Source organism: Oryctolagus cuniculus, chromosome 4, assembly GCF_964237555.1.
Source record: "Oryctolagus cuniculus chromosome 4, mOryCun1.1, whole genome shotgun sequence".
Classification (NCBI taxonomy): Eukaryota; Metazoa; Chordata; class Mammalia; order Lagomorpha; family Leporidae; genus Oryctolagus; species Oryctolagus cuniculus.
The window spans coordinates 5,131,539-5,273,344 of record NC_091435.1 but is presented as its reverse complement, the minus strand read 5'-3'; the positions used below and the strand labels follow the sequence as shown (position 1 = coordinate 5,273,344).

The window sequence follows — 141,806 nt, the reverse complement described above, 5'->3', positions numbered from 1 at the left end:
GTGCGGTCTCTGTGTGTGGTCTCTGTGTGCCATCTCTGTGTGTGGTCTCTGTGTAGTCTCTGTGTGCGGTCTCTGTGTATGGTCTCTGTGTGTGGCCTCTGTGTGTGTTCTCTGTGTGTGGTCTCTTTGTGTGGTCTCTGTGTGCGGTCTCTTTGTGCGGTCTCTGTGTGCGATCTCTGTGTGCGATCTCTGTGTGTGGTCTCTGTGTGCGGTCTCTGTGTGTGGTCTCTGTGTGTGATCTCTGTGTGCCGTGCCGTCTCTGTGTGCAGTCTCTGTGTGCGGTCTCTGTGTGTGGTCTCTGTGTGCGGTCTCTGTGTGCGGTCTCTGTGTGCGGTCTCTGTGTGCGGTCTCTGTGTGTGGTCTCTGTGTGCGGCCTCTGTGTGTGGTCTCTTTGCAGTGTCTGTGTGTAGTCTCTATGTGTAGTCTCTGTGTGCAGTCTCTGTGTGCGTTCTCTGTGTGCGGTCTCTGTGTGCGGTCTCTGTGTGTGGTCTCTGTGTGCGGTCTCTGTGTGCGGTCTCTGTGTGCGGTCTCTGTGTGCGGTCTCTGGGTGTGGTCTCTGTGTGTGGTCTCTGTGTAGTCTCTGTGTGCGGTCTCTGTGTATGGTCTCTGTGTGTGGCCTCTGTGTGTGTTCTCTGTGTGTGGTCTCTTTGTGTGGTCTCTGTGTGCGGTCTCTTTGTGCGGTCTCTGTGTGCGATCTCTGTGTGCGATCTCTGTGTGTGGTCTCTGTGTGCGGTCTCTGTGTGCGGTCTCTGTGTGTGATCTCTGTGTGCCGTGCCGTCTCTGTGTGCAGTCTCTGTGTGCGGTCTCTGTGTGTGGTCTCTGTGTGTGGTCTCTGTGTGTGGTCTCTGTGTGCTGTCTCTGTGTGCGGTCTCTGTGTGCGGTCTCTGTGTGCGGTCTCTGTGTGCGATCTCTGTGTGCGGTCTCTGTGTGTGGTCTCTGTCAGTCTCTGTGTGTGGTCTCTGAGTGCGGTCTCTGTGTGCCATCTCTGTGTGTGGTCTCTGTGTAGTCTCTGTGTGCTGTCTCTGTGTATGGTCTCCGTGTGCGATCTCTGTGTGTGGTCTCTGTGTGTGGTCTCTGTGTGCGATCTCTGTGTGCGGTCTCTGTGTGTGGTCTCTGTGTATGGTCTCTGTGTGCGGTCTCTTGTGCGGTCTCTGTGTGTGGTCTCTGTGTGCGGTCTCTGTGTGCGGTCTCTGTGTGTGGTCTCTGTGTGTGGTCTCTGTGTTCGGCCTCTGTGTGTGGTCTCTGTGCAGTCTCTGTGTGTGGTCTCTATGTGTAGTCTCTGTGTGCAGTCTCTGTGTGTGGTCTCTGTGTGCGGTCTCTGTGTGTGGTCTCTGTGTGCCGTCTCTGTGTGCGGTCTCTGTGTGTGGTCTCTGTGTGCGGTCTCTGTGTGTGGTCTCTGTGTGTGGTCTCTGTGTGTGGTCTCTGTGTGCGGTCTCTGTGTGCGGTCTCTTTGTGCGGTCTCTGTGTATGGTCTCTGTGTGCGATCTCTGTGTGCGGTCTCTGTGTGTGGTCTCTGTGTGCGGTCTCTGTGTGCGGTCTCTGTGTGCGGTCTCTGTGTATGGTCTCTGTGTGTAGTCTCTGTGTGTGGTCTCTGTGTGTGGTCTCTGTGCAGTCTCTGTGTGCCATCTCTGTGTGTGGTCTCCGTGTAGTCTCTGTGTGTGGTCTCTGTGTGCGATCTCTGTGTGTGGTCTCTGTGTGTGGTCTCTGTGTGCGGTCTCTGTGTGCGGTCTCTGTTTGCGGTCTCTTTGTGCGATCTCTGTGTGCGGTCTCTGTGTGCGGTCTCTGTTTGTGGTCTCTGTATGCGGTCTCTTTGTGCCATCTCTGTGTGTGGTCTCTGTGTAGTCTCTGTGTGCGGTCTCTGTGTATGGTCTCTGTGTGTGGCCTATGTGTGTGGTCTCTGTGTGTGGTCTCTGTGTGTGGTCTCTGTGTGCGGTCTCTGTGTTTGGTCTCTGTGTGCGATCTCTGTGTGCGGTCTCTGTGTGCGGTCTCTGTGTGTGATCTCTGTGTGCCGTGCCGTCTCTGTGTGCAGTCTCTGTGTGCGGTCTCTGTGTGTGGTCTCTTTGTGTGGTCTCTGTGCAGTCTCTGTGTGTGGTCTCTGTGTGCGGTCTCTGTGTACCATCTCTGTGTGTGGTCTCTGTGTAGTGTCTGTGTGCGGTCTCTGTGTGTGATCTCTGTGTGCCGTGCCGTCTCTGTGTGCAGTCTCTGTGTGCGGTCTCTGTGTGTGGTCTCTGTGTGCGGTCTCTGTGTGTGGTCTCTGTGTGCCGTCTCTGTGTGCGGTCTCTGTGTGCGGTCTCTGTGTGCGGTCTCTGTGTGTGGTCTCTGTGTGTGGTCTCTGTGCAGTCTCTGTGTGTGGTCTCTGTGTGCGGTCTCTTTGTGCCATCTCTGTGTGTGGTCTCTGTGTAGTCTCTGTGTGCGGTCTCTGTGTATGGTCTCTGTGTGCGATCTCTGTGTGTGGTCTCTGTGTGTGTTCTCTGTGTGCGGTCTCTGTGTGTGGTCTCTGTGTGTGGTCTCTTGTGTGGTCTCTGTGTATGGTCTCTGTGTGCGGTCTCTGTGTGTGGTCTCTGTGCAGTCTCTGTGTGTGGTCTCTGTGTGCGGTCTCTGTGTGCCATCTCTGTGTGGGGTCTCTGTGTAGTCTCTGTGTGCGGTCTCTGTGTGCGGTCTCTGTGTGCGATCTCTGTGTGCGGTCTCCTTGTGCGGTCTCTGTGTATGGTCTCTGTGTGCGATCTCTGTGTGTGGTCTCTGTGTGCGGTCTCTGTGTGTGGTCTCTGTGTAGTCTCTGTGTGCGGTCTCTGTGTGCGGTCTCTGTGTGTGGTCTCTGTGTGCAGTCTCTGTGTGCGATCTCTGTGTGCGGTCTCTATGTGCGGTCTCAGTGTGCGGTCTCTGTTTGCGGTCTCTGTGTGCGGTCTCTGTGTGTGTTCTCTGTGTGCGGTCTCTGTGTGTGGTCTCTGTGTGTTGTCTCTGTGTGTGGTCTCTTTGTGCGGTCTCTGTGTGTGGTCTCTGTGTGTGGTCTCTGTGCAGTCTCTGTGTGCCATCTCTGTGTGTGGTCTCTGTGTAGTCTCTGTGTGCGGTCTTTGTGTATGGTCTCTGTGTGCGATCTCTGTGTGCGGTCTCTGTGTGCGGTCTCTGTGTATGGTCTCTGTGTGCGGTCTCTGTGTGCGGTCTCTGTGTGTGGTCTCTGTGTGTTGTCTCTGTGTGCGGTCTCTGTGTGTGGTCTCTGTGTGTGGTCTCTGTGTGCAGTCTCTGTGTGCGGTCTCTGTGTGCGGTCTCTGTGTGTGGTCTCTGTGTGTGGTCTCTGTGTGCGGCCTCTGTGTGTGGTCTCTGTGCAGTCTCTGTGTGCCATCTCTGTGTGTGGTCTCTGTGTAGTCTCTGTGTGCGGTCTCTGTGTATGGTCTCTGTGTGCGATCTCTGTGTATGGTCTCTGTGTGCGGTCTCTGTGTGTGGTCTCTGTGTGCGGTCTCTGTGTGTGGTCTCTGTGTGTTGTCTCTGTGTGACCTCCCCTAAGCCTGGTGGTCTCTCTTGGCTCCTGTGGTGGCTCAGGTCTTTCTGGCTGCAAAGCTGGTGCTCTCTCCTCGCCTTCCCACTGGGGACGCCTTCCCTTCCCTTCTACAACCCCACCTACAACCCCCTCCCCCCCACCTGGGGCCTCCCACCCTGCCAGCTCTCCTCGTCTTCCTCGCCCAGTCACACGCCAGTCCCACCAGTCTCGGCAGTGCAGGAAGCTCCCTGGGGCTCCAAGCCTGTCCGCCTCACAGCCTGGCACTCCCTGGCCCTTCCTGCTCGGCTCCGCCAGGGCCAGGTCAGCCTCAGGATCTCTTGGGTGAGGCGGTTGGCGAGGTTCAGTGCCGTGTTGGTTAGCTACCCCCTCCTCTGTGGCTCTGGCAGGAGCTGGCCCCAGGGAACGGGTGAAGGTTTGGGGGACACCAGTGAGGCCCAGGATACCATTGTGAGGCCCCAGTGATGTCACCTCTGAGGCCCAGTTATAGCAACAGAAAACAGACTAGGACAGGGGCCGTGCCCTACCCTAAAGTAATTATTTCTCTTTTTAGAATCTATTTTAAGGGAATATCCCAAAGTTTGGAAAAATACATGCACTAGGAATTTTCCTAGCAGAAAAAAATAAATTTGAAACCAAGCTAAAAGGACCAACCATGGGGAACAGCGGAGTGAAGAAGGAAGCTTCCAGCAAGGAAATGCTGTGTATCCCTAAAGTGGCGATGGGGAGGTCCATGAAGCACCAAAGGGGCAGATTTGAGTTTGAATTAAACCAACTTCAGAGAGAGAGACGGGGATGGGTGGGGGGGACGGCCAGGTGAGGACAGGACAGAATGGTGCCTGCTGCCGCGGGGAGAGGCTGCACCTGCATCTTGGCCTGGCATGCCCCAGCGCCAGGAGAGACCAGGCTCTCTTGTCTCCAGCCAGCCCAGCCCATGCTAGCCCCGGCACAACCGTGCTGTCCCCTTCACCGACCCAGACGCTTCCTGCCCCCCAGTGCAGGCTTAGCAAGGGGGCTGGAGTGCCCAGAGGGTTCCAGCCTCGGCTTGCCTTCAGCCCTGCGCACCTGCCTTCCAGAAGGGCACTTCCCCCGGCTCTTGCTCCACTTCCACAAGAGGTGCTGTTGTGTGCTCCCCAGCGCCGGCTGGGCTGGTGGCAGGTGACGGGGGAGTGGCCGTGGTCCCAGGGCCAGTGTTGATCTTAGCAGGAAAAATTAGACCTCAGGCTGCTCGAGGCTGGACAGCCGATTCAGCAGACGGGAGTTGATGCAAGGAAATGGGTTTATCCAAGAAGACAGCAACCCCGGGGAAGTAGACGTCTCAGTCTCCGAGCTGCTTCTCCTGCCCCGCCGGCCAGCAAGAGCACTTTTCAAGGCTGAATGGGGGTTGAGGGAATTTAGGGAAAGCAGTGGGCTCAGTTGGTTGTCGAGCAGATTTCCAAGGTTGGCTTGAACTCGGGGGTTGAGCAGGGGCTCCTTTGACACAAGGTTTCGCTGTTCACAGCAGGAGTTGCAGCTCCTGTTCAGGTCTTGTAATTCCAGTCTCTTGCCTGTGGGCAGTCCCTGGAATTCTTTTTTTTTTTTTTAAAGAATTATTTATTTATGTGAAAGATAGTTACAGAGAGGCAGAGGCAGAGAGGGAGAGAGGTCTTTCATCTGCTGGTTCGCTCCCCAGATGGCCACACTGGGACACAAACTGGTGCCCATAAGGGATGCCAGTGCCGCAGGTGCACACTTAGCCTACTATGCCACAGCACACCCCCCCTTTTATAAAGCCACTAATGCCATCCTGGGCCTCACCTCTTTGGCTTCATTCGATCCTAACTCCTGGCCAGAGCCCCACCTTGAAATACCATCAGCATAGCTGGCGCTGTGGCTCACTAGGCTAATCCTCCGCCTGTGGCGCCGGCACACCAGGTTCTAGTCCCGGTTGGGGCGCCAGATTCTGTCCTGGTTGCTCCTCTTCCAGTCCAGCTCTCTGCTGTGGCCCGGGAGGGCAGTGGAGGAGGCCCAAGTGCTTGGGGCCCTGCACCCCATGGGAGACCAGGAGAAGCACCTGGCTCCTGGCTTCGGATTGGCGCAGCACCAGCCTTAGCGGCCATTTGGGGGGGTGAACCAATGGAAAGAAGACCTTTCTCTCTGTCTCTCTCTCCCACTGTCTAACTCTGCCTGTCAAAAAAATACCATCAGCATAGACTTTGGGGATTCAGTTTCCAGCGGGAACTCTTGGGAGGTGGGTGAGACGCACACTCAGTCATAGCCACCCTTGTCCAAGGACAAATTGTTCCCCACCCCAATCCATCTGTTGAAGCCCCAGCCCCTCAGTGTGAGGGAGTTGGAGATGGGGTGCTGGGAGGTGATTAGAGTTCAGTGAGGTCCAAAGGGTGGGACTCTAACCCACGGGGCAATGGACATCCTAACGAGGAGGGGACACAGCCCTGTGCTCTGCCTCTCCTCCTTGCCTTGTGCAGACAGCAAGAAGGTGGTCGTGTGCAAGCCGGGAGGAGCGCCCTCTCTTGGGCCTGAGTGTGCCAGCACCTTCGTCTTGATCCTGAACTTCCAGCCTCCAGAGAACACTGATGTCTGTTTCCTGAGCCCTGAGCTGGTGCTGTTCTGAACACAGCTGGCCCTTGCCTGCATGGGAAGCCGCCTGCTGTTCTCAACCAGCTGTTGACAGAGACTTCTCTGAGCCTAACTCTTCTAAATTGGCTTTTGTGTCATCTGTAAACCTAAGAGATCTAAATACTCCCTCCTTTAGATAATTTATGAAGATCTACGTCAAATCCTAGCACTGATATCCAGGAGTGCAAAGCCATGAATTTTGTATAGTTAAGCCTATTGATAACACAGTGGTTTCCCCAATTCTGAAACTTCTGAATCTTTTTTTCTTGTATCATCCCCTCCATATGCTAGGAAACAAATATATTAAAAATGGTAAAAACAAAAACCAAAAATAAAATAAAATAAAAAACAAACACCAAACCCCCAAAATAAACAAATCCATGAAGGTATAGTGATTCATACCTAAACCCCATAAATATTTTAACATAGACATTTTCCCTAAGTATATTTATTTGTATCTGAATACACTGGGTGTTATTTTAATACTTGCTGCTTCGAAATGATTTGTACTGTTCTAAAAATAGAGAGGAAAACCTCAATGAGGCATTTTTGTGTCATCTGAGTCAGCAGACACCGTGAGTCAAAGTTTGATGAAGATTAAAAAGGAGTTACTGAGGAGAGAATTGCCATAGTTGGATGACTTGACTTCTAAGATAAACACCGGGACACGGCCCCTCTGGGACAACAGAGCACCAAATTGCTTAGAAAGGATGCTTTGTGATCTTTGATAGAAAAGTCAAAGTCCATCCACAGCAGTAATAATCTGGGGCTGCCATTGTGGTGCAGCAGGTGAAGCACCGGCATCCCACATGGGCTCCAGGTCCTAACCCGGCTGTTCCACTTCCGATCCAGCTCCCTGCCAAAGGCCTGGGAAAACAGCAGGAGATGGTCCAAGTGTTTGGGCCCCTGCACCCTCGTGGGAGACCCAGATGAAGCTCCTGGCTCCCGCCTGATTGTTGCAGCCATTTAGGGTGAGAACGAGTGGTGGGCAGATCTCTCTCTCTCTCTCTCTCTCTCTCTCTCCTTTCTCAGGACATAAAGAATAAATTACTCTTCTTTGAAGCTGACTGTGGCTTGTGATTCTGTCCTTGTGGACTTGCCCTGTGCTCATCTGAAACACAGGGACATCTGTCATCTCAGGTCTGTCTGCTGTAAACCTGGTTCCATCGTGCCAACGTACAGATCAGGACTTTGAGGGGTATCAGTGAAATCCATTTCTGAATATGCAAAATTGCCCCTTAGAGTTAAAATTGGTTCACAAACTCAGTCACCTCCCCACCCTATGTCCTAAGTAGACACGTGACCTAGAAGTAGCAAAAGTGATGAAGGAGAGGGTTTGCGTTTGCGTCTCCCCAGCCTGGGTGATTCCAGGAAGCAGGAGCAAAGGGAATGAGGAGACAGGAGAGAGGAAAAGGCAGGAAGAAGGTAGGTGTGGTGTCAGTATAATATCCCAAACCAGTCGGGGTTTCCGCTGTGTGCCTTGAGGCCCAGCCCCTGCCAGGAATTACTCACGTGCTCCCATTCCCATCCACCAGGGGCTTGAACCTCCTGCTCAGCCAGGGAGAAGATCTTGGAGCAAAAAGGGGAAAGCCAACAGGTGGCTGCCCGAGTGGGATGCACAGGGTGTGAGGTGAGTTTGAGCTCCCTGGACACGGGGCTCAACGGGGAGGGAGCTCCTCCTCCCTTCTCCGTTTCCTATTTGACACCATCGTCAAACAGGCAAATGCCAGGGGCAGAGGAGAAGCACAGACGTTGAGAACCCCCGGACGCCAATGCTCCCACTTCCGGCACCAAGCGCTGACTGCTCCTACTTTCGGCTTTACCAGCAAATCACTGAGAAACGGCACAGGGCCAGCAGCTGCTTTTGGATTTTGATAAGGAAACGATTTAATGAGGACCCCTAGAGAGCTGAATGAGCATTCTTTCATTGTCACTGACGGGCGAGTGGCTGTTCTCTCACAGACCCACGGGAAGAACTAGGCCTGGAACTAATGTGTGCAGTGCGCTTTTAGCCCACTAAGCTCTTCCGGGAAAACACCTCTGGGTGTAGCAGTGACTTGCAAAATGCAAACTTTAGACTTCTCCCGGCAAATTCACAGCTCTAAGCATCAAAGACATGGTAAAGTGTGGTGAGAGCATTGGCCACCATTGCTCATGTTGTAGGACAGTGCCAACATACTCTTGATTTTTTTATTTCGTGATTGAGACAAAAATAATTAAAAGCATATGAGTGTGATATTACATAAAATAAAGTTAAGATTTATGTTTTCTTAAAAGCATAAAATACAAGGCCGGCATTGTGATCCAGTGGGTTGCAGCACTTGCAACACTGGCAGCCCATTTCAGAGTGCTGGTTGGAGTCCCCTCTGCTCTGCTTCTGATCCAGCTCCCTGCTAATGTGCCTAGGGAGGCAGCAGCAGATGGCTCAGGTATAAGCGCTTGCCGCTATGTGGGAGACCCGGATGGTGTTCCTGGCTCCTGGCCCCACTCTTGCTGCTGTGGCCATTTAGAGAATGAACCAGCAGATGTAAGATTCTCTCTCTCTCTCCCCTCCTCCCTTTCCCCTCCCTCTTCTTTTTTCTCTGTCTCTCCCTCTGTCTCTGTCACTCTGCCTTTCAAATAAATAAATATACAAATAAATCCTTTAAAATATAGAACAGAGTACTAAGGTGAGAGGCCAACTACTGTAGCGTGAACCGCACACACATCTGAACGAATGCTTTATAAAGCAGACTTGTAGCGTCACCACCAGGTGGCAAGGCGGTGAGTGTGGTTATGAGATTCAGTGTTTACTTTGGGAGGGAGAACTGGGAAACTCTGGGACTGGTTCATGTTGCAGTAAGTTCTGCGGGAGAAAGACTTTCAAGAACTGTATGCATCTAGCAAGAGCAAGCAGTAAGAGATGGGCTTGGGGGTGGCTGCCCCGGAGCCCCAGTGACGGGTTAGAGATGAGATCGTGGCAACACGTGACTGGGTTTTCCAGGGAAAACTTAGCAGACTCGCTAACAGAACACAGACTCTTTCTTTTTTTCCCCAAAGAAAGCTTTTATTTAATGAATACAAATTTCCTAAGTACTACTTTAGGAATAAAATGATTCTTCCCATAATAGCTGCCCTCCCACCCACACTTCCACCCATCCTGTTCCCTCTCCCCTTCCCAGTCCCATTCTCCATTAAGATCCACTTTCAATTAACTTTATACACAGAAGACCAACTCTATACTAAGAGTTTAGCAATTTGCACACACACACACACACATCTATTTGAGAACAAGTTTTACAGATAATTATCATAATAGAACTCATTGAGGACAGAGGTCCTGCATGGGGAGCAAGTGCACAGTGACTCCTGGTGTTGATTTAACAATTAATACTATTAAGTATGAGGTCAGTGATCACCCAAGGCTCTTGTCATGACCTGCCAAGGCTATGGAAGCCTTTTGAATCCACAGACTCCATCAGAATTTAGACAAGGCCACAAGCAAAGTGGAAGTTCTCTCCTCCCTTCAGAGAAAAGTCCGTATGTATCTCCTTTGATGGCCCCTTCTTTCCACTGGGATCTCACTCACAGAGATCCTGCCTGTAGCTCATTTTGCCACAGTGTCTTGGCTTTCCATGCCTGAAATGCTTTCCTGGGCTTTTCAGCCAGACCAGGAAGGCTTAAGGGCTGATTCTGAGGTCAGAGTGAAGCACAGACTCTTAACCACGATGAGTGAATGAATGAGGAGTAACAATGTGAGGAACGAATTAGCCCAGGGAAGGCTGGGGAAACACGTGGAGGTGGTGCAGTGGAGGCACCAGGGGAAAGAGCAAGGGAGAGGAAGAACAATGCCAGGCGCAGAGCATGGCCCTGGGGAAGGCCGGGCAGCGGGGGAGTGGTCAGTGAGGACCAGCTTGCCTGTGAGCAGGGCCGGCCGGAGAGGAGCAGGTGCGAAATACTGGGAAGGACCTGCCCTTCCTGGAGCTGGGTCCTGCATAATTAGGGCGTGCCCCGAGAACCTTCCCAGGGAGTGGCTTTGAATGGCCAGGTGCCCTTCCGAGCCCTTTGCCAGTAAGTTGTCTTCCATTCCACAGCCAGAGAACCGAGTTTTGCCTTCATGTTCTTGGTGGTGAAAGCCAGACCTTGGGCACTTGAGCAGGGTCTGTACGGAAATGAGTCCCTGCTCGGAGTCCCCTTAGTGCTCCTTTAGGGCAGCTAGTGACCCCCCAGGTCAGCTGCCTGTCTCTGACACAGCTCATTGTGACATTCAAGGGCGAGGGATGCACAGGGCACAGGAATCCCAGCAGACTTCCCCTCCCAAGGCCTCCCTGTCTCCACCAGCTGCTGGGGATATAATAACCCACTTCCTGCCAAAGGCCCATCAGGAACAAACTTATCATTCTGCATAGGTCAGGACTCATCAGGACGCCGAGCTCTCTCAGTCTGTTTCCAGGGTGACTCGTGCCTGGCGAGGGTCTCCACTCAGTTCCCAGGGCTCCACCTCCCACCCCTTCCTACCATCCAACACCTTCCTCTGGAATCCAGACTGCACTCCACGGCCCCTACACCTCCACTCTGCTCTCAGCAAGCGCCCTTCCTGTGTGCCTGACATCCACACTCTGCTGAGCACACAGTGCTCCTGGCATTCCTCAGTGGCGGGTGCTTCCTCTGTGGTCCCCACGCAGCACAGGACCGGACAGTGTGGCCGGTGCCCTTTCTGCTTCTCACAGCCTCTATCTCCTACTTCCTTCGCTCGTTCCTCAAAGACCCTGGTTTCTTGAGATGACTTCCGTTATCTATGTGTTGGTCTGGGTTCTCAGAGAAACAGAATCAATAGCAAATTCCTATCTATCTATCTATCTACACATCTATCGAATCTATCAATCATCTATCTATGTATTATCTATTTCTATACCTATGTATCTATCATCTATGCATCTATCATGGCTATCAGTCATCTATCCTCTATGTATTATCTCCCTATTTACCTTTTAGCTATAATCTATGTATCTCTCACATCTATCATCTACCTGTGTATCATCTATCTATCATTATGGGTCTATGTATCTGTCGTCTGTGTATGTGTCATACTCATCATCTATGCATCATCTTTCTATGTATTGTCTAATCCGTCGTCTACCTGCCTACCCTCTACCATCTACTCATCATCTATCAAGGATTTCCTTGAAGGAGTTGGCTCAGGAGGTTATGGAGGCTGAGAAGTTCAAGGTCTGCAGTCAGCAAGCTGGGGACCCAGCGGAGCTGATGGTGGAACTCCAGCCTGTGCCGGAAGTCCTGAACACTGGCCTCGCTCCCAAAGCTCATGCCTGTTTCAACTGAATGCAATCATTTGTACAGCTTGAGTATCCCTTAAATGGAATGCTTGGGACTGGAAGTGTTTCTAGTTTTGAAATTTTTAGATTTTGGAATACTTGTATATGCATACATTGGGATGGGAGCCAAGTGTAAGCATGAAATTCACTTATTTTGTATATATGTTAGACACATAGCCTGAAGGTAATGTTATGCAATATTCAGTATGCCTGCAATTTAAAGCATCTAATATTCATTTTATTTGATGGAGAGAAAGAGAGGGACTGGTGAAAGACCTTCCATTTGATGACCTATTGCTAATGTTCAACAACCAAGGTTGGGCCAGGCCAAAGCCAAGTGCCTGGAACTGAAGCTGGGTTTCCATGTGGGTGGCAGGGACTCAGGTCCTGGGGCCATCACCTGCTGCCTCCCACAGTGCACATTACCAGCAAGCTGAATCAGAACCAGAGTGGCTGGGGTTCAAACCAGGCCTTCCCGTCTTCCACTGCTTTCCCAAGCACACCAGCAGGGAGCTGGATCAGAAGTGGAGCAGGAACCAGAGCCCGTATGGGATGCTGGCCTCACTGGAAGTGGTTTAACCCTTTGCGCCACAACTTCTGCACCAACTACAAGCATCTTTATCCCAGAATCCTTTTGTTTCGTATCAATACTTATTCTAGTTCCTCCACTCAGCATCTTCACTTTACATAGGGAACACTGATTTATCAACCCTCCTTCTTTTCTACTAATTGTTACCCCCTGGTGTCTGCTCTTCTTTTAGTTCTTGTTTTAGAACTCATGGTCCTTAAATATAATCACCCCTTAGCAAACACCCTCAGCGCCTTTTCTCACGGGACTCTGCACAGCAAAACTCAGCGTTGGCAAAAGTAGAATTTCCAGCTATGTCACACCTGCTTGCAAGTGGCTGAATGTGGCTGGAAATAGTGGCCAGCAGTGCTGTTTCCACCTGGAATTCATGACACAACCTCAAGTAGTCCGCAGCCCTGCCCAGCTGTTCCCTAGTCAGTTCTTGCTCTTACACCCGTAGACACTACTATCTACTTTGTTTTCTCTCCTGAAAACCCTCATTTCTCTGTAACAAGCACACACACCACTCCATTGGCTTTCTGCAGTTAGAATTTGGGTTCATGCTTACAGGAGTCAGGACAGCTTCTCCCATGTGTCTCTCATTCCGGTTCCAGCTGGTTGCAAGCGGCATCTTCACACAGCAACAGAAAAGACAAAGGACTGGGTCCAACTGGCCAGGCCAGTTGAATTCTCAGTTCATACTCACTCACACTCCACTGGCCAAACCCCACACCCAGGGGCCAGGAAAGTGCACTCCTGCGATGGAGATGGTGGGGGAAGGGACAGACCATTTGCTGAATGACAGTCGCTCCTGACTAATGCCCTTGCTTTATTTCACCCAGCGATCAATAAAGAACGACTTCGTCTTCACCGCCCAATCTACCTGCTCCGCAGCACCTGTCTCAATGCTCTGCCTCCTCTCTTGTGAAAACGGCACGCTGTGTGTAAGCCCAGCTCTTCCTACTAGGTTTTTCTCCATCTCTGGCCATTCAAGATGGCTTCCTGTATCTTCATTTTTGCCTTCTCTCCTGCCATTCCTATTAGCAAGCATCCTGTCCCGTCTCCCATGTTAAAACACAGTGCTGTCATTTCTTATCTAACTCACTTGCCAACTTGACTTGCTGTTCTTTGCAGCAAAATAGCCTCCAAGGATTTGCCTCAAACCACTCTCTTTTTCCACTCTTTCACTTCCCATGCTCTCTTCCTCCCATTCAGTCAGGCTTTTGTCTCCGCGCTGAAGTCATTCTTGTTAAGGTAGGTCACCAGCCACCTCCGTCTCGCCAAATGCAATGGACAGGTTGCAGTCCTCACCTGCTGGCCCCATCAGTAGCAGGTGCTGCAGTTGGTCACGTCCTTCTGCACATCCCCTGTTTGGTCTCATGAACCTCCATTCTCCCCTCCTACTTCACTAACTTCCCTTTTTTTCTTTTTCTTTCTTTTTCTTTTTTTGACAGGCAGAGTTAGACAGTGAGAGATAGAGAGACAGTGAGAAAGGTCTTCCTTCCGTTGGTTCACCCCCTAAATGGCTGCTACGGCTGGGCTGCTGCTCAGATCCAAAGCCAGGAGCCAGGTGCTTCCTCCTGGTCTCCCATGGGGTGCAGGGCCCAAGCACCTGGGCCATCCTCCACTGCTCTCCCGGGCCACAGCAGAGAGCTGGACTGGAAGAGGAGCAACAAGGACAGAACTGGCGCCCCGACCGGGACTAGAACCCAGGGTGCTGGTGCTGCAGGCGGAGGATTAGCCTAGTGAGCCACGGTGCCAGTCCACTAACTTCTCCTTATTAATGCTTTTTTATTGACCTTTTAAAAAAATTCAGAAGCAGAAAGTGAGAGAGCGCGAGAGCGAGAGCAAGAGCGAGAGTGAGCGAGCGAGCGAGCGAGATCTTCCATCCATTGGCTCACTCTCCAGATGGCTGCAGCAGCCAACACTTGTCCAGACTGAAGCCAGGAACTAGCAGCTTCTTCCATGTCTTCCACATGGGTGACAGGTGCCCGAACGCTGGGGCCATCTTCTATTGTTTTCCCAAGCCATTAGCAGGGAGCTGGATCAGAAGTGGAGCAGCCGGGACAGGAACCGGTGCCCGTATGGGATGCTGGTGCCACAGGCAGTGGCTTTACCTGCTGCGCCACAGCACCAGCCCCACTGAGTGCTGCTTTAAGGCATTAAGTGTGCAGTAACATGTCACAGCACCAACTGAAAACCAACATGATTGTAGGAAAAGTGCAATGAAAAATATTCATTTCAGTGAAAAAAATTTTGAAAGTGACACATAGTTTCCCATAATATGCCTTTCTACCATCTCTGAAGACTCCGGCATGCGTGGTTTAAAACATTGCTTGTACCAGAATGAACCGATCTTTCACTGCCGCTTTTCACGGACTTTTTGAAGTGCACCTCCATCATTATTAACCCATTAGAGCACCTGCAATGTTTCTCCCTGCTAATTCTACTCCATAAAATAATTAGGGCAGTGTTTTAAAGGATAAGTCAGATCAGGCCATTCTTCTCTCAGAAGCCTCCAACACTCCCTGAGCCATTTAAATAAAATCCCAGGGTTTTGGTCATGGTCCGCAGGTCTCTGCATTACTTGCTATGATGTTGAATTCTTCCGGTCCCTTCCAGGCCAAAACCAGGAGCCTGGAACTCCACTGGGGTCTCCCATGTGGTACGGAGACCCAAGTACTTGGGCCATCATCTGTGGCTTTCCCAGGCACATCAGCAGGAAGCTGGACTGGATGTGGAGCAGCAGGGGTGAGAACTGGCACTCCCATATGGGATGCTGATGAAGCAGTCAGCGGCTCCACAACACGGGCCCTGAGAATTTTTTTTTTTTAAAAAGATTCATTTATTTATTTGGAAGGCAGAGTAACACACACAAATGCACACACATGCAAATGCACAAACACAGATCTTCCTTCAGCTGGTTCACTCCCCAAATGGTCACCATGGCCGGGGCTGGACCAGGCCAAAGCCAGGAGCCAGGAATTCCATCGGGGTCTCCCACGTGGGTGCAGGGACCCAAGTACTTGGGTGGCCTTCTGCTGATTCCTTGGCTGCATTAGCAGGGAGCTGGATCTGAGGCAGAGCAGCAGGGATGAGAACTGGAGCTCCCGTATGCGATGTGGCGGGGGAAGCAGTCAATGGCTTAACCTGCTTCCCGGAAGCACCAGCCCCGAGCATTTGTCTTTGGCTCAGTAACTCCATGTCCTGTGTGCCTCACGTGCTTGGGGAGGGAATGGGGAGAGCCACTCTCAGTTTTCTACATGATTAACTCGTTCTCAGACAGAACAGCACAGCAGTGGCTCACCTGGAGAGGGTCCCCGTGCAGCTGAGAGAGGCCGTGCTCCTGGAGGGGCTCCAGGCACAGCTATGAGGCCCTGGTGGTGTGTGTGTGGGGGGGGTCTGTGGCCACAGAGCCCAGCCCCCCACCCCGTATGGAAGCTTTTTTTTCCCTATGCACACTATTGGTTTGGTTCACAGCATAATCGGTTGGGATGTGGTTTTGTATCATGATAAGTTTAAATGGAAATAAGTCCCCCCCCCCCTTTATCAGATTCTTCTCCTAACTTTTACACAGGACAACCTGAGCCCAGGGCAGGTCACCTGGGGTGTGTGTGAGGGGAGTAATTGTTGCAGCTGATGTTGCAGCCCAGAGCAGGAGTGTAGCTCCTGGGCATTGTGGGCAGGGAGACTGAGTCTGTGGTACCTCTCTTGGGTTTTGCAAGGTGAAGGCTGCCTCCACTGGCCACTGCCCTCCCCAGCATGAAGCCAGGGTACAGAGAGGCCCAGCATTGCTGCCCAGGGCTGCCAGTGCTTCTTTGTGAGTTTCTATTTAGGATGAAAGATGGTGCCAGGCTCTGGTTAGGCAGCTGCTGATGTCCTATGTCGTGACCCTGCCCTTGTCCCCTCCTTCCCCCCATGAGCAGGGCCATAAATGGCTGTGGCCACAGGCACTTCCTCCTGTTGTGGGTTCTTCTCCCTCATCTGCCAAGGTCAGAGCCTCAGGGGTGCCTGGGGTAGGCTGCGGGGCCTCAGGAACTCAGCACTGTTTTTACCTGTGTTGTCCTGTAGGTGGCTGTGGCCGTGGCCGAGGGTCAGGTTGGTGCCCAGCTGCCTGGTCGTGCCACCCGCAGAGTGGGAGTCACTGTCTGGATGCGGAAGCAGGTCCTTGACGCAGTCCCTGAGGATCGCTTCCTGCCTCGGTTTCCCCATCTGAGCCCTCTCAGAGCCAAGAGGAGAAGGGGAGACCCAGGAGCCTGGGGGGCTGCTGCAGCCGCCTCTGCCTTCCTGGGTTTTCAGACGGCAGGAGGACGGTGCATGTGAGAGGGAGGGACCCCACCCTGGGCCAGCTTCTCCTCTCTGGGTCCCCATGTCCGGTCTGATGCCGGGGAAGAGCACAGGAATGTATGTGAAGCCGATGATTTCCAAAAATGCCCCAGGAAGCCTCGGACGGGAGGGGACCTGAGACCCAGGTTTACACAGAAAAAGCAGGCATGCTCTGGGGCCCCATCATTTCTAACCCGGGCGGGGGTCCCAGGGAGACGACCCTGAGGGAGAGAAAGGGATGCTTGGAGCCAGGTTCTCGCTGCAGACCTCAAGACAGGGGAACCCGTGCAGTCTGTCCACGCCAGGCAAATGCGTGCACGTGCAAAAGCAGACAGTGCCTACGGGAGCCCCGGCGAGCTCAGTCAGTCCCAGGACCAGAGCCCCTGCAGAGGCATGCATGCCACATGTATGCAGTATCTGCGACCCTGCACGCATGTCGAAAGTGTGTGTCTGCGGTGTGACCACAGCACGCCAGGGGCCGCAGGAAGCTGGGGGGGGGGGTGTGAAGAGTGCCGTGCTGAGCGGGCAGCACTGAGATGGGCACTATAATGACATCATCATCATCATCATCATGACATCATAAAGGAGGTTCAAGGGCAGCCCTGGAGGGAGGAGGGGCTGCTTCTGTCTCAGGGGCTGCTGGGATCTGGGGGCCCAGCAGTCTCACTGTGCACTCAGCTGCTGGCACGCAGTTCAGACGACGAGAGATGGGAGCAGGGTCTCCTAGGTAACGAGGAAGCTGTGGGTGACCCCTGGGTCCTGCCCTCAGCCTCCCTGCCTTGCTCTCCGGCCGGGAGGCTGTGGCTGCTCACCCCGAGCCCAGGCTGCCACCTGAAGCCCAGCACAAGCGGCCCCCCAGCTCCTCGTGGGGACTGCCAAGTTGGGGGCATTTGGGACCCCACGCAGGGACACCGGTCTCCCCAGGCCTGCAGCGGCTTGCTCCACAGAGTCCAGCCCATCTCCAAGGAGTCCAGGTTTCCAGAAATCAGCTGCTTCCCACCCTCGTTTGGGGATTGACTAGAGTTGTTGGTCAGCATCGCAAGAGCCAGAAGGTCTTGTTCGCAATAGACCCAAAGCCTGGGGGACACGCAGTAGGGCTGGGAGGTGAGAGCGGCAGCAGAGGGTGCGCTGGACTCTAGACTGGCCCAGAGCCTAGGGTGCGCACAGAGGCAGAGCCTCGAGGTTCCTATCTTGTAGCAGGGCACGGGGAGAACGAGACGGTGAGTGTGGGAATACGGGTGAATATGTGTGTCGTGCAAGCCCTTGTGTGCATGTGAGCACGGGTGTGTGCATGTGAGCACGGGTATGTGCATGTGTGTACATATGAGCACATGTGTGTACATGTGAGTGCAGGTATGTACATATGAGTGTATACACAGTGTGTGCATGTGTGTGCATATGAGCAGAGGTGTGTGCATGGGAGTGCAGGTGTGTGCATATGAGTGTATACACAGTGTGTACATATGAGCACATGTGTGTATGTGAGTGCAGGTGTGTGCATATGAGTGTATACACAGTGTGTGCATGTGTGTGCATATGAGCAGAGGTGTGTGCACGGGAGTGCAGGTGTGTGCACACACATGCACACCACAGACTATTAACACACATAGTACACACACAAACACACACACATGTACACCACACAGAAGGTATAAACATATATGTCACGTATCCACACATATGCATCCACACACAAGGTATATACATACACACAACATACACACATGCACACCACACATGGCGTTTTCTCTGCAAGGCGCCATCAGCATGATCCGCACAGCTAATGGTGAAGGGGTGGATGGAGGGGCCTCGCACTCCAGCAGGGAGGGGCAGGTGCTGGTGAAGCACCCCTGGCACCCCTGGCACCTGCCTGGCTGCACCTTCACCCAGAGCCCACCAGCCTGAGCGTCTTGCAGGGCCGCCTGCCCTGAGTCTCCTGATTCTTCCGAGCCTCGTGTCCCTCACATCCTCAAGGCTAAGCCGGTGGCTGTGGCCTGTCAGGAGACCCCAGCCCCAGAGCCAGAGGCATCTGCCTATCCTCCTGCATGCTGGGCCCCAGCCCTCAGTTTCGGATGCTCCTGGCACTCTGCCTGCAGGGTTCACTGCATCTCCCTTGGCCGTGGTGAGGTTAAAGGGGGCCCAGAGTGGACCCCCCTCCTGCAGGGTACCTCTGGGCTGGGGACGTGGACAGGGCCTCCAGGGCCAGGACATGTGGAGGGTCTGCCCTTGGGAAAGCCAGCCCCTACTCCTTGGGGGAATGACACGGCCTGGACTGTCCACCTTCCAAAGCTGGCCTGGACGTGGAGGGGTCTCTGTGCTCAGCTCTGTGTGTCTCAGCTGGGCTGGAGGAGGCTTTGCCCACTGTTGACCACGCTGTCCCCGGGGTCAGGTGGCTGGCTGGCCACAGGAGCAGCCCTGCAATCCTGCCCCTCTCTGCTGCACACCAGCTCCGTGGAGAGGAGTGCACCTGCTCTCCATCACATGCACTCATTTGGAGACTAGGAACAGAGGGAAAGGAAGGGCAGGGGTCAGGGTCAGGAGTTGCCGGTGGCACTGGGGGACCTCCAGCACATGGAGGAGGGGTGGAGGCTGTGGGAGGCCGGGGCAGAGGGGAGTGGCTCACTGGAGAAGAAGGAATCAGAGGCACGATGTGCACAGGCTCTGGGAACAGAAAGAAAAGCTGTCCACTGCTGCTGGGCAGCCGGCCTGAGCAGGACGATGGGTGAGGTGGTGGCTTTGGGGGACAGAAGAACAGAGGAAAGACCAGCCCACGCGTGCATGTGCCGACGTCCAGCAACCCTAGGAGTCCCGGGGAGGAAGCTGTGGCCAGAGAGGAGGAGATGCTGACAGAGAGAGGAAGCGCCCCAGGTCCGAGAGAGGACCCAGAGGAGAAGTCACTGTGTTCCCTGGGGTGAACACGTGGGGCCCCGTCAGTCGGCAGGAAAATAGCAAGGAAGTACTGCGGAGGGTGGGGAGGAAGAGAAGCAAAACTCAGAGGTGTCAGATGAACAGAGACTCAGATACAACACTACCCATCTCAACCTCCTGTCCACTGCTGCAAGGAAATACGACGTTGGTTACTTTATAAAGAAAAGAGGTTTGGGGCCAGCATTGCGATGCAGCAGGAAAAGCCGCAGCTGGAATGCCAGTGCAGAGGCGTCCCATGTTGGCTGCTGGTTCAAGACCTGCCTGCTCTGCTTCTGATCCAGCTCCCTGCTAATGCTCCTGAGAAGGCACTGGAGGACGGCCAGGTGCTTGGACTCTGGCCACCTGTGCCTGGACAAGCCTCAGCTGCTGCGGCCATTTGGGGAGTGAACTGGTGCATGGAAGATCTTTCTCTCTCCTCTCTCTTTCTCTCCCCCCCATCTTTCAAATAAATAAATAAATCTTAGAAAGGAATAAAAGAGCTTTTTTAGCTTGCAGTTCTGGTGAGGGCATCCTGGGAGACATATGTCACTGGTCACAGTGTGCGAGGAGAAGTCACACTTCCTGTCTGGATAGGAAGCCAGAGAGATGCCAGAGAGATGCAGGTGCAACATTTTCTACAGCAGCCTGCTCTTGCAAGAACCAACCAGGGTCCTGGGGAAGCTTCCATGGGTGATGCCTCCACAGACCTAACCATTGCCCGCTGGACCCCACCTCCTGAGGGTTTTGCCCCAAGCCCAGCCACATGGGGGGAGCTGAGCTCCCAGCATATGAGCTGTGGAGGTCACACTCACACCACACCCAGACCACAGTGCTAACCTGCACTATCTGAGACAGATGGGCAGATGGGTACATTCAAGACATCCAAGGGTGGGAGGTGCAAAGCTGAGCAAGGAAAAAGTCAGTAAGTGTAGGATCGGTCAATTTAATGAAGAGTGGGAAAAATGTCAACAACCTGCTATAAACCTCTGGGAGGCGGGCAAGTGAGCACCGCTGTTTCCTGGCATCTGGGGAAGGATGGACACTGGCCGGGGCACTGTGACAGCAAGTATTCAGGTTTCTGTGATCCCTTGAGTCTCCTTGAGCATATAAACTAGAGTTGTGAGTCGGAAGGAAAGCGAAGCCATGGAACAGATTTTAAAAATAGATTTGGGGGGTGGAGGCTGGTGCTGTGGTGCAGCTGGTTAATGCCCTGGCCTGAAGTGCCAGCATCCCATGTGGGCACCAGTTCGAGTCCCGGCTGCTCTTCTTCCGATCCAGCTCTCTGCTGAGGCCCGGGAAAGCAGTGGAAGATGGCCCAAGTCCTTAGGCCCCTGCGTGGGTTACCCAGAAGAAGCTCCTGGCTCCTGGCTTCGGATCAGTGCAGCTCTGGCCATTGCGGCCAGTTGGGGAGTGAACCAGTGGATGGAAGACCTCTCTCTCCATCTCTACCTCTCTCTGTAACTCTGCCTTTCAAATAAATAAAATAAATCTTTTAAAAAATAGATATGGGGAAACAGAATGGACAAGAACTGAGAGTGAGAGTCACACCACGGATGCTGGGAGGGCGTTGGGATCTGCATACTAACCGATTACATTCACTCTCCTCAGATCTGCAAATTCTTGTGTGGAGATCAAAAAATAGACAAAGCCAGCTCCTCTCAAAATTTCTCTGTCAGGGGAATGTCTTCCTCATAGTCTTTATTCCGGGGCAAAACAAAGGTGAGGGCAGAGGAGACCCTCACCCTGTGCTGCCCACTGATGTCTTCACAGAAAGGGGCGTCAGGAGGGTCCCTGGACGAATGCCGCAGGAGATGCGTTGATTCTGCGCACAACACTTGACATCACGCATCATTCTTCCACTAGACACACTGCTGGCTGAGGTTTTGCAGACTCCATGGACTACGCGTGGTGGCTCACGTCGTAGAGACACACCAGATGTGCTGCTGTGTTCCTGATGAAATCACAGCACAGATCACGGTATAATAAAGCAGAAACAGCAATTACTGCAGTTGAACCTGAATCAGATTAAGCCTTTAGAGCTGTCCACCGGCTTACAGGAAAAGCAGGGCACTGAGGGATATGTTAACGATGTCACAGGGATGCATTCGGCTAAACCCAGGCTGGAGAAAGCAAACTGCAAGATTAAACAAAGTGGGTGGTACCTACAGACGCAGAGATTCAGGAGGCCAGCCTGTGTGGTTTGAACGTTGGGGAAGACCATGGCCAAGGGTGCAGGCAGGACTCAGGGGACTGTGTGAAGTGAGTCCAACACACAGCAAACTAAAACTGAAAACTAAACTCACGTTGGCTCTGCAGCCCTCAAGAGGCAGGTCTGGACTTGACTGTATCTAACTACATTGCCAGCAAACCCAGAAAGATCGATGCTGAACAGAGAATGCCGATGGGATCCAGAATCTTATTAAATAACTGAAATGGCCAGAATGCAATCTAATTTTTAATTGTTTTTGTGTTTCTAACTAAATGCAGACAGTTTTATACCAGCTGTGGTGTTGTGCATACTGTGCGGACCATTTTAAAGAAACTTTTAAAATTTCCATTAGATTTAACAACTGTATTACTTGCTTTCACAATTTAAAGGTGCTTTAAACAAATCTAATTCTCTTGTAGGTTTTGAGCTAGGTTGCTCAAAACTCCTCTCCCCTTTGAATGTCATACTGCAATCTCTAAGGCAGAAAGCTACGTATACCCTACGGGAAAGCACCTTGGATTAGAACCTATTCTGTAAAAACTTTTTTCAAGTAAAAATGTTATGAAAAAATTAACAGACATAAAATTATATGTATTTATGAAATACTATGTGGTATCTTGATACATGTATACATTGTGTAATTTCCAATTGTATTAAAGAAATCTATTTCTTCAAACACTTAACATTTATTTGTGGTAAAAAATCCAAAATCCTATATTCTACTTTTTAAAGAGAGGAATTTATGGTGCATTAGCATGATCTGCAGTCACCCTACCAAGCAATACAATCCCAGAATCCCTTACTCCTCTCCAGCTATAACTTAGTGCCCATTTCCAGCCTTTCTCCAGCCCCCCGTCTCTCCCCAGCCCTTGGTAACTAACACTGTACATTTGACCTTTATGAGATCAATTTTTTTCATGCTCCACATATGATATGAGGTCATGCGATACTTGTCTTTCTGTGACTGGCTTATTTCCCTTAACACAATGACCTCCAGTCTCATCCAAGTCAATGTTAATGACAGTCTCATCCTCTTTCTTATAGCTATGCTTTTTGCAGTATTCTGTTGTCCATGCATTTTGCATTTTCTTTGCCCATTCATCAGTGGATAGACACTCAAGGTCTTCCCATTTCCTGGTTAGAGTGGACAGTGCGCAATAAATACAGGAGTGAGATGTCTCTGTGACAGATTGACTTCCATTCCTTTGGATAAATGCCCAGGAGTGGGATTGTTGGATCACATGATAATTCAATTTTTTAGTTTTTTTTTTTTTTGAGGGGCATTCATGCTGTTTTCCCAAATTGCCATAAGGATATAATCTAGAAGAACTCAAACAACAACAAAGAAAATCTTTAGAACTTAAGAGACTGGATAAATAATAGATGCCAATTGTAAGGAGATCCACTGAAATGATCACACAGAGTGCTTTGATCTACTGTTACAAACAAGCTCCATGGAGTTGGGACAAACATTCTTGAAATTAATGCAAAGGTAAATGTTCTCAGTAGAGATGTATTAACTACAAAAAAGAACAAAATGAGTATGAAAAATTAAAGACACAAAAAGAGAAATGAAAAGTTCATTGCATGTGTTAAATAGGAGAATGGTGAAGACAGAGGAAAGAGTGAGAAAGTATTTAATCTGAATGACAGAGAGGGAAAGATCAATAAAAGAGGACAGAACCTGGAAACCATGGGGTGACACTAACAGGTCCAACATTTGTGTCATCAGAGTGTTAGAAATAGAGTAAAAAGTGGGCAGCAACATGTTTCTGAAGAAATAATGGCTGAAAACTTCCCCAGTTCGGTGAAAAATATTCCACATCCTATGTCCATCAGGGAAATTGATCTGCAATTCTCTTTCTCTGCTGCATCTTTTTCAGGTTTAGAAATTAAGGTGATGCTGGCTTCATAGTAAGAATTTGGGAGGATTCCCTCTCTTTCAATTGTTTTGAATAGCTTGAGAAGAATTGGAGTTAGTTCTTCTTTAAATGTCTGGTAGAATTCATCAGTGAATCCATCCGGTCCTGGGCTTTTCTTCATTGGGAGGGCCTTTATCACTGATTCAATTTTTATCTTGGTTATGGGTCTGTTTAGGTTTTCTATATCTTCATGGCTCAGTTTAGGTAGGTTGTGTGTGTCCAGGAATCTATCCATTTCTGCTAGATTTCCCGGTTTGTTGGTATACAACTCTTTGTAGTCATTTCTACTGACTCTTTTTATTTCTGCAGTGTCTGTTGCTACATTTCCTTTTTCATCTCTAATTTTATTGCAATTTGGGTCTTCTCTCTCCTTTTTTTTTGGTTAAGCACAGTTAGTCACAAAAAGGACAAACCCAAAGAAAATAAAACCTGTACACTTCATACTCAAATTGCCGAGAACCAAAGATAAAGAAAGCCTTGAAAACCTTGGTAAAAATGATCCATTACACGCACAGGAAAGATCAATTGAACCGCAAATTTCTTGCCAGGAACTATGGTGGCCAGAGGATAATGGAGCAACATTTTTAAAGTGGTCAAAGACAAGAACTGTCAATTCTGAATTCTATGTCCAGCAAAATTACTCCTTGCTAATGAAGCACGCTCAGCAAAGGAAAGCTAGCTAAATTAGTCCGCAGTGGAATGCTCTGAAAATGTTACACAGCAGGGAAACGACAGCAGGGGAAACGTGGAAACTTAGAATGAGCAAAGCAAATGAAGTCGTGGTGTCTGGACAAGTACATCAGACTGCTTTGGGTTCTTTACATATATTGAAAACAAAAGTTATAATGTTGCCTTGTGGAGTTTCCAATGCACATAGATATTAAATATGAGACAACTACAACATAAAGGGAGTGAAGGAACCTAGATGGTTTAAGTGGTAAATACTGGTTTTAAGTAGACCATGATGTGCTTTAGGAATTAATTACTTTTCTGCCTTATATTGAATAATTTATTTATTTTTCTTTCAAATTGAGAGACCTCTCTGTTACTTATACTACTCCACAATACAGAAAAAAGGCTAAAAAAGGTGCCACGGCTCAATAGGCTAATCCTCCACCTAGCAGCTCCTGCACACCGGGTTCTAGTCCTGGTTGGGGCGCCGGATTCTGTCCCGGTTGCCCCTCTTCCAGGCCAGCTCTCTGCTGTGGCCCGGGAGTGCAGTGGAGGATGGCCTAAGTGCTTGGGCCCTGCACCCCATGGGAGACCAGGAGAAGCACCTGGCTCCTGCCTTCAGATCAGCATGGTGTGCTGGCTGCAGCGCGCCAGCCGTGGCGTCCATTGGAGGGTGAACCAACGGAAAAAGGAAGACCTTTCTCTCTGTCTCTCTCTCTCACTGTCCACTCTGCCTGTCAAAAAAAAAAAAAATACAGAAAAAAAAAAAAAACTGTCGTGTCAGTAATGGTTCAATATCCAGGCATTTCTATTGTTAAGCTAACATTTTCAGCTCATGTATTTAATTTACACTCCTTAAGAACCTTATTTATAGTGAGCATTTTTCTTGTCACTTATGGGACAGTCATGAATGAGACATTGTCTGTGTTGCTGTACAACTTGCAGGTGATGAAGAGAACAGAGTGTGGTAAGGGTTGTATGTCACGCGCGTGTGCAGGAAATCTTCAGTGGCTGCCTTAAGTCAGGAGTCTTTACCGCATGAGTCAGAAGACTGAGAGAAATACTACCTGCTTGGATAAGCATAAATTAGAAACACAGCAAAGGCTGTTTATAATGTCTCCAGCCCAAAGTCATAGCTTTCTTACACACAATTCAGCTACAAACAGCACAGAAAGTGTGGCATGCCTCTCATGGAGTGAAGAGACTCATCCATCTAACAAGCGTTTCTCATGCACCTACTGTGTTCTCAATACTTGGTAGAGTCAGAAAATCTTCCTCTGATCTTCTCCTTGCCCATTCTCCACTGATGTCTGTGTCCTAGGGCGTGAGGGACAGGAATATGGCACCCATGGAAGACACCCCTAATGGATGGACAGGAATATGGCACCCATGGAAGATACCCCTAATGGATGGACAGGAATATGGCACCCATGGAAGACACCCCTAATGGATGGACAGGAATGTGGCACCCATGGAAGACACCCCTAATGGATGAACAGGAATATGGCACCCATGGAAGACACCCCTAATGGATGAACAGGAATATGGCACCCATGGAAGACACCCCTAATGGATGAACAGGAATATGGCAGCCATGGAAGACACCCCTAATGGATAGACAGGAATATGGCACCCATGGAAGACACCCCTAATGGATGGACAGGAATATGACAGCCATGGAAGACACCCCTAATGGATGGACAGGAATAAAACAGGCATGGAAGACACCCCTAATGGATGGACAGGAATATGGCAGCCATGGAAGACACCCCTAATGGATGGACAGGAATATGGCAGCCATGGAAGACACCCCTAATGGATGGACAGGAATATGGCAGCCATGGAAGACACCCCTAATGGATGGACAGGAATATGGCAGCCATGGAAGACACCCCTAATGGATGGGCAGGAATATGGCACCCATGGAAGACACCCCTAGTGATGGTGGTCTTTTCCCACTGAGTGCAGTAGTGGCTCTGGGAGGACACTGCTAATCAATGGGCATTGGCACTGAAGTTCAAACACATCTGTTATGGTGGTGGCTGAGGGTCTCCAAGAAAGGGATCTCTACTAACATCTGCTTATTGGAGGAGAGGAAAATTGAGATCTACAAGGAGTGAAGCAGAGTCCCCAGGCCTCTCTGGGCCTGGATCCTGGAGAGTCAAGGTTGCCACTCTTTTGACATTCTTCCTAACTTTATACTTCTTTTTTGTATTGCTTTAAGGGAAAGATTCACCATGTTTGACCCTGAGAAGAAACAGTCGCTGTGGGGCTGACTTTGATTGGACTGACATATTAACACGCTGCCATGCTCCCTGTTTGTCTTTATATCCGCAGATCCTGCTGTAGACCTCGGGCCATGACAAGGGCTCAGAGCACACTAGCTGGACAAACGACTGAAGTCAAGAAGCAGAGTCTGGACCCTGGACTCTTGATTAACTAGAATAAGTAGACTGCAGCCCCACTACTGAGCGACCAGTACCTAGAGGAAGAGAAACACTCTCAGACAGGACTTGGGAGCCACTTGTGAGCTATGTGTTCATTCACTTGACAAATACTCACCTTGCCTGTACTGCATGGTGAGTGGTAGGTGTGGACACCTATGGGCAATGAAGCGTGATCCTCTCTCCCACAGAATTTCTGTCAAGTGGCAGACACATACCTTGGCCAAAAGGATACATACCCATCAGCTGCGACAAAGACAGCAGGCATGATGCGGCTTAGACGGAGTTTAGGAATGGGAGGTGGAGAGATGGGCGGGGCTTTGCACGGTTCCACTAAGGTGTCCTCATGGGAGGACCTGGTGCCCAGTGATGCACGCTGCTCCTGCTCTCAGAGACCCCTGTTCCCAAGGTGATCTGCTCTCCATGAGTGCATGGTGTACTATCTAATCTACTGAGTGTGCCCCATACTGGTCTGACTTCTCCAGGTCAGCTTTGTAGAAATATTCACTTCCTGGGCAGGGTGGCACCCAGGGAAGACATTGGTGCCACAGCCAGCAGTGTCCTTGGTGTTCTTATAAACATTGTTGGCATTTTAACGGCTGAGATTTTGGTTCCAGAGAAGCAATAAACTAAAAATATAAGACAGCCCAGAGTTGAAACTGATCGTTGGATCCAAAGAAGCCTCCCACTTCATAGTTACAGGAATTAGCATCGTTTCCACTTCATAAAAATGCACACTCAGAGGGTTTATTGATTTTTAACTTTCTTCTGCCTGGGTTTATGAATGGCTTAACTCAATCTGAACTCTCAGATTTTTATGAATTCTATAAAATGGTGACTTAATTCTGTTCTTTTAAAATTCTTCTTCTTTAATTTCTTCTCCCACGTGTAAAATGATGGCCCAGATTCCAAATCCTGATGAGAGTTTGGAACTCATATTCTATCAGATCCTAAATTAAACATCAGGAAAAGTTAGAACGTGTCCTTTCTGTGTCAACACACCCAGGAAGGATCTGGGTTAGCTGTCGGATAAGACAAAGGGGACCCTTTCTGAGCCTTTCTGACAGTAAGGATGTGATAAGACACCAGATGCTTCCGTATTTAGTTGCTGGTAGTTCTCTCCTCACACGCCCACCACACTGACTCCAAAGAAGTCCACATTCGGCGCGTTTTCCACTGCACTCTCTGCTTTCCTGCCGAAACCTGATGCCTGGCTCTTTCCTTTGCTGGCTCCACACAGTGTTTCTCAGATGTGCCGGCTATGGATGTGCGCCCCTGGGAGTCCGGGGGCTTCCCAAATCCCACAGTGGCTTATAAAAAAAGCAAAATTTTCCTGAACTCTGGTGTTTTCATTTCAGTTTGCTCGCCGTTTGTGTTTTAATTGTGTTAATCATATTCCTGCTTTTTCAAACAAGAACAAATATTTTTCTTCCCCAAACTCTCAAGTGACATCGTTGCCTTGAGGCACTGTCTGAAGCGCATTTTCCCCACAGCTGTGTCTCTGAGGAATCCAGGGGTCCTCAGCCTAGAGATGAGCATGGCCTCCAGGTCAACAGGTAAAGCGCAAGGCTTATAGAGGGCTCCGCGTGCGAGGGAGAAGATGGGGCCTGACCCTGTGGCTCAGGATCCCAGCCAACTGTTGGCCTGGTGATGGGCACAGTTCTGGTTCCAGCTCCCCTATGTGACTCTGCACATGTGTGTCCAATACACCAGGAGAAAGGAAGCCACCCAAGGCTAGCCCGCCCGGGACACCTGTCTGGGGTTCTAGGGAGTGTCTGCTTCCCACTCTAAGGCTGCAAATGTAGCTATTGAGGTTCCATCCACTTCTCTAAGTGCCGTGGTTCTTCCTGAAGTTTCCTTCATGGCTTCAGCTGTAGCTAGCACCTCCTCCTCCCTCAGATGGGCAGGACAAAAGCAGACCAGGGCCAAACAAGAGGGAGCGAGGGGCCCGGGTGGAAAGGGAGGGAATGAGCAAGTCTCTGTGTGCAACGGCTGCAGGTGAGAGTCATGGATGAGAAGTGTGGGGGAACACGAGGCTCTCACGGCTGCAGAGTATCGCTCCCAAGCTCATGTATTAATCACAAGGGAAAATGGCCCCTGACACCGGAGAGGTCTGACGGCACTCCGCACAGTCGCACGTCAGCAGCTCGGTCATGGGGGAGGCTGACGTCACGGGCCACCTGCGCTGGTGCAAGGGGAGAGGCACACATCAAATACTCAGCACTGGGTGTTTAACCTGACTCCAACCAGGAGGAGGCAAAGCGTTTACACTCAGTCTGTCAATGGGGACACGGTCACTGTAGAACACTCCACAAAACAGCTAGCCGGGCCTCTAAAAAGATACACTGCAACACACACACACACACACACACGCACACACACAACCACCAGCATAGGCCTGTTCTAGGTAAAAGGAGACTACAGAGGCCCAGTGATCAAAGACCCTGCATAGGCTTTGCTGACCCAGGTCACTAAGACATTGGAATCGAGACCGTATATTAGATAATATCCCTGTTAGTTTTCTTGGGTGCGATAGTGACATTCAAGTCACATGGGAAAGTATCTTTCTTTCTTAGAACAAACATGTGGGCATGAAGCAGGCTTTAGTTTATTTTCAAAGGATTTGGTGAGGAGGAGAGAAAGGGATTTAGAGAAGGAAGGGATGAGAAAGCAGCTGTGGGAAAATGTTAGGCCATGGGTCAAGGTCAAGGATCCACAGGTGTTTACTGCCATTCTGACTTCTAGTGTTCACTTGAAATTTTCCAAACTTTTCAGCAAATAATCTACATAGCAACCTACTTATCTAAGCTGCAACTCCCGCTTGGTGCCTGTGAGCTTGTCCTGCAGGTATTGGTGGCTGTGCTGCGGTCCTCGTGGGAGGCTGGTCTGTCTCCTGTGTCCTGTAGGGCCCCCAGTGGCTGGTGTAGGTGTCGTACAAAGTATACACTCAGTAAAGTCGACTCACCTGGCTGCAGGGCGCTCAGACCTTAGACAGTGAATGACGGGAGTGAGCCTCTCTCCTTCCTTTCCCGATAAATTGGCCCCTCCCTGATAAAGAGTGCTAGGTGGAGGCCGGGGCTGTGGCGTAGTAGGTTAAGCCTCTGCCTGCAATGCCGGCATCCCATATCTGTGCTGGTTTGAGTCCCGGCTGCTCCTCTTCTGATCCAGCTCCTTGTTGACGGCCTGGGAAAGCAGTGGAAGATGGTCCAAGTCCTTGGGCCCCTGCACCCACGTGGGAGACCCTCCTGGCCCAGCTCTGGCTGTTATGGCCATTTGGGGAGTGAACCAGAGGATGGAAGACCTCTCTCTTTGTAACTCTGCCTCTCAAAGAAATAAATAAATATATATATATATATTTTAAAGGCAAGGCAATCTAACCTGCAAGGGTCAAGATCTTGTGGGCTGCAGTTTTCCACTGAGCGGGTCATGTGCAGGAGGCTCGCTCCCTCCCCTCCCCCACTCCCACAGCAGGATTGAGAGGGGGAGGGGGCCTTTCAGGGTGGTCAGGTCAGGGGGAGCCGGCCCACAGAAGGGACCGGCGCCTGTCCTGTGGGCCTGGGCTAGGTTTTGCAGGACTCCACTGGCTACCTGGGACGCAGGTTGTCCTAAAGCAAGCTCAGCTTTCTGCTCTGGCTCGCTTCCTTCCTGTCACGTGACCGCTCCCTCTTCCTGGTGCTCTCTCCGTGTGCTGTGATTGGCTGTGCTGGCTCGCTTCCTTCCTGTCACGTGACCGCTCCCTCTTTCTAGTTCTCTGTGTGCTGTGATTGGCTGTGCCGGCTCGCTTCCATCCCGTCACGTGACCGCTCCCTCTTCCTGGTTCTCTGTCAGTGTGCGGTGGTCGGCCGTGACGCCCTCACCGGAAGTCGATGCTGGCACCATGCTCTTGGGTGTTTCTGGGAGAGTGGCGCCGTTAGTAAGGCCTTCAGGGCACAGCAGAGCTGCCAGGCACACGGCGCTCCTGGAGTTCTCCCTCTCACTTCCGCCTGAGTTGGGAAGCGCCTGGAGGCTCAGTGACCATGATGATGATGGGGTGTGTGTCTGTGTGTGTGGGGGGGGCGCTCAGAACCTTCACATCAGACCCCAACAAGATCTTGGGGCTTCTCCCACTCTTTGTGGAGAGCCTCAGGGTTTGTTGCTTTTCTGAACCCGTCCTGGAGGCGAATGAGGGGCACAGGTTTTCAGGGGAGGGTCACGTCGACTGGGCAAAGAGCAGTGTGGCGTGGGAAGAAGGGAGGCTGTGGCTTTGGCCAGCTGGGACCTTTCTTTGCCAGCGGGGGGAGCTGTGAGAACTGACCGCTGCCCCGTGGGAATCCCTGGCCCTGGCCCATGGTCCTCCTGAGTACAGCACAGCTCTGTCTCAGGGCCCCCACGCCACTGCACAGCCACACCTCCCTCGGGATTCCGTGCTCCCCTTAGGAGCACTGGGTTTTATCCAATGTGATCCCTTTTTTTTGTAAATTTTTTTTGCTTTCATTTTCATTTTTAAAATTTTTAGTGAACTAATTTATTTGATAGGAAGATTTAGAGAGGCAGAGGCAGAGAGAGAGAGGGGAGAGAGAAAAGTCTTCCATCTGCTGGTTCACTCCCCAGATGGCCACACCTGTTTATGCCTTGGAAACCAGGTGGTAATGCAGCTCGGCCTGTCTGAAGTCAGGAGCTTCCTCCTGGTCTCCCATGTGGGTGCAGGGCCCAAGGACTTGGGCCATCTTCTACTGCTTTTCCAGGCCACAGCAGAGAGTTGGATTGGAAGTGGAGCAGCTGGGACTTGAACTGGCGCCCATGTGAGATGCCAGTGTAACCCGTTACACAACAATGCCCGCTCCATGATCCCTTTAGAGCTTTGAATTCTCAACATCTCTGGGCCAGACTGGAGGCTGCTGGAAACTCCCACTGCTGCTGAGGCCCAAGCAGTACAGTCCACACTGCTCCCAGGGGAGGTGGGTGTGAGAGCAGCGGCCCACCTGCCCTTCAGTTCTGTTCCCAGGCAGACGGGCAGCTGATGGCCTTCTGAGCTCACCTTCAAGTGGGCCCGTCTTGCCAAAGTGAGCATGCATCTTGGAGACAACCCAGACAGGCTCCTGCAATGAACGGTGGTGTCATCCTGTAGATGCCTTGACACTGCCCTTTGCAAAGCACCGAGCCTCGGCGTCAGGAGCTCCTGGCATCTTCCCAGCCTGGCTCCCCTTGCAGGTGCGTCCTTGTTGGCTGTCAGTGGGTTGCTCTCTGCCTTGCAGTCTGGAGCATGTGTCTCCCATGAGATCATTTTACTCCACACCGTCCCTAAGACAAGCAGAGGCGGAGCGTTCCAGTTCATACACCTGCAGTGTGGCAGGGAATATAAGAAATAACCCACAGCCCCACACCAAATCCTGGACACCACTCCCCTTTTGTTTTCCCATTTTTGACTTTTTGAGTCTACCCTGGGGCCTGGAGGGCTCCTCGCTTCCCTTCCTGCTTGCGTGGACCAGTGGGGGGAGGGGCAGGCACGATGTTGTCTGTCTCATCCTGTATCCACTGGCTCCCGATGGTGTTCTTCTTGGACTGGTTTAGTTTTTCTTTAACTTTTTGAACAGGATGCACATTTGCATAATTCAAAATTCGCAACCTCATCAAAGTGTCCATGGAGACGACTCAGGACCATCTGTGCTGTTATTTGCCCCTCGCCTTCCGATCCCATTACCCACCCCTTTCTGCCCAGGAAGCTGTCCCCGTGCAGGGCACCATGTTCTTCCCAGCCACTGGGCTCTGTGGAGCACAGGGAGAAGCCAGCAGGAGCTAGGGCTAGCTCTGGGTGGGGGGGCACCCAGGTGCTGCAGAACCCCCCCTGTCCCTTTCCCTCTCCCTTTTCCTCCCCCTCCCCTTTCCCTCCCCCCTCCCTCCCTCTCTCCCTCCCCTCTTCCTCTCCCTCCTCCTCCCTCTCCCCCTCCCTCCCTCTCTCCCTCCCCCTCTTACTCCCCTCCTCCTCTCTCTCCCTCTTCCTCCTCCTCCCTCTCCCCCTCCTCCTCCCTCTCCTCCTCCCTCCCTCTCCCCCCTCCCTCCCCCTCTCCCTCCCCCTCTTCCTCCTGCTCCCTCCCCCTCCCTCTCTCCCTCCCCCTCTTCCTCCCCTCCTCCTCCCTCTCACCCTCCCTCCCCTGTCCCTCTCCTTCCCCCTTTCTCCCTCCCCCCCTTCCTCTTCTTCTTTTCCTCCCTCTCTCCCTCTTTTCTTTGTGACAGCTGCACGGTGCTCCATTCTATAGATTGACCATAGCTGGTTTACTAAGACTTCTGTTGATGAACACTTTTCTAAATTCTTTCACCAGGGAAACAAAAGTTACATCTTCCTGTTAGCCATTTTGCTTAGGCTACTTCGAAAGGAAAGAGAGGCTTATTTGGCTTACTGCTTTGGGGGTTCAACGTTGACAAGGCGTGTTGCAAGCTCCGGCTCTGGCGAGGGGTCCGGGTCAGACACTGGGTGGAGGAGCAGGTGCAGAGGGAGGACCACATGGTGAGGTAGGAAGCAGAGAGAATCAAGGGGCCCAAACTCAGGATTTTGCAACACCCCCTTGTGAGAACCCCAGAGTTCACACAAGATGCACCCTCCATGTCCAGGGTCCTGCTGGGCTCCCACTCAGGGGCTTGGACACCTATGGGAATGCCTGAAGACCACAGTGGACTGCCTGGGCTCAATTCCTGCCTCCGGTTTTTGACCCCAGTTTTATTGTGGTGCACACTCTGCGGGGCAGCGGTGATGGCTCAAGTGGTTAGGTTTGGGCCACCCACATGGGAGACCTGGATTGAGTTTCAGGTTTTGTCCCTTCCCTGGTCCCCTCCAAGCCTGGGCATTGTGGACACCTTGGGAGTGAACCAGCAGACAAGGACTCTCTCTCTCTCTCTCTCTCTCTCTCTCTCTGTCTCGCACACACACACACACACACACACGCACGAGTCCTTAGGGAGACAGCTGGGGCTGATAGCAAGGAGCCAGCTGTGAAGTCCCTGTTTGAGAAAGTTGTTGCTGCCCGTTTGCTTGCTTTCACACGAGTGGATTTTCTGTTTCTTGCCCAACAATCGCCTCAGCTCTTTGTTTACAGAAGGACATAGATCAAAGATGTAGACACACCGTGTGCAGCATGAGCACAAGATGAGGGGCACACATCCGGGTTAATGGCTGAGCAGGTCCCCTGTCTTGGACCCATCTTTTCCCTGGTGGGGAGGAGGGCTCAGTCTGGTCTGGGCTCCATTCAGCTCTGGTGCTTTGAGCCCCAGGGTTTCTGCTCACTCCTGTGCTCTGTGTGTGCTGTCAGGGAGGGTTGGCTGGTGGTGTGGTCTCATGGGCTGGGAGAGGGAATCTGTGCATGGATCTTCTTAGGAGATTCAGTAGCAGGTGGTTTAGGATCCTGGAAAAAAAATAGGTTGGGAGAGTGCTGGAGGGAGAGAGGAATGGGGCTGAGGGATGGAGAAACAGGTGTGGACCCTGGGAAGGAGTGAGGATGGAGGGGGCCAATGGCTGCTCATCCAGGTTCTCACCCCACACAAATCAGTTAAAGTGATTCCCCAACACAGGAAAAGCTAGGCTATAGCTTCAGATTAAACAGAGGCACGGGTTGGGCACAAGACCACATTTTATCAAATCATCTGAGAGCACATTTCCCACTGCTGGTTGGAGATTTGTGTCCTACTCAGTGACACAGCAAACGTGTTTGTGGGGAGCAACTCGGACTAGACTAAGTTACTGGAATTAAGACTTATTCTATGCATCTGCTCTCCCACAATATGGCGCTGAGAGAGAGAGACCAGACAACCTCTACGCAGCTGCCTCATCAGTTTGACAAGCTGCAGGAGCTGATCTTGCTCCTGATTGGAGGAGAGCAGCGTGCTCAGCGTGTGGGTAGCAGAGTTGGGATTGGAGGAAGAGGACTATAAAGGAGGAGAGAGACAACATGCACCAGGAACATCTAAGGGGAACATTTGAAGGAACACCTGAGCAGCCCCCGAGAGAGCCGGCCGGCGGTGTGCCGCTCCTCCGCGGAAGCGGGGAAAGTGGCAGGGAGAGCTGCCCCTCCACGGAGGTGGAGGGGTCGGCAGCCAACCCGGGAAGGACCAACAGCAAACCCGGGGAGGGCCGAGCAGACAAAAGAACAGCGCAGGGTCCTGTGTCATTCCTCCATGAAGAGGGGGAGTGACAGTGTTCAGCAGGAATGAGCTTGGTGGGCTCAGACTGAAGGCAAACCAAGCTGCGTGGTCTGTGGCTGAGGCTCTGGCGCCCCGAGACCCCTGTGGTGTGGCTGGGCTCCCTGGCTGGCCTCTGCTCAGTACTGACTGCATGGCTGCTCAGTGGAGGGGCTGGCCATGCGAGGCCAGGTGCGCACAGTCTTGGGGCTCTGGTGTTGCGGCCAAGCAGGACCAGGCTTGCTGGTTTTCTGCTTGAGGAGGCTCCTTCTCTTCTCTTGCATATGGGGTCTATTTTTTTCCTGTCAAAGTACCTGGAACTGGGGCTCACAAACAAAAGTGGATTTTAGCTCACAACGTTGGAGCCGGAAAGTCTGAGACTGGGCAGCCCCAAGGTCTCCTTGGCTGTGTCACCTTGTGAGGTGACAGAGGGAACTGGCTGTGTACAGCCTGTGAGGTGGCCCCACTTTATAACACCCATTCTTATTTATTTATTTAGAAAGCTTTTATTTAATGAACACAAATTTCATAGGTACAGCTTTAGGAATATAGCAGTTCTTCCCCCCATACCCACCCTCCCACCCCTACTCCTGTTCCACCTCCTACTCCCTCTCCCATCCCATTCTTCATTGAGATTTGTTTTTAATTATCTTTATATACAGAAGATCAACTCTATACGAGGTAAAGATTTCCACAGTTTGCACCCACACAGGCACACAAAGCATAAAGTATGTTTGAAGACAAGTTTTACCATTAGTTCTCATAGTACAACTCATTAAGGACAGAGGTCCTACATGGGGAGCAAGTGCACAGTGACTCCTGTTGTTGATTTAACAATTGACACTCTTATTTATGATGTCAGTGATCACCCGAGACTCTTGATATAAGCTGCCAAAGCTGTGGAAGCATTTTGAGTCCACAAACTCCGTCAGTATTTGGACAAGGCCATAAACAAAGTGGAAGTTTTGCCCTCCCTTCAGATAAAGGTACTTCCTTCTTTGATGGCCCCTTCTTTCCACTGGGATCTCACTCACAGAGATCTTTCATGTAGGTCATTTTCTGCCACAGTGTCGGCTTTCCATGCCTGAAATTTTCTCATGGGCTTTTCAGCCAGATCCTAATGCCTTAAGGGCTGATTCTGAGGCCAGAGTGCTGCTTAGGGCGTTTGTCATTCTATGAGTCTGCTGTGTGGACTGCTTCCCATGTTGGATCATTCTCTCCTTTTTAATTCTATCTATCAACATCTATTCTTATGAGAACTCACTCACTCTGAGAGACAGCACTAATCCCTCCTGAAGGGGGGGGCCCTCAATGTCCCCGTTACTTCCCCCTTGCTTTTATCTCCTGAGATCCCACCACTGCCATACCAGCACTGGGGACCACGCCTCCAGTGCACAGCCCTCTGGGGGCAAGCCGCATTCAAGTTCTAAATCCTGTGGAGTCATTGTTTCTAGTCCTGATCAACTGGACAGAGGGGTATAAGACTCAGAGAGGTCACACAGTTCTCCCAAAGTCACACAGCATGGAAAACAGCACCAAGGACAGCCGAAGTGAGAAGGCTATGGTGTGGGAAGGTCTTCAACATGGAGAGAACCCTCAGTCTGGTTGAGGAGAGACGTGGGCCCCTTGGCAAGGAGGCTGCGGTGCAGACTTCTCTGAGGAGTCTGCCATGGTGACAGAATAGGGGACGGGGTGGCTCTACGCGGCAGGACCCCCAAGTCCCCAGAGGCTCTGGTCTGTCTGCAGTGCTTTCTCCTCCTTCTGGCGAAAGACAACTTGGAGAGCGAGGGGCTGGTGCTGTCTTTGTCTGTGAAATTTTCTCCTTGAACTGTCAGGTTTGAGTCCTGGGAAGCCCGTGGTTCTGGGCTTCTGTGGGCAAGAGAGGAGCTGAAAGAGCCACCTACTCTGGGGTCTTTCAAATGAAAGAAAGTAGTTTTTGCTCCCATTGAGCTGGGTTTTAATTTATTCATGGGTTGATGACTTCACAGCGTGCTGCCATCTGGCAAAGCTATCTTGGAGCAGCATTTAATCCCAGGCACTTAAAGCCCTTTGATCCCTGCTCTACTTTCCATTTGCAAGGGCTGAATAATTCAAGTAAGGGCTGCTGGTCGAATGTTCCTTCCTAGGGCAGGAAGGGGAGGGAGTACTGTTCTAGAAAGTACTGGGAGAACGTCTCCTGATCACAAGCTAGAATATCTCACAATCAGGCCACAGGAGCAGCAGGAAGCCATGCTGATATGAGATGTCAATAGCAGGGAGAGCAAGGTGTGGTCTATTGATTGTGATAAATATATCACCCTGAGTAGAGATGTTAACAACAGGCCAGTTGGGTGTGGGGTGTATGAGAACTCTTTGTACTGCTTCACTATATTCTGTGTTGTAAAATTTAAACTATTCTGAAATTACAAAATTATTGAAAATAAAGAAAACCATCATTCTCCACTGGGAAGTTGTGCCGATGTGACAATGTGAGGTCCTGATGAGAAGACACTCACTCCCCCTTTTACTTCTATTTTGGGAAACATTTTTCTTTGGGCTCTGGGAACGTCTTTTTATGGTAAGTAGTTGGCATTTCATTTTGTTTTTATTTTAATTGATACATTATTTGCATCTGTAGACTGGGTACAACATGCCAGTACAATAAATACAAGGCGTATTGATCAAATTAGGGGTAATTAGTAGTTTGGACAGGAGAGCAAGACAAAGAGGAGACAGAACGTGGACTCACACCAGAACAGGTTTGTTTGGATAATAAACCTGAGAGGGGCTCACTCCAGGTGGACACACAGCAGAGAGGGCACCTTCTTGCACAAATTAGTGGCTTGTATGACATAAAGTAGTTGGGAGGGTTTGGAAGGGCTCTGGGCTAAGGCTGAGCTTCTGTGATAGTAGGGAGAGCTTGGGCCAGCAGCTGATCCCTCAACATTGTGGTGTGGGCAACGGTCGAGGCAGGGCAGGGCCGAAGGAGAGCACAGAGGGTGGGGGCCCTACTCCCAGGCACACAGATGAGAGTCCAAAACAGACCTAAAGTTTTGTCCTTGATCCCTCAGTGAGTATTTCCATCAGCTCACCGTTTCTCTTTTCCATGAATGGGAACCTCTGGACTCTACTAGTTACTCAGAAAGAGATCATCCATATTCATCATATTGTACATTATATACTATATGTAATACATCGTTGCAGTTGCTATTATCCCCACTGTCCCATCTACCAGTGCTTTGGTACCCATTTCCAACCCCCACCTCCCCCCGCCCACCGCCAGCCTCCAGAGGCCCCTGTTCTCTCCGCTTCTATGAGTCAACTTTAGCTTCCACAGATGAGTGAGAACCTGTGCTTGGCTCATGTACTTAGCACAGTGCTTCCAGTCCCACGCGTGTTGTCATTCTTTCCGAGTATGGAGACAATCCCTCTTGACTAGGAGTGGGCAGCAAGAGCAGGTGCCACCTGCACTTAGAAAGGCAGGGGTGAGGTGAGAGCGCGCTGCAGAGGGGTCTTGTCAGGGCCCACAACTCCTTCTTGCCATGGTCAGGTGCTCTGCCTTTCCCAGTTGCCGCAGTCCAGAGCCCTGGTGGATGGCGTTGGTGTGGCTACTCCTGCCCTTGATTTCCTCAAAATCAGAAGAGGAGAATGGGGGGAAGAGTTATTCTTTTATCTTCACACCTTTCCTGAACTTTGAGAGATAACTACTGAGGTTTTGAAAAGGAAAAGAAATTTTAATTTCAGAGGCAGAGAGAGGGAGAGGGAGAGAGAGAGAGGAAGAGAGAGAGAGAGAGAGAGAGCGCACTCGTAACTGCTGGGTCACTCCCCTCAATAGCTGGGGCTGGACTGGGCTTGAGCCTGGAGCTGGGAACCCAGTCCACATCTCCTGACGGGTGGCAGGGGCCCACTTCCCTGAGCCATCTTCTGCTACCTCTCGGGATCTGCTTCCCCAGGAAGTCGGGGTCAGGAGCTGGAACTGGACGTCAAGGCTCTTAGATGTGGTGACGTGGACGTCTTAACTGCTCAGCCAAACACCTGCCCTGAGATCTTTTAAAAACACCTTCATTCTCTTCTGAATAGAGATTGATGTCTAATAATGTTTTCCCCCCTTTAAATTAAAAGGTTATTGTCAGCCGGTGCCACGGCTCAATAGGCTAATCCTCCGCCTGCGGTGCCGGCACACCAGGTTCTAGTCCTGGTGGGGGCACCGGATTCTGTCCTGGTTGCTTCTCTTCCAGGCCAGCTCTCTGCTGTGGCCCGGGAGTGCAGTGGAGGATGGCCCAAGTGCTTGGGCCCTGCACCTGCATGGGGGACCAGGAGAAGGCACCTGGCTCCTGGCTTCGGATCAGCACAGTGCGCCGGCCGTGGTGGCCATTGGAGGGTGAACCAATGGCAAAGGAAGCCCTTTCTCTCTGTCTCTCTCTCTCACTGTCCACTCTGCCTGTCAAAAAAAAAAAAAGATTAATGTTCAGTGGAAGGTGCCAAGGAACATTCTGCTGCCCAGGGTGGTCCATGTTCTTTGTTGCTGGCCTGTGGAACCAGTAGGAGAGGCCGAGGGGAGCACACGTGTACACGTGATAGGCTGGGGCGTGGGGAGGCTACGATGCAGTTATTTATTTTGTGCAAAATTCACCGTAAGGCAGCAACAGTTGAAAAACGAATCCTGCACCAAAGTCCACCCATGGCTTCAGCCACCATTCATGGCCCCTGCTTCCTGCTCATGGAAGAAGGCTTTGTGCCCTCTTCCTGGGGATAGCTGCTGAGTCAGCATGCAATACCCTTTGCCACTGTTCAGAAGCTTGGATGCCAGGCTCTGAACTCCCAAGGGGAGGGTGCTTCCTCCTCTCCTCCCTTCCCACTGACACCTGGCCACCTCTCTCTGAGCCGTCACAGATGGTGTGGAATGAAGAGGTCCCCAAAGGAGACTTTCTCCCCACCATTGCTGATATCTTACTTAATGGTGCGTGCTGTATCCTGTAGCAGGCTGGGAGGATGCAGGTACAGCATTCTGCTGAAAAGCTAATATTTTTAAAATTCTACTTTCCATAGTCCAAGTTTAATTTGCATCCTTGTGGGGCTGATATTGACCATTGGCTGAACCCTTGCTATGCACACGGCACTGTGCAAAAGCCCCAGTTAATTTGAAACATGTGACACTGAAAACACTCAAGTGTTTGACCTCCAAAACCAGACATTTCCTGTAGTTCCACCTAATACCTGATTTCACCTGTCAGCCTAAATAACCATCAGAGGGAGGGAGCCTCCAAAGAACCGTGACATTTGGGAACAGGAGCCCATCGCCATGGGAGCGAGCACGCCATCATAAACCGTGCGCGTACTCAGGGGGCTTGAGGCCTTGGGAAGCTTTCAAAGACAACTACAGCAGGTATTTTGAAACAGCGGTCTCTCGCCGCAAGGATCAAGGACAGGCGTGGTGCCAGTTTGAGGTGAACAGGCCACCGTAGGGCAGATGTCCTTGTAGAAGGGTGTGTGTGTGTGTGTGTGTGTGTGTGTAAGGGCACAGTGGACTTTGTGCAAGGTTGTGGTTCTGGTGGAGTCTTTGTGAATACTGCTCATCACTAGGCAGATACGTGTGAGCTCTCCTTCATAACATCCTAGCTGTATTTATTCATTTATTGTTTAATTTTTGGCTAACGCTTGACAATAGTAACTCCGTTTTGATTCTGATGTTCTCTCGCTTAATCCTCACAATGAATCTATGGGGAAGAATCGGCTAATTCATATTTTTGATGGTGAAGAGCTAAGGGCATGTGCCAAGGTCACACACTTAGCCAGTCAGCAGGGTCAGCCGTCGTAGGGAGTCACACCTCGCTCTAGGTCTCAGGACCGGCATCTGTGTGTATTTGAAGAGGCTTGAAGTAAAGCCCCCTACATTTCAACCAGAGGCAGCACTATGGCCTGTGCTCTGAAGAGGAAGGTAGGCTGGTTTAGTGTCCCAGTGACTGGGGAGGGAGTCCTGGCATCTGGCAGGCGGTCAGGGGCGTGCGTGCAGGGTGGGCCCGGCTGAGGGGCAGTTGTTCTGCTCCAGCAAACACGGGCGCTCTGTGCATGGACTGCTGACCAACTCCTGACCCTGTTTTGAGAACATGCTGGCCCTCCCAGGTCAGGGCTGGCTCCTCAGGCCGTGATCCTTTCATGTGTCCGTATCCCCTGGAAATAGTTGACCCAGCCACGGGTAGGCGCCCTGCCAGGCCTATGACTGCGCGTGTGTACGGGAACCGTTACCCACGGACGTGAAGGCTGTGGGTGGTCATCTTCCATCTGCCAAGTGGCCCAGAAGGCCAGTTTGCACAGAAAGAGAATGGAAGTGAACCATAAATACTTCCCTTTTCCCGAAGGGCCTCTGGGTCCCAAGTCCAGCCAACATGGCCACTTGCTGTGCCAATCTCTTTTCTGTTCCTGTCACAAAATGCCTGAGGCTGGAAACCTGTAAAGAAAGGGGGCTTATTTAGCTGCATTTTGGAGATTCAAGAGCATGGCACCGGCATCTCCTTGCCTCTGGGGAGGCCATCCCAACACGGTGGATAGCATCACGGTGGGAGCACATTGAAGGGGAGATCCCATTGCACATGCTGAGAGGGGAAGCGGAGAGATTCGGGCATCAGCCTTGCTCCTTTATAGCAACCCGCTCTCAACGGGACTGACAGGAAGCCTCCCAAGGGCAGTGCCCCGGTGAATAGCCAGCTTCTGCTGGGCCCTGACTCTTGAAGGCGTCACCACCTCTCGTCATCGCTGTGCTGAGCACCAAGCCCCCAGGGCATGAATCTTTGGGGTGAAAATCCCCCTGCAGACCAGAGCACCTGCCTTCCCCTCCTTGCCCGCAGTCGCTTCTCTGGTGTAAGCCCATTGTAAACGTTCGCTGTTATGAGAAACTGGAACAAGTCGAAGCTGGAGAACTCTCCCGCCTCGGCTCACTTTTGACAGCGATGTGGACCCTCGCTCAGAAAACACAATGAAGCAATGTCAGTGTGGAGATGCTCCTCTCTGTTTGACTCCACGGGAGATTAACCTTTTTAGAGCAGAAAAATTTACCTTTCATTGTTCAATGTGAATCTTCCATAATTAAAAAGGCAAATTACCTGTGAAACTGAAAGCTATTATTAATTATAACAACTTCAATGGAAGAAGTTCATGGTTCCTGAGTTTAACATTTGTTTTTCTTGTGACCCTTCTTCGGAGCTGATCTTGTCATTTGTCTTGAAATTTAGCCAGTGTTTATCTATTTATCGTGTAGCTGATTTTCATAGCATGGGAACACATGATCACAATTAAACTACAGTTGGAAGCAAGGATATGAGCGCTTTCTGGATCCAATAACTTACCTATGAGTGCTTCTCATCTTGTTTATTTTGCGGGTAGTAAGAGCAGCTGTTTTGCTTGTATTCAGAGTGATTGTGACTATGTAAGTATTCCAGTTTAATTATCCTCAAGGTTTTATCTTCATAAAAGTCACTGAACTCCTTAGAAATAATGGATGCACTGCCAGCTGACGGCATTATACAGGGAAGAAATTCATCCTCCAAGGCTGAAGGGAATCATGACAGCAACACCATCTACACTAATCTTTTTTTCATCGTTATGAGTGTTGGAGCCCATCATTATGAAGAAATAATACACTTAATTTATTAGGAAAACCCTGGTTGTGTCTGTTACGTAATGGCAACCATGTGCTTAGCTCACCGTACACTTAGGGAAGCTCTCTGCCACAGGACAATGTCTGACGCTGGCTTTCACGGTGAATCGTTGACATTCCAGATAACTGCAAGTCCTGGAGCTGCAACCCCGCTCGTGTGGAGGCCCAGGCTCCCTCCAGGCCTCAATCTGAATGATTTGTGTCCAAATCCACTTCATTCATTTATTTACCTTTACCTCTGCGGTCTTAGGGAAGGGCCTGTTCAGTAGAGTCCTGTTTCATGTGGTCCAAGGCCTCACAGTGGCTGTGTGTGTGTGTGTGTGTGTGTCAGAGAAGGGAGTGGAGAGAGAGAGAGAGAGAGAGACTTTGAAAGCAGGGAGACCGATGGGTGATCTGATGCATACATAACTCAACAGACAACTTGTGAGTCCGGGCCACTTCAGCCGCTCTTGTAGGAGTCTTCACCCTTTTGTGGGACTTTTGTGGGACTTTTGTAGGACTTGGGTGGTGTGTGTGGCAGAATAATGGCTTCTCTGTGCAAATAATGGCTACCCACGTGCAAATTACTGGCACCTACAGATATGATTGCTGACACGGCGAGGGGAGACTGTGGGTGGGTTAAGTCCAGGATTTCAGACAGGAACCCTTCCCTGGATGATCCACTGGGCCCAGTGTCATCATGGGGTCCTTGAATGTGTGGTCTGGAGACAAGACAGCAGACACAGGGGCTGCAGTGATGCAGAGGGCAAGCCAAGGAGTGGGGGCTGGACAAGACAAGGATGTGCGTTCCCTCTTGAAGCCCCCAGAAGACACGTGGTCCTACCCGTCCATTGCAGACTTCTGACTCCAGGACCATACAGAATGGATCTGTGCTGTTTTAAGTTGCTGAGTTTGGAGTGATTTGTTACAGCAGCAACAAGAAGCTAATACAGACAGGACCTATTTAAAATGGAGCTGATGGTGCCTAGATCCTGGTGGCATTAAATATCAGTAATGCATGTTAATACGCTTTGGAAACTGCAAGAAGATACTGGCTAACTAAAACCTTTGTGGTGTGAGCTCTCAGGGAAGCCAAGACGCCATCAGGTGGCGCCACAGAGCCACATCATGGGGCATGGGTTGCTTGATCCCTGGTTTCCATGCTGATGCCAACAGACACAAGTGCAGCAGCTGGGATGCGCTGGCTGAGATGAGCTGAGGCTGTGGGGCAAACTGTGTGGTCTCAGAGCCCAGGGCCCACCTGCTAGCCTGGCAGCCACAGGCAGTGCTCACTAGCTAGGAGCCTCAGTTTCCCACTCTAGAACATGACCTATGTGATCGGCTGTGATGAGAAATAAATGGGATCGGCCAGTGCCGCGGCTCACTAGGTTAATCCTCTGCCTGCGGCACCGGCACCCCAGGTTCTAGTCCTGGTCGGGGCGCCAGATTCTGTCCCGGTTGCTCCTCTTCCAGGCCAGTTCTCTGCTGGGGCCCAGGAGTGCAGTGGAGGATGGGCCAAGTGCTTGGGCCCTGCACCCCATGGGAGACCAGGAGAAGCACCTGGCTCCTGGGCTTCAGATCAGCGCAGTGCGCCAGCCACGACAGCCACTGGGGGGTGACCCAATGGAAAAGGAAGACCTTTCTCTCTGTCTCTCTCTCTCACTGTCCACTCTGCCCGTCAAAAAAAAAAAAAAAAAAAAAAAAAAAACCTAAAAAAAAAAAGAAATAAATGGGATCATTCACAGGATAAGCGGAGTGCAGTAGTCACTTGGTAGGCACTGCCGTTTTTATTGCCCGCTGAGTAATCCCTGCTCTGTGGTTCCCATCTGCCCGAAGTCTGTGAGCACCCACCTTCTCCGACATCTACAGGACTCAGGTTGTGGGGACGGCCGGCGGTGGGGGAGAGAAACAGTGCCATCACTGGGAATGCTCAGCCTCTCAGTGCTCAGCGACGGGTACAAAAAGCAACTGAATTGTCCCCATTAAAACAAAACCCAGAGCCTCACCTCATCTCCTTTGCCGGGAGAGAGGATGCCATCTGCCTGCGGTGTTCTCCAGGCACAGCGCTCCCCTTGCTATCTGTAGATAAGTGATCTTAACCAAAACCTCTATTGCTCTGATAGGGAATTAATGTCCAAAAGGGCTACTAAAAAGGATGACCAATGTCACAACAGGAATTAACCCGGAAGTACCAGGGTGAGCTATGAGATTCAGGAACTGGTGTTTGCAGCCGGGGCTTAAAGGACGTGTTCCATTCCCCTTGGGACTTGACCTTGTCCATTCTGGCTGCTGACCTGTGGTGCAGACATAGGTCTCCCAGGACGCAGAAGCTTTGGACTTAACTGTGTCACACTCCCTTGCAGGGATCTGCTTCGGTCACTTCATCCCCACTGTGCTCATGGCTGGAAGGAAATGAGCACTCGTCCAAGTGTCCCCCCAGGAAATGCTGGGGTCCCTGAAGGGTAGCTCCGGTTGGATGGCTGTGTGTGAGGTGGATCTGCTGTTTCTCCTGCTTTGGGTCTGTTCTCTCTATCATCCATAACGGCGGCCTGCCCACCGATGCTCACCATCACTTCTGCCCACCATGGAAGGCCACTGTTCCAACTGAGGATATATCCCCAGACGTGACCAGAACACAAAGCCTTCAAGGTTCTGGCTCCATGCCCAGCAGGAACGCCCTCCTGACTTGGTTCTGAGCCAGGTGCTGTCACCCGACTCGCGGAGGGAGCCACTCTGCAGCATCATTCCTTGCACGGGACCTCACTCAGGAAGTTCACAGACAGTCCAGCTCCTGCAGGACATCGTGCAGGGTGTGGAAGAAGTCATGCGGCCCACGGGAAGATGGTGAAGGCTGTGGAGGAGACAACGAGGTTCACAAGGAAGGTTGATGCTTGCCAGGGAACAGACAGTGCAGCGCGTGGAATAGACGGGGTAGCTCCCGAGACGGTGCTGCTCACGGGGCGGGGGGGGGGGGGTCACAGAGGAGACACATGGAGGAGCTGGTGGAATTGGGAAAATTCTGGAAATGATGGTGCAACTTAACAAAGACTTCCACCAACCTGGTTAGACTCCTCTAACCATCTTTTGGACTCGGCTTCAACCTTGTCCTACAAAGATGCACACTCTGGCAGCAAGTGTGTTATTCTCTGCTGCCTAAAGTCTTCTAACAGCCGAGTTCTGTGTCTTTGGGGTGGTGATTCCGTCTCCCATGCTCTGGCTGCTCAAAGCTTAGAACTGTTGCTGTAGGTTTTTTTTTTTTTTTTTAAACAGGCAGAGTGGACAGTGAGAGAGACAGAGAGAAAGGTCTTCCTTTGCCGTTGGTTCACCCTCCAATGGCCGCCACGGCTGGCGCACTGCGGCCGGCGCACCACGCTGATCTGATGGCAGGAGCCAGGTGCTTCTCCTGGTCTCCCATGGGGTGCAGGGCCCAAGCACTTGGGCCATCCTCCACTGCACTCCCTGGCCACAGCAGAGAGCTGGCCTGGAAGAGGGGCAACCGGGACAGAATCCGGCACCCCGACCGGGACTAGAACCCGGTGTGCCGGCGCCGCTAGGTGGAGGATTAGCCTAGTGAGCCGCGGCGCCGGCTGCTGTAGGTTTGAAACTGTGAACCCTTCTCTGCCCTTGCGATGTACATCTTGTGTTGCTCAGAGACATCTTCTCGAGGATCTGGAAACAGACTCTTCGAGGGGCTGACATTCAGGGAGGGCGTCTCTGTCCTTTCTCTGGGGTTCTGGCTTTGGTGGGCACCTGGTGCAACCTGCACAGCTCCCTCCCCTGCCATAAAGACTTCGTTTTGCATAAAGAAGTTTGTTTTTCCGCTACAGTAGTGCCTATTAAAAGTCTCTGGTGGCTGGTGGCCTGGTCACCCGGACCAGCTGACCTCCATGCCTCTCGGGGCGTTTCCCTCAGCACCCACCAATCTTTAAGGAGTGTGCTAGTGACTGCTTTGGCAGAGTTGAGTTCACACGGGGCCGTCTTCCCTACTGCTGTAGTTGACGATGGAATGTGTCTTTGCTTTCCACTTTAACTAGAGCCTGGTTTTACTTATGTTTGACAAGTTAATGAAGACAGAACGGTTCCATCAGTTTCTACTCTTGCACGGCTGATCAGAGAGGAACAGACGATGCCCTCTGCCTCACCCAGCTCCCGCCTCCCCCTGGGCCCTTGTTCCCCCAAAGAGCCTCACTCCTCTAGAAGCTTCAAATCAAGGCCCTTCACCTGGGGATAAGGTGAGGGGGGAGGGGCAGTGCAGCCAGGCAGGCGTCACTTCCTGGTCTCCCATGCTCCTGGTTTCAGGCTGAGAGACAGCCTCTTGTTTTTCTTCTCCGGGAATGGTCACTGCTTCTCCCGGCTTCCTGGATGGGGGGCACCAGAGTTCCCCTGGCACAGTGACCGTATCAGGCATTCACGGTGGCCAGCCACAGACCACCCTCATCCCCGGTAGATGTCCCTGGGCCTGCTGGCAGGCAGTCAGGGCCAGTGCCTGCGGAGAGCCTCAGGTTAGCATATTAGTTCAGCGTGGCTTTCCCCTGTACGAACCCCCCATGCCTAGCAGGGCAATCGCGGGCCTCATGAGGTGCAGCTGTTCCCTTGAGGCTGAAGTCTGGGATTGGCAGCCGGGTCTTCTGACCTGGAGAGGCTGAGCTGGCTGCCTCTGCCTGACTCCTCTCACTTTTTTTTTTTTTTTTTTGACAGGCAGAGTGGACAGTGAGAGAGAGAGACAGAGAGAAAGGTCTTCCTTTGCCGTTGGTTCACCCTCCAATGGCCGCTGCGGCCAGCGCGCTGCGGCCGGCGCACCGCGCTGATCCAATGGCAGGAGCCAGGAGCCAGGTGCTTTTCCTGGTCTCCCATGGGGTGCAGGGCCCAAGCACCGGGGCCATCCTCCACTGCACTCCCTGGCCACAGCAGAGGGCTGGCCTGGAAGAGGGGCAACCGGGACAGAATCCGGCGCCCCGACCGGGACTAGAACCCGGTGTGCTGGCGCCGCTAGGTGGAGGATTAGCCTAGTGAGCCACGGCGCCGGCCTGACTCCTCTCATTTTGGAGCACCATGCACTAACTCATCGTCAAGGTGCTTTCCTGGGCCTCGTTCCGGTCCTGCTCTCGGAGACCCAGGGTGACCATTTGGGAACTTTCTCTTCCTGTGTCTTCACCTCACCCTCCCACCCGCCTGTCCCCGATCCTCCCCATGAAAATTTTGCATAGATGAAGGCTACTGGCCTTTCGTAACACCTCTCTCCATCTCCAGGGCGGGGCCTCTCCCATGGTCAAGCCCCTTTGTGTAGCTACTCAATGAGTCCCTGATGGTGCAGACTTGGAATCCCACGTGTTTCTGGCTCATGTCCAGCATTTTGCTAATTCCTTATGAAGCTTCATGTAGTTTGCTATGGTCCTGAGGAGCACTAGGCGCACAGGACCGTGAAGAATTCCGTGTCCCCGTGGATCTCACTAACGGTGTATCTATTCATGTGTCTCTGGCACGGTAGGCAGTGAGCCTGCCCTCATGTTAGTATCCTGGGAGTCGGGCTGTGCTGTGGGTTTCCTTCTGGCCCTTAGACGAGGAGCACTGAATGGGATGTTGTTACCCCAAAATATTTTTGGGTGATACTCACAGGCACCTGGTTAGAAAAACTGTTTTTCAGAAGAGGAATGATGGCTTTTTATGGCTAATTTCTCGACGTGATGAAAATAGCTTTGCCTTTTGGGATCCAAATATATGACGGCATTAATGCAGTTTAGAGCTCCAGGCTCCGCACTTGTGCCTTAGCTGAAATATCTCATTTACGAGGCCAATAATTCCGTCCTTGCTCTGGTGGGAACATCGCCTCGGGTTCGCGCTTGTGAGCCCTCACCTTTCGGCCGCTGAATGAGGGTATTAAATTTTTCTAAAGACTTTCAGCTCACAGAATTTAATTGACTGTGAATCTTTCTAATTTTTACTATATTGGTAATGAGATTTTCATCATGACTTAGTATTTAGAATTATTTAAAGTGAATATTCATATTAAACATGATGAACTTATCACTTTTCATGCTAACGTTGTACAGTCTTAAAAATAACTAAAATGGTAGGAACATTTTCAGGCATCAATTGTAGGTATCATTTTTGCTTTTATTTTGAAAAATGCTGGCATAATTCCACAGCCACCTACTGATGCATGCCTTAGGCCTGGAGCATGAAAACTATTTATGGTTTTCCCTTTGTGATCCATTTCAATTCTGCAAAATTCAGTGCAGGACGAGGTGCCTCTGGGAGTATACTGTGGTTGTTTACTTTCTGTCTTCCCTTTCTCCAGCCTCCACGCCACACACACACATACACACACACCAGATCTTGTCTTCTTTGTTTGGTATAAGCTCTGCTACAGGGAAGGGACTGTATCTCTACTACAAACTATGAAAGAACAGTAGATTTCCCTGCACAAGAAGAAAGAAAAGACACTGAAACTTTTAAATGTTATAACTATGGAAACCATTTTTCTTGAGGCAAACAGTTGGATTACCTGAATTCAGAGAACTGAATCTAAGGTGGTGAGTGACAACAGCCGCACCACTGTGACGTTGTCATCTCCACCTCTCGGCCCTCGGAGCACTGGGGTCTCCTGGAGATGTGGTCTGAGACCCAGCAGTAAGCTGTTCTCGGGTGACACACGTTGTTTCTCTGGGATGATTGATGCCTGCAGCCTGACCTCTCTACGTGTGAACGCTGTTACCTCCTCACAGCCACTGAGGGGACAGTTCCCTTGCTGCCGACGAGCCCACTCTTAACACTGTGCAGCCGTGCAGTTGAGCCCATACGTTGTAGAGTCTGACGGCTCATCTCTAAAACAAGCCTCCACGGGGCAGGCATTTGTGCAGTGGTTAAGATGCTTGCATCCCATGTTGCAGTGTCTGGGTTCAAGTCCCCACTCTGCCTCCAATCCCAGCCTTCTGCTAATGTGCACCCTGGCTTAAGCTGTTGGGTTCCTGGCAGCCACATGGGGAGACCTGGATTGAGATCTGGGCTTTGGTCTGATCCAGCTGTGGCTGTTGAGGGCATTTGGAGAATGAACCAGTGAATAGATCTCTCTCCATCCGTCTTTGTGTCCCTTTCTATCTCTCTGCCTTTCAAATAAATAAGAGCATTTTAAGACAAGCTTTCTTGATGTGGTGTAACTGGGCAGGTAGCTAATGTTTAGAGGAGCTAGAATTCCTTTTGTAACCCTGCAATGTAATGCTAGCTCTTTAACTCAGTTTGATGTGCCCACCTTACCAGGATGCACCTGTCGCATCTGGGACAAGGGTGCATGCAAATACCCTGCTCTGGTTATATGTCCGACTGGGGTACCACCCCCTTCCTTCTAAAGGAGGCGGAAGGCAGGGGGAGAGAGCTCTTTCCACGCAGGGCCTGCTTACAGGCTCTGCTCTGGTTTCCTCTTTCAGCTGCAGACCGGTGTAGGACAGACCTTTCCCATTCCTGGGTGGACCTCTCCAGCTCTCACTTACAGGTACTGTTTTCAGGCTGGCTCTCTCTCTTGTTCACGGCCAGCTATTTGGCCCACTCACGTTGGGGATGACTCTGTGGGGAGTGGCCCACACTTGCTTGTGAATCTATGTTTATTCCCTCACTGTTAAATCAGTTCTGTTCCAGGCCAGCACTGTGACGCAGTGGGTAAAGCTGCTGCCTGCAGTGCTAGTATCCCATATGGGCATTGGTTCAAGTCCCGGCTGCTCCACTTCCGATCCAGCTCTCTGCTATGGCCTGGGAAAGCAGTAGAAGATGGCCCAAGTCCTTGGGCCCCTGCACCTGTGTGGGAGACCTGGAAGAAGCTCCCAGTTCCTGGCTTTGGATTGGCTCAGCTCTGGCCATTGCGCCCATCTAGGGGAGTAAACCAGTGGATGGAAGACCTCTCTCTCTCTCTGCCTCTGCCTCACTGTAGCTCTGCCTTTTAAATAAATAATGAAATCTTTTAAAAAAATAAATTCTGTTCCTATCTGCACACAACATTAGTCTTCAGTTAGCAGTTTTACCTCTGTGGGGGACAAGAACCTGGAGGGGGACTCAGTCTATTCATGGCTCACAACATTCTCCTTCACTAACTGGGACTTGGAGTAAATTACTGACTTCCTAGAACCGCATGTTTCGTTTTCTTTGAAAATGAGGTTAGTAAAATGACCTAACTCATTAAGTTTTGTGAGCGCTACATAGAATCAAGCAAGAGCTACACAAGCAGGCTCAGCAGGAGGCGGGAACCATACCAGCTTCTGCTCAGAACTGAAAGCAAAGATTAACACTGGAGTGTGCATGTGTTGACCAGTTGCCTGAATGTGTAAAAGTGAGCTCTAAGTTTTCATAGAGGTGGAAATTTCAGGGAGCAGCCACCGTGCCTTGGACCGGGGTGACAAGCAGTAAAATTGGAATTATTAAAATGTGGAAATGGACAGGAAAGTCCTCAGGAAGCTGAACTTCTGAATTCTGAGATGAGGTGGAGCGTGCCGGTGTCTGTGGGGGGCGTGTGGTGAGGCTGGTTGTGCAAACGTGTGAAAAAAACCCCAAACTAGCTTTGGAGGGGGGAAGAGATTGCACTGTGAGAGTGAGGCATGCCACTGCTTCCAGCAGCAGGAATCAAACAGGAAGACGTAGGACGACAGCAGGAAGGAGGAAGACTCCAACAGGAAGAGGAAGAAGACACCGGGAAGAGGCAGGGAGACGACAGGAAGGCGCCTTCCCTGACCTTGCAGAATCAGCACTGACCACCCCCCCTAGCAGAGCCTTCAAGGAGTTTATAGAATTTCAGAAATGTTTATAGAATTCAGCTCCAGGTTCACAGAGCAGAGGTACAGGAGTGCATACTAATTCCTTTGTCTCCGCCATGTGAATGGATCACATGTTTTCTGTCATTTCTTTGGTTTTGTTTTTCAAGCCTGGGCATTTTTAGGTTGTGTGTTTCACAGTTTTCAGTGCTAGATTTTATTGTAGTTCTTTAGCCATGGAGTGGGGAACCTTTTTCCTACCAAGGGACATTTAGATATTCATAACATTACTCATGGGCCATGCAAAATTATCAATTTAAAAATCAGTCTGCTATAGATGTATTGGATTTCAAGTCCCATCTGTGGCTGCCTTGGCAGGGTCATCTGGAATGATTTCGTGTGCGTGGTACACCTGCGGGGCCAGATGTTCCCCCCACCCACCCTGCTTGACTGTTGTGGTGTCTTCCAGGCAGGCAACGAAGTAATCCACGGAGCACATTGATTCTGTTAAGGTTTTTCTCTTAAACTTTGTGTCTGGGAGTCAAGAGCAGTTTTCATTCTGGGACTAACAGCTCTGCTATGAAGGCACACCGGGCTTCCACTCAATGCCTGAGGATTGGGAGGTTGCTCTGCTTTGGGTAGTGGGAATAGGAATGGTTTCCAACGGGGTGGGAGTCTGGGTATTACTCATAGGGCTTTCTCCCTGACCTTGGGACGTCTCCTCCACTTTGACTTCACGGAGTTTTCTTGCAAACATACATATCCAGTTAAGGACTCAGTGGAATCTTCCACATACATCTCCATTGCGCCATTCAGTTTTGAAAATCTTAGTCTCGCTGGTTCCCCAGGGTAAAGGTGGTGTCTTCCTAGCACGTTCCAGACTCACGTGGATGCCCTAGATGCCTTGTTGAACCTCTATAGACATGACATGTGACCTTGGTCCAAGGTGATATGCCACGCCCTGAATCAGTGGGTCAGACATTCTGTACGCTCTCAGACAGTGGTGCTGGACTGGAGAGACAGAGGCCTGTGGGAAGGAAAGGGAACTCATACCAGGATGTGGGTCAATTCAAATGAAGGTGAACTATCATTTCTTCCACTGTAGAAGGGGGGATAATGACTTCAGTTTGCAACCAAATGCTGATTTCCTCGATGGCTGGCTTCTTGTCACGTCGGGGCTCACACCTGCTTCCTTACGATGAAGGGCAGGGAGCCATGTGTCTGATCAGTGACGGCACACCATGTGCCTGGGACCAAGTTGCTCTCCTCCAGCCAACACAGCACATCTGGCCCAGCAGAAGCAAGCGGGGCTGCCATTTGGTTGAGTCTGAAGTACTCCATCAGCATCCTCTGGCCAATTAGATGAAGATCAGTGTGGGACCCCTACCCCAGCCTCCTAGTGTCGGCCACGCTGCTGGAACGTGGTATTATGTTCTTTACTATTTCAGTTGAAGTGTGGCTGTTCCAGAACTTCTACTAGAGCTTCCCCGCTGTGAGAGCCCTCACACCACAGGCCAGGGGTCCAGTGGAGAAGTTCTGCCGACTGCCCAGTGTGTCCGGGTCCAGTGGGTGTGCTCTGTGCTGAATCTGTGCCAGAATCAGAATCCCTCCTACGCTTAGCCCCCGTGTGTGGTCAGCTTAGCAGGGAGGATGATGCATTGGATTCCCAGTTCCCACTTGGGCTCCACGGTCAGCAGTGTTCTGAATGTTTGGGTGTCCTCTGTTCTTTATGTACGGTCACTCAGGTACAAGACGATGGTCCCTTGTACTGCAGACAGCACCCTTGATGTTGGTGGACCCTTTTTCCTGGGTACCTGGACTCCCTTTAAGTCAATTCCTCCTGGATCTGAAAACTGGCTCAAAGTTAAAAAAATTGGGCAAGGAATCTTGACATTTGATTGGCATGGCTATTTCTTATTTACATTTATATAGATACTTACATGGATGTGTTTATATAGATCGAGTTTTTTCAGCCTTGGCACTACAAACATTTTGAGCCAGATAGTTTTTTGTTGTGAGGTACACAACTGGATATTGTAGGATACTTACCAGTACCCTGGTCTCTACGCACAAGATGTCAGCAAGACACCTGATCTGTCCAGGTTATGACAACTAAAAACACCTGCAGGCATTGCCAGGACTTCTGGGAGGAGTCTCTGAAACCAGTGGTACAGATTAAGTGCTAGTCTTGTTCGCTGCTTCTCTATCTTGCCTCCATGGGCACCATGCTCTGTGAATATCTATCAGTGTTGTGCTACACAAGGCAAGTCTGCTGGCCACGCTTAGACCTTCCCATCCAGTGTAATTACCATACCTGCCTTGCTCTTGATGGTTGGGTGTTGCCACCTGGCTTCTGTTACTTCCAAATCGATCCATCCTTGTAGCTCTCAGAAGGTCTGGTTCTATCACAGTTTCCCCTGCCACAGGCCCGGCCTGAGGAGCAACTCAGCAGCGGTCCGGCCCCTTGTTTCAGCAGCTTCCTAACTGCTTTGGTAGAGACAATTTCCGCGTTGTGCTTTCCCCAGCCTTACAGGGTCTACTACTCTGTTTTGTGTCTCCACAATGAAGTAACTGAGGTAGCATCACTTCAGTAGAAGAGAGGCTTACTTGGCTCAAAGTCCACGGTCAGGCAGGTCCCCATGGTCCAGTCTCTGGTGAGGGCTAAGTGGATGGCGTTACAACAGCAGGCGTATATGTGGGAGGAGATCACACCAGGAGACTGGCAGCCCAAGAGAGTCTGGGGTCTCACAGTCCCTTCCAAGGGCACAGCCCCCACTTGACAGCAGGACCTCCCAGTAGGCCTCCTGTGTTAAAGCGTCCACCTCCCCACCCAGGCCAAGCTCCCAGTACAGGAACTCTTGGGGGACAAACTCAAGGTGTATCCAAGTCATCACACGCAGTGGACCTGCTCTGGGAGGCTCTCCAAGCCCTCCGTCTGTCTTCCCGATAGCATGTGAGGACACGTGGACACCACTTTCTCCAAGGCTTCAAAACCAGGCCAGCAGCTTGCTGGTGTTGTCTCCCGGCTTCTTCCCTAGAGCACTATGGCGTCGTCAGAGGACCGTCTTCCCGTGTCAGTAACCTTTCCCGTATCCTACTCTGTTTTCTGCTCCCATTGGTGCCTTCCTGCCATGATCCAGCACTCTCCGAATCCAGCCTGAAACTCATTCTCACCGCTCCTGCCGGTGTAGCTGGCCAAGGCCTACAGCTCCCTTAATGGGCTCGGCAGCCCCTCTCTGCCACTCCCTTCGCCCTCCACTTGTGTAGTGCTTTGACCCCAGTATGAGTTTGGTGGCTGGGAGGGGCGGTGGGACAGCTCCTGGGAGAGGCCTCTGCAGCAGCTTCAAGAAGAGGAACACCAGCCTTGCAGGGAGTGCTAGGCCAGTGCTGCAGGCCCAGAGGAATCAGAGGGCGTGGGGATGCAGGGTCCTCCAGTGCATCCGCCCGGGAGTCAGCATCCTTCTCCCTGCACGGTCAGACCCTGACCTTGGTGTGGCATTCCTGCTGAGCCTCCAGCCGTTCCTCAGCTCTGCCTGCCTGTAGCCGTAGGAGACTCCTCTTTCTCCTTCCTGCTGCCCAGGACGCTCTCTGCGTTTCATACTTAGCCTTGAATTCGGGATGAATTCCTGCTGTGCTGCCTCACTGCTGTTCTCCATAGCCTTGATTTTCCCACCAACAGCCACCTGATTCCATTGTCCTCATACCTGACGCGTGCCCACGTGTTTCTAGGAGTGTCTGGCAGATGGTGTGTTCCTTCTGCAGTGTCCTGCCCCACTTCACCAGGTGCACTGCTCAACAACCCCACATGCTGCAGTCAGCAGGCCTCCAAGCTGCACCTGTAGCCGCCGAGGCCTCTGCATAGCCAGGCGGTTGGCAGGTGGCCCCGCTCCAAACCCCAGACTGAGGTCTGCCATCCCCTACTGCCCTGGGTGTGACTGTGCAGGGCTGCGTATTGGAACGCAGGGCCGTGCACATGGGAGAGTGTAGGCTGCAATGCAGGCAGCACACAGGCCTCAGCTGATCCCACAGAAGTTTGGGAGCTGAGATGGACGGCTCTGCAGTCGCCCTGAATTGGGACAAGAAAGCAGGCCTTGATGGGATGTGGACTCCTCCCAGGATGGCATGATGGCTTTGGGCAAAGCAGCTCTCTGAGGGTGAGAGCTATGTCCTAAGGCTTGGCTCGAGGGTTCAGTGCATCACCCACACCTGGCAGGTGCTTCAGTTCTGAGAGGTGGGCTTGAGGGGGTCTAATGAGGTGTCCACCCCAGGAAGCAGCCCCAGCTAAGGGCCAGGGATCTTAGCCAGCTCAGGCTGCCATGGCAGAGTACCATAGACCGGAAGGCACAAGCCAAAGGCATGTATTTCCTCTGGTTCTGGAGGTTGGAAGGGTGAGATCAAGACCTCTCTGGGGGGTCTCTCTCCTTGGCTTGCAGACAGCGCCTCCTCCCTGTGTCCCCACGGGGCTGGCCCTCTGTCTGTGCCTGTGTCCTAACCTCCTCTCCTTACAAAGGCACAGTCAGGTGGGCTGAGGGCTCTGCCCCTGTGACTCCACTTAGCCTTAATGACCTCTTACAGGGCCACATCTCTGAGCCCAGTCAAGCCAGGGAGACCAGGGCTTCGACATATGAATTTTATGCGAACACAATTTAGTACCCAGGACCAGGCTGGCTCAGTAGGAAGAATCATTGATCTGAAATTTTGGGAACAATGGCTGGAGAGAGAATTGGGGCAGTTCACCTGTGTCAAACTGGGGCCATGATAATTACAGACTCAACAAAGCACAGTTCTGGGAGCTGTCAGGCTGCTGAGGACCGGGAGAGCCATCCGCAGCCACGAGTCCGCCTTCAGTGCCAGGCGCTGGTTCTTTAAATGCCAGCACCCAGTGACCTTTTCATTAAAGAGAGGGGCTGCCGGGCGACAGGCGGGCCCTGCGAGCAGCCCAGTCCGTCCGGTGGAAGACAGGCGTGGACAGTTATTTGGGCTGCAGAGGACTGCAGGTTATAGAATGACCTTTGCATCCATAAACAGGGAATAATTTTAACCTTGAGAACAGCAACAGCTTCCGGAAAGATTGTAGCACTGGAACTTGCAAGAGGAGGCTTGGTTGAGGTCCACAGACCCATGTGGATGGATTGACCTGCCCCTGTCTGACCCCGTCCATTTTCTCCAATTGAATGGTGCCTTTAAACTCTTTTATTTATTTATCTATTATTATTATTATTATTATATTTGAGAGGCAGAGACAAAGAGAGATCCCATGGACTGGTTTACTCCCCAAATGTTTGTGACAGCTGAGTCCAGGCCAGTGCCAAAGCCAGCAGCCCGGATCTCAGCCCAGGTCTCCCACATGGGTGGCAGGGACCCAGGGATTTGAGCCATGACTGCTGCCTCTCCCAGGGTCTGCAGTGTCAGGAAGCTGAAGTCAGGAACAAACCCAGGTAGTCTGACATGGGATGCAGGCATCCTAGCCACTAGGCTAAATCCCCACTTTCTAACAATTTATGCTTATTGATGCACAGTTATATGTGTTTACTGAGTACGATGTGATAGTTCAGTCCATGCACACAGTGTGCAGATGGCACTCTCCTATCCATTAACACTTTGCATTTATTCATGTTTGGAGTCTGTGAACTCCTCTCTCCTAGTTCTTTATAAAACACATGGTGAGTTGCTGTCAGCTGTGGTCACTGATCCCTGTCCACTCCCCTTCCAGCCTCTGGGGGCCAGGAGTTCCCTCCCCTCTTCTGTGTGAGCACATCTGTACCCCCCAGTTCTCTTTGAGAACATGCAGCGTGTGTCTTTCTCTGCTTCACCTAATTCACATAATGCCCTCCGGTTCCATCCATGCTGCCAGAAATGACAGAACTTCTTGTTTATGGTTGAATACTATTGCAGTATATATATGTTACACACACACACACACACACACACACACGCAAATACACACATTCATATTTTCCGTATCCATTTATTTCCTGATGGTCTTCTTGGTTGATTCCATGTCTTGATTATTGTGAACAGGGCTACAGTAAATGGGGTAGCACAGGCATCTCTTTGATTTACTGATGTCGTTTCCTTGGGATAACTTCCCAGAAGTGGAATAACTGGAATATGTGGAAGTCCTGTTTCTAGTTCTTTGAGGGGCTTATGTACTGTCTCCTAACGGCCATGCTGGCTTGTGCTCCCACCAGCAGGGCACAGAAGTGCTTCTCTTTCTTTGCATCCTCACCAGCATTTGTTACGTCTTGTCTTTTTGATAACAGCCATTTTGACTGGGATGGGATGATATCATCATGGTTTTGATTTGCATTTCTCTGATGATAGTGATGTTGAGTATTTTTGTATATACTTGTTGACTATTCGTATTTCTGTTCAGGTCACTTACCCATTTTAAAACCAGATTATTTTGTTGTTGCTGAGTTTATGAATTTCTCCCATTTTCTGGATGTTAATCTCCTGTTATGGAAACATTTCAACACACTGGTATAGGCAATGCCTTTTGGGATAGGATCTTAAAAGCACAGACAGCAAGAACAAAAATAGACAAATGTGATTACTTTAAATGAGGAAGCTTCTACACGGCACAGGCAACAGCAGAGTGAAGAGGCAGCTGACAGAATTAGAGAAGATGTTTGCAAACTGTTTACCCCACCAGGATGGGTTTCTTAAATGAAAGGGCGGCCTCCTCTGGTGTACAGGTGGGACGGAAGGGTGGGGGCACAAGACACCAGCTGCTTTAGACGAGGGAGCCTGGGAGACGCAGCATGGAGGGCCGGGTGCGAGGAAGTGTGAAACCATGAATGACTGAAACTCACGCGTCTGTTGCACAGAGGGGCTGGTTCCGAGCGTAGAGAAAGGATGACGGGAAGCAAGTGCAGAAGAGCTGTGGTCTTGGTGTTTGTGATCATTCTGGAAAGCTATAATGATATTTTTGTTTATTGAATTTTTTTTCCTTTAAAAAAGATTTATTTTTAAAAATAACTGTGTGATAATTACAGAATTAAACCAGTCATATTAAGTAGAACAGACAAAAAAAATACTATGAGGGATAATGTATTAAGTTGTCCATTAGCAGTCAGGGCTATGCTGATCAAGTCACCATTTCTCATAGTGTCCATTTCACTTCAGGAGGTTTCCTTTTTGGTGTTCAGTCAGTTGTCACCGATCAGGGAGAACATATGGTATTTGTCCCTTTGGGACTGGCTTACTTCACTCAGCATGATGTGTTCCAGATTCCTCCATTTTGTTGCAAATGACTGGATTTCGTTGTTTCTTACTGCGGTATAGTACTCTAAAGAATACATATCCCATAATTTCTTTATCCAGTCTACCGTTGATGGGCATTTAGGTTGGTTCCAGGTCTTGGCTATTGTGAATTGTGCTGCAATATACATTAGGGTGCAGACCGCTTTTTTGTTTATCAATTTAAACTCCTTTGGGTAAATTCCAAGGAGTGGGATGGCTGGGTCGAACGGTAGGGTTATATTCAGGTTTCTGAGGAATCTCCAGACTGATTTCCATAGTGGCTTGACCAGTTTGCATTCCCACCAACAGTGGGTTAGTGTCCCTTTTTCCCCACATCCTCGCCAGCATCTGTTGTTGGTAGATTTCTGTATGTGAGCCATTCTAACCGGGGTGAGGTGAAACCTCATTGTGGTTTTGATTTGCATTTCCCTGATTGCTAGTGACCTTGAACATTTTTTCATGTGCCTGTTGGCCATTTGGATTTCCTCTTTTGAAAAATGTCTATTGAAGTCCTTGGCCCATCTCTTAAGTGGGTTGTTGGTTTTGTTTTTGTGGAGTTTCTTGATCTCTTTGTAGATTCTGGTTATTAACCCTTTATCTGTTGCATAGTTTGCAAATATTTTTTCCCATTCTGTCGGTTGTCTCTTCACTCTCTTGACTGTTTCTTTTGCAGTACAGAAACTTCTCAATTTGATGCAATCCCAATAGTTGATTTTGGCTTTGACTGTCTGTGCCTCCCGGGTCTTTTCCAGAAATTCTTTGCCTGTGCCAATATCTTGAAGGGTTTCTCCAATGTTCTCTAATAACTTAATGGTGTCAGGACGTAGATTTAGGTCTTTAATCCACGTTGAGTGGATTTTTGTGTAAGGTGTAAGGTAGGGGTCTTGCTTCATGCTTCTGCACGTGGAAATCCAGTTTTCCCAGCACCATTTATTGAATAGACTGTCCTTGCTCCAGGAATTAGTTTTAGATCCTTGATCAAATATAAGTTGGCTGTAGATGTTTGGGTTGATTTCTGGTGTTTCAATTCTGTTCCATTGGTCTATCCATCTGTTTCTGTACCAGTACCATGCTGTTTTGATTACAACTGCCCTGTAGTATGTCCTGAAGTCTGGTATTGTGAAATGGACACTATGAGAAATGGTGACTTGATCAGCATAGCCCTGACTGCTAATGGACAACTTAATACATTATCCCTCATAGTATTTTTTTTTGTCTGTTCTACTTAATATGACTGGTTTAATTCTGTAATTATCACACAGTTATTCTTAAGTGTTGAAAATTAACTGAAATGTGATCCCTGTTAAACATAAGAGTGGGAATAAGAGAGGGAAGAGATGTATAATTTGGGGCATGCTCGGGCTGACTTGCCCCAATTGGTAGAGTTGGAAACATACCAGGGGATTCCAATTCAATCCCATCAAGGTGGCATGTGCCAATGCCATCTCACTACTGCAAGTGATCAATTTCAGTTCACAATTGATCATAATGAAAGGACTAAGAGTCAAAGGGAGCACATAAACAAGTCTAGTATCTGCTAACACCAACCGATAGAATAAATAAAGGGGAGAGTGATCCAACATGGGAAGTGAGATACTCAGCAGACTCATAGAATGGCGGATGTCCTAAATAGCACTCTGGCCTCAGAATCAGCCCTAAAGGCACTCGGATCTGGCTGAAAAGCCCATGAGAGTATTTCAGGCATGGAAAGCCAAGACACTCTGGCAAAAAGATCTCTGTGAGTGAGATCCCAGTGGAAAGAACAGGTCTTCAAAGAGGGAGGTGCCTTTCTCTGAAGGGAGGAGAGAACCTCCACTTTGACTATGACCGTGTCTAAACAAGATAAGAGTCGGAGAACTCAAGGGGCTTCCATAGCCTTGGAAACTCATAACGGGTGCATAGGGAGATTACTGATGCCATAAACAGAAGTGTCAATTGGTAAAGTCAACAACAGGAGTCACTGTGCACTTACTCCTCATGTAGGATCTCTGTCCTTAACGTGCTGTAAACTGAGGCTTAATGCTATAACGAGTACTCAAACAGTATATTTCACTTTGTGTTTCTATGGGGGTGCAAACGACTGAAATCTTTACTTAATGTACACTAAACTGATCTTCTGTAAAAAAAAAAAAAAAAAAAAAGAAAGAAATTATCAATTCCCAACTTGACTCTCACTGGGATTAAACATGACAATAGGTCTGATCTGATTTCATCATCATTTAAAAAAAATCATCTATTATTTTTCACTTTATGTTTCTGTGTGGGAGCAAACTGTTGAAATACTTACTTAAGGTATACTAAGCTGATCTTCTGTATATTAAGATAATCGAAAATGAATCTTGATGTGAATGGAAGGGGAGAGGGAGTGGGAAAGGGGAGGGTTGTGGGTGGGAGGGACGGTATTGGGGGGAAGCCATTGTAACACATGAGTCGTACTTTGGAAATTTATATTCATTAAATAAAAGATTAAAAAAAAAGATTTATTTTTAAAAAGCTATTTGAAAAACAGAATTACAGGGAGAGAGATAGAGAGATAGAGATAGAGACAGAGAGAGAGAGAGAGAGAGAGAGAGAAACAGGTCTTCCACCTGCTGGTTCACTCTCCAATTGGCTGCAATGGCCAGAGCTGGGCCAGGAGCCAAGAGCGGCTTCCAGGTCTCTTATGTGGATGCGTGGGCCCAAGTGCCATCTTCCACTGCTTTCCCAGACACATTTGCAGGGAGCTGGATCAGAAGTGGAGCATCTGAGACACAAAAAGACGCCCATGTGGGACGCTGACTTTACAGGCTGAGGCTTAACCTGCTATGCCACAAGAGTGACCTTGATTTTTTTTTCCTTAAAAAGACAAAAATTCAATCATGTAGGTTTAGAACAGGTCAATTTTGCCAGATTAAACCAGTGTTTTAGAGAGCTGGATTAAACTTTGACAAGATAATTTTGAAAGATTCTCTTCTCTCCCTTTCTAAAGAGGAAATTCTTTCACGTCGGCTCTGGAAAGTGAATCTGGCTTTGAAGAACAAAAGAGCTTTTATTTCCCCTACAGCACCACCCATGCTTAGTGACTGCCAGAACACTGATTTCTTCTGAAGCAGCTTCGGGTGCCCACTTGGGGCTGGGGCTGGGGATGAAAGAGGTTGAATAGGGTGGGTGGTCCGGCTTGTCCCTGAGAACCCAGAAAGGAGGGGCAAAACTTGAGCAGTCAAGTGCACACACAGGTGCATTGTTGGTCAATAAATCTTCTAGGAGAGGCTGATGCAGTTCCCCTGCATTTGTGCCGCCACTGATGGGACCAAGGCAGCCTTCCGGCCTGGGATCACGTGGCATCCAGTAGACTCCGTAGAAGATGAAACTCAAGGCAGCAGCAAGGAAGGTAGAAAGGCAGGGGCCATGGGCCCACTCATTAGGGTGGGGGTACTGAGGCTGGGGGGGCTGTATGGGCACCATGGAGACCCAGACTGTACTTGGGTCTGGAGGGGGAGCAGTGAGGAGGAAATGGAGGGGGCTAGCCTTGGAGACTGGGCCATGCGGTCTGTGTTATGGGGTGGGGGTGGAGCCCACAGTTTCTGTTGGTGCTGAAGCCTTTTAGCTTCAGGGATTGAGAAAGTACTTGTGTCTGCATACGGGTGCTGGCACTGGTGCTGCGGAGCCTGTTGTGGGAAACATGAAGCAGCAACGGGCTCTCTCGAAAGCCTCCCATACCCCTGAGCTCACACACAAGCGACCCACTTGGAATCAAAGCCTGACGAAGAGCCCTGCATCTCTAACTGAGAGCATTCCTAGAAACAACCCTGAAGATTCCTGATCCAACCCTGCCCTTTCAGCGGGATCGGGCTTGTGGAAAGATGAACATATGGCGGAGAGATTCGCAAATCATTGACCTGTAGGTCTGCCTTTTAGCTGGGCACGGCCAGAGAGTGTCCCCCAATATCTAATATGTGAAGCTGTAGATCTAACCCCTCTCAGCTCCCCCAGCATTTCTTCCCGGCTCCCTGTATTTAGTAGATATATTTTCATAGGCTGGCAGAGGCAAGGTTTAGATATTTCTCTGTTATCAGAGGAGGGAGTCAGACACTAAGGAATGGAGGAACTTTCCCAAGGTCACAGGGAAAGCTCCTCACGTCCAGGATTTGTGTCTTAAGCATTTGGTTCATGCTCCACCTGCTATGCAATGCAGCACTTGGCTGACCAGAATGACAGGACTGGTTGGAGGCTTTTTGATTAAAATATGTATGCCCTTCACACCTGTGGGTTCTGCAGCCACCGAGCCAACTGATTGTATATTCAAAATATTTTTTAAAATCATGTCTGTACTGAATATTCAGACTTCCTTTTTTTAAAAAAAAAGATTAATTAATTGAAAGATAGAGTGACAGAGAGAAAAGGAGAGACAGAGAAAGGGAGAAATCTTCCATCTGCTGATTCATTCCCCCAGTGTCCTCAATGGCTGGGGCTGGGAGATGCCGAACACAGGAGCCTGTAGCTCCATCTGGGTCTCTTTTTTGGGTGCAGGGGTCCAACACTTGGGAGCCACTGGGACTTGAACCAGCACTCTGATGTGGGATTCTGGCATCACAGGCAGCACCTTAGCCTGCTGGGTCACAGCATATGGCCCCTGGAGGACTTCCTTGTCATCATTCCCTGACACAGTGCAGTGACTGTTCACACAGCTTGCGTTCTATTGGTATTGCAAGTAATCTAGAGATGATTTAAGGTATACCGGAGGGTGCGCATAGGTTCTAGGGAAATTCGATTCCATTTTGCTCGAGAAACTTGATTATTCATGGAGTTTGGTAGCCGGGGTGGGGTGGGGGAGACTGGATATGGAGGGACGATTAGCTATAAAACAATCAATGGCAAGCAGACCCTCAAAGGAGACAGGAGTAGGGGAGTGAGCAGGAAGCAATGATAGGTGGAAGCGGAAGCCTGGAAAATTTAGACAGAGATAGTGCATGAGGGATGCGTGCGTTCACGTGTGTGTGTGCACGTGTGTGTGTGTGTGTGCCATCACTGCTTCAAGCAGAAATTTGCGACCTTGACTGCATTTCAGAACCACAGGGAAAGGGTAAGGCACCCCACTTTTACCGTCCCAGTCCCTGTGGATTCTAAGATGGGGCCCAAAGAATCTGCCCAGTCCTTGCTCTGATGGTGGGTCTTGGTGGGGCTGCTTGACCTCAAGAGAACTGTGGTCCCCAGGCTCACCTGGAGGGAGATGACCGAGTTGTTCTCAGTGCCAGAGTGTCGGGGTGGGTGGGTTTGCAGCAAGCATGCATGCAAAGGCACGGGGTACACACTCAGACTCGGCCCGTGTAACCCACCACCACCAGCTCCTGCGGCAGGTCGGCTCTCTGTCTGATGCTGTAATTGGCACTTATTTTGTGTTCCTTAAAACAAGCACCACTGGTACTCATCAACAGGAGACGACCTCCTGGGGAAACAAGCAAATGATTTGTGCAGTGAGGATACACAATGAGTGTACGCACCTGTTCCTCCGCTGACAATGGGTTCCATCTCAATCAACCCATTGTAAGTTGAAAATGTTCTAAGTCAAAAGTGTGAATATACCTGGCACACCTGAAAACATGCTCAGAACACTCACACCAGCCTACGGTTGGGCAGAATCCTGTAAGACTGCTTCGTAACCCAGTGTTATATGTCTCTTGTATGGTTCCATGAATATTGTATAGCTTCTACTGAATTTCTGTGGGTTTCACAGCATTGTAAAATTGAAGAAGGGAGCTCTCTGTATGCACACACACACACGTATATAAAATGTAAAGATAAGGATATACACATATTGTGTACCGTGTACACACAGGTAATGCTCATTTCAGTCACTGGGAGCAGTGAGTTCCAGTGAGTGGACTTAGCTCCCCCACGGAATGGGACTCACCAGTCTCTGCTGTACCCCTGGCAAGTGGCCCTGAGCTGGGGGGGCGTGGCTCCCTCAGAAACTGCTGGAGAGATCAGTCTCGCCACTGTGGGCTCCGACTCACCCAAGTCCACGAGGCCTGTGAGCGAGGGACCTCCCCAGGGCTCCTGGCCTTGGATTCTACAGATGCTGAGCCTGCTGGTGCCCACCTGGACACATGTGGAGATGGGTGGAGTGGTGAGACCGGGAGCACGAGACTGGCGGTGCAGGGCGAGGGCACCGTGGCCCTGAGCTGTCCAGACAAGGGGACTGACGGAGGTGTCAGTGACATGTGACCCCTGGACTGGCAGTGGGGGTGCAGGTGTTGAGCCTGCAGGGCGTCTCACTGGGGACAGCAGAGGGTCTGTTGGTGTCCTGGAGACTCTTCAGAGTCTTGTGAGTTAGGGACTGAGCAAAAAGACTGAGCCTGGAGACGGTTAGCAGAGCCCATGGTGGAGGCTGCACATCCTTCCCCCGGGCTGGTGAACCTGTGCCAAGTGCTGTCGCTGTCTGCTTCGTGCTGCTGTGACAGGATGGAGACTGGGAGCTTCTGGTTCTGGAAGCACCAGGCAGCCCACGGCTGAGGGCCCGCACCCGGAGAAGGCGTCACTGTTGTGTCACCCCGTGGAGGCAGGCAGGAGAGACTGGGTGTGCACGAGAGAGGGCGCTGGGGTCACCCCCTTACCAGGAGCCCCACTTCTGATCACAGCGCCAGGATACTCGCCCTTGAAGGTCTCACTTCCCAGCGCGCGAGCTCTGGCGTAGATGGCAGAGAGATGGGCACAGCCCTGCAGCGGCTCTAGGCTGGGAGACTCCCACCAAGTCCGCAGGGCTCCTTCCTGACTTCTGGGTAAACACAGCAGCTCCTGTCGCGGGCGAATCTGGAGCAGGGACCCAACCCGCCGTTCCTCCCCGCTCCACTAGGTGGCCCTTGGCACTCTCGGATGCCTGCGGGCGAGCGGACAGGTGAAGGCATCCCATTGGCTCGCGGCAGGCGTGATGCCAACCGGCAGCTCCTTTTAAGAGGAAACCCAGGAGCGGCGGCACAGCCAGCCCTGGGCAGCGCCGCGCGTGCGAGCCGAGCGGCAGGACGTGAGCTGCACAGCCAACATGAGTGAGGTGAGTGAGCCTCCCACCTGCGCAGACAGAGGGCCGCGGGCCACAGTTTCTGGCTCAGAAAAGCGGGGAGGCTTGCCCGGGGGTGCGGAGCAGCCAGCGAGGCGTGCGGCTCTTCGCTCTGCGGACCGATGCTCTGGGTGTCTGGGTTTGAGCGGCAGGTGCAGAGGCTGGTGAAGTTGGCAACTTCATGAGTTGCTTTCAGGACGAGACAGGCATCAGCGGCTCGCTGCGGGTTTGAGCGTGACTTTGGGGGGAGAAGGCTGGTGGTTGTGGACTGCGGAGGATTTGTGACTTTGTCTCTGAGGTTTGCCTGGGCAGGTGGGAAGCAGGCGCGGGCATCTCTTACCCCGGCTGCACCACCTACCTCTGCAGGTGGAAGACACGCACATGGCAGGCACCCCGAGAAGTGCACGCGTGTGGACATGCAGCCCCACAGCGGGAGGAGGCGCTGGCAGGCAGGCTGGGCTGCAGTTCTGAACGCGGTTAGCCGGGGCCAAGCCGACAGCTCGTGTATTTAAGAAAGAATTACTCTCTTCCTTTCACGCGAGGTGGCTTTGGCTCGTGTGACACCACTCTCCCATTCGGCTTGGTCATCGAGCCAAGTCCATGTTCATTTCCTCTTGGCTGACGCGTAAAGAATGACTTTCAGAGATCTTTGATCGTCTTTGTCTTTTTTGTTTGTTTAACAGATGGGCGATCTTCTTTTTTGGAAGTCTGGGGTAAAATGAACGACTTGAGAAACAAAATGCTTCTCCCCTGGTTTTTCTCTCCCTGATGGGTGACTGCTGCTATAAACACGACAGCAGGACAAAGCATTAGAAAATCCAGCAACAGGGCTTGGAACAGAGCCACAGGCTTGAGCCTGGGAGAGGGCAAGCGTGGGGTGCAGGGCGAGGCCCCCCAGGCACACTGCAGTGGCTGGGTGAGGTCTGAGTGCCCAGCACGACCCCCCCCTTTGATCCTCCCAACAGTCCCGTTATTATCCCCCATTGGCAGATGAAAAAAGTGAGGCTCAGAGGAGAGAACCAAATGGTTCAAGGTCATCAGCAGTGAGCAGCAGAGCCAGGGCCCTGGACTGCCCTGCTGGGTGCTCCACAGCCAGCACCCTGGTGTCTAAGTGCACACGGAACTCTCTCAACAGCTGGGTGCCAGGAAGGGGGCTTTGAAATAGACCAGGGCAGCGAGGGCGAGGCCCCCATTTCCCATGCGCTTGGGTGAGGGGCTTTCTGCCAGGCTGCAGAGAACGAGAGCGAGAGAGAGGGAGAGAGACCTCGGAGCTGGCTTAGCTCGCCCAGCAAGGGCGGCCGTGCAGAGCGGCTCTCCTGTCTACACCACATAACAGCACTTACAAACCAGCAGGGCACTGGAGCCCACTCTTGGGTCCAGCAGCGACCCTGGAGTGCCGGTTCTGTCACCCAGGCTTCTGCCAAGGGGAAGTCCCCTGGGATGCTCAGCGGGGTGGGTTCACTTCCGTGTGTGGGTCTCCTGGGATACAACGCACGTCCCAGCGCTCAGCCCTGGAGTGGGGTCCCCACCTCATTTCTCTGGAACCTGCAATTAGAGCGGCCCCGCTCCTTTCACTGCCCCGTGCCCTGTGCTCCTGTAGCCACATCCGCCCAGGCTGTTCCCTGCAGGAGCTCCCCGGCGGGGAATGCCTTCCGTGTGGATCCAAGTGCGGGGAGGCAGCTCACACATCCCACCCGCCCGGCTGCTGCCCCTGCACACGTCTCCCCCACCCTCTGGCCACAGCATGGTGGCCGCCCCTGGCTGGTCTCCAAGTTCCTGGGTGTGCATTCCTTGGAGAGCAGGAATGTGTCCCTTTGACTAACACTTAAATCTGCTTAAAACCTTTCATAAAGTGGAACAGAGGCTCCTTTCTGGAGGAGAGCACTGGCACCCCTCCCCCTCCCCCTCCCCCAAGGTTGTCTAGTTGGAGGCATTAAACGTAGCTCCCACTTTTAACAACTCTCAGGCAGGGATGGGGTCCCTGGGACCGATCGCCAGAGCAGGGCTGGAGCAGGGCGTTTTGTTGCGCTTTGAGGACTTATATGGGTCTGGAGGGCAGGTAGCCCCTGCTTCAGTCTAGGGCTGAGGGCTCCTGCAGAAACTCCAGGGTCAAGAGCGGCCCCTGGGGCAGGCTCTGCTTCTGGGTCTTCTAGTCTGTAGGGGAGGAGGAGCAGCAGGGTGAGCCCAGGGCTGGCTTGAAACCTGGGAACTGCACAAGACACTGTCGTCTTCGTCCCCTGGAGCCACGTCTTTTGGGGGAAGTGACATATGATTGAAGAGAGCAACCCAAGTGCAGCAAGGAGAGGCGAGTCCAAATTTAGGGCAACGCGAGAGTGTGGAGGTGGTGTGCGGAGGTGTCGAATCTGTGTCAGATGTGCCTGGAGCGACCCACGAGACGAGCAGGAAGACGGTTTAGCAGGGATCAAAATGCAGCCTTGAGAATTTCAACTGGATCAAGAATCCTCACCACACGGGCCCAAGTTGACAAAAAACATGCTCATCTCCTGCCCTTGGGCTCACTATGCACAAGAAGAAGAGAAAGGTCCCCTTTGTGTAGACACCTAAAAACCCGAGTGTCCTGGGAGCCATGTCAATCAGCCCCGGGTTCCCACCGAGGTGTCTGTTTCTCATTGCTTTCAAAGGAGTTCATTTAGGACAGCTAGGAGAAGATTGCAGGGCACAGAGGCACACTTGGGTCGGGGGAGGGGCTGATTTAAGACAGATACACCCCCTTGTCTTGATTGCCAAGGGGGCAGGGGCCATGCCCAGTTACACAATGCTGGCCGACGGCCATCACTTAGACTCCAGGCTTCTCCAGGAAAAGCCTCCCCTCCCTGAGCTCACCTCTTGCTTTGGCTCGGGAGGGACTGTGCATCTCTGTGCCACAGATCCGGTTTACCGTGTGCCCAGACAGTGGCCGCAGGGAGGTGTGGCTGGACAATGCAGAGGACACTGAAGGGCGCACCTCTAGACACAGATGTCCATCCTCAGGTTCTACCATTGCGTGCTGAAGGCACGTGGTCGTCTCTAAGGACTGGACAGAGTGAGCCCCCTTGTTCTGGAGCAAGACTCCCAAGGGAGGGAGGGCCGCGTGCACTGTGGCCTTGGGGTGGTCATGCAGAAGAGATAAGACTTATGGAGGGGTGGCGCTCAGGAGTAGCCCCTGGTTCAGAAGCATTGTGTGTGGTCACCCGGTGCAGAGCTGAATGCTAAAGCCAGACAGACCTCAGGTGAAAATAGAGAAGGGGAGCAGGTGCCTGTGAGGGGTTATTGGGTTCATGCGGAGGCCTGTGGTTTAGAGCGGTCGTCAAGCAGAGGATCTGAGGCTAACTCCACAAAAAGTGGAGCTTGCCACTGTGGCCCAGCCACAGAAGGTCAAATGAGAGCTGTGCTTTTCAAACGCCCTGTTAACCTCCTGTGCGGATGCACCTGCCATGGAGGTACAGAAGGATTTGGCCAGGTCCTCTCTGTTCTGTGGGCCCACACGGTAATAGACACACTCGGCTTTCACTGGGGTGGGCAGCATAGAAATGCCCCCATTGCAGCTTGGCCAGAACTAAGCATGGCAATGTGATCACTGGGCTGATGAGCTCACTGGGTTACCAGAAAATTGATCTCCCTGATCCCCCATGCCGTTAACCTGGGCAGGGAGTGTGAGACGTTGCACTGCTTTTCTCTTTTGAATTCTAAGAATGACAAAATGCAAAATGTATTTTTTTTCCACAAAAAGAAGTTGAATAAATGACTCATAGTTGGTTTCATGAAAGATGTAGGGGAGTGATGTGATCATGATGAGAAGAAAACAGGTTTTTGTCATGGGAAGCCCCTTGAAGTTACGATGGGTGCATTCTCTGCATTGCTTCCAGAAAATTCTACTGTCTCCCCTCACAGTGTTGTCACAGGTGCAGGGTGTCCAGAGTCTGTCCGCTGTGGGTTCGTCTGATGGGCACATGGAATGATTTATGCATGTATAATTTCATGAGTGCGGTTGAGAATGATTTTCTAGAAGGGCTTCCTTTTGGGAGAAGAGAAGGCTTGTAGAGGGTGCATTTGTATAGGCTCATCTTAGTTTGATTGATTTGTAAAAATCAAGCACAGCCTTAAAGATCTGGGTGTTAAAGTGCCCTAGGTGGCATCTCACTGGCTGGAAGCCCCCACAGAGACCCCGACCACCCCGACCTCCCCGACAGCCATGCCCAGGGCCTGACCCCTGGTCGGGCTCTCGGCTCGAGTCAGGTTCCTGAATGAGCGTGGGCTTACTGGCTAACGTGTCCCAGGGACCAGACGCCCTCTTTCCTGAGGTTGGGGATTTGTGCCTGGGGCGCTTCAGAGAGGAAGCACTCTGCGCTTAGTCCTTGAGCCCTGGTCTGAAGCCTGCGCTTGCCTTGAAATCCATCCGAGTGGGAAACAGGTGCATTGGAGTGGATGCGGAATGAACGCTCTTGTGGCAGTAAAAGTGGGAAAGAGAGCTTGGCATTTGGGAAAATGCCAGGGAAGATTCGGGAGCCGTGCAGGGGCGTGTGGTTCTCGTGCCCTGGGTTTCGGTGCCGTCTCTGCCGAGACCCCTCCCCTGCAGTTAGAGTCTCTGGGGCTCAGCCACGAGGTGCCATTGCCAGAGAGGCAGAGACTTAGAGAAATGCAGAAAACCACTCTGGCTGTGCTCCGAGGGGACGAGGGAGAGGCTGAGCCGATCTTTAGTGAGAGAGCTCCAGGCGCTGGATTCCAGCCAGCCACTTCGCACGTTACTGAAGATAAAATACACAGGCCACGGAGGCAAGTTGTGTGTGTAAGCATTTCGATTAGCACGAAAAGGTGTAAGAATGTAACGTATGGGAGTGGAGTTGCCACACTGGGACTTGGTTCTTGTTTACAGCCCTTGTCTAGGTTTCTGCTGAACACTGATCTTCCTACTTTTGAGTTGTTGAGCTCTTCTTCTAGTTGAGTATTAAGCCTCTGGCTGTGAAGTAAATTAAAAAGATGCTGTTGCGAAAGTTAAGAAAGAAAGGAAGGCAAGTATCATTGTGTTCTTAGAATTGTATCCGTGAGCTACATGAAGTCTGTTCTCTTTATACTGATTTACCTATACACCTACTGGAATGGCTAAGCTAAATGCTGATGGGGAAAATGCCGAAAAAGTAACAAATGATAATCTTATATTATTAATTAAAATTTTAAGGTAAACACTTTAAAAATTAGTGCATAATAATGTTTATATTATTAATATGAACTGATGCATCCATTGATTTATATTTGATGGTTTTAATCAATGTGTACTTAAAATTGGCCCATATGACAATTCCTGCCCACATGGGCATTGATTCCAGCTCGCTGTCCGGGGAAGCTGGGGCCGACTCTGCACCCCCACTCCTGCAGTCTGATGGCGTCTCCGCTTTCCTGCCATCCCCACGAATAAATCACTTCCCGTTCTTCTGCCAGTCTCTGAAGTGAAGTGAGGTGGCAGCAAGGAGCAGAGGGGGATTTCCATTCGCTAGGGTGTAGGAGTTTTTGGAGGGCAGAGGTCATTTGTTTTGCTCCTCGAATGTGACAAGTCTGCCAGTGCCGTCACGGCCCTAACCTGGCAATTCTCCATGCACCTGCACGAACACGTTGGCACCCGTTACTAACTCGTTCATTGTGCGTCCCTTGCAAACAACCCCAAGTCTCTGCTTCAGAATCTTACAAATTCCTTCTTGTCAGTTTCTGAGAGACTTGCCCGTATTTATGACTTAGTGGGAAAACCCATCACCCACCAAATGCCGTCATTTTATATTTTGCTCTTTATCTGCCACCTTACAAATAAAAGTGAAGACAAATTGGGATCATAAAGTAGGAAGGCAATCGTCCACACGCGGGGAACCCCTGGGGGAGGACGCTCAACACATGGACGTGTTCATTCTGATCGCAAAACAGCCAGCGGCTCCTTCCTCACGAGGGTTCTGCCTCCGTGTTCTGACAGCTGTAGATTCTGGCAAGACCAAAATGTCTCCAGCCATACTCGGGTTGGTCTCAAAGGCACGACTTTTGAATGCTAAATGTTACTGTTGCAATGCATCGTAGTCTGACAGAGTGATTAGTTATTTTAATTTTATACGACCCCTGGAAAGAGGATGTCTGAGGTTGGCAATATTCATTAACATTTGTCTTAATCAGAGTGAAGTATAAATAGGAAATGTGTTCCCCTGGTTTCCCCCGATAACTTTTGAAACCAGTACAGGTATCTGTCCATCGTGTGACTAAGTTTCAAAATCAGAAAGTCTAATTAAGAAATTATGCCTCCTTTAAAATTTAAATTCTGTGCATATGTGATTACCTTATTAAGTAATATATACTTTCCATTGGGGGTTGTTAGAGAAAATACGTTTGTTTTTCTTGACTAGGAAATGGCTAACTGCACTTAGGGGTTTCTTTGTTGAGCTGGATGTTCCCCACACCTTTCCCGGGTGCAGAGAACTCGCTGCTGTTGCGCACGGCTGCAGTGCAAGCCCGAGAGCGTTGTGTCCGTGCGCTCTGCCTGTGCCGGTCTTCCCATCTCAGGGCTCGTGGACAGGCTGCCGACCACCCAGACCTGCTCACGTCCCAGTCAGGGCGGGCGCTGAGCCTCCCTTTGCAAGTCTTAACCTATTTGCAAGTTTCAAAGACTTGGAGATGGAAGTAGCACCAGGCGAGACCTCAGCCCACGGGGCTTGGTGACCTTTCCTCCACAAGACAATGGAGGGTGATGGCACAGGGTTTGCCTTCTTGCCTGGTAGCAGCATCGCTATTCTTTTCCCCTGTGTCTCTGACTTTTCCACAATTCGCTGTCATCATCCGGCATCAGTGTCCTGGGTGCTATCTCCTGGGTCCTCCTACACACCCATGGCAAGACCATGAATGGTGTCCACAGCAACTGTCAATCAAGGACACGTGCCCTCCAGTGCTTTTGGTAGTGCACCTGCTCGAGAAAAATGTTGAACATGTATGCACAATAATTATTTAAATTGAGTGTATGTGATATTTTGTTAATATCTCAAGTGCAGCAATAAAGTCAACAAAACATACAATTTTGTAAGAATGAGGAGGGACACAGCTGTCAAGTCATCACTTGGGATTCCCAAATCCATATTGGAGTGCGTATTTGGGGTGTCTGGTTCTCCACTTCCAGTCAGCTTCTAGCTAATGTGCATGTTGGGAGGCAGCAGGTGACAGCTCAATGCTTGGATCCCTGCCACCCACGGAAGAGCCGATGGAGTTCCTGTCTCTGCTCTCTGACTGCTGTTTCGGGCATTTGGAGAGTGAATCAGCAGATGGAAGACCTCTCTCTCTCTCTCTCTCTCTCTCTGTCTCTCTCTCTGCCTTTCAAACAAAATGAAATATAAAAACGATAGAATGAGGGAAAGATGAAATGCTGATTATGGTGGCTTTATTAACCCTAGCTACAATTTCAGGACACGACCCGTATTTCTGTGAGTTCACTAGGAATGAATGGGTCTGGAGATCCCTCGTAGAGGCCATTGTTCCTGTAGCTTCTCTATTTGAGCGAATGTGATGGCTGTGGCTTTTCAGCCTGCGCCGGCATTGGGGAAGACATTCGAGCAGTAGAAGGGATAGTTAGTACTGGCTTCGTCTCCTTCTTGCTCATGCTGACAGTACCAGTGTCATTTTCCATCTGTGAGTTTGTGCAGGGATTTTAGTGCTTGTGGTTAAGAAAGCAGATGTAAAACTAGCCACATGAACCGTTTCTGAGTGTCCAGTTCAGTAGCATCGAGGGCATTGACATGATTGTGAAGCAGAGCTCCTGAATTCATCTTGCAACACCGGAACTCTGTACACGTGGAATTACAGCCTCCACTTCCCCTGCGTTAGCCCCTGGGACTCCATTTTACCTTTGGTCTCTCTGAATCCAACTCTTGTAGATACCCCCTTGTGGGTGGACCAGGACAGTGTTTGTCTGTGACTGGTTCATCTCACTTGGCATAATGTCTTCCAGGTTCATCCTTGTTGGGCTGTGCAACTATGTAGGACATGAAAAAAGCCTCTTAGTTACTGTGGGAATCGTAGTTTAGTTAAGGCTACACTGTCAAATCTTTACATCCTCTTAGCAGAGCACAAGGAACTTAGAGTGCAGACAAGATGGTGCCCTTGGATGCTCCGTGAGCAACTCAGCGGTGAGATGCTGTGGTTTGCGTGTGAGCTCAGAACATTCTCTTGTCTGCTGGTCCACTCCCCAGACGCCTGCAAGAGCCAGGGCTAGGCCAGGCCAGGCCAAACCCAGGATCATGGAATTCCATCCGGCTCTCCCATGAGGCTGTCGGGGACCCAATTACCTGAGCTCTCACCGGCTTCCTCCCAGGGAATGCATTAGCGAGAAGCTGGAGTCGAGAGTGAAGCCAGGACTCAAACCCAGGTGCTCCGACACAGGGTGCAGGGGTCCTCAGCCCTGTCCAAGCCTCTACCCTAAGCTCAGGCCGTGCAAAGCTGAGTTTTTGCAAATTCATCTTGGATGTGAAGCAGATAAATGAAAATCCTCAAGTTCTTTTGCTATGTGTGTGTGACAGAAGAGCACCTTACCACCCTGGAGATGCCACGCACACGGCGCCTGGGTCAACCGCAGTTGTGCTGTGCAGCACCCGTGCAGCCAAGTCTGGTGCTTCCTCCATCCTGGGGGGTGGGGGTGGGGGGTGGTTTGTCGACCTAGGTAAGGACCACTGACCTAGAAAAAGACTGGCATTTCTGTAGTCCCCCTTAGAATTCAGGGAATTGGAGATAGCCGTAGTGGTCATTTTCTTCAAAGTCGTCGTTTTATAATAGTGAACTGGGTGCCCAAAGATTGATCTCATTCAAAATTACAGCACTTCCTGAGGGGGATAAAAAAAAAAAAAAAACAGCATAGGTTTCATTTCCACATATCCTGTCCTATCGAATTTCCCATGTTCTGTCATATTCTAGATAGAACCCAATTTATTTTACATCTGTCCCAATTCTGCTTACCACCTGGACAAGAAATACATTAAACATAAAGTTGACCCGAGCATTTCTCTCAACCCTGAGCCAAAGGAGCACCACCCCAGGCATCTCGGCAAAGCCCGTCTTTGCTTCTCCGCGCCTTCGCCTCTGCTGGGGGTTCCAATGTCCACTCTGCCCACCTTCCCTTCTGTTCCAGTCGCACGTGGAGGAGCTGACCAGCATCAGAGCCGCTACCCGGCCAACAGCTCAGCAAGTCCTTGGCTGGCAACGTTGCCTTCTGTCTTGCCTGGTAGATGCATCGACTGTGTGTTTCTACCAATCACCTTCATGCCTTACTTGGTCTCCATGGCTCCATTTGGATAAGAAAGAATGTTCAGAACCCCCAAGTAGAAATCTGCTAGAAAACATTTGCCTGGGGAATGGGATCTTTTCCACAGCCGAAACAATGGCTGTGGGGCAGTGTGGTGCGGTGGATCAAGCTGCCTCTTGAGATAGCCACATCCCATACGGGAGTGCCTGGGTTCGAGTCCCACCTCTGTTTCCTAACCAGCTTCCTGCTAACGCATACCCTGGGAGGATAAAGTTCTTTGGTCCCTGTCACCCATGTGGAAGACCCAAATGGAGTTCCTGGCTCCTGGATTTGGCCTGGCCGAGCCCTGGTTGTTGCGGACATTTGAGGATGGAAATATCTTCCATCTGTCTCTCTCACTTTGCTTTCAAATAAATAAATAAACGTTAAGAAAACAGAAGCCCGTTGCACAAATAATGAACAATCGCATATTTTGTCATTCACATCTCTTTCTGTCTTCTAAATTATCAACTTTTAAAAGGAGGCTACACACAAGAGGGGTCTTCAAAAAGTTTGTGGAAAATATGTTTTATTAAGCTGTGCATGTATTTCAAAATTCTGCATTTTTAAATTTTTTAAAAAGATCTGTTTTATTTATCCGAAAGGCAGAGTGACACACACACAGAGGGAGAGACAGAGAGAAAAAGATCTTCCATCTGCTGATTCACTCTCCAAATGGCAACAGTGGCTAGAGCTGGGCCAGGCTGAAGCCAGGATCTATCTGAGTCTCCCATGCAGGTAGCAGAGGCCCAAGCACTTGGGACACCATCCCAGGTGCCTTAGCAGGGAGCTGGATCAGAAGTGGAGCAGCTGGAACTAGCTCCAATATGGGATGTTGGTGTCACAGGCAGTGGCTTAACTAGCTGTGCCACAAGGCCAGCCCACAGGTTTCAAAATTTTTTGCACCAAAATAAACATAGCTTTTTAATTCCACCTTTCCTTGAACTTTGTGAAGGTCCCTGATGTTCTGCAGCTAACGTTGGACTTACATTGGCAGGGAAACTACCTGTGTGGACCTGGAGTTGGGTGACTGTGTAGGATGTGGTCGCCATCCCTAAGGAGCTTCCTGGATAATGGAAGAAAAAAAGGCCATAAAATCATGGTGGCATCCATGGGGAGCAAGTCTATTCTCTGACAAGCTGACTGCCAGGGTGGCACTGTGAATCTGTCGTTGTAGCGGGCTGGGGATGGAGGAGAGGGTATGTGCAGGACAGCTTCCCCACGAGTCTCTGCTTGCAGAAGCAGGGGCTCGGCGTGAGTGACTGAAGAATGGCGCAGCAGCTGCTGGTTAACCTTAGAATCAACAATTCCACAGTCAGGAGCTGGTGTTGCGGCACACCGCTTGCCATGATGGCATCCCATATCAGAGGGCCAGTGCTGAGCTCTGGCTGCTCCACTTCTGACCCAGCTTCCTGCTAATGCACCTGGGGAGCCAGCAGATGATGGCCCACGTGTTTAGGCACCTGCCACCCACGTGGGAGACCTGGAGGGAGTTCCAAAGCCCTGGCTTTGGCCTGGGCCAGCCTCTGTCACTGTAGCTACTTCGGAAGTGAACCAGTGGCTGGAAATTCCTCTCTCTCTCTCTCTCTCTTTCTGCCTTTCAAATAAATTGTTTAATCTTAAAAATCAAACTTCTAGAACCTAGTAGAATTTCACCATCTTCAAGTCAATGGATGGGTACATAACTATTAGGATGCTATATCATTAATTTTAAATTCCCACCTAGAGCTAAAAAATGCTTTAAGTATGTCAGATATTTTCCCATCCTTATTGATTGATATTTGGGCTCATTGACCTATTATTTATTTCTTTGGAAGCATTAGGTAAACAACAACAACAACAACAACACCACAAACTTCAACCTTCTGGAAGTAGGTTCCAGTCAATGATTGTGGAACCACTCACACTGTGTTATGTACAGTTTCCGTGTTCTCGTGGTGAGCAAAGCGTGTGGATTTGGGTGTGCCTGTAGGGCGCTGTCTGACGGTGCTGCCGCCGGTCCGCGGTACAGCCTCCTCGCAGTCTGTCTCAGGGCCTCTGCTCGTTCCCAGACGTCAGTATGATTTTCTCCTCTTCGGAGTTTGTTCCAGGGATGGGCTCCTTCCTGCTTTTTTAGCTCTGTTCTCACATATGCACAAGTCCTGTCAAAATATCTAGATAACACAGTGTCACGTCTCAAATATTATTTCTGGCAATGTTCTGTGCCTTCGAAATGTGGGCTATTTTCCCTCTTCTTGAAGAAAACGTCTGAAAATCGAGGTAGCGATTTGTCAGACAGCTCTCCCGAATATCTCCTTCAAGTTCATTGTGGTTTTTTTTTCCCCTTTCATCTAAATTTAATCTTGCCCATCTTCAAAGTGGATTCATTTCCATTTGGGGGCTGTTTTATGAATTTCCATATCCTCATTTTTGCTGAGTTTTTGTGCAGAGCCAGATTTGGCTGGAATTCACATGAGAATTCCCCTGTGGTTGGATTTTTGGATGAGGAGTTTGAATTTTCACACGACAAAAATATAAATGCAGCCTAATGGGACTTTGGAGCTGGGAGCGGTGGCCTCGGGGGACCCTGCTCTCACGCCTTACATCCCGTTCGTGTTACAGCGAGACGTGCAGGCAGAGAAAGGAGGCGATTTATCGACAAGCACCTTTCCACAGCCTTCCCTGCGTCTCCGTCTGCCTCGACCGTCTTTTGGAGAGATGGGTTCCTAGCTCAGAGGTGGGGCATCCGTGGGAACCTGTAGCAGGCAGAGGGACAGGGCTGGTGACCACGTGTGGGGCCCAATGAATAAAACTGCGGTGGCCCTTCCTAAACACTGTCACCAGCCGGGCACTAGGCCAAGTGCAGGCCCTGCTCAGTGAGGCCCTGGGTGACCACCTGCTCACCTTCCCATGAGGCCCGTCCTGGGTAAAGGTGGGGCCGCTTGTTGTTTTTTAATGAAAAGAAGAAAGGAAAGAACAGAAGAGACAGGGCTGACGGCTCGGGATGCCACTGTCCCTTGCACTGTCAGGAAGGGGTGTGCACTGTGGTCAAAGCCAAGGCTTTTGGAGCGGATCAAGCCTGACCCTCGAGCACACTGGAGCTTCCAGGCTGGTTTTGAGGAAACCTATGCAGTGGTGAACAAGCGGTGTGGAGAAGAAACCGGCCTGTTCAAGGGTCAGGCTGGCCTGGCCTGAGGGGTGATGCGGCTGGCAAAGTAATAACTTGTTTCCAAATGCTCAGAGAGTGTGTGTGTGTGTGCATCTGTGGGTATATGTGTGTATACATGTATGAGTGTGTGTGTGTGCATCTGTGGGTATATGTGTGTATATATGTATGAGTGTGTGTGTGTACATCTGTGGGTATATGTGTGTATACATGTATGAGTGTGTGTGCATCTGTGTGTATACATGTATGAGTGTGTGTGCATCTGTGGGTGTATGTGTGTATACATGTATGAGTGTGTGTGTGTGCATCTGTGGGTATATGTGTGTATACATGTATGAGTGTGTGTGCATCTGTGGGTATATGTGTATATATATGTATGAGTGTGTGTGCATCTGTGGGCATATGTGTATATATGTATGAGTGTGTGTGTGCACCTGTGGGTATATGTGTATATACATGTATGAGTGTGTGTGTGTGCATCTGTGGGCATATGTGTATATATATGAGTGTGTGTGTGTGTGCATCTGTGGGCTTATGTATATATATATATATGAGTGTGTGTGTACATCTGTGGGTATATGTGTATATATATATGAGTGTGTGTGTGCATCTATGGGTATATGTGTGTATATATCTATGAGTGTGTGTGTGTGTGTGTGCATCTGTGGTATATATGTATTTATATGTATGAGTGTGTGTGTGTGCATCTGTGAGTATATGTGTATATATGTATGAGTGTGTGTGCATCTGTGGGCATATGTGTATATATGTATATATGTGTGTGTATGTGTGTGGGTGTGTATGTGTACATGTGTGTCTTTGTGTGTATACACACGTGCATGTATGTGTGTTGCATGCATGTGTGTATGAGTGTGTATATGGGTGTGCATGTGTGTATGTGTATGCATGTATATATATGTGCGTGTGTGTGTATGTTTGAAGGCTAATTAAGTGCCAAATGCTAGGCCGGCGCCGCAGCTCACTAGGCTAATCCTCCGCCTAGCGGCGCCGGCACACCGGGTTCTAGTCCCGGTCGGGGCGCCGGATTCTGTCCCGGTTGCCCCTCTTCCAGGCCAGCTCTCTGCTGTGGCCAGGGAGTGCAGTGGAGGATGGCCCAGGTGCTTGGGCCCTGCACCCCATGGGAGACCAGGAAAAGCACCTGGCTCCTGGCTCCTGCCATCGGATCAGCGCGGTGCGCCGGCCGCAGCGCGCTGGCCGCGGCGGCCATTGGAGGGTGAACCAACGGCAAAGGAAGACCTTTCTCTCTGTCTCTCTCTCTCTCACTGTCCACTCTGCCTGTCAAAAAAATAAAAAAAATAAAAAAAAAAGTGCCAAATGCTAACCTCAGTGTGAGAATTTCCCCAAGTCCCGACACCTGCCGTTGTTCCCGAATGCTGTCGTCTGCTCTGATCAAAGCTGGCGACGGCCTCTCTGGTCCCGGGACTTCTCCTGCAGCAAGTCCTCTGTCCTCACCTCCTCTTCCTGCGTGTCCAGCATGCAGGTGTGGGACACAGGGTGCCGCTGAATTAGGTCTGTTCAATTGGAGAGACAGTCTGACACCCTGGGCTTGGGAAACCGTGAGGTCTGTCTGGATGTGGGATCCCCGTGCAGATGTAAGGCAGTTGGTGGACTGTGCTTGGCCCAGGCCTGATGGCCCTGACCCTGCAAGATGACCTTTATCTACATTAGAACTGGGCTTATTTTCCCGAAAATTGAGTTGTTGACCATTTCCAGACGATTTGAAGATGAAAGATGGAGCAGATATCCTTTTCCAAGAGGCCATTACATTGGGTTGGAAGCTGTCTGTGTGTGCATGTGGGGCGGGGGAGCCTTCGTTAATGCCGCTGATCAATGCTCCCGCACGCCCATGGCTTTTGCTCTGTCTTCTAATACTTGAGGTGTGACACTTCCTGAGCTGTGACAGCTGATCTGGGACGAAACAGTCCCTGTTCTTCCAAATTACACAACCCTAGGCTTCCGCTGTTTTCTGAAGCTATTTTCATTCGAGTTGAGTGGGGATTAAAAAAAAAAGGAAAAACCTTGACTATTTCTCTTTTACCAAAAAAGAAAGTCTGTGCTTCTGGGCTCAAACATCCCCTCTGGGAGAAGCACACTTGGCAACACCCGGAGCCGGATACGCATCTGCATTCCCTCTCACGCAGGCGTGCACCGAGCCTGGGTGCCAGGCTTCCCAGGAGAGCGCAGAATGGAACATGTGGAAGACAGCGCAAGGCGCACAGAGAGGGAAGCGCCAAGTGCAAGCTTTGTGTGTGTGTGGTCCCGGAGCCCTGTGCCTGCAAGTGTGTGAAACGCGTGTGTGCAGAGGCTGAGTGGGCCTCAATCTGACAGCCCTGTGAAATGTGGGCCGCCCGCCTTTTGCTTCCAACAGTGCAAACGTTTCTCACGTGTGTTCTTTTGTGTGATGTCACGAATTCCCTCCATGTTGGAACAGGAAGCGTGGCGCACAGATGGGCTGTGATGTGCGCACTGCTGGCAGCGGAAGGCGTCGTCGAAGTCGAGTCTGCTGTCTTCCCAGCCAACGGACCAGCAGGACTAAGGGGCAGGTGGCCAGACTTCCAAGTCAGCCTGGCTGGGTACACATTCCATCTCCCCACTCAGCAATCCTTGAGGATACTCTTAACTCTTCCCGCCTCTCTTGTTTGTGTCTACCAGCTGGGACAAGGGTGGCGTTGACCCCACAGCGCTGTTTCTCTGGACGTCTCTAGCTGTGGCTTCTGTGGTTGTGAGAGTGTGGCTGCTTGCGACTGCAGACAGAGCACGTTTGGTCTTTGGAGTGAAGAAAGGCGCGAGCCTGTGGTGAACTTGGAGGCGCCCTCTGTTCACCCAGCCCTGTGTGTGGGCTGCCCGTGGTTAGCAGTGGCTTCGGCTAGAATCCTCTCTCCTTTTGGTTCTGTTAACAGGGAAGCAGGGGGCGGACATAGATCACTATGGACTCAGCTGTTCAGGGCAGGTGTGGCCGCAGTGAGGGATCCCCCGTGCCCAGGATGGGGGTCACTGTCCGGGGGCAGTTTACGCCCAGCTGGCTTTGCACCAGGGAAGCGATGGAGGACCTGGATGCTGGTGTTACTGTCAAAATCACAAAGATGCATCTTTCTGTGTGGCCGGCGTCTGTCATCTGGGGAGACCCCGTGTGGGTTTTCTGGCCTCGATGGCTCCAGGAGCCACAGGCAGGTCTGGTGTTTACACTGAGTGCCTTACTCTACAGACTTCATTGAGTTCTAGAAAACTGGCCCTGGCTGTTGGTTTTTTCATATTAATCTGTGTAGGGTAGACTTGCCCTCTGTGAGTTGCTTATCCAGCCACGGCTCAGTCTCTGTCGCTATGTTTATCTTTCATTGACAATTTCCCACTTTCTTCCTTTACCCCTGGCCTCTGGCTGCTCTGTTGTCACTTCCAGGGATGGGGAGAGAAAGCAGATCTTGTCTGTCCCCTCCACCTGCTTGGATGTGTGTCCCCTGTGCACACTGTGCCTGTGTCTGAGAGCGTGTGTCCCTGTGCGTGTGTCCGAGAGTGTGCGTCCCTGTGCCTGTGTCCGAGAGTGTGTGTCCCTGTGCCTGTGTCTGAGAGTGTGCGTCCCTGTGCCTGCGTCCGAGAGCGTGCGTCCCTGTGCTTGTGTCCGAGAGTGTGTGTCCCTGTGCCTGTGTCTGAGAGTGTGCGTCCCTGTGCCTGCATCCGAGAGTGTGTGTCCCTGTGCGTGCGTCCAAGAGCGTGCGTCCCTGTGCATGTGTCCGAGAGTGTGCGTCCCTGTGCATGTGTCCGAGAGCGTGCGTCCCTGTGCCTGTGTCCAAGAGCGTGCGTCCCTGTGCCTGCGTCCGAGAGTGTCCGTCCCTGTGCCTGTGTCCAAGAGTGTGCGTTCCTGCGCCTGTATCCGAGAGTGTGCGTCCCTGTGCCTGTGTCCGAGGGTGTGCATCCCTGTGCGTGCGTCCGAGAGTGTGCGTCCCTGTGCCTGTGTCTGAGAGCATGCGTCCCTGTGCCTGTGTCCAAGAGTGTGCGTCCCTGTGCCTGTATCCGAGAGTGTGCGTCCCTGTGCCTGCGTCCAAGAACATGTGTCCCTGTGTCCGAGAGTGTGCATCCCTGTGCCTGCGTCCGAGAGCGTGCATCTCTGTGCCTGCGTCCGAGAGCGTGCGTCCCTGTGCCTGTGTCCAAGAGCATGTGTCCCTGTGCCTGTGTCTGAGAGCGTGCGTCCCTGTGCCTGTGTCCGAGAGCGTGCGTCCCTGTGCCTGTGTCCAAGAGCGTGTGTCCCTGTGCCTGTGTCTGAGAGCGTGCGTCCCTGTGCGTGTGTCCGAGAGCGTGTGTCGTCTTTTTTCCAATGTCAGCAGCGGTTCTGGCGAGCAGCTGGCCTTTCTGCCAACAGCCTTGCTTCTGAGCGCAATCTGCAAAGCAGAGAGATTCGGGGGCAGGGAAGGGAGAGGGCGGGAGAAGCGTTTCTGCAGGTGCAGTTCAGATACAGAAGTGCGTTCCTGATCGCGCCAGCACTGTCCAGAGCCTCGGGGGTCTAGGAAGATGGCGGCGGGGAGGTGAGGGTGGTTATTGCTGGGATCAGAGGAGAGGGCTGTGGATTCCTCCGTCCTGTTAGCCAGTCTGAGACATGCGGGAGTCTGCAGATTGGGTCAGATGCACACACGTTGTGATGCGTGCACTTGGTTTCTCCTGGCTTCTGCCCAGGTTCCTCCCTTGGCCGTCAGCAGACCGTCCTCCAGTGATCTGTACCAAACACAGAATGCATCCACGCTGGAATCAGAGGCCCAGAAACTTCAGCTAAAACTGGTCACTTGCATGGGGTTTCTGGTGGAACAGTTAAGGTTCCATCTGAGACATCTGCATCCTGCATTGGCGTGCCTGGGTCGGCGTCCTGGCTCCACTCCAGTGCCAGCTCCGGGCTGATGAGCAAGCTGGAAGCAGCACGTGGTGGCTCAGGCAGTCGGATCCCTGACACCAACGTGGGACAGAGTTCCCAACTTCTGGCCTCAGCATGGCCCAGCCTCAGCCACGTGGGCACTTGGGAGAGTGAACCAGCAGATGGGAGCGCTATCTCTCTCTCTCTGTTTCTGTCTCTCAAAGATATTTAAAAAAAATAAAAGCACATTTTTTCCCTTAAAAAATTAGTGACTTAGTAACTACTATAGGTGGACACTGCATTCTTTATTTTAAAAATTACAAGTATTAATATTGTCTTAGGATTCTCATACCGGTTATTTACTTGCGTTACATGTTTTATTTATTTTAATTATTTTATTTCACTATTTATGTGAAGATACAAAGGTTCTCAGGAGGCAACTCTTTCCAGTTCTCAGCCCTGTGTGGGATCTGTGTTTGTTCCTGGACTTCGAAAGGATGAGCCTACCGTGGTGGTGTTTTTTTTTTTATTATTGTCTTAACTATATTGCCAGTTGAGTACGAGGGGAAAAGCAGAACATGGAAAAGAACAGTCCCAAAGCACATTTCCAGCAAGAGACGTAAAAGGGTCTCTGGTTTGGTGGTGTGATTTGGCTATCTGACGCCTTTTAGGGAGTTTCTTCAGGCACTGCAAACCTTTTGTTGAATCTTATTTAGTTCTTATAACACAACGAGGTGCATTGTTGTTGCCAGTTTATAGGAGCAGAGACTGAGGCCCAGAGAAGCGACGTGACTCGCACAGGGCCACACGGCTGCCGTGGGCGAGGGCTGGGGTTGCCTAGGTGGGCTGGTTCCTGGACTTTCTTTTTTTTAAGTTCGGGTTTGTTCGAGGTAGAATTCCTGGACAGTGACAGCTGCTCTGTTGAGTTGTGTGGCTGATGGCATTCGACACGTACGCAGTCTCAGACTCTTCTGTCACCCCAGGGAGTCCCTCTGAGTACCCGTGGCGCCTCTCCTTCCCTCCAGGCTGGGTCTGAGACCCCACACCCCACACAAGAACGAGCCCAACCATGGCGCAAGTATGCCCCTGCTTTGACAACAGTGAGCCTGTGGAGGGTTCTAGATCATTTAAACAGCCATTTCTAAATGGTGCTTTGCTACAAATAGCCCAAGTCCAGGTACTTCTGATTTCTGATGGGGTTATGACTTTTTTCTCTTATACATATATATATATATTTATTTACTTGAAAGACAAGGTTACAGTGACAGAGAGAGAGAGATAGAGAGAGATCTTTTCTCTGCTGGCTTATTCCCTGGATGGCTGCAAGGGCCAGGGCTGGGTGTGGCTTAAGCCAAGAGCCAGGAGCTTCTTCCAGGTCTCCTATGTGAGTGGTAGGGGCCCAGCACTTGGGCCATCTTCTGGTGCTTTCCCAGGCACATTAGCAGGGAGCTGGATTAGAAGTGGAGCAGCCTGGACAAGAACCAGCACCCATCGGGATTGTCAGCGGCTCAGGTGCAGGCCCCTGGATGGGGTTATGATTTCGTAAGTCCATCGTCATTGTTGAAAATACCCTAAGTGGAAAATGCATATGATCCACATGACCCACCACATGTCCCAGATCGGCAACACAGAGCACGGTAGCGGGTCCGTCGTATCCCCTCCTGACCACGGGGGAGGGTTGGACCACACAAGGCTGACCTGGACCAAGATCCCTAAAGTGCAACTCTGCTGCAGGCACTTTCTCACCCGGAAAGTTGACGGCAGAAGTCAGGGACCTCGTGTGCGAGAAGCGAAACAGAACCACGAGATAAGATCAAAGTTCCCGGGCCCTGTCAGTCACCACCCAGGAGTGCAGACAGCAGGAAGGGCGCTCAGGGGACAGGATAGCCTCTGCTTCTGCTTAGCGGTCTCTGCCCGAGACTTCGGGTGGGTCTCTGTCCTGTTCTCTCTTAAACACTATACCCCTGCCCCAGGGGGCTAATCACTGAGGCCCAGGAGGGCATGGTGGGTGGGCAGCCAGCGGTTGCACAGAGGAGCTGGAAACAGCCCCGGGGCCATAGTGGTTGTCTGACCACAGCCGCGTGCCCACTGCCACTGCAGAGCACCGAGCAGGATGTCCACGCTGGCGCTGGGCTGGAGAAGGCGCTCTGGGCACTTCCCGTCTCTCTGGCCCAGGGGGAGCGTTCAGCCCATGCGTGGGGAATCACCAGTGCCACGGAGGAGGGCTGTGAGGGCGGCCCTGAGGCCACGCCTGGCTGTCTCTTCTGGGCGTCCACGTCTCAGCCCACGTGGAGACTGTCCGTCTACTGTTGCTGCCTGCGCATGGGAGTCTCTGGGGCTGTCAGCAGCAAGTTCTAGAATATTTCTTCCCTCACAGGTCTGGGGCTTGGGGGTGTCTGCAGGGCTGGCTCCTTCTGGGCTGTGGGGGAAGGGTCTGCCCAGCCTTTCCCAGCCTTGGCTCTGTTCTCCCTGGCTGTGTCAGTCTCTGTCCCGACTGTCCCTTTGAATAAGTCCTACTGGATTAGGGGCCACCCTTAGGACCTCTGTACCGTGACGACCTCTGTCCAGTACATCTCCAAAGCACATCACGTTCTGAGAGTCTGGGAGTGCGGATTCCAGCCCACGGACTTGGGGCGGGGCACAATTCAGCCCATGACACTGAATAGATCATGACAGCCTCTGACCCACTGCAAGGAGCATCCAGAACCTTCCGTGCCATTCATTTACACTGAGAGTTGACAGCAGCACGCAGATCAACGTGACACAGTGGCATTATGGGTATGTCTGAGGCATGCAGGATTCGAAGACTTGGCACGTTTGAACTCAGCAACCCTCATCAGAGACTGCATGTTGTCAAGTGGGTGAAATCAGAGGATTCTACCCAGAGGCCTCTGGGAGCATTGTTCTCCAGCTGTAGCACTAACCTGTTGTAAGACTGTGTGTGTGGCACCTGGCCATTTTTATGAAACACAGCCTGTGTTTAGATGGGTCCACCCAGGGATAGACATTGAAAGGAGACACTCCAACGTGTCAACCTGGATTAACTCTGATTAGCTGGATTATGGGTGGCTTTTTGCTTTCTTCCTTGTGTGTGTATTTTTCCAAAGTTTCGCAATGACCACATCCTCCCTTCACAAAGGGAAAGCACTGTTCTTTACAAAGAAACTCTGCACAGAGAAGGTTCTTTTTAAAAAAGGTTTATGTATTTGAAAGGTAGAGTTACAGAGAGAGGTAGAGACAGAGTTTCCCATCTGCTGATTCACTATCTAAATGGCCACAATGACCGGGGCTGGGCCAGGATGAAGCTGGGAGCCAGGAGCTTCTTCTGGGTCTCCCACGTGGGTGCAGGGGCCCAAGCATGTGGGCCATCCTCCGCTGCCTTCCTGGGCGCATTAGCAGGGAGCTGGATCGGAAGTGGAGCAGCTGGGACTCGAACCGGCACCCATAGGGGATGCTGGTGCTGCTGACCAGGGCTTTAACCCGCTGCACCAGAGCGCCGGCACCAAGAAGATTCTTTTAAGGTAGAAAACGCAAATTTAAAAATATGCGTACGGAATAAAGTAGGGAATGGATTTTCATAAACCGTGAGCACCTGCACACGAACGTCCCTGCTTGAGTGCTTTGTCTGAACCGCCGCGGCGCTAATTAGTCCTCCCGCCGTAAAGGTCAGGGTGAGAGCGCTGGAAACAGATCACAGACGCCAAGGCAGCACTTCAGCCTCCGGGTCCTCCAGGGGCGAGCGCGAGAGCGCAGACGACGAATCGGGAAGGTTGATGACTAGCTGTTGACGCTCCCAGCCGCTTTGTAAAAAACCGACCAGGGTGACGCTCTCTTCTGACAGTGATTTCTACACCTTCAGGGATTAAATTAGTTGCGCTTGCATCGCTCAGTTTTTGCAATGTTACCGCGAGAACCATAGATGACTTAAAAGTATCAGCAGCGAGAAATGACATCTGTGCCGTCCTTATCTCACCACGCTGGCGCAGAACTCCCTCCAGCTCTGCAGCCACGTTCGGCGCCTTTGATTGGGAAGGCATCTCTCCTGCTGTGCCTGAGAAGCCACTTGTCCAACCACTGCCAAGGCCCCAAGCAATTATCCACCACCTGCCAGCCGGCCCAGCTGTTGTCTCACCTCTCTGCACAGCCGCCGCGGGTCGTTTAAAATCCAATCATCTGAGAGACTCACGGCTCATCGTCAATAATACATTCAACATCTGACCCCAGAAGCGCGCCTTTCTGCTTCTTTCTAAGCCCGCTGATCAAAAGAAAAAGCAGGGAAGGAACTCTGCACAGGGCTTGCCAGCTTCGTTAGGGCTGGTTCTGCGTCGGGTGCCTTTCCTGGGCGGTGGAATTGATGGTGCGGAGAATTCGCGGTATCTGAGCCTGCACCGCTCCCCTGGGGCAACGAGCAGCAAAGACGTGCCGAGTTCTGCTTTTCCCCTTATTTAGGGCTCAGCCGAGGGGCTGCTTGTTCTGACGCTTCCACTGCAGGGCAGCCAGCAGCCCTGCGCCCGTTAGAAATGCGACTCTCCAGCTGTCCGGCTGCTGCAGCAGGAAGGAAGATGGCAGCACAGGGGGAAACAGCTTGGGAGCAGGTGCATCGCGGGGCCGCACAGCGCCAGGGGCTCCCGCACAAGGCAGTGGCCGAGCCGCCGCGAGAATGGGACCGGACTTTTGTGACTTTGTGAAATTTCTGCTGTGACTTGGAGGCCAGGGGCTGACAGAGACCAGGAGCTGGGGCGGAGGGCAGATGGGGCTAGCACCTGGCACCGATGCTTTTCCTTCTCTGTGCCCATCCGCGACATCCTCTTGATATTCCCAGACTGTCACGGGAACAGCATTGCTGATGCCAGTCCAAGGGCCAGGCCCGTAAGTGTGGCCATGGAGTTGGGGATTTTCATCCCCGCCAAGCAGCTGGGGAGAGCTGAGCCTCCCCTGAGACGCAGCTCGGGAGAGCCATTGGCCCACACTCGCCCCCCCAACACCCGACAGCCCGGCCTCTGGCCTCGGGCACTGTGGGGCACAGCCCTGCCCCAGGTTGGGAGCTGACACGGTTGGAGGACATCCCTTGTCTGGACCGCCCTGGGATCCAGCCTGGTACCTGGCTCACCAAAGGTGAAAAGCAAGCAGTCCAGGAATAAGCCATGTCCTGTGTCAGGGCCCCTGTGTGACATGGTACCTGGGATCCGCACTGCCCACGACCTTCAGTGTCCCTATTTGGATAACCTGCTTTAAAAATGCATATGTGGCTTACTCTTTAGCCTGCGGAAGACCAGCATCCTTTCTCTGGCCAGTGTTCCTGGTGCAGCCACAGTGAGAGGCAGACTCCAGCACAGGGGGCCCACTGAGTGGCTCAGGTGTGGATGTGGGCGTGGGCTGAGCTGAAATCCCTGGGAGCCAAAGGCTCCGTGTAGCCACATAAAGCCGTTTCCAGTGTTTGGCGCCAGATGGGCAAGTTGACCAGGCAGATGTGGGGAAGGGCATGACGTGTGGGCGGGGCCCCGAGGAATTGGGGGGTGACCCCGCCGCTCACTGTTCTGTGAAGCTCTTGGTCCCCTGACCCTGAGAGTGCTCAGGAGGGTGACTGTCTAGGCTCCCGCACAGGCGCGATCCCGCGCTCTGTGCTCTGGGCGAGGGGTGAGGCTGCCGTGGGTTTGGGTTTTGGTCATTCTTCCGGAAAGTGTGCGTGGGTGTGGATGGCAACATCGGAGAAAGCTGGGACCCGCCCCGACAGTAGTAGAGAGACTGAATAACGGGGCTCACACAACGACCGCACGAGTTCTTGGTATTCAGCCGCCGTCTGTGATGTGATGAAGGTCGCAGAACAGTGTCCCGGATCCTTGAACGCCCTGGGCTCCCCCGTCTTTCCCTCACTCGAGGGAAATACAGTGATGGAGTCGGGTCCACCCCCGCTGGAGCCCAGGAAACCAGCCATCCCTGTCTGCACTGTAGGCTGTAACACGGTGTTCGTCATCACGCCGTCTGGTGGGACATTCGCTTCGCAGAAACACCGCACTGAAACATTGGCTACCTTGATGACCGAGCTTCCTGCTCCCAGGGCCCCGAATCCCCGATAGGTGTCTCGTTCCTGAAGCCAACACCTCCCGCAGGTCTCCCTGTGCGGTGGCTACACCAGGAGCGGCACAGGGCAGAGCCGCAGACCGGGAACTAATCGTGGCTCTCTCTCTCTCTCTCCCTTTTTTCTTTAAGATTCTATTTATTTATTGGAGAGGCAGAGTTACAGAAAGTGAGAGGGAGAAATGAGAGAGAGGTCCCCCATCCGCTGGTTCACTCTCCAATTGACTGCAATGGCTAAAGCTGTGCTGATCCGAAGCCAGGAGCCAGGTGCAGGGGCCCAAGGACTTGGACCATCTTCTGCTGCTTTCCCAGGCCACAGCAAAGAGCTGGGTCGGAAGTGGAGCAGCTGGGACTCAAACAAATGGCCTTATGGGATGCCGGCACTGCAGGCTGTGGCTTCACCAGCTACGCCACAGCACCAGCCCCGAGGGCCTCATTTTCCAAAGGAGCACAAGTAGGCTTTTCAAGAGGCGGTGTGGCAGGCACGGCACAGCCAGGAGCGCTGCTTTCTGGGAAGCCCAGATCAAGACACCTTCTCCACGGCTGTCCCGCAGACACTGCTGCGACAGGACTGTCAGGGAGAGTCACTTTACACATCCTGCCCTTCAATACCCCTCTGCCCTTTTTCTGGCTACTCGGCACCTGCTAGAGTAGCACAGTGACGTTTAAAACATGAGAATCCTTTGTGTTTGTGTTTGTTGCTTAGGTTGTTTTAAGTTGGGGTTTTACTGAGTTCTGAAATGCTGTATTTTTGTTAGCACACTTCACCGAGACCGCGTGTCTGGGGACTGAGAGCCTGGCAGTAATTCTGCCTGATCCCCTCCGTCTTGCCCGTGTTTCTGGACAGGATCTGCAGCAGGTGTGTGTGCACACTGCCCTCCTGGGGAGAGCGAAGGTGATGGTCTCCCTGTACCTGTGCATTCTTGTGTCAGTGGGCTTCAGATGCACGTTTAGCCTGTCCTAAGTGCAAAATAAGGACAGTACAGGAATTGCTCATTTAAAAATGATTTATTTATTTGGAAGGCAGAGTGACAGAGAAAGAGGAAGAGAGGAGAGAGAGAGAGAGAGAGAGGATATTTTCCATCTGCTGGTTCACTCCACAGCATCCAGGTCTGAGCCAGGCCGAGGCCAGGAGCCAAGAATCAGTCTCCCATGTGGCTGGCAGGGACATTAGCAGGGAGCTGGGTCAGAGGGAGCAGCCGGGATTTGAGCTGGAGCTTCTATATGTGATGTGACCATCGCAACAGCAGTTTACCCTGCTGCACCACGATGCTGGCCCTAAAGTTGGTCATTTCGAAGAAAAGGTGTTGTGTTCTAAAGAGCCAGGTGGTCCTCCTAGTTGTGATCACAAAAGTGAAAGTGAAGAGCGTGTGCTGTGCCGCCACGGTGACCGCTTGCTCTCCCAGGTTTGAAGAGGGAGGGTCAGCGAGACCGAGGAGGGCAGAGGCAGAGCTGGGCTCAGTGTCGGGGGGCTGTCACTCTTCTGGACACTTGGATGGGTGTGGAGGAAGATGTCCCAACAGAATATTTGATGAGTGGAAGTTATTAGGGTGAGAGTGGGCCTGGCGATGGCCAGGTGTGACCTGGATGAGAACCGTGACACAGGGTGGATGGGGTAGGATTCTCCTGGGAGTGGAGCTGGGAGGAGCTCTGATGGTTTTGGTCTGGCTGTGGCTGGAACTGATGCTGGTTTTCCGCCTCAGCCATCCCTTTGTCCCACGTAAAATCCCACATTTCTTGACTTCTGCTGTTAGCGGCCCTGCCAGTCGACTCCCTGTCTAGATCCATCGGAAAACATCAAAGCAGATTTCCCTGGCAAGAAGGTATTCAATGCCGCATCCATGAAATTCTCACGCACATTTGTACTGGATTTCTACAAAATTCCAACAGCACATTTTCCAGAATTAACTTGGTAGTTGTGGCTGTGTCTATTTGGACAAAGATAACCTTTCCTGCCTTTTGCTTATGCTAATATACTATGTTGCATGGATACCCAAACCGAGTAACATGGTGATTATGGTCATGTTTCTGAGCTGTCTCTGAAAATCCAACGAAGGCACTGGAAGTCCACCAGCCCATCCACTTTGCCACCCTTCATTGTCCATCCATCCACCCATCCACCCACCCATCCATCTACCATCATCCAGCTACCCACCATCATCCTTCCATCGACCAGTCTCTGCCCATCATCATCTATGTACACACCCACCATTCACCCTCCCACCTGTCGCTCCCCGTCTTCGTGGAGGAACGACACAGGACCCTGCGCTGTTCTTTCGTCTGCTCGGCCCTCCCCGGGTTTGCTGCTGGTTCTTCCCGGGTTGGCTACCGTCCCTTCCACCTCCGTGGAAGGGCGGTTCCCCCAGCCACTTTCCCCACTTCCGCGGGGGAGCGGCACACCGCCGGCTGGCTCTCTCGGGGGCTGCACAGGTGTTCCTTCAGATGTTCCCGGTGCATGTTGTCTCTCTCCTCCTTTATAGTCCTCTTCCACCAATCCCAACTCGGCTGCCCACACGCCGAGTACGCTGCTCTCCTCCAATCAGGAGCAGGATCAGCTCCTGGAGGTCATCACTCAAGTTGGCAAGAGGCAGCCGCGTAGAAGCTGTTTCCTCCTCTCCCAGCGCCATATTGTGGGAGAGCAGCTGCACAGAATAAGTCTTAATTCCAGTAACTTAGTCTAGTCCGAGTTGCTCCCCACACCACCCACCTTCCCACCTACCCACCCATCATTATCCATACACCCATCATCATCCAAGCATCCATCCACTTACCCACCCACCCACCTACCCATCCATCACCATCCATCCATTTTTTTTTAGCATAGCCTAGCTGTGGGGGCTTGCATTATTTAAACTATAAGAAAGGTCTTGCAACATTTCTACAGTGCAGCCCTCAGCTGTTGATTTGGTTCCCGTCAGCTGATTGTCCTCAGAACCGGAGGCCAAGTGTTCTCATGAAGTCGCCTTGACCTTTGAACTGGAAGCTCTTGGCCTCTTTCCTGCCCACCTGCTGATGGGGGCCCCTGGGAGAGGGCAGCGCACAGCCCTGAGAGATACTCAGGCAGCCACAATGGTGAGGAGCGGGGCTCCGGAGCTGGGACTCTGGTTTGAATTCTGCCCCTGTCACTTCCAGCTGTGTGGCCTGGAGCAAGTTCCTCTCTTTGCCTCTCCTCAGGGTGCGGCGGGTACAGTGAGGCCCAGGAGGAGCGTGAGGCTATCCCTGCACCAGGGCTGAGGTCAGAATGAGTGAGCTGCTGGGGCCTGGTCTCCACGGTGTGCACTGCGTTCCAGCACCAAGCCGGCACAGGCCCTCTCCACTTCTCTGCTCCTATCTGCGGGGACCCGGTGGTAAAGCAGTCGTGCGTGACCCCAGAATAGGAAAGCTCTTGGATAATCCCCCACAGCCCCCAACCTTCCCTTGCAAGTGTCTCCGTGGCTCAAGGCATTCTGAGATGAGATCTTTCAACGCCGCGTTCCTTTTGTTCCGAAGATCATTTTCTGATCTGAGGCGCCGTCTCCTGTGACATCTGTCAGCTCCATTTTGCGTCTGTCAAACAGGACCTTACACAAAAACCCTTTCTTCCAAATCCTGAAAGAGTGACTCCTTCCCTCCCCGGGCACATTCCCCCTGGTTCTCCTCTGGTTCCTAGCAAGCGATCTTTTATGGAACGAGATGGCTTTCATGACACTTAAACGGGTTCACGTTCAAGGTGTTCTCAGACTGTGGGGTTGGGCCTGCGTCTCTTTTGCATTTGTATATCCTTTAATGTGATTTCACTGTGCTCTAATTTTCCCTTTTATTTCCTGAGCCACCTGTGCGTTATGCAGGTCAGGATGGGGGGCGGAAGTACAGGAGAAGCTCAGACACCTTGTCTGGCTGCTGTGTTACTGACATTCCCAATTCAGTGAGTCAGTTCCCATCAAGGGCCGTGCACTTGCAGCTTGATGTTTGAAAAGAGGCAGCATCAAAAGATAGGGAGATAAGAAAGAAGGGGTACTTTTACTTGCAAATCTCCTCTAGTAAGAGGAGCGCCCTGTTATCCGGTTTCAACATTACTGTGAATGTTACGTGTTGCTGTAGACTGAGGGGTGTGGGGCCGTGAGGCTCTACATAGCAGTTTTTTCAAGAAGAGTTCATGGCCGGGATGCAACCTCTTACCTCCAAGTGGACACAGGCAGGCACTGCATTCTGGAAACTGAAGGTGTCCCGAATTCCAGAGGCCCGCCTTTCTGTAATCCTCCTAGCTTATCCCCTTTGCTCCCACTTCCTGCCAGACAGAGGCACCTGCCTGTTGGAACAGGGCCAAGCAGCCCCTGGCCAGGGTGGGCATTTGCATTCACACCAGGCAGGGTGGAGAGTGGGGGCTGCGGGGGGCTGTGTGGGAGACTCGACTTTGCCTCTCGTGGAGGCTATCACCTGGGAAAGGCAAGGAGCACTCAACGGGTTGGGCAGCTTGATGGACACTGCTCTTTGTTATTGGCCCCACGTGTTTGTACTGATGAGCAGCCGAAGGCGAGGGTTTCCCAGATGACCCATTGGACAGTAGTCGAGGGTGAGGGCTGACTGGTGAAGCGGGCGTTTCTCCTGGTGATGCCGAGCACTAAAAGGACCCGGAGGTTGTTTATATGACACTGTTTTAGGCTCAAGTCCTGGGGGCAAACACAGATGTTGCAGGCACCCTCTCCTCTGGGGAGGGGGGTCACCCTGCGCGGCTTTCCCTCTGTTCGGGACTCTGCCTCTCCCAGGGCCCTTTGGGTACGGGTAATGGTGCAGTAATCTGCAGGTATCCTGCAGATACCAACTAACCTCTGGGTGAGGGGTGCCGGCTTCAGTCTCCACTCTGCCACGGTTTAGCTACGTGACCTTGGCCAAATCAGGCCCCCTCCTTGGCTCCTTTTCCTCACCCAAAAGCTGGAGGCTTCAGGATCTCTTCACTCCTTGTCAGTTGGAAGTGTGTTTCCTGGCAGTGGGCTGGGACCGTTATGAAGATCATGCTAAGCTTTGAGAACGCGTGTTTCATGCTCACATGTGCGGTCATTTCCCACAGCACCGGAGCCCTCACTCCCAGAGAACCTTGCCCCAGGAGTCAGTTAACCATAAGGTTCTTCACAGTCCTGGTCCTGGTAAAGGGAGAAGGCGCAGGACGGGCACTAACCACGATGGGAAACGTAGCTCAGCGATAAGAGGAGCCCTGCTGTCACACACACGAGGCTTTCAGTTGATTAAATTTATATAAAAAGGAAGAACACGCAGAGTGACAGGTTAATAGATCAATGTTCGGTCATCCTTGACAAACCGGACTCTTGCAACCGTCTCACCACTGCACAACTGTTTTGCTGTTTCCGTGAGGTTAGATTGGATCACCAAGGTCCCCCCCCCCCCCCACCGGGTGCCTGTGACTATGGACATGTGTTTGCAGAGGGGTGGGCATGGACCAGAGGGGCCATCTGTGGCTTCAGCAGATGCTTGTGTGGCCTCATGAGGCCCATGCATGCTTTGACTGCCTGAGCTCAAGGGCCATAGGACTCGGCAGGGCACGAGAGATGTTTAAAACAGTACAAGAGGCCGGCATCGCGGCTCAATAGGCTAATCCACCGCCTGCGGCGCCGGCACACTGGGTTCTAGTCCCGGTCGGGGTGCTGGATTCTGTCCCGGTTGCCCCTCTTCCAGGCCAGCTCTCTGCTGTGGCCAGGGAGTGCAGTGGAGGATGGCCCAAGTGCTTGGGCCCTGCACCCCATGGGAGACCAGGAAAAGCACCTGGCTCCTGCCATCATATCAGTGCGGTGCGCCAGCCGCAGCACGCTGGCAGTGGTGGCCGTTGGAGGGTGAAACAATGGCAAAGGAAGACCTTTCTCTCTCTCTCTCTCTCTCACTGTCCACTCTGCCTGTCAAAAAAAAAAAAAAAAAGTACAAGAGACAAAAATGAACCTGCATATATCAGATAATAATCTCTTCCTCCCCTTTTTTTATGTCTTTAGCGACAAAGTGCTGGGGCCACCAATGGAAAAGACAAGACATCGGGTGAAAACGGTAAGACTCCATGAATCATCCCATCACCCCCCTGCTGGCTGCTTCCCGCCTGCACCCTCGGGCACAGGGCAGGTGTGGTTCAGGCCCTCCCTCCAAATCAGGGTACTGTTTATGGTAGTGCTTTGGTTGACAGCGGATTTGAGCAACTGCCCGTGAGCCCCGTGGTCTGGTTTTACAAGGAGAACTGAGCTAGCTAAATGCAGAGATAAGAACAGCTTCCCTTCCTAAGGCGGACTCCTGTTTTGGGCAACGTGATAATTACAGTGCAAATATAGCCCTCTGCTTCCTTCATTAGGACTGCGAGAATCACCCATGTTGTTGCGAGGATAGAATGAGAGCAAATGAGAGAGGTGCTTTGCAAACTGTGAAGTGCTCGACTCCTGGAGGGAGGCTTGGAAAGTTGCTTCCACCCTCGCTGGCACAGAGAGCACAGGTCTCAGGGGCACAGCTCAGTCAGGGGTGTCACCGCGGCCACAGTGACTCACCAGAAGGGGGAGTGGTGACAGCGGTACCCCCCTCCTGTCCCTCCAGCTGCCACCACAGCCTCCAATCACAGGAAGCATCATCAGGTTTTACGGATTGGGAAGACAAGGGTGAGTGTGGGAGAGCTGGGGTGTAGGCAGGATGGAGAAGAAATAGCGCCTCACGTTAGCCGTGGTGATGGTGGGGCAAGTGCTGTCAGGACAAATCCCAGTCAAGGCACAGAGCAGGAGGCTTCCGGAGAGGCGAGAGGCCGGGGTTCTCACGCTGTGTCCATTCCCAAGCCATGTCTCCTTCTGTGGGAAACTGCTCTTGTTCCCTGCTGAACAGAATTGATGCTGATTGACGCGCCCCCCCCCCCAATTGCAGACAAGGTCAAGTTCAAGTGACATCTGTGAGAGTTCCTTAGGGCCTGAATACCACACTGGGTCCTCTCTGATAAGCCCAACCTGGGTTTCCCTCTGCCCCCAAGGACACACCCACCCTTTGGTGGGGTCAGACAGGTGCCCCGGGGGAAAGGGGCCACCTATGGATAAGCAGAGTTGTCCCGATGGGAGCACAGCAGGAGGAAGGGAACACGGTCTTTCTGCCAGACTTTGCATCCTGTGTGGCCCAGGACTGTTCCTGTCCCCGCCTGTGCCATGGGGTCCGCGTGTGGCGTTAGCAAGGAGGCCAGGAACACAAGGAAGCAGAGGACGGGGTTTCTAAGGGAGGAGCAGAATGACAGTTGTCGAACGAGGAGGAACGGGTTGCGAGCCCCGGGGTCGCGTCCGGAATATGCTCGGAGGACGCTGTGGACCCCTGCTGGTCTTCCTGGGTCACACATCCTGTGCTCCGCTGACGGAGTTGCTGTCCGTCACAGCCCACAACCCTGGAGTCACAGAGCTTCCCAGCCCAAAGGCTCCTCAGGCTCTGCCTTCCTCAGACGCCTTCTTTTCATTCTGAGAAATGGTGGAAGATCCTCAAGAACTTTGGTTTCTGTTTAGTTTATTGATCGGTTTATCCTTTGCTTAGCTTATTGGCTTGCTTTGTTGGTTGTTCCCGCATTAATCATTAAACCCAGGAATTTCTAAAAGATTTACTCATTAGTTCATTAAAAGGCAAAAGGATATGCCCACTATGGGTTTACCTAAATAACATTCATTTTTAACAAAATACAATTACATTTTCCAAAACAGAGAAAATAGTGAAGAGTGGCAATGTCTAGGCTTCTGCATTCCACTCCTGTGCAGGGAACATTACACCTGCACTCGTGAGAGAGGAGATTCTGAGAGGCAAACTGTGTCTCTGATCATCAAAGTGCAGCTGTTACAAGAGTAGTATCTTTTAGAAGATCAAAGATAAATGTTGATCCTTGGGGTCCTCCGAAGCAGGTGCATATGCCGGGGTACCTGGTCCACGCTTTGAGCCCCGGGGCTCCGATGTGGCGTTTCCTGTGCCCTCCGGAGGTGCCTGGATCCTGGAGGCTAGGCTGGCTCTGGCCAAGCCAGTCCTGGGTTCCCATGTGCGCCATGCTCTGCACCCCAGCTTCACCCTGGAATCCCGGGGGGTTCCTGAAGCCAGATCTGGAGGCTCAGCGCCCTGCACCAAAGGGAGTTGTCCACTCTTTTTTTTAATTTTTTGGCAGGCAGAGTGGATAGTGAGACAGAGACAGAGAGAAAGGTCTTCCTTTGCCGTTCGTTCACCCTCCAATGGCCACTGCGGCCGGCACACCGTGCTGATCCGATGGCAGGAGCCAGGTGCCTCTCCTGGTCTCCCATGGGGTGCAGGGCCCAAGCACCTGGGCCATCCTCCACTGCACTCCCTGGCCACAGCAGAGAGCTGGCCTGGAAGAGGGGCAACTGGGACAGAATCCGGCGCCCCAACCGGGACTAGAACCCAGTGTGCTGATACTGCAGGCAGAGGATTAGCCTAGTGAGCCGCGGCGCTGGCTCCACTCTTAATGGGCTTCCTGAGTTGGGCATTTGGTGCAGTGGCCAAGTTGCCACTGAGATATCCACGTCCCACTTGGAGTCCCTGAGTGTGGGCCCTGCCTCTGCTTCTAATCCAGCTTCCCTGGGAGGCAGCAGGCGATGGCTCAAGTGCTTGGGCCCCTGCCCCCTGCGTGAGAATCCCAGGTTGGGCGCCAGGTTCCTGGCATCAGCCTGGCCCAGCCCTGGCTGTCGTGGCTGTTTGGGAAGCCAATCAGCAGTTAGAAGCCTCCCCCCTCAATTTGTGCTTCTGCCTTTCAAATAAATAAAAATTTTAAAAAGGACTGTGTTGGGGGGGTCTTCTTCCTACCACTCACAGACACAATTTCTTTCTACACCAGTGGGAGCAGAACGAATCTTTTCAAGAGGTATAAAAATTAATGGGATAGAAACATTGAGGATGCTGTGAATAAAGCTGTTCATTATATAATTCTAGATATTAAAATATATTCACTTCTGAGTAGAGAGAGGAAACCAGAGATTGTTTGATAATTATAGGATGATAGCACTATATAAACCCAAATTATCACTAACACGCTGTACCTTAATATCAGGTAAAACAATTTATATATAATATCCATGCATGGTGCTTTCATATGTATTAAGATTGGGTTTTTACCTCTAGAGATAGGCAAAGACAATAGCTAGTAACTGTCCAAGAAAGATTGGGCAGAAAGTTCTGGAAGTAGTCAGCCTACAAGACGTATTTCTAAGAATCTAAGCTGCTTCATTTCTTATTCTTATATTCCCTATATGAAAAGATCATCGTAGAATTTCTGTTTTAACCTAATGTATTCCACTGAAATTCAAATTATTTTACCCTGGCGCCCAGGTATCTGGGGAGATCTGCTACGTTAGTGTATATTTCTTATTAATACTAAATGAAGCTGCCTGCGAGTGTTGAAGGAGCAGGGCCCAGGAGGACAGAGCGATGAGGGGTGCGACGTCAGGACGCCATGAGCTCCGGGAGTAGTGGCTTAGACTGCTCCCAAGCTTCATTACTTGTCCACAGGTCAGAGCATTCTTTTTCAAATATTGTCAGTTTCGTGGAAGTCTCCACGTAGAATACAAAGTCAGGAAGCTGGTGGGGGTGAACTACGGACAAATCAGGTCCATTAAAAGCCCAGAGGTATTTACATTCATGGACTCTTCCGGGATTCTGCTGTGTTATAGGTCATCGTGAGAGGGTCCTTGGCTGGGAGTTGGATTTCCGGTGCCTCTTGCTATGCTTGCTGCTGTAGGGGCAGTTCCTGGGGTGAACAGGTGCACCCTGCAGAGTGCCCCGCCGGTCCCCTTCATCCTCCCGAGATGTCCCCTCTGACCATGCAACCCAGCCGCTCCAGACTTCCTCATGCCTCTGGGTTCTGTGATATTAAGTGCACTACGGAGACAGGGCTTCCAGAAACATTACAGTCACGCATATGTACACACACTTTTTAATGAAAAAATAAATAAATGGATTAGGACCTGGGTGATGCAGGCATTTCCACTCCTCTGCGATTTGATTTTGTTTGTGCTTTGATATAACTTTCTGCTTCAGCAGAACAAATTATTCACAGCTCCTGTTACGAATCTATCTGGTCTTGGAGGCTGAATTAAATTCAGATCTGTTTATAAATACCGTCACAGCCACCTGAATCCGCATTGTTCATCACAAACCGCCTGTTTGGACACAACCGAAAGGTTGTGTTTTTCTTTTTGGTAAGACAGTATGCTGCCACCAGTCTGATCCGTGACTCCCCGAGTTCGGTCTCTCCATCCACATGTGAGAGCAGGCACAAGCCGGGTTGGGGCAGCTGCTGGGAGATTTCCAGTCCAAGGCAAGACTTATGCACAGTGAAGCTCCGGGTGGGGCCTGCTGCCTGAGCTTGGAGGGTGACTGAGTTCCGGAAGCTGGCGCAGATTCCTCCTGAGCTGGGGCTGTGATAACGCTGCCTTCCCAAAGCCTCAGCCTTGGCTGGTGGGAGGGATCTTGGACTATAACCCCCCACATCCAGGCATCTGGAGGGAAAGCGTTGTCCTTGGCGTGCTGGGCTCTGCCATGGCGGCCCCTCGGGTGGGTACGTAGGGAGCCCCGAGCTCCGGCTGCAGACTTGGAAACCTGTGAGTGTCCCCTCTTTCGGAAAGGGGCCGTGGCTTGAGGAGTTTTTCGCGGGGGTGGGGATATGTGAGGAGCACTCTGGCTTTAGTCGTGTTGGATTGGATTGTTTGTTCCGTACGGTTGTTTGTCAGCTCGTAACAAGTAAGATCCCATCTCGTCCTGGGTACCCTCCTCTCCCTACTGAGTGACACCCAAACCACAGATCCACATGCAGGGGGGGATGAGCACACACATGGTACACGCACAGAGCATGCTTTTATTTTTCTGCTATCAAGTCAGAGGATTGAGAGAGAGAGACAGAGACAGAGTAGAATCTTTATTCACAACCAGCCAGCTATATTCACTGCCATAAAACCAAGTGCAATTTTTCAAATAGGAAACACAATTCAAACGTTCATTCGCAGAGCACACACCCTGCTCCCCACCCTGCCTCTGCCTTGCCCAGTAGGGAGCAACGATTTTTGCGTGTGGTGTTCCTGGCGCACGAGGAGCTTCCAAGACCTACCCAAGAACGTGGGCAGATTTTGCCCAGGATCTAACTGCACTGTCACCATCCTGGGTTTGTGCAAGTCTGGGGGGGAAGACTTGGGCAACAAGGGTGGACCACCAGCTTGGAGTAAGGCTCAGCCACGCTGCATCTGGGAACAGAAGCTGATGGAGCCGTGGGGTTACCACACCCCACAGAGGAGGTGGGTTTTGGCAAAGGCGCCAGCTGGTTGGTCTTGCTGCTGTGCACAGGAGCCCTGGCCTGCAAGGCAGGGAGAGGAAACACAGCTTCCAACAAGGCTACGGAGTCGCCCCGGCTACAGCTGCTTCCAGCCCGGGGTTTGATCAGATTGAGGTTTGAGGCTAGGGCCTGCCATGCGGACGTTTGCTGCTCCTACAGCCCGGTGTGACTGTGTGTCTGGGAGCCAGGGAGGCCGTCCCCCACCAGGCCTGCCCAGAGCAGAAGAGTGCAGATGAGAACTTGCCGTGCTAAGCCTCTTGGCAGAGGAGACAGACTGTTTTAAAATTGACTTCAGATGAGTGAAACTGAACAGCTTTTCATTTGATTATTGTTTATAGCCCTGGCCTATTTTCCGGTTCAGCTGTGGTCTTTTGACTTTTAATTTGTTGAACTCTCTATTTAGTGGAGCATTAAGCCTTTGGCTATAATGTAAATTAAAAATATGTTATCTCAGGGCCAGCATTGTAGTGTAGCGGGTTAAGCCGTCTCCCGTGACAATGGCATCCCATATGGGCTCTGGTTTGTGTCCCGGCTGCCCTGCTTCCTAGCAGCTCTCTGCTATGGCCTGGGAAAGCAGTAAAGATGGCCTGGGAGGTTGGGCCTCTGCACCCAGGTGGGAGACCCAGGGGAAGCTCCAGGCTCCTGGCTTCGGATCGGTGCGGCTCCAGCCATTGCGGACGTTTGGGGAGTGAAACAGCAGGTGGAAGACCTCTCTCTCCCTCTGTCTCTCCCTCTCAGTCTGTAACTCTGTCTTTCAAATAAATAAATGAATCTTTTTTTTTTTTTTAAAAAAAAGTTATTTCAAACATTAAAAAAAGTAATTGAAAAATAAATCATGGGGCTGTGACACATGTCAGAACGGCTGCCCCTGGCTCTGGACAAAGCAGCTCCCTGCTTATCCATCTGTAAGGTGTGTGACGTTTTCTGGGCCAAAAACGTGAAATCTCTTTCCCGCCAGTGCAATGCACTTGTGGGCTGGAGGCAGCCCAGGGCGCTCCCGCACCATCTGGGATCTTTGGCTGGTCCTCCTCTTTTTCCGTATTTGAAGCAACCCAGGAAAACAAAAGTCAAAACAGGGGTGGCTACAACTCAGGAGACAGAGTCCTGTGTGCGGTTACCTGCGAACGCTCTGCAGAATCTACCTCCCAGTAGGAAAAGGTGGGCACACAAGGTTGCTTCTGGTATTGATCCAGATGTGAGAGAATGGAATTGGAATTGCTCATTAAGCCAGGCCCGTAAACCATCAGGGTCTCCACACAAGCCTGGCCCTGGGTAATATTTTCAGCCAGTGGGTCGATCGGTGTGAAGGTTAGCGCTGACAGGGCCCTCGGCACTCCCCGTTTCAGAACTCAAAGTGACGTCTTTTGCTCCGTTTGGCCCTTGGGGCTGAGCACTTTAATAACTTCACCGAGCAGGTAATGACCTTGGCTGAGTCTGACCCCCAGATCCTCTGTCTTTGGGGACGATGTGCTTGACACTTAGTCAACAGCAGCCGAGGGGTGTGCCGGCCGCCCCTCCCAGGTCTTCCCGCCTGCCTGGGCCGGCGTGGTTTGGAAAGGCTCTCCCACACTAGCATCTCTGATTCTGCGGCAGCCTCGTGGGGTGGGCAGGGTTGCTGTCTCAAGGAGAGGCTTCCCCTGGGCCTTGGCGGTCAGATCCGCGGTCCACGCTCATTGCCCATTGCACTGCCTCCCCTTACTCCCTCGCCTTTGTTCCCTCCTGGCCGGCAGGAGTTTGGGTGGGCTGTGGCCTGGGCTTATGGAGCAGGAGGAGCTAACAGGCTTCCGTCCTGGCCTCGCTGCCAGTCTCCAAGACTCCACAGAGCCATTATCTCATCTGCGTCGTGAACCAGCCTCTGGCGAGTATGTGCGGCCTCAGGCCAAGGACAGAGGCAACGGCGCCAGCTTCCAAAAGGAAAACCTGGAAGCAATGTACGCACGTGTGTGGTGCTGAGCCCTACCCCAGCCCTGCCCCACCCTCCAGCCTCCCTTCTTGCCGTTTGATGCTGAGCACTGGATAACTTTAGACCAGCCGAAGATAGAATTTCATTCCACATCATGCGAAGTCCCATATGCCTTAGTGAAAAGCCGAAGTCATAAATTATGCTACAAGATCTTTTCAAACCCACAAAGTAGCCTGAACCAGGGAAGTATCCATCCTTCCCCGCCTTGGAATCCTGCCCCTGTCAGAAAATAGGACTGTCTCAGATGCGACTTGTCAGAGCACGGCTCTGATTAAGTTTGAAGACCTTGTGGGGCCACTTTCTGGGGGACTCCAGAGTCAGGAAATCCCTCATTGCCTAACAAAGGAGTGGGGGGTGGTCCTGGTGAGCCTCGCTGAGGAGTTCGGCTTTGTAGGCAGAGGAGAGCCTAGCAAAGCAAAATCAGAGCTCAAAAACTGAGTGGGATTTCGAGTCACTTCCTTGCAAAGGTTAAGGTGGAAGGGATTTCCATGGGGGCTGTCACTGGGCTGTTGAAGGGGTCAGCTGTCCTCTCTGTCTCTCTGTCTCTCTCTCTCGCCATGTCTCAGAAAGTCAGATAAACAAGTGCGTGTTGGCTTTGCCACCTGGAACTTGATCATGAATGACTCCAATTTGGTTTGTTCTGCCGAGCCTATAGCAAGAGCTCGGTCCAAACCAGTGGCTTCCTACGCATCTTGTTTAACAGTGTGTACGGAAACGATGTTTCTCGTGGGCTTGCAAAACTCCCTGCTCTTTTATGGAGGTGAAACACTTGCAATCTTCACAGAATTAATTTGCACAGCAAGCAAATCTTCAGAGGCAGGGACCAATGTGAATTTCAGCCTGGGCTAAATGAGAAGAAGATGGTTTCACGCTCATGAGGTCCATCGGGGATGGCCAGGGCCATGGGGTTGCTAGGGTTCCTCCGTGGGGCGGGCGTTCCCGGTGGACAGCTGGGCTGGTGCCTGCGGAAGGCGGCGCTGGCTCTCCTGCTCAGGCGGGACCCCGATGTTTTCTCCTCCAGATGGCTCAGGGGAAAGAGCGCCTACCACCCATGAGCTGGCTCCAGGGTGTCCTTGGACGGCCACCGATTGCGACTGAAGTCCCCTGGGTCCCACGAGAGAGCTCTCTAATCCGAGGCGGGCCCCTGGGGACCGCCAACCACTCACCTGAATTCCACCCAGCTTGGCCAGCTGGCCTCTCCCAGCATTCTTGCTGAGTCACAAGGTGGAGTTTCTGATCAACAGTAACAGATGTGGAAAGTCGGCTCAGTTCTTGGCACTGATCAGTCAAGAAACGGGGCTGTTCCACGCCAACAACACTTTATTCTCCTCTAGAGGGAATTCTCTCTCTCTCTCTCTCTCTCTCTCTCTCTCCTTTTTTCTTTCCCAGGAAGTGACCACTTTCCATTCACTTTATGCAGGCTAAGAACAGACTTGGCTCTGAATCATCTTTTTAACAGAGACTTCAAAATAGTGGGTTTTTCTGGGCCCTGTGCTAACAGCTGCTTGGCAGGCTGGCCGGCATCCCTGTGGTTTTGGTGGGCAGGTGTCTCCGACGCTCACGCGCTCTGGGCATCAGGAGAGCAGGGCCTTGGGCTCTCACTCGCCAGGTTGTCTGCAGGATAGAGCAATTTCACTGGGACCCAGCACACCAAGTCCGAGTGGTTCTGGTGGCCAGCCCCTTCCTGTTTGTCCAGAACAGGGCCCGCGACATCATCTGGGGGCCCATTGACAAAGACACAGGGCTTCATCACACACACGCTCAAACTCCCCCTTCTGAGGGGGCATCCTGTGTGCAGCCTGGGCTGCCCGCTCTCAGCCTTGGGGCTTGAAGGGTGCCACCCGCAGACTTGTTTTAGACAATCCAGTCTGCTTCATCCACATCACAATATGTTTTCTCTCTTGCACGTCTAAACTCTTTCCTGGTTTAAGCACAACAGGAGAGACCATCAGAAAATTTTTGGTGTTAAAGATTAACTGGGGCCGGCGCCGCAGCTCACTAGGCTAATCCTCCGCCTTGTGGCACCGGCACACCAGGTTCTAGTCCCGGTCGGGGCACCGGATTCTGTCCTGGTTGCCCCTCTTCCAGGCCAGCTCTCTGTTGTGGCCAGGGAGTGCAGTGGAGGATGGCCCAAGTGCTTGGGCTCTGCACCCCATGGGAGACCAGGAGAAGCACCTGGCTCCTGCCATTGGATCAGCGCGGTGTGCCGGCTGCAGCGCGCAGGCGGCGGCCATTGGAAGGTGAACCAAAGGCAAAGGAAGACCTTTCTCTCTGTCTCTCTCTCACTATCCACTCTGCCTGTCAAAAAAAAAAAAGATTAATTGGGATATAATTCCCCCAAATAAGAGGCACAACACTTCTTCAATGGTTAGATGTTTCCTTACTTTTTAAAGGCTTTTCTAAAACTCCCCGAATCTCTATATATTGCTCGTGGATTCACATGATCTCGTGGTGGCTGAGAGGGGCTGCCATGTCCCCTCTTCTTGCCCCTGGGCAGCTGTGTGGCTCCTTGGGCTGGTGGAATGTAGCAGAAGGGATGCCGGCAGATTCTGGCTGGACCTGAGGCAATGGGTGGCTTCCTTGCCAGAGCCAGGACTTGCCCTGTGGAAGAGCCCAGTGCCACCATCCTGGGGCTACCAGGCTGCGAGGAAGCCCACGCTTGCCACTGCCAGTGAGAGCTGCCCAGCCAGCCAGCGACGGGGCCATGGGAGGGACGTGCAGGTGCACAGCCCTCAGCAGGTCCCAGCCGCAGCTCCCTCTGCCTGCAGCCATGTGGGAGACTCTGCTGGAGATGAGACCGCCTGGGCAGTCAGCCCGTGAGCTGGCTTTTGTGTTTCAGCGCCCGGCTTTTGGGCCAGTTGGTCCCATGCACTGGAATGTCTCTAAAACCTCTGGTCTGGCTCCGTGTCCCCCTGAACTGCACCCCCAGTTGCTTCATGTGCTTTGCTGGTTTGATGATCATCTTTGCAGCGTGCAGGGTTGTGGTTCTTAACAACCGGGAGGGGGTGTGGCAATACAGCGGACTCCAGCGTGTGTCCCGTTGATGCATGAAATAGTCACAAAGCACCTACTAGGTGCCAGCCACTGTAGCCTGAGAGCTGGTGATGGGGTATTGTGAGAGGGCAGCCCTGGGAGACGGGGTAGGAACCCCTGAAGGGCCCACATACCTGTGGTCCTGGGTGGGGGAGAGGCCTCTCTACCTGGGTAACTTGCAGAGTTCACTGCAGAGGAACCGTTTGCAAACAAGTGGGCAGGGTTAGAGAGCCTCAGAAAGCACGGTGTGGCATCTGATTCTAGCTATGGCAGGGCCTGAAGGGGAGGAGTCACTACCCAGGGAGGGGTAGTGGGTGGAGCCATCTGTCAGGGTCTGTGCCTTCTCTCTCTTTCTTTCTCTCTCTCTCTCTCCTCCCACCACCCTGCTTTTCAAATACACAAAATAAATCTTTAAAAGAGAGAGAGAGGGGGAGAGAGGGAGAGAGAGATCATCCAACTGCTGGTTCACTCAACCAATGGCCACAACTGCTGGGACTGGGCTAGGCAGAAACCTGGAGTCAGGAAAGTGTCTCCCACATGGGCACAGGGACCCAAGCACTTGGACCATCTTCCACTGCTTTCCCAGGCCATAGCAGAGAGTTGGATCAGAAAGCAAGCAGCTGGGACTCGAACCCTTGCCCCGCTATAGGATCGGTAGTAACAAGCTTAACTCGTGCCGCAATGCTGGCCCTGCAGCTGCCAATAAAAGGCTCAGCTGGGTTGCTACAACATTGCTACAACTTGTAGCCTTTCTAGATTTGGCAAATAAAAATACAGGATGCCTACTGAAAATGTCAATTTCAGATAAGTCAAATTTTAAAACTGAGTATAAGTATATCCCATGTAATATTTGGGATATACTTATATAATTTTTTTTACCAACCTGATGTTTGCATTTAGCTGGACTTCCTGTATTTGATCTGGCAATTCTGGCAGATTGCGAGCAAGGCAGGGGAACAAACACCCAGGCCCCTCTCTTTCTGCCTCCTGATGAGTCCTAGGGCTGTCCATTGGGTGAACCCAGCCCAAGCCGCAGTGCAGAGGTTTGGTGACGTGGGAAAGGAGCCGAGGGACCTGGGGACGCAGCAGGTGAAGGATCAGAGAGCCCAGGGCCTCTTTCGTGTCGTGTCGTGCCGGTGCACCTCCCTCCCTGCACCTTCGGGTCAGGTCTCCCTGGGCCCCCTCAGCCTGCTCACTTAGGGCCCGCAGAGCCAAGACGAAGCTGGAACGATCCTTGAGTGCCAGTTCTGGACTGGCGTTGGGAAGGGAAAGGCGCAGGAGCGATGCACTAATGCCGGCCTTGACGTTCACCTGTGTAGTCTGTAGGCAGCTTCATGCTTTAAGGGGAGGGAGGCTGTCGGGTCTGGGTCAGAGAGGTGACGCGTGTGACACTCCTGGGGCTGTGAGTCCCTCCTGGGAAGGTGGGTGTGTGTTCTCAGCAGTCAGGTTGAGCCCCTGGGCCCTTCCCAGGGGTCATTCAGGAAGCACGGGGAAGAGGCCTATGGCAGGGGTAGGGGAAGGGAGTGAAGGCAGACTCAGAGAGCCCACTGGGAACACACAGCCCTGGGGTCCCAGGCCGACTGGACCTTGGGGCAGGGACAGTGAGTCGGGTGTGCCGGAGCGGGCGGATCTGGTCCCTGAGCCTCAGGTGTGGCTGCTGGGCAGGAAGCCACCCACCCACCCACACACTGTGGCTTCCCCAGAGGCTGCCTTCCCAGGACCCCTGGGAGTGTGGGTGGCCGCCCCCGCCAAGGTAGCACAAGGGTCAGTCTCCAGCGGCTCCAACCTGGGCTCCCCGAGCCAGGTCTTGGGGGAGAGTCTCCAAGGTGTGGCCCACCCCCTGCAGGGGTGTCCAGACCCCGTTTGCTTGCCTGTAGGACCCTCTTGGCTGCCTGGCTTCAGGACCTTGAATTCAACTCCTAGTGCAGGACTGCAAGATCAGCTGCCTCCAAGCCTGGCCGTGGCCACCTCTGTCATCTCCTTACCCACACGAGCCGGGGACAGCTCGTTCCCACACCACAGTGGATGGGGATGGGGTCTGGGAGGTGCGCAGTTGTGGTCTGCAAGCTGGCGGGGAGGAAAGGTGGGGTGTAGCCGGCACCTCCCCTTCCCCCCAGCGTTCATCTGAGGAGCATTTACGACTGTGACCATCACCACTTCCCAGAAAGGGCGTCTCTCGGCTGTGTCCTCCGGGCAGAGCTGCCCTTTTGTTCGATTGTCTCACTCTCCGTGAGCAAGAACGCTAATGACTTGCACGGTGCCAGATTTCCCTTAATAAGACATCAACGATGCATTTCCCGGGAAAGGCACCCCTCCCCACTGTTACCCAGACAGGAGATGAACCCGCCAGCTGCCCTCGGGGCCAGGGCGCTGTCTTCCGTCCTCTGTTCTGCCTGCTGGGATGGGGAAGCATGTAGTCCCAGGATCTGCTAAAATAGATATCCACGGGAGAGACCCAGGCGGAGGGCTGGGGTAGCAGGGAACAGTCCCATCACGGTGGGGCCCAGAACAAGCCTTCCCAGGGCGTGTGGTCGGGGGCATGGGAGCTGGCTGGTGTGCCGTGCTGGGTGGCTGCCGTCTTCAATGCTGCCAAGGCACGCACTTCTCTCCCTGCCGCTCCACTGTCCCAGACGCTGAAGATCCTTGAAAAGTGACCTGTGCCCCTGCGTTCCTTTGGCAGCTACCTGTCTCCTTGGGACTGGAGATGCCTTGGTGGCCAGGTGCTGATGTGGGCGGAGCCATTCTCGCTGCAGACCCCTCCCCACCTCCTGGCACTTGCAGGATCCACTCACTCACTGTGGGAATCTCGATCGCACGGCGATCCATCCTGTCGCCATCCTCTCTTAGGTTGCAGCGCAAACATCGATCTTTTTCCCAGGGCAGGGTGGTATGCATGCACCAAATTCGATTTCCCAGCAGTGCGTAAAGGGAGAAAACAGTCTCTATGGTGTGGGTTCGGGATGGACCAGGACGTCAGACACGGTCTGCGAGGATGCGTTTTGTCGATTGCGAGGCCCTTGCTGGCTGGGGAGATTGTGCCCGCCAGGTAGCTCTGAGCTCAGCGATCCTTTGTTTTGAAATCGAAGTTCAGGGGCTGGCACCATGGCTCACTTGGTTAATCTTCCGCCTGCAGCGCTGGCATCCCATATGGGCACCGGGTTCTAGTCCCGGTTGCTCCTCTTCCAGTCCAGCTCTCTGCTGTGGCCAGGGTGGGGGAAGTGGAGGATGGGCCCTGCACCCACATGGGAGACTAGGGAGAAGCACCTGGCTCCTGGCTTTGGATTGTCGTGGCGCCGGCTGTAGCGGCCATTTGGGGAGTGAACCAATGGAAGGAAGACCTTTCTCTCTGTCTCTCTCTCTCACTGTCAATAATACTATCTGTCAAAAAAAAAAGAAACAGGAAGTTCAGAATAGAGAAATGTTTAGCGGCAAATCTTTGCTGAGGATCTGCCTTGGCCACACGCCACCTCCCTGCCAGCACTTGGGCGTCCTAGCCGTCCCCTTCCTGTGGCACTTTGCCCCTTAGCCGTTCCCTGACTGTGGTGCCCTGAGCAAGCTGGGCTGTGAGGCCTGGCTCTGGGTTTGCCCCTGCAGCACTGAGGCGCATGGAGTCCCCACCCCCACAACCCCGGCCCCGATTCTCCGGGTCCTGGTCACAGTGACTCTGTAACTACCTGTTAGTCGGGCTAGTGCAGGAAATTTGAATTTTTTGATATGTTCTGAACACATCAAGAGGTTATTGGCAATGAGTGCCAAGAAAAAATAAGATGATTGTTCTTGGTGGAGGCAGTAGAGGGGAAAGAAGTTACAATGGATGCTCTCTGAGTAGGATTGTCTCCGGCTGGGAACACTCCATAACGAAGTTATTTTGTTGAAAATAACTATTCCAACGAGATGAATGAAAATGGGACCGTGTGGCATTTTATCTGGGAAAGCTGCATTTCCAACTGGCTGACCGCGCAGCACGGAGCCGGGACTTGTTCCCCGGACATTTCTGTTGTGCTCGCTTGGATGTGCACGGAGCCTGCTGGGTGTGTGGTGGACCCCCAGGTGAGCACAGGTGTAGATGGCAACACTGGGCTTATCACAGAAACACAAAAGAGCTGGGTGCCCCCCTTAGGCAGCAACGGATGCACCTGAGGAATTGTGGCTGGAAGAGATTCTGATTTATTTTTTAAGATTGTATTTTTTTTTTTTCATTTGAGAGATAGAGTTACAGCAGAGAGAGGTAGAGACAGAGAGAGAGGTCTTCCATCCGCTGGTTCACTCCCCAAATGGCCTCAACGGCTGGAGCTGGGCCAGTCGGAAGCCAGGAGCTTGTCTGGGTCTCCCACGTGAGAGCAGGGCCCCAAGAACTTGGGCCATCCTCTGCTGCTTTCTCAGGCCGTAGCGCCGGTCCCTGGTTTTATTTTGAAACTCTACATCCATTTCAGTTGTGGGCGTATGCTGTGCCAGCAGGCACCAAGCATGACTAGAAACGTGCCCTGAGGTGGCTGAGTTGTACCCTTTGGCCTCACGGCCACTAGCTATAGAGATACAGCTCCATCTTGAGAAAATCTCCCTTCCCTCCTCCTGTCACCTGAAACCGTGCTGTGTTTGGACGACAGGAAGTGTAATTTTGAGGCGATGCGTCAGATTTGCGGAGAGGGTCTCAGAAGAACATTGTGAGCGGCTTGCAGAAAACCGCTCAGCCTCATTCTGCGCTGGGGTCTCCACGTGGGGCAGAATGACACAGTGCTGCTAGTCACAGCTCAGGGTTGGCGGCGGCCTCTTGGGACCGGCTGGCCGTTCACAGCTGGCGGAATACAGCTGCCTGCTGCCTCTGCGCTGGGCTCTGCTCCGCGCAAGGTCAGGTGTGCCCCCTCCTGGGAGCGGCTGCCCTTGTCTCGCAGGCTGGTGTTCGGCAACCCCCGCCCCCAACGTTCTTTCTAAATTGGTTCCTCTGCACCAGCTTCTTGACATCAGCCTCTGCGAACGTTCCCTCGAGCAACGGCAGCCAAAAAAGGATATTTTATGGCTGCTTCCATTTCTGATCTAGATAGAAGTGCTTCCGCTTCATCTGCCGATAATTAGATGCTTCAAGGGATGATAATTCAATGTTGGTCCTTGGAAAAATTCATTTTTCAAAACAATCTTAACACTGCATAATTTGGGATCATATTGCCTGACACTGGAAATTTCTCTCTTTCTTTGGAATTTTTGAAATACATGAAGATCCTTCGGGCCTGTGAGAACTTTTCGCACGGGGAGGTTTCAACCCAAAACCCTTGCTCTCTGGCCACGGGGAACAGCCATAGCTGAGTCTTTCCCAGGTGTCCATCCGTCTGCACCGGCCTCGGAGAAGCCTGGAACCTCTGGAACTTTCCACGACCTGAGTAGGCACTTCCTATTCCACTCCTGCTTGGAACTGGGCCCAGAGCTTCGCCCTAAGCTGTACTGGTAGTTAGCGCTCCTACGTCCCAGGTACCATGTGTGATTCATCCTCCTTACCCGGAACACCACCTAACTGTCTTCCTTCTAGGATATTTAATTTTATTCTCATTTCACAAATATAAGGGGACTTCAAAAAATTCATGGAAAGTAGAATTCAAAGGTACTTTTTTGGTACAAATAATTTTGAAATCCATGCATATGAATAATTTTCAAACAATTCATAAAAAATGTGTATTATGAAAAAAGTGATGCATGGATTTCAGGATGCTTTGCACTGAAACCATCCTTTAATTCCCATGAACCTCTTCTGCGAAGCCATCTGCCTGGTAAGAGACCAAGGGAGGCCAAAGCTTAAGCTGACCCATCTCTAAGAAGCAGTTTCCAACAAAGCAGCAAGTGTCTGGCCAGGAGCTCTTAAAGCAAATGGGAGTGCAGGGGCCGGCGCCGTGGCTCACTTGGTTGATCCTCCACCTGCGGTGCCGGCACCCCATATGGGCGCCGGGTTCTATCCTGGTTGGGGCGCTGGGCTCTAGTCCCGGCTGCTCCTCTTCCTGTCCAGCTCTCTGCTGTGGCCCAGGAAAGCAGTGGAGGATGGCCCAAGTGCTTTGGCCCCTGTACCCGCGTGGGAGACCAGGAGGAAGCACCTGGCTCCTGGCTTCAGATCAGCGTAGCTCCGGCTGTAGCAGCCATTTGGGGGGTGAACCAATGGAAGGAAGATCCTTCTCTCTGTCTCTCTCTCTCACTGTCTAACTCTATCAAATAAATTTTAAAAAATGAAAGTGAGGTGTTGGATGCAGGAAGGGGAGCAATCTGGGGACTGTGGCCCCGGCCAGGAAGTCAGGCAGGTGCAGTTTACCTGCCACGGGCTGCCAGTCCCTGGAAGTCCATGCTCATCCTTATTTAGACACACACACACGCACACACACACACGTATACGTATGTGTCGTATGCATTTCCTAACACCTCGCTGTGTGCAAGCCATGACCCTGTCCTTGGGACATTCTGACCCAGTAAGCTCCGTCACGTTGAGAATGTCCCGAGGGTGTTTTAAATATGGGAAGTCAGAGATGCACGGGTGACGTCTGGTTTGGCTCCTGTTTTCTCGACACACATACGAAGTGTGGGGACTGCAGCAAAGCACACAGCACATGACGGGCACTCATCCACTTGGCTGCAGCTGGCCCTGGGACAGTGCTGGCTCTGTCTTCGTGTCATGGACCCCCTTTCCAGGCACCCATCAGAGATCTGCACCCAACGTCCAGTTCCATACACAGTGGTCGCATCTTCTGAACAGTCTCCTGTGCCTAAGAATGCCCGCTCAGCAATCTCTGAAGAGAGGCAGAGGAGACAGGGGTCTGCCCCGATCCGCAGCGCCAGAGAATGCGGGGGCTCCCGCAGGGCTGGGGCCGCCCCCCTGCACCATGTTGGAGCAGGGTGCGTCTCAGCAGCCCTGGCACACTGAGAAAGAGGAGAGGGGCAGAGCCAGAGCCCCAGCCGGGGGCGAGCTCTGGCCCCCGTCCAGCGTGCACGGGGTCCTTGCTGCTGTGTATCCTCCACACTGGTCACCAAGTGTGAGATGAGTGCCCGAGCAGGGGAGCGCCCAGGCCTTCTCAGCCTTCTCTTCCTTCCGCACCAGGTCCTGGAGTGCGTTATGGCTGCCCTGGCTTCTGGCTGTCTTCTTCTTCTTCTTCTTCTTCTTCTTCTTCTTCATCTTCAAGATTTATTTATTTATTTGAAAGTCAAGAGTTACACAGAGAGAGGAGAGGCAGAGAGAGAGAGATAGTTCTTCCATCCGATGGTTCACTCTCCAGTTGGCCACAACAGCCGGAGCTGTGCCAATCTGAAGCCAGGAGCCAGGAGCTTCTTCCGGGTCTCCCACATAGATACAGGGGCCCAAGGACTTGGACCATCTTCCACTGCTTTCCCAGGCCATAGCAGAGAGCTGGATCGGAAGTGGAGCAGCCGGGTCTCGAACCGGCGCCCATATGGGATGCTGGCACTGCAGGCCAGGGCGTTAACCCACTGTTCCACAGCGCCGGCCCCATCTGGCTGTCTTCTTAAACAAATCACATTCTCCTTGGATTATGGGGCAAGGAGCGTGAGAAGAAATTGAGTGCGCTCCAGTCAGGTTTTTATATTCGTTGTGCTAATTGATGCTCCTTTGAGCGTCTCCAGGGTGTTCTGTAATTACAGCTCCATTGACTTCCCTTTCTGTTGGAAACTCGAGGACTTTATGAGATTCTCCCCGGCGGGAGAAGTGGTGGACCCCCATCCCTGGAAGTTTGCAAGCCAGGGGCAAACGTGAGTCGTGGAGGGCCGCGAGCACCCTCAGAGTGATCAGCTGGTGCCAGGGAAGAGCAGGGAACGAGGGCGCAGGAAGTAACCCCCGCTTACGCCAAAGGTGCGGCAGGAAGAGATCCGCGAGCTGGAGGGAGGGAGGCAGAGCGTGAAACCCAGGGAGGGGCGCCCCTGGCAGAAGGCAGCTGGGAACGAAGGGGACTCAGGTCTCTGCCAGCTTGCTTTTCTGTGCGTACCCGACAGCAAGGCACTGGGCACACTTTTCCTGGTACTCACGGGCTCTGCCCTACACCAGGGGTTTTGTTCCCACAGCGAGCAGTTCAGGAGGCCAAGTGCAGACTCGGCCAGGGCACGCTTCTGCTCTCACCATTCCCTAAGCACTCACCGGGGCTGTCCCCAGAGTTGTGCCGCTCCTTGGTTCTCCGGCCCTCCCCATGAGCTGCACGTGGCTTTGGGCTCTCCAAGGCTGAAGGAGGGCAAACTGTGGTTTTTCTGTGCTTTGCCAGCTGCTGGGTGCTGGCAAGGGAGCTCCCTGTTTTCCATGCGCTCAGGGACAGAGGACGCACTTGCCTTGTCCTCACCCCCAAACCGTTCCTTCTTGCTTTCTCTAGTAATCAGGGAGCGTTGTCTAGGCAAGTAAAATGCAGGGCTTCCAATCCAACCCCCAAAAGTACAGGGTCACCCTTCCTCCTCTTCTCAACAGCCTCCTCTTCTGCAGCCTGCCGTAGCTGGGCCGGCTGCAGGGAGTGGTGGAGAGGACGGGCGACCTGCTGGGGTGAGGGTGGTAGGAGGTGCTGCAGCGTGGGGGTGGGGCTTGGCAGAATGCCTGGAGGGTGCACAGCCAGGGGCGGTGCTTATGGAAGACCCTCAGCTCTGGGATGGCTAATTCTCGCAGAAACCCCAGCTGCGTGTGGCACCCGGCACCCGGCAGTGGCAGGGGGCCGTCCCCACTGCTGTCCCAATCCCTGAGCCTCTGCCTCGGCACTTGCCAGACATGGGGTCTTCCTGTGTGTGGCCACCTCGGTGCTCACTCTGGCTTCTGAGGTCTGAGCACCTGCCGGGCTGGACCTAACCTGGGCAGTAGGATTCTTTCTGCTCCAGGGACCTCTGTGGATGAGTTCCCGCCAGCCCCTCCACCTCGGCGGCAGCAGCAGGACCACCACCTGCACTGTCCTTGCCTCTCACCTCCCCAGCACATGGCACACACTCTCCACTCTGAGGCCGTAGGGTGAACTGCCTTGCAAATGCGGGGACGGATCTGAGACGCAGGATGGCAGATCTGACTGCGGGCGGGAGTCAGGACTTGAAGTCAAGCTGTCTTGTCACACCTGGCTGTTTGCCTTTATGGATTTATGTCAGAACAGTAGGGGTCCTGAGTAGCCTTGCGCCCACCCCTCACCCAGCTCCATATAATGAAGGCCTAGACTCCATTCTCTCTGTTGCCACTGGATTTGAAAGAGGGACTTTATTTTGATTCTTAAAAGATTTATTTACTTAATTGAAAGGCAGAGTACAGAGAGAGGGAGAGAGAGAGAGCGCTTCCTTCTTCTGGTTCACTCCCCAAATGACCACAACAGCTGAGTCTGAGCCAGGCCCAAGCCAGGAGCCAGGAACTCCACTCTGGTCTCCCGCAAGGGGCCCTGGCTTTCCCAGGCTCCTCAGCAGGGGGCCAGATGGGAAGCAGAACAGCGAGGACTCGAACAGGTGCTCTCCCATGGAATGCCGACATCGCAGGAGACGGCTTAGCCCGCTGTGCCACAGCAGAGAGTATTTAAAGGGATCGTGAAGGTACAGTGAAGTCACTTGGGTGGCCTCTGGTCTCTGAATAAGAAGAGGAGATGAGGATACAGACACACACAGACGGCCTGCGAGGCTGCGGGGAGAGAGGCTCAGAGGGAGCAGCCCTGCCCGCGCCTTGATCTGGGACCGCAGCCCCAGGATTGTGCGAAAGTCAAAGCCAATGTTGTCGCAGTAATTGGGGATTTGTGGCTATAGCCTTATTACCCGAATGCATCTAGGAGCACATTTCGCCTTTCCAGTAGGATATTATTGTTTCAAAGATTTCTCTCTCTCTCTCTCTCTCTCTCTCTCTTGCTTTCTTGGGCTTAGTGAATTCGGGGGAAGGGTTGACCTCACCCATGCTCCTTCTTTTCAGTCGATTCCCGTAGATTTGCACTCCTCTGATCATGGAAACACGCAGCTGGGCGGTCACTTTGAGTACGCCAGGAGGCAGCTGGGTGGAAGGCAGAGAAACGGAGTAATTGGAAATGGACGGCTTGGGGGAGTGAGGAGAAAGAGCAGCCCCCCTCTCACTGCCCAGAGGAGGCTTTGCACTGACCAGAGCCCGGGGAGAGCAGCAGCCGGGAGCTGCGGGTCTCAGCACAGCGTATCTGAGGACAACAGAGAATCGCCGTCCCTTGGCAGAGGCTGTAAGAAAACCAAGGACGGCGCTAACTTGGTCACGGGAAAGCTAGAAGTGGGAATTGTGTTTCATTTGATTTGGGGACTATAACAGAGGCAGAAAACCCCCTTGCCCGGTGCTGCTCCTGCCCGACCTTGCTCATTAACCTCCGCCTCTTAGCAGAGACCTGGAAAATTGCAATTCTCAGCACCAGCAGCTCCACCTCGATACGGAGCGGCGGGCGGGGGCCAGCGGGCTCCCACTTCTGGCTCCACGGGGCAGTGGCCATAACCCAGGGACGGGTGGCAGAAGGGCACCGTGGGCTCTCTGTGTCTTTTTCTAAAGAATGCATTCTCTTTGTTTCTCTGCTGGTGTTTGGCGAACGGTGATGGCTCTGCCAGCCCTGTGGTCTACACTTATTTCCATTATTATTCTTATTATTTTGGATGGAATTGACCTTTCCCTCAACACTAGATGCTTTATTCTCTGCGTGTATCCTGATCCAATTTGAGGCTTAAGGGATAAAAATTCCAACCGTTCTCGTTTCTCCTCACCGGCCTCTCTGGCTTTCCCTGTCTCAAGGGCAAGAGTTTGGGTCCTCAGGAAGGAACCCTCACGGACTGCCTCGGCCTTGATGTGAAAGAGGGTTGGACTACAGCTCCGAGAGCCCCAGGAACCCTGGCGCTCTGTGCCGCTCGGTTGAACTCTGTGCAGGGCAGCACAATGGATGGCTGCTCATTCGTCCCGCGTTCATATTATAACTGTGAAAGGAGGTAGGATGTTCTAAGAACCTGGCCATTAAAATGGCCCATTTGCAAAGCCTGCTTTAGTTAAATGCCTGTTATTTCTTTATGGCGTTGTTGAACGTTAGGTCCTTTCACAGCGCGCCCTGTGCCGGGCCTCCCAATGAAAGCACACTCCTACTCGGGACAATTATATCCCCGTCTACTGCTTGGGCACAAATTTCTGGTCTGCAGGATTAGGCCTCAGGAGGTAATTTGTTTCTATCAAATAAATCTTAAACCAGGGAGAGCGATAAGGATGTAAATGAAAGCCTTTAGTTTGTGTGTGTGTGCGTGTGCATGTGTGTGCATGTGTGTGTGTGTGGTGCAGACGTGGGGAGGTGGTGTTAAACCTGTCTCCCAGTCAGCGCAGGTTGGAGACCTTACAGTAGAAAACATACTCAGAATTCTCCTTTCTGAGCTTACGTGTGAGAAGATAGGATGTTGAATTACGTGCATTTCAGCCCTTTTGGCCTGTCTCAGGCTGTGGCAGGCTCCACGGACGGATCTGTCCTGCTCTGGCTGACTCCTGATGTTTGTTAATCTCTAAAGCAGCTACGTTAATGTTTACTCAGAGTGTGAACAAAGGGATGAGCTCAATCTCCCAGAAAGTGCTGGTTCCCCTCCCCGGCGCTGCCCCGCTGTCCCGACCCTGCCAGGGAGATGGGGCTGTGCTGGCCGTGGGGTTGATCTCCCAGCTCCGGGGGCCATCCCTGGCCGCCTGCACTCACGCACGCAACGGATCCCCACCCGGCTTTGTTTTTGCAACCTCTGAAATTCTATTGCACGTTTCTAGACTTTACTGTGCTGTGTCCTGCAGTTGACAGGAGAGCAGGGCCTTGGATCAGTTCTCTGTCCTTGCCCGGTCCCCACCAGCCCGTTCCACACACTCAGGACCAGGTCTTGCATGAGTGAATCTGGTCCGAGTTCTCCTCAGAGGCCTGGGAAACAAGAGGATTTTTCAGAATGTTCAAGGGACGGTGTGATGAACAGACCACGCGGGGATCCAAAGCTTAGCGTTTAATTCCCTTTTATTTCACGCACCTTTTGAAGCACCCTCCTATTGCGTGTTTAGAAGGGGACCATGTAATAGATTTTCTTGCCCCGGGGGTTGCATTAACTAGTCCCTGTAGAAGTCTGCCATCTTGGCCTACATCTCAGGAGCGGAAAGTAGTGCAACTCTGTAAAATAGGAACTCCTGGAGGAGCCCTGGGTTCTGAGTGAGCCGTGGCCAGCTTCCGTGGGGCGACCCCACGTGAGGCCCGAGGTCGGCTCTGAGCCCTCATAACACAGGGCCGATGAGTATTTCCTGCAGTTCTAGAAGCTGGACAAAGAACACAAAGCGACGGAACCACTGACGGTGCAGGGAGCAGCAGGTGCGGGCTGACCTCGGTCCCTCTGAGTGCGTGGCTTGGAGCCCTAGCGCCCAGAACCGCAGGATGCGCGGGCAGCAGGGGATAGGGCCTGGATTCCCATCCTGAGCCATCTCCATCCCTGAGCTGGGAGAAAGTAGATTGCAGTCATTTGTGCTGTCCGTACTTGCGCTTCCTCGCTCCGGCCGCCTGGGGGCGCTGAGCCAGGGGCTCAGGAGCTGTCTCCTGGTGGACCAGCCGCTCAGAGCAGACGGGGCCGGGTGGGACGTCCGGGTGTTGCATACCCAGGGGATCTTCTTGACAGTGTCAGGGACTTGGGGTTGTCTTCAGCTGGCAGTAGTTCCTTGCTTTTATATTCATAATTCTCTATTTCCCATTTGCCCATCCAATGATCTGTGAAAGAAAATTCACTTATGTTTAAGGCTGGGGGTGGGGGGTGGAATCTATTTTACGCTCAAAAAAGTGGCGCTTGTTTCCATTCCGTCTTTAAGAAGGGCCACCTGATGACACACAAAACACAGAGCAGAGAGCAGCAGCAGAGCCCACTTCCTGCCCCCGTTTCTGCAAGGAGAAGGCGGCATTGCAGGGAAATGGCATCGGGAACAGGTCGGCAGGTGCACAGGAAGGGGAGGCGGCACACAGCTCTGGGGCGTGACCCGAGGTCTGAGAAAGTTCCTGCCCTGCCAAGGGCTTGGGGCCATTTGGCAGCCTTTGTGTTCCTTGGGTATGGGGGGTGGGGAGGGGGAGGGGGAGAGAGGGAGAAGGAGAGTGAGCGAGAGAATGTGCAGGGTGATAGGTAGGTAGAGAGATGAATGCATAGATAGACAGGTGGATAAACAGACAGCTAATGGACAGCTAGCTTTTAAGGCAAGGTCTTCCAGGTGATGGACTTGGCAGAGCTGGGGGAAGGCTGAGGGCTTGTGGGGAAGCCCGCCCACCACCCCCGCCAGGCACACAGGACTCGAGTCTGGGGGCCACCCTCTCTGAGCTGTTGTGGCCAAGAAGTCAGCTCCCCCGCTCCTCTAGCGGTGCTGGCCATCACTATCTCTCACCCCCAGTTGGCTAATCGGTGTGCCTGTCCCCCGGGCCACTCTGGGGGTCAGCTGTGGACTTTCTCTCAGTGTTTAAACTCAGCGGGGAGAGACAGAGTTCCAGAGCCCCGCACTGAGGCCAATGACAGCCCTGGACAGCGTCACGGGGCGTTTGGCTGAAACACTGCTGGCTCGCGCCGACAGGCAGCCGCCCTTGGAGACCGGCGCTGTTGGGGATTTGAAGGCCCTGGAGCCCACCCTGTCCAGAGACCAGCCTCCAGGGAGCAGCTTTGGGAAGCAGCACGTAGAAATACACAAGAAATGGTCCTTCTGCGCTCTAGAAATGACAGCGATACGCGTCTCCCTCTGTCCCGGGCACAGCAGCCGGGCAGGGCCCTCCCAGCCATGTGGTCACATGCCCTGTGGGGGGAGGGCTGTGCTGGCCGGCTGGGAGGTCTCTCTCGCTCGCTCTCTCTCTTTAAGATTTATTTTATTTTATTTTTTTTGAAAGACAGAGTTAGAGAAAAAGGGAGAGAGAGAGGTCTTCCATCCACTGGTTCACTCCCAAAATGGCCTCAACGGCTGGGGCTGGGCCAGGCTGAAGCAGGAGCCAGGAGCTTCTTCCAGGTCTCCCACATGGGTGCAGGGCCCCAAGGACTTGGGCCATCCTCTGCTGCTTTCCCAGGTGCATAGTAGGGAGCCGGATGGGAAGTGGAGCACCCGTGTGGGGTGCAGGCATAGCAGGAGGCAGCTTCGCCCACTACGCCCAGGGCCTGCCCCGGAAGAATATTCTCTGTGCGTGCTGCTGAGCGGGGCTGTCCCTGTAGGAAGGCCAGCAGCCCGGCTGCCCACAGTGGCGAGCAGCTGGCTGTGACGGAAGCACCCTGCCTTCCGAAAGGGGGCTCAAGGGGTTGGTGAATCTCAGCACAGAGCTGACATGGGGGCCCTGAGGGCCCATGATGGCCCAAGTCCCCGCCCCCCCCACCCATGGGCCAGGCCCTGCCCCACACCAGCTCAACACCTTTGGGCTGTGGTTCAGCTTAGACTGAGGCGCTGGTCCGTGTACAGCACTAGCAGGTGGGAAGAGCGGGCTTTGCACAAAGATGGCCCCTTTCCAGTTTCTAGACAGGAAACCAAGAGCCTGAGAAGCCAAGAACCTTCTGGAATCTTGGGGTGATTTGGGGTGATCCTCACACCTGGCTCTCTCCTGGACCCCACACCCCACACTTCTGCTGGAGGGGAGGGTCCTGGGGGCTGGGGGGCAGGGGTTCTTGGCTGCTGGGACCCAAGCCCTGCGTTTCCTTTATTCCATGGCCAGATGTCGGTGGCAGCCACTGTTCTGGCTCTCGGGGGAGCTTAAACAGCCACCCCTGGCTCCCCGGCGTGGACGTGCACCGTGGGGACTGCTCAGTGGCCTCAGCTTCCACCCGGGCCTTCCTCATCTTCGCTGGGCCTCTGTGGGCCCCCACCACGGCCTCGGCTTCCACCTGGGCCTTCCTCATCTTCACTGGGCCTCTGTGGGCCCCCACCGCGGCCTCGGCTTCCACCTGGGCCTTCCTCGTCTTTGCTGGGCCTCTGTGGGCCCCCACTGCATTCAGGGTCACAGGCCCTGGCGTCAGCAGTTTGAGGGCGCACCTGTGTCTCCCTGATGCCCCAGGCTAGGCCTCTGCCTCCCAGGCCTGGACCACTCCCCAGGGTCCTCTCGGCTTGCACAGCGATGCTCTCTGATGTCACCCCTGTGTGGCCACATCGCTGCAGCCTTCATGGTGTGGTCTGCGGCCCCTCGGACCCCACAGTGCCTCTGCCGCAGTGCCTCCCACCCACAGCCCCTTGGTGGTCTGTCGTGGCTCCTCCTGATTGCCGGGGAGGGAGCGAGGCCGAGGGCTCACCGTGTTAACGGGATGTGGGCGTTACCGCTTGGTTCATCCCTCCCTGTTGGTTAATGGGCTCGCTTGCAGTCAGCGGTTATTGAGTGAACACCTGCTCTGTGCTGGGCCCATGGAAGCTGCTGGAACCAGGTAAATGGAGCCCACAGTCTGATGTGGGAGGCCGAGGGCAGGAATGGAAGAGGCAGAGTGGCCAGGAGTGATTGCGGAGTGTCACAGGGAGCCTCGGTGGGGCTGTGTTCAGGGAACACCTGCTCCTGGGGCCGTGTGTGTCCCATCAAATGCCTGAAGAAGACCCTTTTCTCGGACTCCCCCATCTCTGGTCTGGAGGGACGACGGGGAAAGAGAGGCTGTCCCACGGCCACCAGGGACCCTGTCACTTGGGTCATACCGGGGGAACCTCGGCTGGCTCGGAGGCCCTGGAGAGCAGCTCCAGTCGTGAGCACCTGCGTGCTTTGGGTGTGGTTTGTCCCCTGGGGGTCCGCATGCTGGAACTTGGTCCCAGGGCCATGACTGAGGGGTGGCGGAAGAGGGGGTGAGCAGCTCACAGGGTTGCCCCCTCCCTGTTATGAAAGAGCAAGCCCGGCCCCTCCCCAGTCTCTCGCTTCCTCCCTCGCCTCCTGACCCCTCTAGAGACACTCATTCCTGCGGCCACACCATCCGCCATGCTGGGGCGCAGCCCAGAAGGCCCTGGCCAGAGGCTGAGCAGGTGAGGCCGGGGGATCCTGGGGTCTCCGCCCCCCAGAGAGCATTGAGCAAATCAACTCTTGTGTGCAGTTAGGACTGCCTGCAACCAGTGGGGGCCCCTGCAGCTGCCTCTACTCCTGCTGAGTCTGGCATCTTCAGAGCCGTCCTTCCTGGCTCTCAGGCTGCACTGAGCCATCTGCAGGCCTTGCACTGTCGGCACCGCACCCTGGCACCTGCGTGAATTAATCAGTTGTCTCCTTCCCCTACTTGGTGTGCTCCTGCCAGCTCAGGGTTGGGGTGTGGTAGAGGGGAGGAGCTTGCAATTCTTTGAAGTAAACAGAAAGCAAGGATGCCTTAAATATTCGTGGTTAGTTCTTTAAACACCGTATTGGTGTTCAAATGAAGGAGGCATCAATCACTTTGGGCTTGAGATATTAGTTGAAGATGTAATTGTAAAATCGATTTTTATGACCTGTCCTTACTGTCTCATTATATATTCCCTAAATATACATAATTTTCTGCCTCTGCATTCATCACTTGTCAAAAAATAAGATTACCACTTTCATCCCGTTATTACAAAAGGAGAAAGATGATCAGGCCCTTCCGAAGCCCCCGGGGCTGCAGCGGCATTTAAATCTGAGAGAGCAATCGCCCTCCGTCTCCCTGGGGTTGGAGTGGGTTTCCCTGCTGTGCGGGGAGGAGGCGGCCACAGGGCTGCTCCTCAGCTATGAGAAAGGACATGTCCCAGTGCTGCGGACGCTGTGTCCCCACGGCTGTCCTGCCTGGGAAAGGGGCTGGAGCCACGTGCATCTCGGGTTTGCTGCACACGTGCCTTCGGGACCTGTGCCAGGCTCCCGTGATGACACGAGCGGAGCACTTGAGTGCAGGAAACTGATCAAGCCCCTGGGAGTCCCTGTGGGAAGGGCTTCTGCCGGGTCGACCAGAAGGCCAGTGGCTGCCAGAGGTCCCAGGCCACAAGTCCCCTGTCCCCGGCTATTCCCTGGGTGTCGATGCACCCCAAATCTCCTCTCCCTGAGACAAAAGAAATTCATCTTCGATTGAGGTCCTGGCCCAGCAGTCCAACAAGGCCGGGGCCAGCGGCCCCTCCTCCCAGGCAGAGGCGTGGCTGGAGGGCTCCAGGCAGAATCCACTTCTTCTCTCGGAAAACCTGGCGTGGGGAGGCTACGGAGGAAATGTCACAGGATCAGACGAATCTGCCGTAGACCCTGATTCTCATCTGTCCGTGTATTTATTATCGATTATCAATCTCTCATCCGTCGTTGGCCTATCCTAGGGGAGCTAGATGGAGAGAGAGGAGGGAGGGAGGGACAGAGAAAGAGAGAGAGAGAGAGAGAGAGAGATGGATATTAACAGAGCAAGTCCCTGAGGACAAGACCCCCCTCCACCCCCTCCCCCGGCTGTTGCCTGAGCCTTGTCATGCGAAGTCCTTGAGGAAGAAAGTGGATAGAACCTGTTTAGACTGAGTGACACCAGGCGTAGAGCCCCCTCCTTGCCCCCGGGCCTCATAGTGCCAAGACTCAGCGCCATCCTGCAGGACTGGATGTGCCCCTCAGGATGTGCCCTGGGCTGCAGGTGCCGGTACCGGGTGGCATGAGATGCTTGGCTGGGGCTCCGGGAGCGGTGGGTCTGCTCCTCCTCGTCCTCCCCTAGGGACCTCCAGGGATGTATTTGTCGGTGCACCTGCTGGCAGGGTACACTGAGAGCCTTGCTAATAAGCGTGGCTGTCTCCAGGGGATGCTGCCCTCCCTTCCCACTGCAGCTGGGCGGGGGCAGCCCCGATCCAGGTGGGGCCCTGGTGCCTGTGCCACAGACAGGAGGACCAAGGACAAGGTGCGCTTGGCGATTCTGACGTTCAGTAAGGGACATGGCACAGGCGGCCGATTAGCCTGCATTTTCACTGCACAGGGCTGGTGCCTTCGCCCAGGACTGTCACAGGGTCAGTGGGTCTGCTTCTGCCTCCGCAGACGAATTGTGAGGTTTGTGAGTATTCACTCGTGAAGGTCACATGACATCATTTGGTTGTGGTGATGACAAAACCCAAAGCCCTGAACGCAACCTGCAATTCTCCCTGGCAACAGAGGACTCAGGGTGTGGCGTCGGGAACTCTGAGCCCTTGTGAATGGCAGCCTCCACTGGGCCAGTGTCTGCAGCCAAGTTTGTGCTGTGTCTTCAGGAGAAAGTAACAGCACGGCTGATATTTTCAACATATAAATCACAGTCACAGGAACAGCAAATCTTGTAGAGAAAATACAAGGGTACCTCAAGAAGTTGGTGGAGAAATGCAATTAAACGATGTTTATTTTTGTGCAAAAAAATTGAAACCCACACATAGTTTTTTCATACTATGCATATCTATGAATTTTTAAGAGAGATTTATTTATTTATGTATTTCACCATCAGAGTTACAGAGAGGGAGAGACAGAGGGAGAGAGATCTTCTAGCCACAGGTTCACTCTCCAGATGGCCACAATGGCCAGCGCTGGGCCAGGCTGAAACCAGGAGCCAGGAGCTTCTTCCAGGTCTCCCTTGTGGGTGCAGGGGCCCAAATCCTTGGGGTCATTTTCTGCTGCTTTCCCAGGTGCATTAACAGGGAGCTGGATCAGAAGTGGAGCAGCCAGGACAGAAACCGGTGCCCAGAGGGGATGCCGGAGTTGCAGGTGGCGGCTTTACCTGCTGTGCCACAACACCAGCTTCCTCTATGAACTTTTTGAAGACCTCTTTCATGCATAGATGTCTAATTTTTTTTTTTTTTGCACCAAACTAAACTTACCCTCTAATTGCATTTTCCGTGAAGCCGCTTGTGTGTCAAGTGTTGAGACTGTGGCCTTGAGTGTCATTCCCCTTCTCAAGCACACACTCAATGCATGCAGAATGCGTCTCCAGATTGTACACCCCAAGCCGGGTTCCCTCTTGACCGTGTGCCCCGCGGTGCCTTTGCGAAGCTGGTGCTGCTGTCCGCCTTCCTCATCTCAGCTCAGTGACGGCCTCATGTTTGTGCTTCTCTCGCTGCAGATGGCCAGAAGAAAGTCCAAGAAGAATTCGACATTGACATGGATGCACCGGAGACAGAGCGTGCCGCGGTGGCCATTCAGTCTCAGTTCAGAAAATTCCAGAAGAAAAAGGCTGGGTCTCAGTCCTAGTGGGAGGGCCCCTTCCTCATGCACCCGAAGACCTCGACTCCAACCACCCCCTGTCCAGAAATCCTAGGAACAACACTCCCGAACGAGTCACCCACACGCAGCATCCACACCACGCCGCAGACCCCAAATGCATGTGCAGAAACCCGAGACCCCCGCGCCCTGGTAGGGAGGAGCAGGCAACACGGCCGTGAGGAGAGTAATCTGTGGGTTTGTTTCCCTCATCATGCCTCCTGCAACTGTTTTCCTTGAGATTGTAATAAACGGAGTTAAGACGAGTGATTCCGTGTCTGCCTCCATCTCTCCCTGTGTCTACACCAGCGAGGAAGTTCCCCAGGGTTAGAGGCACCCACAAGCCAGATGTCTATTTTTTTTTTTTTGGAGATGCAATGCGGGGCTTTCTGCTAGGAGCTTTTGTGGCATGAGGGAGAGATGCATTCACAGCTGTGGCTGGCTCATTTGGAGAGGCAGTGGCAATAGATTTTCTTCTCCTGACGGGGATAGAGCCCTGCCTCGCAGGGTGCCAAGGATCCAGCAGTTTCACTGAGGAATTGTGACTCATCCCACAGAACAGAGGGGGAGGCCAGCGCACCTGGCGTGTCCCCAGATCTGCCCAGCAGGGGCTGCCCCGTACTGTGGAGGGCCTTTCTGTCACTCACCTGCAGCTCTCTGCACCTGCACAGCTCGAAGGGCTGGCACTTCCCCAGGCTCCCTCATCGCCTCTGTGAGGGTTACCATTCACAGCCTGCAATTTGGAGCTGCCCCCGACTCCATCCCATCGCATCTTCTCTGCAAATATCACAGGTGAGTCGCTTCCCATCCCAGAGAGAGGTTTTGTAGGCAGCAAGGAGAGGGCCAGCACACAGAGAGTACCACTCTGCAGAACAAGAGCCACTCGGCTGGGTGCGTGTCTGTCCTGGGGTGGCAGGTGGCAGCAGCTCCCAGCCCTGAGCTGCTTCTAGCTGCTGCTTGAGCCTTGTTGTATTGACAGCCTGGTGGGCGGGTCACAGCTGGTCGGTAGCATCCCAAGATGCTCTTCAACAGCACCACACACACTGCGGGGCAACCACTGCATAAGGTGCAGTGTGCAGATGGCAGGGAACACAGGAGGGAATGGTGCGTGCACACACACATGTGCCTGGGTGGGCAGGTGTGAGAGGTGGCTGGGAGTGAGGTCTGCGCGAGGCAGGGCAGGGCAGGGCAGGGTTGCTTCCCCAGGCGATGCCGCCCTGTGCAGCAGAGGCTGCTGGGTAAGGGTCATGGCCGGGGGTGAAGTGTTGGCAGGGAGCTTGAAAAGGATGTGTTCAGCTTTGCAGTCCCACGGGCTGCACACCAGCCTGGCACTGTGGCTCTACCGCCTGATTCAGGCAGGACCACAGGCTCGGAGACTTGGCTTTGGGTCCGTATTTCACTTAGTTACCATAGCAAAGCTGTATACCTCCAGTGACTGCTTCCCTTAACATCACAGGGATGATAAGAATCTCATCACTCGGCAAGGTGGTTGGGGAAATCTTAGGCACTGGAAATGTAGTGTTGAGCAGGAATTTAGCCTGGGGGCTACCATGCCGCATCCCACATTGGAGTGCCTGGGTTCAACTCCTGGCTCCCGCTCCAGACTCCAGCTTCCCACCAAAGCAGACCCTGCGTAGCAGCCGCGATGGCTCATGTAGTTGGGTTCCTGTCAACTGTGTCACAGACCTGACTGCATCCTTGGCTCCTAGCTCTGTCACTGGCCGGATCCAGCCTTTGTGGGTGCATAGGAGGCATGAACCAATGGATGGGAATTCTCTCTCTCTCTACCTCTCAAATAAACAAGAAATAAAAACTTTAAAAATAAGACAAAGTGCATGTGTGCCTGCCTCAGTGTAGGTGTCTAATAGACGGAGGCTTTATTACTGACCAAACTCAACCCACACCATGGGGTTCTGCTTCCCTCGGCCACAGCCACCTGGACAAATGGTGAGCCCCTGACCAAAGTGGGCTCCGTCAATCAGAGTCGTTCTCTTGCGACTCTGAACTAATAGCCACGTGAACTGAGCCAGTTAAGTAGAAGATGTTGCTTTGTTGTATCTGACAGGCTAGAGCTGAAAAGATCTTCAGGGAAAAATGTGTTTCCTCCTTTTTCTTTTCCGTTTTCTCCTATTTTGCATCTGTAAAAGCCCATATGGAGAGAGACGCAGGAGAGAATCCAGAGACGCAGGACGCACGGGCAGATGAAGGATGGAGGGGTAGCCTCCTTGAGTCTGTCATTTGATTGCAATGAACAGAAACCCACTCATCCTCACTAAAAAAAGGGAGAATTATTCAGGTCTCACAGACATCCACAAATAGAACAACCAAGACATCCAAGAAAAAATAGAGCGGTATAGGCAGGCGGAATTGCATTAGATTTATAAATAAACCAGGGCACAGTGGGGAGGGATTGATGTCTTTATATTAGTGTCTTTATTTTCTGACTTTCAGTGAAGTGTCACAGTTTTCTTCATCTAGGTCTTGCACATTTCTTTTTGTTTTATTTCTAGGTATTTTGTAGTCTTTGAAGCCTCCCTCAGCAGAACCTTTTCCCAAAGCTTTCTCTAGTTGTTTTTTTTTTTTTTTTTTTGGACAGGCAGAGTGGACAGTGAGAGAGAGACAGAGAGAAAGGTTTTCCTTTGCCGTTGGTTCACCCTCCAATGGCCGCCGCGGCCTGCACACCGCGCCTATCGGAAGCCAGGAGCCAGGTGCTTCTCCTGGTCTCCCATGGGGTGCAGGGCCCAAGCACTTGGGCCATCCTCCACTGCACTCCCTGGCCACAGCAGAGAGCTGGCCTGAAAGAGGGGCAACCGGGACAGAATCCGGTGCCCCGACCGGGACTAGAACCGGGTGTGCCTGCGCCGCTGGGTGGAAGATTAGCCCTGTGAGCCGCGGCGCCGGCCTCTATTGGTTTTACTGTCATCTAAGAAAATACTGAGTGCTCTGGTCACTCTGTCATATTTGTTTTCCTGAACTTACAGTTTCTTACTATTTTTCAGTACATTCTTTTGGATGTCCAGGCAGACAGTCTTACCACCAGTGGATAACAAGGAATTGTGTGTGTGTGTGTGTGTGCGCTTGTGCTTTACTGCTTTTATCCCATTTCCTTTTCCTGTCTTTATAATCCACCCTGGTATCCTGAGGGGGCATGGGCCATCTCATGAAGTGGTTGTCTGTCTGCACAGGTCATCTATTTGGGGTGGATGGGTTTTAACTTCTTTATTTTTATTTTTATTTGACAGATAGAATTAGACAGTGAGAGAGAGAGACAGAGAGAAAGGTCTTCCTTCTGTTGGTTCACCCCCCAAATAGCCGCTACTGCCAGAGTTATGCTGATCTGAAGCCAGGAGCCAGGCGCTTCTTCCTGGTCTCCCATGCGAGTGCAGGGCCCAAGCACTTGGGCCATCATCCACTGCACTCCCTGGCCACAGCAGAGAGCTAGCCTGGAAGAGGGGCAACCAGGACTAGAACCCGGCGCCCATATGGGATGCCATCACCGCAGGTGGAGGATTAACCAAGTGAGCCACGGCGCAGGCTCCGGTTTTAACTTCTTAAAGTTACATTTCCTCAAATCTTGCGGGCCTCTTATTGTTCTGTCAGATGCACAGATCTTACATAACTTGAAGATTCACCTCGATAAATTAGGATAATTGTAAAAGGAGTTTGGAGAGGAAGACAGACATTAGGGGTAGAGCTCGTTTAGGAGTTGAGTGTAAGGTGAGGATTCATATTAATGTTGTAGTCAGGAGATTTCTCTGGATTTCGACTCAAATTGTGATGACCAACATGGGGTCCTTTGGACAGGTGGTGGCCGTTGTCCTACACAGACTCAGTAGCTCAATCACGGGCGTTTATTTCTCAGGGTTCTGGAGGCCCAGGTCACTGCCGATGTGGCCCCAGTGAGCCCTCACGTGGCAGACACGTGCCACCTCCTCCCTCATCAGGGCACTAATCTAATCACAGGTCCCAGCCTCGTGACCTCTCTAGCTCTAATCACCTACTTCCTAACACCATCACCCTGAAGGTTAGGCTTCACCTTGTGGATTTTGGAGACAAAAACCAAACTTCCAGTCCATAGCATCCCACTCACCCTTGATCCTCATTCTCTGTAATCTGATCAGACTGAAGGACACTTGTACTGATTTACCTCCTTGTTGGTCTACTGCATGATCTAGGTATATGCTCACTGCCTGTCATGATTCCCCTGCATCACTCCTTTGACACTGGCCCCACCCCCTCACAGTGGTGACACAGGACTCCACTCACTGCCGCACTGACCTGTTGGGAGTCTTCTGTCCTTTTGTTCACAGGTGCTAAAATGGACAGGAATTAAGGGTGGGCAGAACGCTGCTGTGCCCTGTGTGAACTCCCTGAGTCTGGGGAGCAAGGGTAGTGGTGGGTTTGTGCCAACACCCACACCCCGCTGCAGTGGGATGTGTGTCAGCCAGACAGCTGATCAGAGGAATGGCAACTTTCTTCTCTCTGCCCTGAAAATCCGATTTAAATATGAGGATTAAAAGCTTCTATTTTTACTGATTTGAAAGGCAGAGGGAGAAGGGAGAGAGAGAGAGAGAGAGAGAGAGAGAAAGAGTGAGTGAGTAAGTGTTCTCATTTGCTGGTTGACTCCCCAAATGTCTACAACAGTTGGGGCTGGGACTGGTCAAAGCCAGGAGCCCCGGACTCTATCCAGGTTTTCCACATGGGTGGCCGGGACCCAAGTACTTGAGCCATCACCTGCTGCCTCCAAGGGTGTTCATTAACAGGAAGCTGGATCTGAGACAGAGCCTGACCTTCAGCCCAGGTACTTCGATATGGGATGTTGGCGTCCCAAGCAGTATCTTAATTGTTACTCCAAATGCATCCTTGGGAATATGAAGATTTTTTGAAATCCCCAAATGCTAACCATTCTCATTGTGTCCATGGGCTTGTGCTGCGAGGCTCTCTGGTCCCTGAGGGTTTGGAGAGCTGCCATCACATAAGCCACTAAGCATGGAGCAGTGGTGCTCTGTGGGTGCTTCTCAGGCATCTACCAGGATGCCCACAACCAAAGAACCATTGCCCAGGCTACCTGAAGGGTGAAATGCAGGGTCCAAGTCAGATGATGTCAAGTGCAAGGCCACACCCTGAGCCTCTGACTTAGTGAGATGGATTCCTGTACGAAAATACCTAGACACTGGTGAAATCAGTGTTCCATGAGACTGGGAGGCGTTCCACTCTCCTTGCTGTGTTCTCATGCGAACTTTACTGGTGCCTGAGATACAACCCTGGCTGCTTGCATCCATCTGGTGTAGCCGTGGTCACCCACATCCAGGCCCTCTCACCAGCTGCTGTGGCTTGGAAGCCACACACGGAGCATGCCTGGCCAAGACAGGGAGCTTGTGGTGGACTCTCCAGTTACTGGCAAAGGCAAAGACCCACACATAGCTAACAATGGGGAGAGAACTAGCATCACTGTACACCTGGGTAGTTTTGATCGCTCTCCTTCCAATCTCAGCGCACTGCACCCATGTTCCTCTTTCTAGCACATTCTACTGTGGCATCCAGAACAGATTTTGAAACAAAGATTTGTGCATTTCATCTTTTCCATGCATTCTGCTCCCAGATTTGAAGTTCTTCACAGGCAGCCAGCATTGCGCTATAGTAGGTTAAGCTGCCACCTACAATGCCAACATCCCAACCAGAGTGCTGATTCGAGTCCTGACAATTCCATCCTCAACCCAGATCCCTGGGAAGACAGCAGGAGATGGCTCAAGTGCTTGGGCCCCTGCCTCCCACATGGGAGACCCTGGTGGAGACCGTTTACTTCAGCTGGCCCAGTGTCATCTTTGTGGCCCTCTGGGGAGTGAACCAGTGAATGGAAGATCTCTTTCTCTCTGTCTCTTCCCTCTTTGTCACTCTGCCTTTCAAATAAATAAGATAAATTTTAACAAAAGGTCAAGTTCTTTAATGGCTTCGTTGGGCTGTTGGGATGCAGCTCGTCTCGTCACACGGCTGCGAGGTCCCGCACTGTGCGTCCCCCTTGCTCTCTGCACGTTTCTGCGGTTCTTTGGATGTGCCATCCTCCCTCCAGCATCAGGATGCTTGGGTCCACTCGGCCCCTCCACCTTTGTCTGGTTGGTCTCTGTCATCCTTTAGTTCTGAGGTGACATGTGACTTCCTGGAATATTTGAGGGAAAACTAACTGCTCCGAAACACAAGCCCCAAATCCACACGGGAGCTCATTTCCCACTCAAGGGAGGATCTCCGCTCCTGTTCCTGGGTCGCCTCCACTCTCCAAGTGGAGAGGACCCCAGAGATCTGTGACGCCAGACCCACAGCGCCTCCTACTGGCAGGAACAGAGCCCACGCTGCCTCGCCTGCTTGGAAGGGAGCTGGGAAACTCAGTCTACCTGTGTGACAGGGCTCGGAGGAAACAGATTTGAGGGAGCCCACGTGGTTTCTGCCACAGGTCCCTCCCCCCACACTCCACCACTCCCCCACCCCCAACACACACAGAAGGTCCTGTTGTTGGTGGCATTTGTGACGGTTCTGATTTCACGGGCATTGATGTGATTTGTTGGTTCATGTCTATCTCCTCCCCTTGCTCCGTGACACCAGCGGTGTCCTTGTCCCTGGAGTTTAGCTGCTCTGTAAATATTTGCAGCAAAAATGAACGAATAAACCCGATCCCGAGTTTGTGGCACAAGCCCCACAGAAATCGTCTCTCCCGTGTATTGGAGGGCTGAGGCCCACAGAGAAACTCCTGTGTGTGATTCAGCAAAGACCCAGGGAGGACCCCGCTCTGATCAGAACTCCCCGGCAGCCTGTGCCTTCCGTTCTGTGTCTCTCTTTCTACAGAGGGTCTTAGAAAGCCAGCGGTGTTGTGGATGTTCATGTCATCCAGTTTACAAGGAAGAGATGTAGAATGGGGACACCCAGGCACCATAATAGGGGCATCCCCCACCCCACAACTGCAGCGACCAAACAAATCCTCAGGTCTGGAAGTCTTGAGGTTTCCAGGCACGTGGCTATTGCCAACCCAGGGTCCTGCTCATCACTGGTTTTTTCACGATCATTCTTTCCATACAGCACAGAGACAATTCTGCCGGCCCAGCCTCACTTTGGGGGGCCACCTGCCCTGGATCTGTGTTCAGCTGGGTCAGGCTTTGGCCCCAGCTCAGGCTACCAGCACTTGGGTTGTCCTGGGCTCTCTCTCCCCCTTTATAGAAGGAGTGTAACAAAATCCCCAGAGCGGGATTTTGTCCCACCTGCCTGCATCAGGTGGTGACAAGCCGCCAAACGCCTCACATGCATGATTTTGCTTAATCTTAGAGCTTTATGGAGTAGGAACTTTATTCCTAGTTTACAGATGAGGGAAGGAAGGCTCAGAGAGGGCAAAGAACCCCTCAGGGTCCTGTGGCTGCTGGAGGGGGGCCTTGAACCCCTTGGCTTGGTCTGACTTCACAGCCTCAAGTTGCTGATGCCTCTATTGTCTGGTATGAGGCACAGACACCTTTGCATTCAGAACATCCTGTCCACAGCGGTGAAACTTGGGTTCTAGGGTCTCCCATGATGGCCCCAATGCCTCCTCTCCCAGTGAGTCAGGCCCTTTGTGCGGTCTCCCCAATTCTAATAGTGGTGGCTCTAGATAGAATAAAGGCCACCGACGATGTCCCTGTCCCATGTGAGCATGTCACCTTCTCTATCAGGGACCTTGTTAAGTGACTGAGTTAAGGATTCTGAGAGGGGCAGATGGCCCTGGGCTGTGTGAGTGGGCTCAGCATAACCCCAAGGGTTTTTACACTAGAAAGGTAGGAGGGTTGGTGGCAGAGATTGGACGTGTAGGCTGGAGAAGGGGCCCTGAGTCACGGAATGCAGGTGGCTCTAGAAGCTCAGCAGGCCAGGAAACAGGGTCCTGGGAGCCCCCAACAGCAGCGCTGCCCTGGTGACACTGTGACTTGCCCTGATAAGGCTCGTCTCAGACTTCTGACCCTCAGAATTGTGTTGTTTGTGGCCGCTAGGCTGACGGAACCTGTTACAGTGAACACAGGGGCACCTGCGCCCCAGCTAAGGGCGAATCCCTGGAGAACGGAGACCCCGGTGTATCTCCTATAAACGGTGCAGACATGCGGTGGTTGGGGGTGGGGGGAGGTATTTTTCGGCTTCAAAATGGCTCCATGTGAAGCGGTTGAGATGACCACAGGTCACTGGTCACCAGCTTGTCCCTGAGGATCCAGCTGCAGTCACATAAGCACAGCACCATCTCCGCAAGGCCCCTCACACAGGGAGGTGCTGATGGCTAACGCCAACCTGCAGAAACACAGCCTCTACAGCTGTCATGACCTGACGGTGTGGATGGGCCTGGGGGACAGGGCAGTGGCCAGCACTGGTCACCACCGTGGGTTTTCTCTGCATCAGGTAGAGCTCTGGCTCTTTCATGCACTTTGTTTGTAACCAAGCCAGCAGCCCCTGCAACGCCCAGGGCACGGAGCCAAGCCAGCAAACACGGCGGCCGTGTGAGTGGCATTGCTACTTCAGAGCTGGGAGCCTGGGGACGGTGCAGGCTCTGCACCATTCGTGTCCCTGCCTGAACACCTCTGATGCTCTCTGCCTCCCACTGTGGCCATGGCCCCAGGAAAGGAGGGCGGCCAGTCATCCATGCCCATCCGCCCGGGGTGAAGGGGTGGTGGGGCGAGAGAGCAGGAAGGATAATGTGTCCCTTTGATAACTTCCTAGCATCCAAGTGGTGGGAGGGAGCTGTACATCGCTCTTTATGGAGTCACTGGTCCTGGCCTTTGCGATTGTGGGGTCCCAGTGGACAAAGGCAAATGCAGCCCCGTGGACCTGGCTCTGCAGCCGGCTCTCTCTTCCTTGGCTGCTCTCATCCCTGGTAGCCGGCTCCCTTGAGTGTCTTCACCTTCGTAAATCAGAATGCTAGCGCTGCAAGCCACCTTAGGGATTTTATCCTTTCCTGCGTCTTATCGTCAAATCAAGCAAATGGAGCGGCTTGTCCACGTCCACACGGCCTTCCAGGTCAGTGCGTTTCCTGACGGAGTGCTGCCCTTCCCGGGGGTGCTGACTCTGCCCCTGGCCTGCACGCAGGGCAGCGGGGGCCGCCCGCCTTACCACCTAGCTCACCAGCAAGGCTGACGTTACCATTACCGTGCGCAGGGACGAGAGGCTGAACTTCAGCCCAGCCAGGCCTCAGGGCCCCAGTGAATGAGCAGCTTAATTTCCCTGGGAAAGGAAGGGTGAGAACCAGGAATGAACAGAGTGGCCTCTCCATTGCTGCTCCAGTACGGATTCCAGAAGGAAGGAAGGGAGGGGGCCACGGAGGACAGTCGGGACTGAAGCTCTGAGCTTCATTCAACACCCTGAACACAGTGGCGTCTCGCCTGTGACCCTCTGGGTGAGGCTCCCCGGCTACCTGAGTGGCTCTCTGGTCTCAGGAGCAGCATGGCCACCTGGCGTGGCCATCCTTAGGCTCCTATACTTTCTCATTGGCCCAGGGCTGTGGCAGCAAGGGCCAGGACAGGCAGCTGTGAGGATGGCCACAGAGGAGCAGAATAGCTTTAGTGACCTGGAGTTCCGAGTTCCTAGGAAGCTGACACCCATCCACGCCTCTTGGTGTGGTGTGGCTGGTGATGGGTGACAAATGTGGCAACAGAAGGCACCTGCACCTACCCACATCTCCCGGGTGTGAATTCTCCTGGTTCCTGCTGGTCTTCTCTCAGCCTGTGTGCACGGCAGCTGGAGGGGACAGTCCCCAGTCAATGCCTGATGGGGCACAGCTCCCTTGCTGCTTAGTTGAGAGCACACTGAGAATGTTCCCAGTGCACCTGAGTTGGGGTGAGCCCCTCCCCACAGAACCCCATTCCATGAAGCGCACTGTATCCACTTTGCCCCTGGCCCCATCTTGGTCCCCCTCCCTTGCAACACTCTCCTGGATAAACTTCCAAATAAACCACTTGCATGCAGTTCCTTTTCTCTAAGTTTGCTCCTGGGAGAACCAGTCCAAGCCATATGGCAGGTGCGAGATGCGGGCACTTTGAGCTGAGCTCTGGATTCCAACACTCTGGGCCATATGCTTTGCTTGCATATTATTTTTCACAGCCACGTTTTATTAAGAAGTCTGTCTCTTAAGATAAAAGTGGTCAAAACCTGACTTAATTTTTACTCATCAGGCTGGCGTTCGTGGCATTGTGGGTAAAGCCGCTGCCTGTGATGCTGGCATCCCTGCTGCTCCACTTCGGATGCAGCTCCTGGCTAATGAGGCTGGGAAAGCAGCAGAAGATGGCCCAAGTGCTCGGGCCCCTCCCACCCATGTGGGGGACCCCAGTGAAGCTCCTGGCTCCTGGCTTTATCTGGGCCTAGTCCCCGCTGTGGCCACATGGGGAGTGACCCAGCGGATGGAAGACCTCTCTCTCTTTCTGTAACTGTGACTTTTAAATAAATAGATGTCTTTAAAATTTGCTTTTTTAAAATCTATCAAGGGTTCTTTCCCTTCCTTGAAAGGAAAGATTCCACGCAGGGGCAGTGAGAGGAGGTGGTGAGCGATGGCAGGGGCTACGGGATGGTGTGGCTAATTTTCTCTGTGTGTGGCGTCATCAGAATCCTGGAGACAGGATGGAGAGAGGTGTACAGTCTCTTCTGCCCCTGGGCGCTGTCTGCCAACGTGGGAGTCAAGTTGTGACTGTATGAGAGTGTCACTAACGGTGAACAAGAAAAATTCCAGGTGAGGTGTCCCGGTGGAGTTCACATTCCTGAAAAAGCGCTTGCGTCCTTGAGAAACGGACAGGTCTCCTTGGGAATTTTGGGAATCCGGAAGCTTCTAGAAGAAGACCAGAAAAGTAGGGAAAAGAGAGTGAGCGAGTGAGGGCTATAGGGTTCACAGCGAGATCTCCTGTGACTGAGCCTGTGTTGCCTCTTTGGCCACGAGACCGGCAGCCGTGAAACTCCCCCTTCTAATTCCACACCTTTTCGGCTTGGTGGAAATGGATTTCAGGTCCGTCCGGGGACACTGCTTCACTTACGTGTCTGTGTGATCCCACGTGGCACTCGGCTCTCTGCTGTGTGCGGATGTCGCGGCTCTGCCTCTGCTCAAGGTGAAACATTGCACACGCCCACCTCTGCCTGGCCCTGTGGCTCTGTCCCCGCGCCCTCGGTGCCTCCCAGGCGTTTCCTCACTTGCTCTTTGCTGAAGCTCTGTCCTCACATCACCTCCCTCCCACCCCCGCCCCATCTACAGTCCATTTTCAACGTAGTCGCTAAGCCCGGAGAGCAACTCCGTGTATTTGGTCCGGACTTAGCCACTTCAAGGCTCTGTGTCCTCAGGACCGTTGCCTCCCAGGAGCGCCTGGCGCCAACACTTTACTGGAGGACACACTCTCAGCCCTCCCGCCTGGAGGGGCTGGACTCCGACACCTGCTAATTCAGCAGCTCTTGCCGTCTCACCCAGACCCCTACCGTCGACCCTTCCATAACAGCAGATGGGGGGTGGGGCTACAGAGAAACGCTGCTGGCTGCCGTGCCCCTCCCTCGCTACACACTCAGAGGCTTCATGCACAAGAGGTAGGTTTCTCAGTGCTCCCAAGTCTGCAGGGCACGGGCAGCCGCTCTCCATCCGGGGAGTGACTCAGGGATTGAGGCTCCTGCCCCTGGGTGACTTTGTGGTTCTGGATCATTCGCTGCAGCTGCCGTAACGCAGTGCACACACCGGGCAGCTCAAACAGCAGACGATGCTGCACCGTTCTCCAGGCCGGAAGTCTGGGATGAAGGGTTTGCACGGTCGGTTACTCTGGAGATGCTGAGAGAACCTTGCCTCTCTCCTAGCGTCTGGCGGCTGCCAGCATTCCTTGGTCGGCTGGGCTCATAGACACCAAATCCAGTCTGTCTGCACCTTCCGTTCTGTATCTGTGTGCATCGTCTTTCCTGCCCCTCCCTTTTTTCTTTATGTCACCTTGCGAGGACATGTGTCATGGATTTAGGACCCACCCTAGATCCCAGATCTCTTCTTCCTATGCCCGACTTATTTACAACGCAGACTCCCTTTCCTCCGGATAATGTGTTCTTCCCAGGGCGCAGGACTAGCGGCTTGGGTACAGCTCTTGGGGGCCACTCTCTAACCCACTGCACATCAGTTTCTCCACTGTCAGGACCAGAAGTCACCCCAGTGTCCATCCACATTCAGTTGGCCAGATTGAGCCACACAGCCTAGCCCTGGTGGGGAAGCAGCCGGGGACAGCGTCTTCCTGTTTGACCACAGGAGTAAATGGAGGTGGCGCACCCAGGCAGCCTGTGACGTCACAACAGACAATGCCCAAGCGGCCCTCGGTGCCCCAGGCTGTGATGAGCAGTTCTAGTCTTCACCAAGCAAGGTAGGCATTCTTAGTGATCCTGTTTCTTTTTCTTTTATCCTTTTTTAAAATTTGTTTATTTATTGAAAGGCAGAGCCACATAGAGTTAGAAGGAGAGGCAGAGAGAGAGAGAGAGAGAGAGGTCTTCCATCCCCTGGTTCACTCCCTAAATGGCTGCAATGGCCAGAGCTGCGCTGATCCAAAGCCAGGAGCCAGGAGTGTCTTCTGGGTCTCCCATGTGGGTGCAGGGCCCAAGCACTTGGGCCATCTTCTATTGCTGTTCCAGGCTACAGCAGAGAGCTGGATCGGAAGTGGAGCAGCCAGGACTCGAACCGGCGCCCATGTGGGATGCTGGCACCACAGGCGGTGGTTTTACCCGCTACGCCACAAGCAAACAGAGGCACGGAGTCAGTCAGTCCCACACTGGGGGACGAGGCAGGAAGATCAGTGAGGAGTCAATGGAGCTGGAAGAAGTTTGTTCGTAATTTCTGCCAGCCCTTCATTGTAATTCTACCTGCTTACTGCACTTTCCCATGATGCAACTGTGTCTCATCCAGGACCAGGAAGGAGCAGACACCATGACGGCCAAGTGGAAGTTAAACTCTACATGGAGGTCCCATGAGACTCTCAGAAGGCCCCACACCCACCCTGCTTGTTTATTCAGTTAGTACATCCCTGCCCCCCACCTCATAAAAGTGATGGAAACACTGGGAAGCAGCCCCTTTGTCCCTTTTGGCTTCTGAACTGTGCCCCTGGGTCCTTCTCTGGCCTCCTCCTCTCCTCACACACATATGTCTGCCCCACTCGTGACAGGTGTCTATCCGTGGGCTGGCCCAAGCTTCCGTGTGACTATTTTTTTTTTTTTTTGACAGGCAGAGTTAGACAGTGAGAGAGAGAGAGAGAGAGAGAAAGGTCTTCCTTCCATTGGTTCACCCCCCAAATGGCTGCTATGGCTGGTGCACTGCGCTGATCCGAAGCCAGGAGCCAGGTGCTTCTCCTGGTCTCCCATGCAGGTGCAGGGCCCAAGCACTTGGGCCATCCTCCACTGCACTCCCGGGCCACAGCAGAGAGCTGGACTGGAAGGGGAGCAACCAGGACAGAACTAGCGCCCCAACCAGGACTAGAACCTGGAGTACCGGTGCCGCAGGCAGAGGCTTAGCCTAGTGAGCTGCGGCGCCGGCCCCGTGTGACTATTTTATCACTCGGTCTCTCCTTTAAATAAACCCTGCTCTCACTTGTGCACTGTGGGTTTTTGTTTTGTTTTGTTTTGTTTTTGCTCTGCTTTGAATTCTTATCTCTGTGGGGACAAGACCTGGAATGAAGGCAAAGGACACTCAGGGCGGTGACACTGCAACAGAGTCCCCAAGCTCCTTAGTCAATGACAGCACCACTGTGTTTGGAGCCTGCGCCTTTCGTTACCCCAGGAGACCACCTCTGTCCGCAGCGACTCTTGGCCATGGTTCCCGTGGGTCTCAGTGGGCACTCAGAGTCCTCAGATTCCCAGTACTCCTCCCTGGGGGCCAGATGCTCATGGGCACTGGACACTCACTGGGCGCTGTCTCGCCTCTGCGATTCGTCATCTTTCACCCTGTCTTCTCCCTGGTGCCTTGTTCAAGGGCACATCAAAGGTCAGTGACACAGCCAGCATCCTCACTTTCTAGTTCAGAAACTGGGTGATGCCCATCGAAAAGAATGACGGGGCAGATGTCTCAAGCTGGTGCAAGCAAATCTTGGCAAGATCTACCGCCGATGAAGAGCGGCTGGCCGGGTGGAGGCCCCGGTCTGCACCTCTGACACAGCTATGACTTTGAGTCAGAGGAGACAGCGCGGCTTTCTCCATCTTGGCTGCTTCCAGAACTGCATTTCGGCAGCTCCAGCATAATCTGCTTTGAGCTGCAAGACATCGATCGGCCGCTTGTCTGATGCAGATCCAAATCACCTTGTCCTAGCCGAGCCACACGGCGTATTTGTAAACAAGAAGACCTCGGCTTCGTGCAGCAGGGAGGAGGCGGACTGGCCAGGATTCCTTGGCCTCCCCTGGCTGCACCTTGTGTTCTGGGAAATTTTCTGCTGGCTTGCAGAAGGAGGCGAGAACAAGGCTGTGTGGCTGAGTACTTTATTGATGATTATCGATCCAGCTCCGTCTCATCCACCTAGAGTGCAGAGAATACACGCTGTTGAAGGAATAAGGACCAGGGGCGACGTGAGGTTTGAGAACAGGTAAGAGGAAGGAAGAAGAGAATCAGAGAGAGACGGGAAGAGAGAAAAGGACCAAGTCAGCAGGTGGGAGACACTCGTGTCCTTTCCGCGTAGTTTTGGTGTAAGATGAGGCATGTCTCACCAGCCCTTGACCCTGCATAGTTAGGGGTCACCCATGTGTGCTCATCGTCCTGGTAGCTCCGCTCGGAATAGCTGTGGGCACTCCGTGGTGGGTTGGGGTCCCCTGAGAGCACAGACTGGGCACCCGTTCACCCTGCAGCGGCTGTGGACAAGTCATTATGCCAAGTTCATGGACACACAGAGTGGGTGAGGCCACGGGGCACAGACTGCTAGCCGTTAGGCACACGGCTACAGCAAGCCCGTCTGTGTGTGAAGAGCTCTCCGTAGATCCCAGGCGGCAGACACGTGCATCAGGGCAGTACAAGGGGCCAGCTTTTCAAGAGGCAGCTGCATGATGCGTGGTGGGGAGAGACATCAGCTGTGACTAAGGGAGTCTCTGCTGGGGAAATACGGCCCTTGGAAAACACCTGCAGTTTGGACACTGGGAGAGAAGGTACAGGCCATGAAGGGCACCCACAGAGACAAGAAAAACACTTCGGGGCCGGCGCTGTGGCGCAGCGGGTTAACGCCCTGGCCTGAAGCACCAGCATCCCATACGGGCACCGGTTCTAGTCCCGTCTGCTCCTCTTCCAATCCAGCTTTCTGCTGTGGCCTGGGGAAGCAGTAGAGGATGGCCCAAGACCTTGGGCCCTTGCACCTGCGTGGGAGACCCGGAAGGGGCTCCTGGTTCCTGGCTTCGGATCGGCACAGCTCTGACTGTTGTGGGCACCTGGGGAGTGAACCATCAGACAAAAGACACTCTCTCTCTCTCTCTCTCTCTCTCTCTCTCTCTCTCTCTCTCTTTTCTATCTCTCTCTCTCTCTGCCTCTCCTCTCTCTGTGTAACTCTTTCAAATAAATAAATAAATCTTAAAAAAAGAAAAGTGCTTTTTTGGGGAGCAGCAAGTCTTCCAATGTGGGGAGTACATCCAAGGCATGGAGGCAGGTTCCAGACCACAACTGAGCCAGGGCTGACCGGCGGCTCGCCGGCTTGCCTCCTTATTGTCTTGGGGACAGCCTGTCAACTCTTGCTAGCCGTCCTTGAGGCAGATGTGGCTATGTGCCTGAGTCCCAGCCGCAAACCCACAGGCAGAATCCACTGACTGCCTTCCAAGTCAGGATCATTGAAGAAAGCAAATTCTCTCTGTGATTTTCCGTTTCTTCCAGAATGGGCTGACTTTGGAGCGGGTCCGTGGCGGTCTCTGAGTGTGTTCCCCAGGCCTCTATGTTGAGTTCTGACATCCCAGGGGGGCACTTGGAGGTGAGGGGGCTTTGGGAGGGATTAGATCATGGAGCTTGTCCTCATTAATGAGGAACTGGGAGAGCTCCCAGCCCCTTCTGCACATGAAGACGCAGAGGAACAGCAACCTGTGAACAGGCACGGGCTCTCACCAGATACAGATCTGCCAGACCCCTCGTCCTGGACTCCCCAGCCCCAGGACTGTGAGAAGTATGTCGTCTTGTTTGATAGCTGGGCAGTGTGCGACAGGTTTCTTAGAAGAGCACTGGTGGAGTGAGACGGTGGCACAGCACAAGGAGGAAGGGTCTGGTGCCCCCATGCTCAAGCACACCCCTTCTGCATTTAACATGAGCAATCAATAGACTACTTTTGTTTTGTAAAGATTTATTTATTTATTTGAAAATCAGAGTTATACTGAGAGAGTAGAGAGAGAGAGAGGGAGAGGGAGAGAGAGAGAGAGAGAGAGAGAGGTCTTCCATCACTGGTTCACTCCTCAAATGGCTGCAATGACCAGAGCTGCGCTGATCCGAAGCCAGGAGCCAGGATCTTTTTCCAAGTCCCCCACATGAGTGTAGGAGCCTAAGGACTTGGGTCATCTTCTACTGCTTTCCCAGGCCATATCAGAGAGCTGGATTAGAAGTAGGGCAGCTGGGACTCGAACCGGCGCCCACATGGGATGCCCGCACTGCAGGTGGCAGCTTTACCCGCTAGGCCACAGTGCTGGCCCCTCCATAGACTTCTATTATGTGACACCCTGAGGTTTGAAGCTCTATCTGCTATGGAAGCTAACACCACCCTAAGTCACACAGGAATAAGTGAGGAGAGGTTCTATTTTACCAAGAGGCAGTGGGCGGGGGCAGGGTGTCGATATCCTCCATTCTCCAGGATGGATTTCTTCTTCTTCTTCTTCTTTTTTTTTAGTAAGCTTTTATTTAATAAATACAAATTTCATAGGTACAGCTTTAGGAGTATAGTGGTTTTTCCCCTGATACCCACCTTCCCACCCCCACTCCCGTCCCACCTCCTACTCCCTCTCCCATCCCATTCTTCATTAAGATTCATTTTTAATTATCTTTATATACAGAAGACCAACTCTATACGAGGTAAAGATTTCAACAGTTTGCACCCACACAGGCACACAAAGTATAAAGTACTGTTTGAAGACAAGTTTTACTGTTATTTCTCATAGTACAACTCATTAAAGACAGAGGTGCTACATGAAGAGTAGGTGCACAGTGACTCCTGTTGTTGATTTAACAATTAACACTCTTATGTATGATGTCAGTGATCACCCAAGGCTCTTGACATGAGCTGCCAAGGCTATGGAAGCCTTTTGAGTCCACAAACTCAGTCAGTATTTGGACAAGGCCATAAGAAAATTGGAAGTTCTCTCCTCCCTTCAGAGAAAGGTACCTCCTTCTTTGATGGCCCCTTCTTTCCACTGGGATCTCATCACAGAGATCCTTCACGTAGATCATTTTTGCCACAGTGTCTTGGCTTTCCATGCCTGAAATGCTCTCATGGGCTTTTCAGACAGATCTGAATGCCTTAAAGGCTGATTCTGAGGCCAGTGTGCTGTTTAGGGTGTTTGTCATTAGATGAGCCTGCTGTGTGGACTGCTTCCCATGTTGGATCATTCTCTCCTTTTTAATTCTAGCTGTGGTTATTACCCGACACTTGGACTTATTTATGTGATCCCTTTGACACTTGTTCTTATCTTTATGACCAGTTATGCGCTTAAAATGATCACTTCAATATGTAAGATGTCACTAGTAGGCCGGCCTGCGGCTCAATAGGCTAATCCTCCGCCATGCGGCGCCAGCACACCGGGTTCTAGTCCCGGTCGGGGCACCGGATTCTGTCCCAGTTGCCCCTCTTCCAGGCCAGCTCTCTGCTGTGGCCAGGGAGTGCAGTGAAGGATGGCCCAAGT

At 52.4% G+C, this 141,806-nt stretch overlaps 1 protein-coding gene across 1 annotated transcript; it reads left to right on the top strand.

Annotated features, from left to right (window-relative positions):
* Window positions 1–65,101: 65,101 nt before the first annotated feature.
* PCP4 (Purkinje cell protein 4) lies at window positions 65,102–124,249 on the top strand. Its single transcript, XM_051838027.2, has 3 exons — window positions 65,102–65,239; window positions 94,597–94,648; window positions 123,847–124,249. The coding sequence occupies exons 1-3, from the start codon at window positions 65,231–65,233 to the stop codon at window positions 123,972–123,974; spliced, it is 189 nt and encodes a 62-aa protein (XP_051693987.1). The 5' UTR covers window positions 65,102–65,230; the 3' UTR covers window positions 123,975–124,249.
* The last annotated feature ends 17,557 nt before the right edge of the window (window positions 124,250–141,806 follow it).

Excerpts from the sequence above, each read along its gene's own strand:
- PCP4 (XM_051838027.2), top strand. Across the intron at positions 94,649-123,846 it reads CAAGACATCGGGTGAAAACG|ATGGCCAGAAGAAAGTCCAA; the intron begins GTAAGACTCCAT and ends CTCTCGCTGCAG.